Here is a 144,179-nt window from a genome sequence, read left to right as displayed (position 1 = left end):
CTTTCCCTGAGCCACTCCCACCCCCATTCAAGGTGATGCCAAGTAGGCCATCAAAGAAGAAAAGGAAGAAGGAAGTTGGTGTGGATGCTGAGAGGGCTGCAGACCTTGCTGAGAAGGCTGCAAGAATGGGTGGGAAGCCATACAAGTGTTCCAATTGCAAGCAATATGGCCACAACAAAAAGAGATGCCAAAACCAAACCTTGGACACCTGAGATGAACCCAAGAACAAGGGTGGGAAACAATTTTCTGATGACCCTTGGGTGGTTCATAGCAGAGCAATGAGAGAAGCATGAAAGGGAAAGAGGTCCAAAAACATGGTCAGCCAATCTTGTATTTTGGTTTGTTGGTGTATTATGTGGCCTAACTTGCTTCTTTTTTTTTCATACCAATGTTGTGTGCTGTGTGTGCAGGATAAGGTGGGAGAGAGCTCTTTCCAAGCATCAACCATCACAGCAGCAGGGCAGTCCCAAGTTCCTACCAGCCTAGTTGATGAAATGAGAGAGTAGTTATGTTGTTTGGTTCCTGTAACATTTGAACAATTAGGAATTTTAAGTCCTATTTTGTAGAACAATTATGGCTTCCATGCCTACTTTGCAAACTTTTCATGTATTTTGGTTGCTACTGACAACTCTTGCCATTTATGGCCAATGTTTTTTAAATCTAATTGCTGACTTTGTAGCATATGATTATGGCATGCATGGTTACTTTGTTTCTTCAGTTTTAGTAGCTTGATTAATTTGGTTAAATGGAAACAACAACAAAAATTGCAAGTTCAAACCAGCTTATTGATCATTTTAAACCACTTTCAAGTTACATTAGTCGTACGATTCCTTACACAAAACAACCCATTACTACAGCTTACTAGCTTACTACAACCTTACAATTTCACTACCAAGATCCAACCTACTCATACAATGCATTAAACCCCCCTAAACCAAAACAAACCAACAACAACAACAACAATGATGCACAGACCCCACTTGCTTAGTCTCACATCTCCACAGTTGTGCTTCATCTTCAACATCACATACTTAGTCTTAAATTTCCTTGATTCCTGATTCAATGATGCCAAATGCTTCTTCATAATCTCATTCTCTGCTCTCAGTTCCTGCCTCTCTTCCACAAGCCTTAGTATGATGTCCCTTTGCCATTGAGTCATTTCTTCATCATGCCAGTAAAAATAATTACATCCCCTACTGTTTGTTTCTGCATCGAAATCTGGGCAAGCAACAAATCGTCTTCCTGGATTCTCTTTTGTCCAAGAGGTCATCAATGAAGTGTGTAATCCGCACCTACAAAGCCTTGTACTTGGTCGAGCAAGTTGCATACTCATCTTCAACCTAAACCAATTGATATTTAAGGTTAACTTCTGCTCAATTGTTCAATTGTGTAAAAAACCCAAATTTACATACAAAACCCTAAATAATTTGTTCAATTATCACAACATTAGGGGAAACAAATCATTTACCTTTTCAAAAGTCTTGCTTTTGCAAGCAGAAATGCGCGAATCACCAGGAGGATGAACACTTCTGTGATTTACAGAGGAAAGGATGAAAGGATTTGGGTGAAAGAACCGTTGAGAAGTTCAGTTGGCTTCTCTCATCTGATTTAATATCAATTGAGTTGTTGGGGTAAATTTCTAAGTTACTTTGTGTTAATTAAGGTTAATTAGGGGGTAATTAGGGGGTAAAAGGTTATAATTTGGGTGTGTTAGGTTTAGTTAACTTTAGTTGGGTTAATATGTGGTTAGACTTGGGTTATGACATCATATGTTGAGTTAAGTCACCGGAAATAGCACTTGGGTAGTAATCGGTGCAATTATGTTGAATGTGGGGTAGTAATTAGAAACTTTTTTTTTTTGCGGGTAGTAATTAACAAGTGGCCTCTTTGTGAGGTAGTAATTAACAAATTTTCCTGATTTTCAATTACATATTACCTTTAACATGCAATATGGTGATCATAATAACAATACAATGATTACACATTAATATTGGAAGCAATCCAACAATAATACCGTTAGTCAAATCATATCATAATAATAACCCTAATCATGATACTAGCAACAAGAATGAAAATAAGAGTAATTAAGTGATTAATTACTCACTTTCCGCGTTTCCTTAAATTGCTACATAATGAATAAATTGTTAGTAACTTCAATAAAAAGATAAATCAAATTGAATTTAAATTAAATAAAAAGTAGAGTTGATTTGGTCCAAACCCTCAGTTAAATATACCTTTCATGCCTTGGTTTAAGGACGGAACCTCGGGTTAAGTATGGACTCCTTATAGTGCTTAAGGAAGAATTATGGAAGAATATGATAGCTAGAAATTAGATTTAAGCAAGAAAGAGAGAAGGTTTTGGTGTATAACAGTGGAAGAGAGAATGATTTGGTGCCCGACTTGCAGAAATGAGGTTTGTATTTACAGAGGAGACGAACCGAGGGACTCCACGGAACTACAGAAAAGATTAAGCAGCAGAAAAAACCCTAATTAAGCACTGTGACATGGTGTGCGTACCGCGACACGGCACTGAACACCGTGTCACGGTATTGTCAACTTTGACACGGTCAAAAGAACCGTGTCGCGGTAGACAATTTTACCCAAAATGCGGTTAAGTTCATGTAGGGAATATTTCAAGCATTACGATAACCCCAAACTTGAACCACACTGTGATCATACACTAAAGTACGGTGGCGTTCCACAGGGAAAGAAAAGAGAGCAAAAGAGTTGCCAACAAGTTTTAGGAACTTGTAAACCCAAAAGACAATCCAAAAGGACCATCAACTCCATAAGGTCTTGAACCAAACAGGGTCCGGGGATGAGGGTACGAATCCAATCTACAAAAGAAAGGACCCGCCCTATAAAAATAGGCCTCTACTTTGTTCTGCTCGTATTCATGTGCGCTTTTCGAATAACATACAAACATCATATTAAACCTAACCTGTTTATCTATGTTGGTTGAATATTAATGCACAAATAAACTATTATTGGCGATCACTTGAATTAAAATCACATTAGCCTAACCCAAATTAATAATTATCTTATTAAGCGTGATTTCAAGTACAAATTCCCTTTAACAATCATAAAAGGTGTGATCAAGCAATAACAATAAAATATAATAAATATCAAGCAACATAATAATAAACAATAATAATAATATCATGTTAATAATAAAGCTTAAATATAATAGCAAGATCTTAGGCATGATACTAACAAGATTAATAACAAATCCTAGCATGTCACTAAACAATAAAGATCAAAGCTTCAATCCTAACATGGTACTAACATGATATTAGAAAGAGTAAAGGCATCCTAAAAATGATACTAGAAAGCATAAAATAACATCCTAACATGATACTAGGAATTAAATACATCCTACCATGATACTAGGAAATAAATATTAATAAACATGCTTTCTACATTGAAAGAGAGTAATAAGATTACATACTTTGAAGCCTCGTACCTCTTTCTAATAACAAAATACACAAGTTAGTAACTTCAATGAAAATAATAAAGAATAATTAAAGAATTAAATTAAAATCAAATTAAATAAAGTTTTGACTAGTTTTGGACCAAACCCTCAGAAAATATTAAACCTTGCACGTCTAGGGCGAAGGCAACTTCGAACTTGGCTAAGAGACTCCAAGTCTTGTGAATGCGGAATATTGTGTTTGAAAAAGCTAGTTTAGAAAGAGAGGGAGAAAAGAATTAAGCAATATTGCTTAGAGGGAATAGAGAGAATTAAGGAAGATAGTTGATGAGAATTGATAGAGAATTGTCCATAATTGAAAGTTGAAAGAGAATTGTTGATAGTTGAAAACAGGAATTCGGACCCTATTTATAAGAAAAAAGTCCGAAAAAACATAGAATTTGATAAGGAATAAAACTACACGCTGTCGCCAGGAATCGACTCTGTCTCGACGCGTCAATGCGACTCTGTCGCGGGGCGACAGAGTCTGTCCCGTGGCGACAGACTTGTCGTTTGGCGACAACCTGTATTAGCGCGTTTTCTTCACGCGGAATCCGATCTTTAATCAACTTGATCTGCGGAATCCGTACAGAAGATAAAATATGTATTTTTAAGATAATAAAACGATATTTTACTCCAAATAAAAGTCTATTTTAAAATAATTAATTATTAAATCTAATAATATTAGAATTAAAAAGAACTTTCTAGAAACTTCTAGAAAACTATAATTAATCCTAATAATTTTAGGAATAATAATTAACATTGGGCCCTCCTCTAGATCATTCGGCCGTATTTAAATAATTAACCAGGCCCAGTTTAGTATTTTGGCCATAACTTCCTCAATATTCATCGGAATCGGCTTATAATATATCGTTGGAAAGGTCTTTTCGAGCCCCATCCATCTACACTATTTATTGGACCTTAATTATGGACCAAACTAAACTGGTTTGGCTATTTTCAAATAAATAAAGTCATTTTCAAAAACAGAGAGAAGAGAATTTAAATTAAAACTAAACCGCAACACTTAACTTCCAACCACTTTCACCTAATTCGATAATGGTTCGACGTGAAAGGCATTCATCACTGGGTTTGGTTTTTGGGAGACACAAATGGGTGTCTACAGAAGCCCCCACTTTGACTGAGTTTGAAGAAACTTATGTTTCGAAAACGAAAGTCAAAGTATCGATAGGGACGGAGAATGATTTAGAACGTTCTGCGATTCCAAATCATTCTTATAATGCCGATACCTGCAAACTAATCATTAGTTAAACAGATAAAAGATTTAAGAAACGCGTATCTTGCACCGTCGAGCACACGTCTCTAGAGTAACCGTTTTGCTGTTGCTTCATTTGTTGTTTGTGACAACCTCCACAGTGCCTCGTGAACGCCATCATTGAAGATAACCATATGTCGTCGTCTTCAATACTCTTGGTGACAATCCTCCACAGTATCTCGGGAATATCATCGAAAATAACTGTATGTCGTCATCTTCAAGGTGTGGCAGTATATTGCCACGGCAGTGTATCGCCACTATAGACAATCTCTTCTTTACCTTGAGGGACCGTCGAAGTTGACCTTGCTTCGCCATCTCCAAAATTTGTGACACTACCTCGCCACGGCCATGCTTCGCCACTAGACAACTCCTCTCTATGTTGGGACATTGCCAAAGAATCATTTTGCTTATTGACCCTTAATATACTGTTATTTATCATTGCTTTTATATTTGTGCCAATACTTTGGTGCTTTTTGCCTTTGTAAACCATTATTTCGGTGCCTCTATTGAACCATTATTTCGGTGCCTTGCTATGAGCCAATACTTAAGCGCTTTAAGCTAAGTGAGACGATCTTTCACCAGGTCGATCACTTAATGCATTGCAATCAAGCTGACTAAATCATGTCAATTTGCTTAAAAGGGCTAACTGGCGTACCAAGGAACCCAAATTACTAAAATAGGCCCACAGAACCATAAGGAGGGGCTCAGTATTATGTCGTCGTTCCAGCGCTGGCCAGAAACTCCTGTCGCGAGCTTTTGCTTCTGTCGCCACGCGACAGAGTCCGTCGCCTCGCGACAATTCTTTCGTTTGGCGACAGAATCGGGGTTTTAAACCCGTCTTCTTCTTCATTTTTATTTCGCTGCTCTGCTTCTCAAAACTCACGAAAACTTCACTTCACTCGTTCTCGCTCATTTCTTAACCAAATTCGCTCAAACTTGTTGCAAATCGAAGCTTTTCTCATCTATTTTCCCGATCTATGTAAGTTTTGCTCAAACTCTACTCAGGTTTTGACGAATTATGCATTCTTGTTCGCGGATTTTCGAAAAATTCGAAAATGTTTTTGCTTAATTTGCTTTGTTCGTTGAATTTTATGCTTTAAATTTGTTTAATTATGCTGGTATGTTACCTTGGGAGTATTTTGAGACTTGTTTGACTCAATTTGGTGAAGAAACGAACGATTCATCATTATTGGACCTCTTAAGGTCGTGAGGAACAATGTGGGTCGTTCTTTGCATTTTTACTGCTTTTACTTGTACAATTTGTCACAATATTCATCATATGTTTACAAGAAATTGTTTATTTGCTTGAAAAATGCTTCCATGCTTGTTTGAAATTTTTGCTCTGTTTTAGTACTACGTACTCTGTTTTGCGAACATAGTATCATGCGGCCTAGGCGAACCTTAAATACTATAGAGCCTTAAATTTAATTACTTTTACATACTTTAGCATGGCTAGACGACGTGGTTTCGGTTCTCGGTCGAGTGACACGCGTCGAGAGGACGAGCCCACCAGCGAGGGCGAGGACGTGCCTTCTACTTCCAGGCTGGGTCTCATGCCGGACTGGGATGAGCGCACCCTGTTTCACGCGCCGGTTCATCATCTGTCGGAGCGGATCCGACGAGTTCTTGCGAGTGGGAGGACCTGTAGCCACGGCTCGGGTAATTCCACCATCATTTTTCTGTACGATAACTTCATCAGCCGCGATGAGGGGCTTCGTCGTCTTTGGGAGTCGTGCGGGTAGACTCCTCTGCTGCAGGGCACTCGGGCCATGTTTTCATACGATGGGGGTAACCTCGTCGTCCGAGCTTTGGTGGAGTTCTTTTGAGACACCACCAACACCTTTCATTTAACCTGGGCTGAGATGACAGCCACTCCAGCTGACTTCAGCCTCATTACGGGGCTAGAGTTCCAGTCTACTCCTCTGCCTTTCGATGTTGGTGTCACCGTCTATTCGCCGGAGGTTCTGGAGTTGTTGGGGCCGATCGTTGTTCTGGCCCAGGCTGAGGCTCAGTCGGGACAGCTGAGTTCCCGATGTATTCGTCGCTGCACGCTGGCTGCAGCTTTTGAGGATGATGCGACCACCCGAGAGCAGCGGGTGCGCATCTTTGTGCTGATTCTGCTATCAGGTACGTTCGCGACCTTCACTTGGTCGGGACATATGACTAGGCCAGCATGGCCTATGCGGACTTTCTACTGGGCTTGCGGCGTTCCTGTCGTCACAAGGCCCTGTCTGGAGAGGTAGCCCTTTCCAGCTTCTGGAGGGTCGTAGAGGTACATCTCCTTTCCTTTTTTAGGTTTTAATTCTAGATTTAGAAGCAGAATCTTTACTGATTTTCATCTTTTCGTATAGATCTGGTTCTACGAGTATTTTCCCTCTCTCACACCTGCGAGGCCTTCTCCTTGCGTGCTCCCCGTTGCTACCAGTTGGGGAGGCCGCAGAGGTCCGCCGGAGGTGCTGCGCCTTTGAGAGATGATCCTCACGGTAGGTATCTACAATTCATACTTTTTCTTTTATCATCTTTTGGTGTTAGTGTCTTATTTAGTGATTTTTGCAGGAGCCTAGCCCGGTCTATCGACCTTGGGCTGCTTTCCCTATCTCTGCGCTGGCGGCGCAGTACACAGCCGAGCGTCGTTACTTTCTAGGGACGTACGACGCGGTGGTCTACCTTGGGGAGAGGGTAGCCATCCAGCATTCCTCAGATACTTTCGTTGTTCTTGCTCCTCCACCTCGACATATGTTCCACGATGCCTTGTAGCGGGATCGTGCTGTGGGGCCTACCCGGGGTACTCCTTGGAGGTCTTACGTTCTCCTCGAGCAGAGTTATGAGGAGGACCTGCTACCGTTGCTAGCGCCGGCTCCTATCCTTTTCAGAGGAGGCAGCGGTATGCTTTTATTTATTGTTTATCTTTCTTTAGGTAGCCCCCAAGTATTTTTCTAACTTTTTATTCTTAACAGGCTGGCCCTAGGGAGTTCATTCCTCCGCGGATGTCCATACGCTACCAAGGTATGTATGGGCCGATCGAGGAGCTTATTCTGCCAGCTCCAGAGAGAGAGCAGTTTGTGGAGCTGTCTATTCCTCGTCACCAGACTCGAGTAAGTGATTTCTCACATATTATCTTCATATTTGCTTCGTAATTGTTACTGACTTAGTTACTTTGACAGTTTTCTCGCGAGGTGGTGACGGCTATGGCTAGGTGCATAGACGCTTTTCGCAGCCAGCTTGTGAGGTTGCGGAACCGCGCTACTTGTCGTAGCAATGATGCTGAGGAGGTATTGCTTTTACTTTCATCTTTATTTTTTCATTTGCACTTGCTAACTTTGATTTACTTTTGCAGGGGCAGCCTATTCCTTCTCCACGCACTCGGTCGAGACCCGAGCCTAGGAGAGAGACTACTAGGTCCGACTCGAGGCATCGCCGGACTACTTCCGGTGGCCGAGGTGGTCGTTTTGAGGCGGCCGCTGCAGAGGACTCGGCGTCATCACCTGAGGATGTTCCGACCGGGCCGACCGTTCGAGGTAGGATGGGTGGTGGGACATACGAGTTTGGCTCGTCGTCGCAGCAGCCTTTGCAGCCCCAGCCTCTTTCTGTCGGGTTTCAGGGTGAGGTTAGATGGCCTGGCCCTGAGTTGCAGTTTGCGCCGCCTGGTGGTTCAGGGGGCGATGATGGACATACTCCACGGAGTAGGACATTCTTTGATACATTTGGCGTCCCTCGCAACTTGCGACCTCCGGCACCGTAGTTGTACCTATGTTTTATTTATTTTGACTTTTGTAGGACTTTGTCTATTTTATTCACATGATCTATGTACTAGACACTTGTATATATATGCACTTTATTATTTTATTTACCTGACTTATTATTTTATAACAAGTGTATTGTGCATGTGAGTGTGTGAGAAAGTGTAATTTTTGCGCAAAATTTCCGTCATTTTTAATATTAGTGGAGGGTACCGACTCTCTCCCCCAAAAAAAAGAAATGAAAAAATGAAGGAAAAAAAAGTATAATTACCAAAATAAGCCTAAAATTAATTAAGCTTAATATAATATAATAATAATAATAATAGGAATAGAAAAATAATAATAAGTCAAGTCAAAGTCGAAATCAAGCACGTAAAAACACGGTTTTCTACGCGTAATAGGTGTGGCTGCAAAGAAATAAACTGGCGCCACGTAATTCATCCTGTCGCCACGCGACAGCCTTTATCGCCACGCGACAGTTTTGTCGCTTGGCGACAGACTCACTTTCCTATTTCCTACAGAAATTGAAGTCTGTCGTAAAAAAAGGTTATAAATAGCCCCCGAATCATCCGTTTACTGCAGAATTTAACCAGTTAATTAATTAATTAATTAACTAGGAATCATGCCTTTAGCTAAAAGAACTTTCTGTGTGTACATGAATGAGTGGTGTCGTCTTTTAACTGCTAAAGAGAAAAAAGCATTAGATTCTTCTCATATGGGGGGTATGTTTGGAATAAAGGGGGTGAGTCTTGACATGGATTTTATTCATTCTGCCATAGACTATTGGGATATTGATACTCACTGTTTTAGATTTTTCCATGATGAAATATGCCCTTTACCGGAAGAATTTGGAGCCATTATAGGCTATTATTCCACAGATCTTGCGGTAATGCCTAGAATTAGTGAATATTATTATAAAGATTTTGAATGCTTTTTTGATCTAAGGGGTACAGCCTTAAAACATATAGTGCATGGGAATGTAGTTGATTTGACATAATTTGCACATTATTTTTATGACAATCCCAATCCTGACTTTCGTGTCCATAAGAGAAGGGCTTTTCTTTTTTGCATGTTTAACCAATTACTTTTAGTTAGTGGTAAGGATAATGAAGGCCAATCAATGATTATATCTGTTATAGAACAAGTTGAGTCTGGGAGAAATCCAATGCCGCTAATTGTTGGAGAGACTATTCTATGGTTGGATGCGTTAAGAAAGAACCCAAGAGCACCTTTTCGAGGTTCTCCAATTTTATTACAGGTATAATACTATTTTTAATTTACAGAAAACCAAAAATATTTTTACACTGTAATACTAATCAACTACATATTTTACAGATATGGCTCATGGAGAGGTTAAAGCTTATTAATCCTCCTGACGATATACACACATATGTCCCAAATTGCATAGTCCGGCGAAAGAAACGATTTTTGAAGATAGGTCGCCGTGAATGGAGCAAGGTGTTTGCTGCCGGTGATTTTACCATAAGCTGGATCGTTCCTTGGTGGAAGATTGAGGCGATGGTTTGTTGTAGTAACCAAGCATACTGTCGTCTCCCGAGCCTGTCAAGATTAACTTTTTATTTTCCTTGTAGAGTTATGAGACAATATGGTCTCGCACAAACTATTCCTACAGGAGATCTCCGTCGTCCTTATGAATTTCCTGTGTCACAAGAGATTGAGCGTTTTGATAGATATTGGAGTGGTAGGCCCTTATGGGAGGTGATTATCCACAATGATCCACCTTGTCTGTCAAGCAAAGTGAAACAATGGCTTGATGGAAGATTCCAGAAATCTCAAGTCAAGATTGAGAAGACCAATGTGAAGGATCGTCTAGGTGACAAGAAGGTCCCTGCTAAGGAACGCCTAGGGGAAAGGAGTGAATTCAAAACTCCTATTATGCCAAAGAAGAAAAGTTCTAAGAAAGATAAAGGGAAAAGAAAGGTTGATTCTACAAAAAAGGAAGTTTGGGTAGAGAAGAAACATGGGGTTTTAGCGGAGGGGGAACCTATCTATACTAAAATAGAGTGTAGGTCTTCTAATGGTTGTCTCCTAGCAAAGGTTATGGATCAAGAGGAAGAGAATGAAGACAAAAATTGGAAGAGAATCAAGAAAGAGAAAAAAGAATAGAGCATTGCTTTTCTTTTGATTTATTAGACAAAGTAAATTTGTTATAGTTAATTTTTCCAGCTTTTATTTTATCAATAATGTAATTTCTTTATCAAATAATAAAATTTCAGCTTTTATTTCAATTAACTTTTAATTAAAGCAATGAGAAACAATTACAATATTTATTTTTCGGAGAATGAATTCGAGTACAGAAGTCGAATAAATTTCCAGAATATACGAAACTTGCCCTGACACTCGCAGAAACTTGGCGCTGCTATCCAATTAGCTGTCGCTGTCAATTTGGCTCTGTCGCCTGGCGACAAAATTGTCGTCTGGCGACAGAGGCTATCTTCTGGCGCCAGTCTTGAAATTTTGCAGACATGTATTTTTTACTTCGGGGATACATAATTTGAAAAGATTAAAGTGGCCGCACCCTGTCTGGGTTGCCTACGTATCCTTTGTTTAAGGAATCAGGCCAAACGTAGCTCTCTTGAGTATTTTACTCAAGTACTTATGGGTAGTATTTCTTAAGTTGGTCAAGGTTTGTCATGTTTGAAAATTCATTACCATCCATGTCAGTTAATTTAGCCGCGCCTCCTGACAGGATTGTTTTGACAATATATGGTCCGGACCAATTAGGTCTAAATTTGCCTCTTGGGTCCAAAACATTTTTTCTTAATGCTTTTAATACCAAGTCCCCAACCTTGATATTTCTAGTCTTGACCTTGTTGTTGAAATGTCTAGCCATGCGGGTTTGATAACATTGAGTGTGATATAGAGCCTCTAGTCGCTTTTCATTGAGTAGGATTAGCTCTTCTTACCGTGCTCTAGTCCATTTGACTTCATCGAGTTTACTTTCTAACGCGATGCGTAGCGAAGGTATTTCTAACTCTACAGGTTGTACGGCATCCATTCCATATACTAAGTTGAATGGCGTATTTCCTGTTGATGTTCGGATTGACGTGCGATAACCCCACAGTGCGAAGTGAAGTTTGTCAGGCCAATCCTTATAATTTTCAGTCATTTTCTCAATGATTGTTTTTAAGTTTTTATTAGCGGCCTCAACTGCTCCATTTGCTTGAGGTCTATAAGGGGAAGAATGGTGATGTTGAATACCATACTTTTGTAGCAATTCTTCACATTCGGCTTGAAAGTGAGTTCCATTGTCACTAATTATTTCATGTGGGACTCCGTATCGACAAATTATGTTTCTTTCGATAAAGAGTGCTACATGTTTGGCAGTGAGTTTGGCATATGATTGTGCTTCCACCCACTTTGTAAACTAATCTATTGCAACTAAGATGTATTCGTGACCTCCTGTTCCAGGAGGTGTGATCTTTCCAATTATGTCTATTCCCCATGTAGAGAAAGGCCATGGTGAAGTGTAGGTGTAGAGGAGAGATGGTGGGATATGTTGTAAATTTGCGTAAATTTGACATTTTGGGCATCTTTTTACATATTGATGACAATCTTTATTCATGGTAGTCCAGTAATATCCTTCTCGCATTATCTTTTGGACTAGCATTTTGCCATTAACATGTGTTCCACATATTCCTTCGTGGACTACTCTCATAGCTCTTTGAGCATCCTTTTTGCCTACACATAATAGAGCTCGACCCTTAGGCACCCTTTTGTGTAGTTCTTTTCCTATGAGTACAAACTGGGAAGCTAAAAGTCTTAGTGCTCTTTTCACTCTTTTGTCAGCATGAGGAGGATATTCTCTTTTGGTGATGTAATTTAATATATCTATGAACCATGGTTCTTCTTCATGTTCTTCTTCTTGAATCACTTCATCATCTTCTATAGCTTGAATATATGCTGGTTTATGCCTTATTTCTATGGTTAAAGGCATTTGCTCAATTTCCTTAGGAATTCTAACCATTGAGGCTAGTCTTGCCAAGGCATCGGCGAATTGATTTTCCTCTCTAGATAGGTAAGTGTATTCCCCTTTTTCCAGCTGATCGGTGAGAGTTTCCAAATATGTTTGGTAGGGAGCTAAGCTTTCACTCCTAACCTTCCATCTTTTAGAGATTTGATTAATGATTAAGGAAGAATCTCCAAATATCCGGAATTTCTTTACGCCTAAGGCTAAAGCGGTTTCGAGGCCTACCACGCATGCTTCATATTCGGCTGCGTTGTTGGTGACGTCGAAATCTAATTTAATGGATATAGGAACATGTTCTTCTTTAGGTGATACTAGTAAGACTCCTACGCCGCATCCCTTTTGATTTGAGGCTCCATCGAAATATAGAGTCCATGTATCGTCCTCCGTCATCATTAAACTTTCATCTGGGAACTCATTCTCTTCTAAGGGTATCGAATCTTCTATTGGGAAATCTGCTAGAAAATCCGAGACCACTGATCCTTTAATTGCCTTTTGAGGCATAAACCTTATATCAAATTGGGCCAAATTCACTATCCACCTTGAGATACGCCCGTTAAGTGTAGATCTTTCGAACAGGTATTTAAGGGGGTCCATTCGTGAGACTACGTAAACGGTATGCATGAGCATGTAATGTCTTAATTTAGTTGTGGCCCACACCAATGCGAGGCACAGCTTTTCTAATGGTGTATAGCGTGTCTCATATTCGAGCATTTTCTTACTTAGGTAGTAAATAGCATTTTCTTTATTTTCTACCTCTTGTGCAAGCATAGCTCCCATTGTTTCCTTTGTGACGGTTAAGTATAATCTTAGGGGTATTCCAGGGAGTGCTGGAGCTAATACAGGAGGATTCGAGAGATAGGCTTTGATCTTTTCAAAGGCTTTTTGACACTCATCGTCCCATATAATTGGTACATTTTTCTTAAGCTTCTTGAATATTGGTTCGCATATCGTGGTTAACTTGGATATGAACCTACTTATGTATTGCAATCTGCCAATGAATCCTCTAATTTGCTTTTCGGTTTTGGGCGGTGGCATGGACATGATTGCTTTGATTTTTGTTGGGTCTATCTCTATTCCTCTAGAGCTTATGACATATCCCAAGAGTTTTCCTGAGGTAACTCCAAAAGCACATTTGGAGGGGTTTAATCTCATGTTGTATTTTCTTAGCCTTTCAAAGAACTTTTTTAAGGCTATTGGGTGTCCTTGGCGGTCTTTTGATTTTACTATCATGTCATCCACATAGACCTCCACCTCTTTATGCATCATATCATGGAGTAGGGCAGTTGCTGCTCGTTGGTAAGTAGCACCCGCGTTTTTTAACCCGAACGACATTACCGTGTAGCAATAAGTACCCCAAGGTGTTATGAATGTTGTCTTTTCCATGTCTTCTTCGGCCATGAGGATTTGATTGTATCCTGCGTACCCATCCATAAATGAGAGAAGTGCATGATTTGCTGTGTTATCTACCAAAATATCGATGTGTGGTAAAGGGAAGTCGTTCTTTGGACTTGCCTTATTTAGATCTCGATAGTCGACACACATTCGAACTCTACCATCTTTTTTCGGAACCGGGACAATATTGGCGACCCATTCGGGGTACTTGGATACCCTGATAAAACCTGCAGTTATTTGTTTTTGTACTTCTTCTTTTATTTTAAGAGCTACGTCGGGTTTCATTCGACGTAACTTTTGTTTTACAGGTTTTATTCCTGGAATTAATGGTATTGTGTGTTGAGCTATCTCTCTATTAAGTCCTGGCATATCTTCGTATGACCAAGCGAATACATCAATAAATTCTGTAAGTAGATTAATTAAATCGGTTCTTTCTTCTTTACTTAGTGTTAGTCCGATTTTAACTTCTCTTTTAATGGTTGGATCTTTTGAGATATCAACCGTTTCTGTATCCTCAATTATTGGTGTCTTGTTTTCAAGTGTTTCCATTGCTTTAATTATTTCTTTATCATTTTCATCATTAGTTAAGCAATGCTCGTCATCTTTAGATAAAGAAAAACAAGAAGAATACGACGAAGAAGACATATTATTGAATTCAGAAATCATTACATCAAATAAAGAAATGTTCGTTGGGACTTGATTGCTAACTATCCTAGGAGTAGAAATAGGAGGCGAGGGTGCTACAACTAAAGGTTCAGAAGACTCGATAGGGGAAGACTCTAACTCAGACTCTGACTCAGACGATTCTTCGAACATTGGTCCTTGTCCTGTAGTTACTGAAATCTTCTTTCCATTTGTAGTGGTTATCTTTAACGTCTTGCGCCATCCATGCTCTTGATCTTCTATTGGGGTGATAAATTCCGAGGGATCAAAGCCTTCACTTTGGAGAACCGTTTGAATAAGTGAAGAATCTTCTTCCGCGTATTTTGGTTCATTCTTTTCTCTTCCAAAGAGGAGTCCCATGACATTAAAGTCAAAGCAAGGGGGTGTCTTCTCCTTATAAATTGGAGTTGGGATCTCGTCTAGAAAGTAACAATCCATAAAGATCTCGAACCCAGGTTGTCTTATGCCATTTACAACGAAGGGTTCAGGAAATTCATGACAAGGATAATCCTCTCCTTCTCTTATAAATTGTCCATTTAAGGTGAGAGGATATTGATCCATGGGTATCTCCCTTTTTTGTGTGCGGGCATTCTTTCGTGCTCTTGATTTTTCCTGGGCCCACTTAAGGTCTTCATGAGTTGGTTCAAAACCAAGTCCGAAAGTATCCCATTTAGGGAGGCCAGGTAGTCCCATATGTTTAGTTATTCCTTTCTTCGTTCCTAGAGTCATTCCAGGAAAATGGCCTTGCTTTCTTAGGATATCATTCGTCGTCATGTTTGAATGGAGGTCGTAATGAAGAGGGGTCCTTTCGTCTTCCTCTATTAAGGAGACCTCTTCGCTAAAGCCCTACAAATCTTCATCATTTTCATCATGTTCCACATTAATCAGTGGATTTTCTACTGTTTTGATCCTCATGGATGAAGCATCAATGGTAATTGGAATTCCTCCAACTATGGCTTTTTACTTGTTGATGAAGAGATGAAGGGACGACCTTTAAATCATGAAGCCAAGGGCGTCCCAATAGCAAGTTAAAGGATGCCTTGATATCCACTACTTGAAATGTGGTGGCATGCTCAATTGCACCCGCCGTTATATTCATGGTAATTGTCCCTAGTGCTTGACGGCGTGAGTTATCATAAGCTCTTATGCCTTGGGTTGATGGGGATAAATCCTCATCTCTTATTCTTAACATTCTTGCGGTTCTAAGTGGGCACACATTAATTGCTGAACCATTGTCCACAAGAGTCATAGGAACGTTCATCCTTTTGCATATGACTGTGAGGTTTAGAGCTTTATTGTGTTTGTCACCTTCCGGTGGTAGATCTTTATCCGAAAAGGTGACTAAATTGATTGGACTTGGAAGGTCACTCGTGAGGAAGTTAGCAAGTCCCTCAGGAGTAGTGTCCGAATCTATGCCTACTTTAGCCAAAGCATCCATAACTGCAACTCTATGCTCTCGAGATGTGGCTAAGAGTTTCCATACGTTCATTTCCACTTTAGTCTTTTTTAACTGTTTGACGACAACGTTGTCTTCTATAATAGGCATGGGAATTTGCTGAATAGAAGGTATAGGTTGTGTTGAAATGGGAGGTTGTACTCTCCCGGACCTAGTGAGGACATCTATGGGCGAATCCTCCTCGTCCCAAATGTCACTTACTGGGTATATTGTTGATAGAGGAGTCTCTTCAATATCTTTAAGGTAAACATCCTCGTCATCACTGTCCCATACTCCGTTAATCGTGGTGTCTTGTGGAAGTTGAACCAATTTCTTTTCATCAATAAAACGTTGAACCAATTCCTTGAACATGAAGCAGTGCTCTATTGTATGTCCCCCTGATTGATGATATGAACAATAATATTTGTCCATTCTTTTTAGTGATTAAAATGGTCTCGGTTTGAGAGGTTGAATTTTACCATTCTCGGAGAGAATTTTGAACATGTTTGCATACATCGTCCCAATTGGAGTATATTTTCTATTATTCTTTCTAGGAGTGTCAATTACTTGGAGAGAAAAAGGTTTCTTTTGTTTGGGTGGAGGTCTATTTTTAAGTAACTCATTTTTCTCTCTTATAGCCTCAAAGGTTTGTGAGATCAATTTTTCCAATTCAATCAATATTGATGTCAACGCCAATACTTCTTGCTTGGTTGCAGGTTCCTGGCCATGGAATTCGAGAGCATCTTCAAAGATTTCTTCTTCAATGGTCTCGATTGGCTCTATGAGGCTAGATGGGTCCACTTGATTTTCTTCGTCGGAAATAGCCAAGGAATCCGACAGCGGTGCGGTATTGATACTTGGTTTCTTGCTTGCAGGAGGCAATGGGAGCTTATTACTATCGATCAAGTCTTGAATGGCTTCCTTTAGCCTCCAACAATTTTCAGTGGGATGACCCCTTCCTTGGTGATATTTGCAATGTGCATTTGGGTTCTAGCTAGCCGTTCTCCTTTCGACAGGTGGGTCTCCAAATGTTCCAATAGGAGTTATAAGACCTTTTGCGTGTAAGCGGTCAAATGCGGTGTCATAACTCATACCAATAGGAGTATAATTCTTCCTAAATGGTTTCTTTTGTCCTTGATTATTGTTCATTGTCAAAACTTCATTTAGATTAAAGGTGCTAACATTATTTGAGTGGGTAGATTTGGATGAAGAAGGATTGTCATTCTTCTTATTTTTCCAGCCACTACTTGAGTTATTATTAGCAGCTTTTTGTTTAGCGAGGTCATCTTCAATATTAATTCCAATATCGTAGACGGCCTTGAAGGTGTTTAGATTGCTTTGGTACCTAAGGTGCTTAGAATATTTTTCTTGGAGGTTCTTAATGAACATCCTGACAGATTCTTTCTCACTAGGTACTTCAACCATCTTTGCAGTAGTTTCCCTCCATTTATTAAAGAAGGAGGTGAAACCTTCATTTTCTTTTTGTTTTAGCATTTTTAACTCTCTACGATCGGTTTCAACTTGTATATTGCATTTATACCTTTCAATGAAAGCGCTTACAATAGACTCCCAACTAGAGGTCTTTTCTGTATCGAGTGAAAAGTACCACTGTTGACATACAGCTTCTAAAGATAATGAAAATACAGAGTGAAATGCTTTTCTATCTATCCCCTTAATGTTCATTACAGTTTCAAAAGCTCTTAAATGAAAATAAGGGTTATCCATAGCCTTAAATTTAGGGATGTCATTGGGATTAAACTTTTGTGGGAGGAGGTCCTTATCCACCGAGACCCCTTGGGAGCTAATCTCTTGGAATCTAAAGTCGTTGGACAGCTTGCCCAAGCTTTCCTGGATTAGGTCCATTTATTTCTGTTTTTCAGGATTACTTATTTGCAGTGATAGGTTTTGTAACATCTCAGCTAAGTTGGCTACCTGTCCCTTGACTTTATTAAGTTCTTCTTGACTAGCCATTGCCTTCTTAGCTTTCCTTTTCCTACCGATTGGTTTGTCAAAAAGTAAGACTTGAACAAAAGTGTTGTCCTTGATTAAACGCCCTTCCTTTCTTGCCCACGCGCTGTAAGTTAAACCATATTTGTTTTAATACTTGACTCTAATTGACTTGACTTTATGGTTTAAAAAAAATTAGAAAGAATAGGCAAAAATGGGGTATATATTTTAAGGGAAATTTTTTAAGATTGGTTTTAAAATTGGAGGATTAATATCCGACTTACCCCCCTAAAAAAAATGACGGAAAACACGCATTCAAGACTCTCTAGACATGGTCATAATGTGACAAACATGTTCTGTGTGTTCTTTATGTGTGTGTGTGACAAGCTTTGACTCTTAGTCTATGACCATTGGACTTTAAGTGCCTAAACTCAATTAAAGACTTAAACATGGTTTGAACCATTAATAAACTGATTAACCGATTAGTAGACTGTTTATTAGACTCGTCGTGATGACTCGAGCAAGAAAACTGGACTGTCGCTAAAACAACAGGACTGTCGCCACTGTTTAGAGCCTGTCGCCAGACGACAAAATTGTCGCCAGGCGACAGACACTAAACTGTAGCGCCACAGTCCAAATTTCTGTGCCATTGCTGGAATGTTAATCTGGACTGTTTCCAGTAATTTTACTCTAAATGGACATGCCTAAAGTCGTACTAAGTCGAATTGATTAATTTATTAACCTTTAATTAATTCAAAATTAATTAATTAGACAAAGTCCTTTTAGTCATTAGTCAATTTTATTTAGTCTTAATCACAAGTCAAACAAACGGTTAACACATATATAATATATACAAACAAGGGCACAAGTAGTTCACATAGTCACAAGATGAGTTTGCAACCTAACCATGGCTCTAGTTCTCTAAAGTTCGAGGATATGGGTTAAGTCAAAAAGGTCCATGGTTATGAATCCATATGCATTGCACACAAGCCTACCGGGAGGGTTAGAGCGAATGGACAGGATTCCGCGAGTTCGTGATGGAATCGAACTCGACTCCATGGTTTGGTGGATTCACAAACTTTGCACGTACCCAAATCTGAACTTTGCACATGATAGTGGGATATTCCATTGGGCAGGTGAAGAAAGAACCCCCAGAGGGTTATTTCCATATGTAGAACACATATGGGTTCAGAAAGGTGAGAAAAGGACGCAATCAATAAGCAAAATCGAGCCAACAATGCTAGAAATGGTCAAAGCAAGAAGGCAGACCCCAGGCTCGGTATTGGAAGAACTTGGCGCCAGACTACAGGGACTGTCGCCGCAAAAAACTCCTGTCGCCATGCGACAGAACTGTCGCCGGGCGACAAAAACTTTTTACGGGCGACAAGCCCTGTTTTCTAGACGCTAGTTCCTACATGCCTTGGCAAGTTCCTGTGTTCTTCGAATTTACCAGATTTCGCATCATCTTTTCGGTTCTAGTCATGAAAGATATTTCTCAAATTTCCTACGTGTAAAATTCCTATGGATTGACTCATGGGGTGCTCCCATGAGGACCTTTTAATGCATATGCCAATAATGTTAATCAAATCACGCACATGAAATACTTAGAATTTTTCGAGTCTCATCCGCTCATTCTAAATAATTGCCAAAATTAAATAAATTTCAGGAATATAAATAGAAATCCTCCCCAGTGGAGTCGCCAAAAACTGTAGGGAATATTTCAAGCATTACGATAACCCCAAACTTGAACCCCACTGTGATCATACACTAAAGTACGGTGGCGTTCCACAGGGAAAGAAAAGAGAGCAAAAGAGTCGCCAACAAGTTTTAGGAACTTGTAAACCCAAAAGACAATCCAAAAGGACCATCAACTCCATAAGGTCTTGAACCAAACAGGGTCCGGGGATGAGGGTACGAATCCAATCTACAAAAGAAAGGACCCGCCCTATAAAAATAGGCCTCTACTTTGTTCTGCTCGTATTCATGTGCGCTTTTCGAATAACATACAAACATCATATTATACCTAACCTGTTTATCTATGTTGGTTGAATATTAATGCACAAATAAACTATTATTAGCGATCACTTGAATTAAAATCACATTAGCCTAAACCAAATTAATAATTATCTTATTAAGCGTGATTTCAAGTACAAATTCCCTTTAACAATCATAAAAGGTGTGATCAAGAAATAACAATAAAATATAATAAATATCAAGCAACATAATAATAAACAATAATAATTATATCATGTTAATAATAAAGCTTAAATATAATAGCAAGATCTTAGGCATGATACTAACAAGATTAATAACAAATCCTAGCATGTAACTAAACAATAAAGATCAAAGCTTCAAACCTAACATGGTACTAACATGATATTAGAAAGAGTAAAGGCATCCTAAACATGATACTAGAAAGTATAAAATAACATCCTAACATGATACTAGGAATTAAATACATCCTACCATGATACTAGGAAATAAATATTAATAAACATGCTTTCTACATTGAAAGAGAGTAATAAGATTACATACTTTGAAGCCTCGTACCTCTTTCTAATAACAAAATACACAAGTTAGTAACTTCAATGAAAATAATAAAGAATAATTAAAGAATTTAAGAATTAAATTAAAATCAAATTAAATAAAGTTTTGACTAGTTTTGGACCAAACCCTCAGAAAATATTAAACCTTGCACGTCTAGGGCGAAGGCAACTTCGAACTTGGCTAAGAGACTCCAAGTCTTGTGAATGCGGAATATTGTGTTTGAAAAAGCTAGTTTAGAAAGAGAGGGAGAAATGAATTAAGCAATATTGCTTAGAGGGAATAGAGAGAATTAAGGAAGATAGTTGATGAGAATTGATAGAGAATTGTCCATAATAGAAAGTTGAAAGAGAATTGTTGATAGTTGAAAACAGGAATTCGGACCCTATTTATAAGGAAAATGTCCGAAAAAACATAGAATTTGATAAGGAATAAAACTACACGCTGTCGCCAGGAATCGACTCTGTCTCGACGCGTCAATGTCTGTCGCGAGGCGACAGTGTTTGTCGCGGGGCGACAGACTTGTCGTTTGGCGACAACCTGTATTAGCACGTTTTCTTCACGCGGAATCCGATCTTTAATCAACTTGATCTACGGAATCCGTACAGAAGATAAAATATGTATTTTTAAGATAATAAAACGATATTTTACTCCAAATAAAAGTCTATTTTAAAATAAGTAATTATTAAATCTAATAATATTAGAATTAAAAAGAACTTTCTAGAAACTTCTAGAAAACTATAATTAATCCTAATAATTTTAGGAATAATAATTAACATTGGGCCCTCCTCTAGATCATTGGGCCGTATTTAAATAATTAACCAGGCCCAGTTTAGTATTTTGGCCATAACTTTCTCAATATTCATCGGAATCGGGCTTATAATATATCGTTGGAAAGGTCTTTTCGAGCCCCATCCATCTACACTATTTATTAGACCTTAATTATGGACCAAACTAAACTGGTTTAGCTATTTTCAAATAAATAAAGTCATTTTCAAAAACAGAGAGAAGAGAATTTAAATTAAAACTAAACCGCAACACTTAACTTCCAACCACTTTCACCTAATTCGATAATGGTTCGACGTGAAAGGCATTCATCATTGGGTTTGGTTTTGGGGAGACACAAATGGGTGTCTACAGTTCAGAAAATGCGTGAGGTTTTGTACACGGAAAGCACACAAGAATTTCTCGTGTCACAGTATGTGTGCCGTGACACGGCACAGGATATCGCGACGCGGCTCAATCCACTGTAGCACGGTATTGCATACTGTGTCGTGGTGCATAATTTTCCTAGATTGCGTCCAAATTCAAAAGCGCGTGAGAAAGTGCAGAAAAGACACGGAAAAAGCACCGTGCCACGATGAAGAATACCGTATCATTGAAAAAGCACCGTGCTACGTCAGCTTATACCGTGGCGCGGTGTATTAAATTGTTGTGCGGTAGCTCTAGTTTTTTACCCGTTTTTAAAATTATGATAACTTTTGATCCTTAACTCGGAATAAGGAATATAATATATCGTTGGAAATATTATCAAGTCCACTTTCCAAAACAATGAAAATCAGGTCAAAATAATTTTTACATTTTAAGATATGGCTGTTTTAGTAGAAGGGTGTCAGTTTTTGGCCGAGTTCAGTGTTTTGCTCATATTTTTTTCGTGTCAAATCGTAATTCGGCTTTTATATGCTGTTGGAAAGATTATTTGAAGGCCTATCCAACCAAATAATAATTGGATTAAAATAATAGGGCCAAAAAATCAGTTCAGCTCGGTTTTGTGATGTGGATATGAAAAGAAGAAAGTAAATTATGGTCTGGGAAAATGGGCTAAGAATTTAATTAGTTGGTTTATGAAATATATTAATTAAAGATGGATTTAAGCACTCAAAAGATTAAATACTCAACCAGACCAACTAAGGAGGTGAAAGGTTGTTTATCATCGAGTTTGGTTTTGGGGAGACATTTTTAGGTGTCTACAACCGTGCTTTGCTATCTTCATTTCCTGTGATAATCTTCCACACCCTAGGGACACATCGTTGAAGGTGACTGTGCTTCGCCATGTTCAGTTTTGTAGTGGTACCTCGCCACGGTAGTGCTTCGCCGCATCATTGTTATTGTGTGGTCGTGCTTCGCCACTGTAGACAATCTTCTCCATGCTTCGGGACATTATCAATGACTGCAAGAAATTACCATCTCCAAAATCTTGCCTTTGCTTCGATGAGACCTATTAATGCTAACAACCTCCACACCCTAGTGAAAGCCGTCACAGATCTCATTGTTTAGTGATCCTTAAACTTTGCCAATGGTTCAGTTTGCTGAATCTGGGCTCCTCCAATGCTTCGTTAAACTTTATCTAGTATTTCGGTGCTTAACCAATATTCGGGTGTAATATGCTTCACCAATGCCTCGATTTTTAGGTGTAACGAGCCTGTGCTTTGGCGCTTGTGCTTTGTAATGACCCAATATTTAGGCGCTTAAGTCTTTGAAATGATCTTCATCAGGCCGATCATCAACCAAGATTGCAATCGGGCCGATTACTAATCAAATCAATTGCTTAATGGCTAAATTGCACACCAAGGAGCCCAAACATTAAATGTTGTGTGCATAATCCATTTGCGGAACCCACATAGTATATTATCGGAAATAGAATACGCATCACGCAACTTCAGTCTCCATCGCATCACGATGGTTGTATTGCGTAGCGATGTAAGCATCACATAGCGATATTTTTGCATTTTGCGGATTTAAATCCTTCTTCTTCCTCATTATGAGTCATTTTCTCAAATCTTCTTGTCTTCATTCCTAGAAGTGGTAGACTTTTCCAGCTTTGGAAGATCCATATCAGATTTTCCGAGCTTCCAATTGATTTCTGTAGAAATCTTCCAACCTAGGAATTCTTTGTGATTATAATCAATCACAACTCAGATGATATGCTCAATCAACAAACGTGATCATAATCAGGAGGATCATCAATCAAATGTGATTATAATCGGGATGACTACTAATCAAAGGCGTGATTTTAAAGGTGTTTACTCAATGTATCATCAAAATGGGATCGTCATTAGGCCGTTCATCAATTAAGTTGTAGTCGACTTGACTGCTAATCAAATCAAATCATTTATCGCTCATCACAATGCTCGAAGGGTTCAAAAGCATAATCTCCTGCTTTGTTAAGAATGGATTTGCTCATCGTGAGGTTTGAGTAGATAATTATCGTCTACTAAATCGATCTATAAGAATTCAAGTCTGACGTATCATCTCCGGTTTTATCGTGTAAAAATAATGTTGTCGCGCTGTGTTAGTGTGTCTCGTGTCGTGTTGTTTCTATCGTGATGTGCTTGAATAAAGGTCAGATTTTCTCAAACTCTCTCTTCTCTTCTGGCTTCGCTGCTGTTGCTCACGCCTTTTCACTCATCGTCTCAAATCTTTTGTAAAGGTTGTTTATCTGCTAGGGATTTTGTGTACCTGTATCTATATTTTTCACTATAGAACTTTGCTCATGTTTATAATTATTTTGAGCTTGACCACAGGTTTGGTGTTACTTGACTCATTGGCGATATCAGTTTTCTAGGGGTGTGAGTGCTAATATTTCTCTCCTCCGCTCACAAGCGACCCCAAGAAGTGTGAGTGCAACATCGACACAGTTGGAGGCAGCAGCAATATAAACGGTTAGCGCTGTGCTGACAGACCACATGCTCACCGAGGAACCAAACAAGACTTGATGTACTAGATAGGACGGTACAGTACGTCGAAAGCTCCAAAGCCTCTGGAAAGTCAGCCATGCTAGCCCAAGGTCGATACTGAATCTCGATCCGAAACTAGAAAATGATGAAAAAAATATATTTACCGCGAGGCAACATCATAATGAGAAAAAACATTGTAAAGTCTATTCTCACACCAATAGTGGTAGTGCCCCAACGCAACAACCCTCAGAGACTCGGTACTAACTCTAGTCGAGACTCCCTTCGATCGCGCCAGCTGGCACCGATAGGAAAGTCGCGGATAGTTCCTCGACGTCGTTGAGGGGCTAATTGATATGTTGTCGAAGTGCACACAAAATTAAACCTTATTCACCTTAACAAATAGCTAGGGCAAGTAAGAGTTGATCCCACGAGGAAAGTAAATCTAAAGTAACAAGTCACCAGATCCAAGTTCCACAAGAGTAACACGATTTGGGGGGGGGTTTGATATGAGAAATCTAATCTAAAATAACTAAAGTAATAATATATAAAAGGAGTTATAATTAAAGAACAAAAATCAATGGAGAAAACACTCAGTATATAATCAGTTTCCAACCATGGAACATCGCAAAATAATCGACACAGTAATTAACCCTTTAAGAATAACTTGACTTATGGAACAAGTTCCTTTGTTTCCCCTTATTATTGGTTAGATCTGGTACGACTTTCACTAACCCTAACCAACAAATAACCCCTATAATACGAGCAAGGAATTTAACGTGTTGACAATATAATGAACTAGGAAAACATCAAGCCTAGACAACCATGACATTATTACAACAGGGTTTCACCTAGATCAAGAATTAGTTTTCAATTAATAGAGTGGAACGTCCTCCTCTACAATTGTTTGATACTTTATTAACATTCCCAAGCAATTACGAACTCAGTAGTATTACTTAGCAATAGAAATAAGACCCAAACAAATAGTTGTGCACCTACTTATAAAAAATCATCATTCGTGTGAACAAAACAGTAATTCAAGAATATCCCAAAACATTAATTAATTATCATTAAAACCAAACTAACTTGTCTTGAATACTAATTACATGGCCTCGTCTAACTACTACTAAGCATCAAGAACTACTCACTCATGTTACAGAGAAAAGAAGAAAGGTTTTTGGAGAAAACACATGTCGAGTTCCTCTAAATGGTTTCTTCTACGTGAACACAAGGGAAAGATGAATGAAGAATGGGATGGTTAATGGAGGAATAACTCTGGGGTTGTATAGAATTATGAAAGAATTATTCCCCAAGTAAAATCCCTAAAAATACGGAAGATAAAATCAGATAAGGAAAGTAGTTAGATAGAATCTATGGAAATTCTATCTTTTACGAGATCTTTTCCTAAATGACAAGATCTTCTTATTATCAAACAAATCTTCCTTCCAACTGTAAATATTCAATCCTCCAAGTAACCAAATATCACCCTGCAATGAATCTGGATAATTCTCGGACTGCCAGTAAGTTCGTTTGCATATGCGTCAGTCTTCCAGTTCCTTCGAAGGAACTCAGCATATGTTCATTCGCAATTGACATTGGCTCTTATATTCCGTTCATCTTTTTATCATCCAAAATGGCTCAATAACCTATCAAAACACATAATGAGGAAAGAAATCACAAAAAACCAAAAACATAGATATATGCACTAAAATGCTAAAGGAACTAACCTAAAATCTAAGGAGCATGACTATAAAATAGTGTCATGAATGACACTCATCAAATTCCCCCACACTTAGATCTTTGATCGTCCTCGAGCAAAGCACTTATAAAACAGAAGGAGAAGATAGACTATATACCACGAGGTCTCTTGTATAAGACAATCACTCATAAGTAGGGATGGTAGTGGATCTGGAACCGACCCGGATCCGTGGATCCAGATCCTTTTTCACGGATATGGGTCTTCAAGTATTGGACCCGACGAATTCGGGTCCCGCTGGAATAAACGGATATGGGCCCGGGTCTAACTCCTGGACCCGGACCTGGATCCGTGTACCCGTTTTATAGTTTTTTTATTTAAAAAAAAAACACTTAAGTATCAAATAGTAACAAAATTGGCCCAGCCCATACAAAGTTACAGCCTACAAGAAACTAAACTTAGTTTTTTCCTCTTTCATTACAAACCCTATCTTTCTCTCTCTAGTCTCCAACTCTCCTCCTACCCCTAACTCCTTAGCAATTCAGAGGCGAAACGACATTGTAATGAGGAGTCAAGGACCTTCTCCAACCGTGCCACCCTCCGTTCAAATGAGCAATCAATGATTCATTTTTGTTTTTAATTCTTCTGTATTAGTTTTGTTTGATTTAAAGTATTTCTTGAATCTTTATATGTAAATAAAGAATAAAGTAAGGTAGTACTTTGTACAATTATGTTGTAAATTTATAAATTTAGGTAGTAGTTCATTTTACGAGCAAATAAAAAATTTCTAGCATTAAGTATATGAATTTTGTTTTTTAAATGAAATTTAGGTTTACTTGTTTTGGTCATTTGTATTTTGTACAATTGCGTTGTGAAGTTATTTTCATATTTTCATTTTTGCTTTTTCTTATTATGTTCAGGACCCATTTAAGACCTGGACCCGGATCCGGATCCATTGGATCTTTCGGATCTGGATATGGATCTGGGTCTTCATTTTCCAAACGCGATGTATCCGGATCCAGGATTGAAAAACGAATCTGGATCTGGGTCCATTCGGACCCGGTCCAGAAGCTACCTGTTGCCATCCTTACTCATAAGTACTCAACAATAAATTAAAAAACTTTTCTTATTTTATTTCATACTGAGTCACAAACTTATTTGTTAGATTAGCAAGCTATGCATACAACTTCCTCCCATACTCTAGCAATTTCAAAAACATATCTAGGTGACCCATAGAATCAGGTTAGTCAAGTTGGACCATTATAGTTTTTTAGTTGATTCCTTGGTGCTTCTGCATACAAAACGCACTTACCTAAGTACATGGATAATTTCTTTCATATGTCATTGCACTTACCACCCATTGATCTCAAAGGAGTACTCGATACTTTACTTTTTGCCATTGCTTTTAAGGCTTTTTAATTTGATTTTCCTTTGTTCCTTTATCTCGGGAACCGATCACTCTATTTTTTTTCAATGGTTCAATTCTCTCACCTTTGGGATTACTAATCCACTTTTCATTTTTTTTTCTTTTGAACCATTTTTTCCTCATTTCAAGAAAGTCAAGTAATTCTCCAGTAACCAAGGGCTGTGAAAAGTCACCATAGGAAACACCAAGTACTAATTAGATGGATTATATAAGCATAGGTCCTTCCCAACATCACCACATCTTAAGTCAACATAGTAGTGTTCCAAATTGCTTACAAGTCGAATTTCAAAAACACTTTACTTGTCACAATTGCTAGGGACGAAAATCTTTTGTGCATAGCTTCAAAAACATCATTTTTTTCATTTTTATTTATTTATTTATTAAACATTAGTTAGATTAGAATTTACTGTTTTTCCTTAGAGTTAGTCCTTCCAAGAAGTTTAGAGGTGGTATCCTAACAAAAACATGTGTGTTCCTCCCGCCACACTTAAATTTTACATTGTCCCCAATGTAGAAACTTAACATGCAACAGAAAATCATATAGAAACAACCATGATTTTATGAAGCAAATAAGAAAGCAATAAAAGAGAGAGAAAATAAACATCTTATTAGTTTCCTTCATAGTAAGGCTTCAATCGATGTCCATTGACCTTCAAAATCTTATTAGTTTCCAAGCCGTGAATAACTACTGCACCATGAGGATAAACATTAGTAACAACAAAAGGCCGTAACCATCTAGATTGTAACTTACCAGGGAACAATTTCAATTTGGATTGAAAAAGTAAAACTTTATCACCAACATAAAGTGTTTTTCTGGTTAACATCTTCTCATGATACAACTTTGTTTTATCCTTGTAAATCTGAGCATTTTCGTAAGATTCCAATCGAAGTTCCTCAAGTTCTTGTAGGTGCAACATTCTCTCAGTTCCTTCTAGGTCATAGTCCATGTTACGTTCCTTGATAGCCCAAAACGATTTATGTTCACTCTCAACAGGAAGGTGACAAGAATTACCAAATACCAAATGATATGAGGACATACCTATGGGTGTTTTATAAGCAATAATATAGGCCCATAAAGCCTCATCAAGTCTAAGACTCAAATCCTTCCTATTAGGCCTCACTACCTTTTCTAAAATGGACATAATCTCTCTATTAGACACTTCAGCTTGCCCATTAGTTTGGGGGTGATATGTAGTGGAAAGCTTATGGGTCACATAATACTTTGCCAACAAGTTCCCTAGGATACTATTGGCAAAGTGTGTTCCTCTATCACTAATGATTGCTTTTGGAGTTCCATACCTATTGAGAATTCAACTCTTGACAAAATTTACCATAGTTTTAGCATCATCAGTTTTAATAGCTTTGGCTTCTACCCATTTAGAAACATAGTCCACAGCAACAAGAATATAAACATAACCAAAGGAATGGGGAAAGGGACCCATGAAATCAATGCCCCATACATCAAATATTTCACAAACCACAATATTTTGCAATGGCATTTGGTTCCTAACAGTTAAGTTCCCTGTACGTTGGCATTGATCACAATACCTACAAAATATATATGCATCCCTAACAGGGGTAGGCCAGTATGGTCCATTTTCTAAGACTTTGTGGGCTGTTCTCTTAGGTCCAAAATGACCACCACATTCAAAAGTATGACAAAAACGTAAAAAAGATTCAAATTCATTGTCATCCTAATGCATTGATCAACACAAAATTTCCACAAATAAGGGTTATCCCATAAATAATACTTAGCCTCTAATTTTATCTTTTCCTATTGAGATCTTGTGAGTTCCGAAGGCAAGTTCTTTCCAACAAGGTAGTTCACGATATCAGCAAACCAAGGAACTTTTGCAGAAGCAACATATAAATATTCATCAAGAAAAGAGACACATAAAGGCAAAGTATGTTTCCTTTGGACCATACGACTCAAGTGGTCAGCTACTTGGTTTTCTGCGCCCTTTTTGTCTTTGATTTGTAAATCAAATTCCTGTAACAATAAGACCCATCTATTTAGTCTAGGTTTAGCCACTGATTAAGCAAATAAATATTTTAGTGCAGCATGATCAGTATACACAACCACCTTAGTTCCTAGTAGGTAGGTTCGAAACTTTTCTAAAGCAAAAACAATAGCATAAAGTTCCTTTTCAGTAGTGGTAGAATTTGATGAGCGGGATCAAGGGTACGCGAAGCATAAGAAATAATAGTTTGAACCTTACCTTCCCTTTGCCCTAATACCGCTCCAATAGCATTATCACTTGCATCACACATAATTTCAAATGGTAAGTTCCAGTTAGGAGGTTGCAAAATAGGAGCTGACGTGAGTCTTTCCTTTAGTGTATCAAAAGATTTCTTACATGGATCATCAAAATTAACCACAAAATCCTTGGCCAAAAGATTACACAAGGGAGTTGCAATTTTTGAAACTTCTTTAATGAATCTACGATAAAGACCAACATGCCCTAAGAAAGATCTAACATCTTTAACACAAGTAGGGTTTGGTAAGGAACTTATAGTTTCTATCTTAGCTTCATCAACCTCCAATCCTTTAGATGACATTATATGACCAAGTAATACACCTTGTTCCACCATGAATTGACATTTTTCAAAATTAGAGGACAAGATTAATTAGTTTCAATGCATCTTTGTAATACCATGCTTAAGTTAGTTAGGTAGTGTTTGGCCTAGCTTTTAAAAGTGTTTCTCAATCTAAAAAATAGAAGCTGGGCCAAACATGGGATTTTCAAGAAATAGATACACTTTAACAAGAAGCCCAAAATAACTTCTAGGGAGGGTAGAAGGAGAAGCACCAAATTGTAGCTTCTGCTTTGCTGTTTCTCGGGGAGCTATTTTACCCATTTAATGAAACTTTTTTTGGACAAAAGCACCCTCAACATTTTGCAAATTGACCACTAATATCCCATCTAATAGAACCATTCCTATTTCTCTCTCCTCTACCTCCTCCGCCTTTCTTTCTCTCTCCTCCCAAATCCTCCCAACAACTTCATACCCATCAAGCTGATCTTTTGTATGAAACCTAAATGGGTTTTCTAATTCTACTATTACTTTTCATTATCCATGGGCTGAGTTTTTGGGTTTTGTTAATTTGATTGTAATTATAATGCACAATTTGATGTTTATCAGTTCGTGGGGAATGGGGATTATATAATTTGATGAGGTTTGCTAATTCTTGTTTGGCTTTTGCTAGAAATAATAATACTACTACTTTGTGGTTAGTAATTTTTTTGTTTCTTTTTTTGTTATTGTTTTTGTTTGAATTTGTGGTTAATTTCTTGCTCATTTTGTTTGTTTGGTCACTTTTGAGGGAGGATGTAGAGGTGGTTGTAGAGACTAGAATGGTTTGCCGTCTGCTTGTCAATGCTTCGGTGGCGGCGAGTGCCACGGTGTGACAATGGGGTGAAACAAACAATTGATCGGTGGATCCTCCAAAGAACTTAATTATTTATATTAATTAGAACTTGATTTTAAAAATAAAATAAAAATAAAAATAAAAATTAACCTTGATGATAGATTTTTATTTACAATAATATGTAAGAAACAATTATTAATTTATTGGGCCAAACAAGGTAAAATAGTTTCTATTTCTCAGAATCACTTCTTATTTTGTTGAAGCCAAACACTTCTGTTTCCTCAAAGTGTTTTTCTAGAAACAGTTTTCTGGAAAACTAATTCTAAGAAACAAAAGTTGATTTTCAAAAGGTTGGCCAAACAGACCCTTAGGCATATATCGAAAGAATCTCCATGCACGGTAAAATCATTCATGAAAACCTCCATGTCATTTCCTAAAAATTCAGAAAATATGCTCATCATACACCTTTAAAAGGTGGCAGGAACATTGCACAAACAAAATGGCATTCTTCTAAAAGCATAAGTTCCAAAAAGGCAAGTACAGGCGGTCACACGAACATTGCCATATCATCCTTCCCTTAGGGACCCCTTATCATGACATCTTGTTTTAAGACAACATTCATTAAAACATTGTATACTTGCTTAGATTTCTGACCTGAGCAATATTCATTGTTTCACGCATCACATGCTGTGCTTAGCTTCCTAACCTAAGCATAAATTTATCAAAGATCTTTAATCATGCAAAGCATATCGTTCTTAGCTCCTTGACCTAAGCAACATTCATTATATAATTATCATCGACCATTTCATCTATATACGTGCTTAACTTCCAAACCTAAGCGACAGCTTCAATTTTTAACGCGCTTTCAGCATGGAGTCCACTTATCAATAAAATTGAGTTGTAAAGTCCGTACGAAGGCTAAAATCGTAATTTCAAATAAAACATTATTAACTCATCTACATAATCATTAATCCTAATTCCACTAGGATATGAAAAGAACCTCCTAGAAGCTCTAGGAGAGTATAATCAATCCTACTAGCTTTAGGAATAATAATAGGCCCTCCTCTAGATCATTGGGTCGTATGTAAATATCAAACCGGGCCCAGTTTAGTATTTTGGCCATAACTTGCTCATTATTCATCGGAATTGGGCTTATAATATATCGTTGGAAAGGTATTTTCGAGCCCCATCTAACTACACTATTATTGGACCTTTATAATGGACCAAACTAAACTGAATTGGCTATTTTAATAAAATAAAATTGGTTTTCAAATCAGAAAGAAAGATTTTTAATAGCTATTAGAAAAATTTGTCAAAAATAACCTTTTAAATGCCTCATTTCGCAAGAAAAAACCTTATAAAAGGATCTTTGTTAAAAAAAATCACCACGATCACTTTTTTGTTTGATGAAACCTCTCTTCTCTTTTTCGGCATTGACTCGATTTTTCAAGCGTTGACCCTTTATTATACCTACTTGCAGCCTATTCTTGGGTAATGAAACTTAGGGCAAGCCTCCCCAAATCACTCCAATGAAAAATTTGGGCAAATCTCCCCTAAATCAAATCAATTGAAAGGTAAATAAGGGTTCTTAATCTATTTCTTCCACAATTGTAGTGCTTACTAAACCATTGTAGTACTCAATCCTGCGTTCTTCTCTCTTCTCTAATACTTCTCTTGTGCGTTGTTTTCTTTTCTCCAATAGTTTTGTTGTTGTTGCTAATTTTGCAAGTACAATGGTGAAAAATTATTGTGGATGTGACTTTACATAGTGAAGAATTAAGTGAGTTCAAAGCCCCAATTTTTACAGTACTTGCAATAACAATTTGATGAATTATTAACACTTACCTTAGTTTATTGTGGCAACATTAATGGTTTGTACCAAAGGATAGAGAGAGTAACCCAAATTAATGTGATTGCAGAAGAAAGAAATCATGGAGGAAGGAGAGAGAGCAGAGTATTCATGGAGGAAGGAGAGGGAATATGGGGGGCATTAACTTTTGAGGGAAATTAAGAGGGAAATAAAACTAAAGAGTGCAAATATAAAAAAAATTGGGTGTAAGTAGGGAAAAAGAGAGGTCAACGCTAGAAAATTCGAGTCAACACCGGAAAAGAGGAAAGAGGTTTCATTAAACAAAAAAAGTGATCGTGGTGGTTTTTTTTAACAAAGATCCTTTTTTAAGGTTTTTTCTAGCAAAACGAGGCATTTAAAGGTTTTTTTTGACAAATTTTCCAAAAAAATAACCGCAACACTAGACTTTTCACACTTTCACTTTATTCGATTATGGTTCAACGCGAAAGGTATTCATCAGTGGGTTTGGTTTTGGGGAGACACAAATGGGTGTCTACAGAAGCCCCCACTTTGACCGAGTTTGGAGAAATGCATGTTTCGAAAACAAAAGTCAAAGTATCGATAGGGACGGAGAATGGTTCAGAATGTTCAGCGATCCCAAATCATTCTTGTAATGCCGATACCTGCAAACTAGCGTTAGTTAAACAGATAAAGAGAGTTAAGAAATGCGTATCTTGCACCGTCAGGCACACGTCTCTGGAGTAAGTGATTTGTTGCTACATTTTTTTTTTTGACAACCTTCCACAAGCTAGGGAATGTTATCCTACCTGAAGACTGCTATGCTTGTAACTGCCTCCAATTTCCGCTGTGATAATCTTTCGCAAGCCAGGGAACACTATCGAAGATTGCTTCGCTTGAAACGATCTTCTACTGTTTTTTGTGACCATCTTCTGCAAGCTAGAGAACATGATCGAAGTTAACTTCGCTTGTAATCACTTTCAGTTGTTGTGATAATATTCCAAAGAAAATTATCGAAGATCAACGCTTGTCGATCCTTTAAAAGTTCACTTGAACTTTGCTTCCGCTATGCCAGTACATCGGCGCTTTTGCTGCTTGTGAACCATTACACTAGTAGAAAAATGTACATTTGCGTCGCCATATTTGCGTCACTCATTCTAAGGAGCGAAGCAAATGTTTTATTTTACCTTCCTTTTAAATTATTTGCGTCGCATATTATTTAAGAAGCGACGCAAAACTCAAGTGCATTTCAGCTTTCTATCATTTGCGTCGCTCCTATTTATTAAAGCGACGCAATTAATAAACTTATTTGCGTCACTCATTAGTTAGCAAGCGACGCAAATAAGTGATTAAGTAAATTGCGTCACTCTTTTACTAATGAGCGACGCATATGTACATTGTACAACATTATAAACAAGGTTATTTGCGTCGCTTTTTTATAATAAAGTGACGCAAATAACTCTTTTGGCTTTAGGTTTTTCATCAGGTACCTACATTCACTATACAAAAAGAAAAAAAAAACAAGAGTTCTTAAATTCCAGCGAATTTCTACAGCAAAACACCCACAAATTTGTCTCTGAAATCCAACAAATTCGGCCAAAAACTTGCGTTTCCCCAGCAAATTTAACATCTGAAATCGCATTGAAGTCGAAGACCCATAATCGGCTGCAAATTCGAGCAATTTCGAGCAAAAATTTAGACCAAAAACCCTAAGAAATTCGAAGCCTTAAACCCAGAAAAATTGATTGTTTCCGACCAAAAATCCCCCATTTCGAGCAAAAAATCAACTCAAAAGCATACAAATTCGAACCCTAAAAGCCCCAAAAAATTCAAGTTCGATTGGGGGATTTCGTGGGGGGATTTCTAGGGTTTTTGGCAGCGACGCAATATACCCTAAGAAATTCGTCCCATTTCAGTCATAAATAATTTTTGTTCGAATTTCAGTCAAGAAATTACAGCAACAATAGGTTAAGTCAAGAAATTATAGCAACAATAATTGTTTGAATTACGTCTTTTTCTGGGTTCAAGTCAAGAAATTACAGCAACAAAAATTCGAGCAATAACTGAAATTTTCGAGTGGAAAAATCGCTTAATTTCGCCCCAAAAAACCCGAGGAAGTTCAAGCAAATTACAGCAACAACAATTGAAGTTCGATTTCGGCTCGACATTGTTGAATTTTTGAAGTCAATTCCACCTATGGTAAGATTGCTTCTATTTATGTTCAATCTTTTCTTGGTTTAAGGCTTCGAATTCGGGGAAGATTAATGAGTGTGCTGAGTAAGCTTAATTTGCAAACTTTGGCTATTCTTACATGATTCATAATTATTGTGTCTCTGCTTGGTAATTTTGCAAACTTTGATTTAAGTTATTACTGCCTTAATCTATTCTAGTCTAGTACAAATGTACATTACTTGATGATTTAAGTTATTACTGCCTTAATTGCAATTAAAAAGTCCATTATGATCTCGGGTTTAGTCATTGAAGCATGCTGAACGAGCACTTCAGTCGAGTGATACATTGTTATGTCTATCTTAGTTGTAATTAGCCTAACAGATGATTAAGGTTTACGTGCTCGCATTTGTAAGCATCGAAAAGTCGATATCCATCATACATACTGTCATGCAGCTTGATTATTGCTGGCATGCTGTTCAACATACCTTAAGAGCATGGTTCAACCCCTGGCCTAAGATCTGCCTTTTGGTCCAAACTTAACTTTTCCGGCAGTTGGAAATTGAACCTTTTCTGAACTTGGACCACAACAAGCAATTCAAGAATTAACATGAAAATATAAATATAAATATAAATATAAATGGAAGTATAAAATGTCAGTGTAATCATTGAAGTGTAGCAAACTTAAAATTTACTGTAATGAAGCTTTAGGTGTCGGCTCCTGTAATGGTCTTCACATAGGCAATGTCAGTATTTCTTACTCAACTAATGTTATGACTATTTGTCTAATAATGAAAAATAGTGTAAATGTACTTTTTTAACTAGTGGTTTTTAGTGATGATGGTTTTTAACTTGTTTTTAAACCTAGTATCAAGTTTTCTTATCTGTTAAGCTACTTTTGAAGGCCTAAATCTGGAGGAAAAAACCCAGAATTATTATTATTATTATTTTCAATTTTTTTTTTTTGTAAGTCTCAAGCATGAACAACTGTCATCTCCGATTCATTAAAATGGAGAATCCGTATGTTCCCTTGTAAATGGTTGAATAAAAGGAAGTTATTGTGAATCAAATGATCATTGATAAAACAATTAATACATATGAAATTATATAAGGGAATGGTGTTGTATGCATTGCTTTTTATCTTAGTCTAGGGCTACCGGGGTAGATTCTAAAACATTGCTAATTGCAGATCATTTGATCCTTACGCTTAAGTAAAAATTGATATGTACTGTAATACACTTTGGTTATGCATGACATATTCATCCTTTGTTACATTAATTCACTTATGATTCTAGTCTATTAGCCGCTTCATCTATATATACTGCTTGGTTAGTTCTCATCTGGAAATATTTTTTTCTTATTGATTTCTAAATTTTGGTTGGTTTAAATCTTGGCATTACTTGGATGAAAACAAGTCTTTGATTCTGAAGATTGTGGAAAGCCAGAATTCGGGGAAGATTAATGAGTGTGCTGAGTAAGCTTTATTTGCAAACTTTGGCTATTCTTACATGATTCATAATTGTGTCTCTGCTTGGTAATTTTGCAAACTAGTGCGAAATGGTTAGTACTCTAGTTTTTAAGGCAATTGGGTCAGATTAATTATCAATTTTATCATACTGATCCGTTCTTTCATTGTATGGTTAAAGGTGGTATGCAAAACGATTTCTACATCCTGACATTGTGGCACCATATGATTACATATTTATCTGGGACGAAGATTTGGGAGTGGATAATTTTGATTCTGAAAAGTTAGCACTCTTTCTGCATCATATCCTCTAATGTCTTGAGCTATTCAGTACAGAACTTTTGTCATTTTTTTTTATTGAATTTTCAAATACGTTGATTTGGTTAAGAAACATGGTTTGGATAATTTATGCCCAGTTATCTTCCTTTGCAACAGAAGCAGGATTTCGATATTAATTACCAAAATATTGATCTGAGTTGTTTCTTGGGTGCACTTTGCAGGAGCACAGAGGAGAAACCAGGATGTTAAATTTCAGTTAAATTGTTCAATTTTTGCTACAAAAATGGAGAATGAATCTTCCAAGAAAATTGAAGTTTCTGCCCTAAACCCCAATTTACAATCAAGAGGTGCTTTGGTTGTATTAGAAGGGTTAGATCGAAGTGGAAAGAGCTCTCAGTGTATTCAGCTTCTCTCTCACTTGCAAAGTATTGGGTGTTCTGCTGAGTTATGGCGGTTTCCGGATCGAAATACTGCTGTTGGGCAGATGATCTCTGCTTATCTTTCCAATCAATCTAATTTGGATGATCATACTATTCATCTTTTGTTCAGTGCTAATCGTTGGGAGAAAAGGTTGTTTCTTTTTTCTTTTTATGATTAATTTTTTATACATAATTTGTGAGTTGCATACCATGTGTTTGATGTTATGTTTAGCTGAATCTAATTCCTTTCTATGTTGTTATTTATTGGTTAATTTGGGTAATTCGTTCTCGGTTATATTACATTCTGGAGATTGTAGTTGGAATTATGATAGATTACTTTTAAAAAACTGTCTTTATTCCCCTGAGATTTTGAAATATATACAAGTATATTGGGACAGGAGTTCAGAATGTGATTTAAAGTTGTAAACTTTACTTCTTCATGAATCTGTTTTTTTTGGTGATATGCTTCTTGCAATGTTCTTTTTATTTTTGTAAATTATGTTTTTTAACTAGATTCTGTGAGATAGTTGCTATTTCATCAAATTCCATAATAATGCCATCTAGATTTTCATACGATGCTGAATGATAACAGATGGTTGATGCCTGCTTGCCAATGGAAGAAGTCCAGAAGAAGCTCAGAGAATATGTGCTTGAGTGTGTTGCGGCCTGCAAAAATGGAAGGGCTCTGTCTCACTTCTGGTCACAATAGGCAAGCTGCCATATGCCTCTTGCTCGCTTGGGCGAAATCGTATACTATAGTCAGTAATCAGTAGTTACCACGTTTTGAACTCTAGGTTGAGCTGTTGAGGTACTTCTACCTTTAAGTTTAAGTCTAGAAGTTGGAGTTGTATTATACGTTGATTTGGTTAAGAAACATGGTTTGGAAATTTTATGGGTAGGCCAAATTACAAAGGAGACTCTGCCGAAATTTACATTTGCATTATTCAATAATATTGCATTTTAATTTCAATTATATTAGCATTAGCATATTACTTTATACCTAGGAAAACAGGTACTACAAACATATACAAGGCAATTATTATATTATAATTAAAAAAAAAAATTCACCTCATTTGCGTCACTCATTAAACAAACAAGTGACGCAAATACAGCAGTTTTGTATTGTCTACTCAGTCATTTGCGTCACTTTTATATAAACAAGTGACGCAAATAACAAAAAATAAGTTTATTGGAAGAGTCATTTGCGTCGCTTGTTTATAAAGGAGCGACGCAAATAACAAAAAAAGTTTATCTGAAGAGTCATTTGCGTCGCTTGTTTATAAAGGGGCGACGCAAATGACTAAAAATAAGTTTATCAGAAAAGTCATTTGCGTCGCTCTTTTATAAAGGAGTGACGCAAATAACAAAAAATAAGTTTGTCAGAAGAGTCATTTGCGTCGCTTATTTATAAAGGAGCGACGCAAATGACAAAAAATAAGTTTATCAAAAAAGTCATTTGCGTCGCTCCTTTATAAAGGAGCGACGCAAATGACTATTATTTGCGTCGCGCCTAGGAGCGACGCAAATGACTTAAAAGTCATTTGCGTCGCGAGCAGTTGCGTCGCTCATAGAAGCGACGCAAATACACTATAAATGAGCGACGCAAATGAGCCTTTTTCTACTAGTGTTACGTCGGTGCCTTTGCTATTTATGAACCATTATGTCGATGCCTTTGCTATGAGCCAATGTTTAGGCGCTTTAAGCTATGTGAGACGATCACTTATCTGGTCGATCACTTAATGTGATTGTAATCGAGCCGATTACTAAATCATGTCAAATAGCTTAAAGGGGCTAACTAGCGTACCAAGGAACCTAAATTGCTGAACAAGGTCACATGACCGTTTTAAGAAGTCACGTGACTTGTCGCCGCACCCGCGCTAGCCAAAAACGCTTGTCGCCTCGCTTTTTGCTTGTCGCCAGGCGACAGGCATTGTCGCCAAGCGACAACCTTGTCGTTTGGAGACAGGGTCGGGTTTTTTAAATACCCCCCTTTCTTCTTCATTTTTCCGCCGCTGCTTGTTCTGTGCTCGCATTTCACCCAAAAACTTCAATTTGGTCGTTCTTGCTCGTTTCTTTACCAAATTCGCTCAAACTTGTTGCAAATCGAAGCTTACCTCATCTAGTTTCCCGATCTATGTAAGTTTTTCTAAAACTCACTCTAGTTTTTTTTAAATTTGCGCATCTTTGTTCACAAATTTTCGGAAAATTCGAAACTTGATTTGCTTATTTTGCTTTGTTTGTTGAATTTTATGCCACAAATTTGCTTGATTATGTTTTCATATTGCGTTGGGAGTATTTTGAGACTTGTTTGGCTTAATTTGATGGAGAAATGAGCAATTGACCATTTTTGAACTCCATGAGTTCGTGAAGAACAATGGGGTTTTTCTATGCGATTTTGCTAGCTTTTCTGGTACAATTTGTCACAATAATTGTCATAGTATTGCAAGAAATTTGTTTAATTGCTTGAAAATACCGTTTATGCTTGTTTTGAATTTGTGCTCTGTTTTAGTACTACGTACTCTGTTTTTGCGGACATAGTATCATGCTGCGAGGTGAACCTTAGATACTACAAAAACTTAATTTTTGTTATTTTGCATAAACATAGTATGGCTAGACAACGTGGTTTCGGTTCACGGTCCAGGGACACTCGTCGCGAGGACGAGCCCGTCGGTGAGGGTGAGGACCCTTCTACCAGTCTGGGACCTCTCCTAGAGTGGGACGAGCAGACACTCTTCTTTTCCCCTAAGCACCACATTTCAGAGCGGGTGCAACGCGGGTTAGCCGCTGGTAGGACTCGTAGTCATGGCTCAGGCAACGAGACGATCGATTCATTGTACGACACCTACTTCAATGATGAAGAGCCGTTACGCCTGCTTTGGGAGTCTTGTGGGTTGACTCCTCTGCTACGGGCCACTCGGGCCATGTATGCTTTTGGTGCGAGCTAGTATGTGGCTCGGGCCTTGGTGGAGTTCTTTTAGGACACCACCAACACTTTCCACTTTCCTTGGGGTGAGATGATTGTCACTTCTATCGACTTCAGTCTTATCACGAGACTAGAGTCTTCTACTCGACTGCCGTTTGATGCTGGACTCACTGTGTACTCGCCGGTAGTTTTGGAGCTGTTGGGTTTGTGTTGAGGTGCAGCCAGGGCAGCTCAGCTCTCGGTGTATCCGCAGATCTACTTTGGCGATGGCCATTCTGGACGAGGCGACCACTCGCGAGCAACGAGTGTGTATTTTTGTTCTGATTTTGCTGTCGGGGACTTTTCTCCTGACAGAGGTAGTCGAGTACATCTCTACTACCTGACTGTTGTTTGCGACCTTCATTTGGTCGGGACGTACGACTGGGCCAGCTTGGCCTATGCCGACTTTCTTCTTGGTCTGCGACGCTCCTGTCATCACAAGGCCTTGGCAGGGAAGGTTTCTCTTTCCAGCTTTTGGAGAGTCGTAGAGGTACATTTCTTCTCTTTCTCAATTCACTCTAGACTTTGTGTAAGTGTTTGCAGACTTTCTTTCGTCTTTATAGACCTGGTTCTACGAGTACTTTCCAGCGCTTGCGCCAGCGAGGCCTTCTCCTCGGGAGCTCCCTATTGGCGCCTATTGGGGAGGTCGCATGGGTCAGGTAACCACGGCCTATATCCGAGACCTGATCCTTTTGGTATATTCTCGTGAACATGTATTTTATAGTGCTCTCTCTGGTAGGATTTTATCTTACAATTATGTTTTGTAGGAGCCTGATGTGGTATATCGGCCATGGGCCAATCTAGTTGTGCCTGCGCGGGCTGCACAGTACTCTGTCGAGCGTCGTTACTTCCAGAGGACGTACGAGGCTACTGTCTACCTTGGCGAGAGAGTGGCTATCCAGCACTCTTCAGACTCTTTCATTGTTCCCGCTCACCCTCCTCGTCACATGTTCCATGAGGCGATGATGTGGAACTCGGCGGAGAGGCAGCCTGCTGGCTCTCCTTGGCGGTCCCATGCTCGTCCAGGCTGATTTATGAGGGGTATCTACTGCCTTTCCTAGCGCCGGCTCCTATGATATCTGAGGAGGCGACAGTATGCTATTTACCCTTTCGTTCTTTGTTAGATAGCCCCCAAGTATGATTTTTAATCACTTGGATTTGTTTTTGCTAGGGTGGACCTGCGGAGTTTATTCCTCCACGGATGTCCATTAACTATCAGGGCATGTACGACCCGATCGAGGAGATGATTCCTCCAGCCCCCGAGGATCAACGCTTTGTGGAGCGGTCTATTCCTCGTCACCAGACTCGGGTGAGCTTATCTGTTTATATAGTGCTGTAAATTCAAACACAAAATAATAATAGATTATCCAAATATGTTTATATAGTGCTACCTTGTTAGCGTCTTAATTAAGATTAACAACGCGGTGCGCGCTCATCACGCGTGGAGCACTAAACTAGTGTAGATAAAAGTAGAATGGAAATGGAAGTTGAAAAGAGTATTGTCATCCACTATTGGGATAGTTAATCTCCACGGGTGTTGAGAAAATTCTGTTCCACAGCTTTACAAACCAAACGAATGAAAAATGAGAAAATCATTTTCCTAGATATTGTTTATTTGATTTTGTTAGGCCTATTATTTTGAGCTTTTGGGTAGAGCAGAGCAAATTTCAGAAGTAGCTCTAAAGAACAAAACCTTATTTATTTTCTTGTTCAATGTGCTAAATAACTTAAATTCAGTTTTGTTGTAAAAGCCATAGTCTGTCATTCAGTTACTCATGGAAAACAAAGACTATACTGTGATGTGATAGCATATCAAATAGCCATACACAAAAGTATCTGAAAAAGCAATGCACCCTAAGGTTAAGCCTACGACATTTGACTCCGTAGCACAACATTACTTTACAATTACACTGTCAGTGGGAGGAAGATTGAACTTTCAAGGTGTACAACAAAGACAACTTGTAATGTGATTGGGCGTGTGGGAGCCAATCTGGATATAGACTTGCTAAACTTAAGAGACTGCAATGCACGGGTTATCTTACTCGGTTTTTTATTAGGTAGCCAGCCATTGAAGCATCAGGATATAACGAGGTACCCTGCAGTTTATGAAAATCACGAGATACCATTTTAAATTATAGCAAGTTTTTGGGCCCGATGTCCGCGTAATTACATATGGTTGATCATTAATGTACATTATAATTTATAACTTAATTTAATTATAATTAAATTTGTGGTTCATGTTGAACTGTCATTTGTTACACATTAATATCTATACTATATATGACATATCTAATTTAGGATACACGCTACGTGTAGGGATGTCAACGGGACGGGGCGAGGCGGGTTTTGGCATTTCCATCCCTGTCCCCATCCCCATCCCCACCGCGGGTCTGAAACTTATCCCCATCCCCACCCCGCTGAGTCCAATCCTAAAACCATCCCTACCCCACCCTCCATGTTGATATCCATCCTCGCCCCAGCCCCACCTTCCCCACCCCATCAGGCCATCACCCACCTAGTCTCCCACGCTAAACCCACAACAAATTCCAGTACATAATATAATCATATAATGGAATACTAAAAAACTATTTAATATTAATAATATTAAACTTCAAACTAATAAATCTAACTTCAAAATCCAAATAATAAAATTTTTAAAATGTATAAATCTACACCAAATATCAAAATTCATAATAAGGAGTGGGCATAAATTATTCAGTGCATCTATGCATGCATACTCCACTTGTTCTAATTTCAATATCCCATGATTCAAATTCTGCTACTAATTATGCATATTCAACCTTTTTGAATCTTCAGAATCTGCAACTAAAATAAATCTTAATAATTAAGGAAAATATATGAAAGAGAAGGAAGAAATAAGAGATTTCTCGCCTTGATCTAATTAAATGGTGTTTTAAGTAGTTAAAACAACATGCTCAACGGAGAAACTCGAGAGCCGCGTGTAGGCTGGAGGAATCTTAGGGGAGAGAAAGAGGTAGGTTTTTTATCAATATGAGTGAGGTGTTAGAATACTAGAATCTTACTTGTAATATGAGTTGTGGGCTGATGGTCTCAATTCCTTAGCCTTCAATTACCATAAACCAACTTACAAAAATGTACTCCACTACAAATACAACAATACTATATTATTTTTATCAATGTTTTTCATTATTTTTATAAAGGTATAGGTTGGTATGTGGAGGGTACGGTGCGGGTCATGCGGGTACAAGGTAAGTCAGGCTGGGCGGAGAGGGTATAGGTAAAATCCATCCCCACCCCATCACCCATGGCGGGTACGTTTTTTATCCCCATCCCCGCCCGACCACCCGCCAAACCTAAACCCATCCCCACCCCACCACCCGCCAAACCTAAACCCATCCCCGCCCCATGGCAAATTAAATATGTTTATTTGACCCGCCCCACTGACATCCCTAGCTACGTGTGACCTATCTCCATCTTCTACCAATGTTAAATTAAAAAATGTTTATGTCAAGAATTGAACTCGGATCAATTAAAAAATAAATAAGAAGTCATACCATCTTTGCTATCTAATACTTTTGCGAATTTATTCTCCTTAAAATACAGTTAATGTAGGTCTATAGGCCCACTAGTAAAATTTAACGTTTTTGCGACCGCCTCTAACGATCGCAAAAAAGAGCAAAAACGGTTGCTAAACAAAATTGCGACCGTCAACGGTCGTAACGCGGTGGTCGTTATTTACATGGTCGCAAAAAAAATTTATTATGACCGTTTGGAGGTCGCAGACTTTTTGCTACTGTTTTTATTAATTTCAACGATCGGATAGATAACGGTCACAAATTTTACAAATTGCGACCAGTTACAAAAGCAGTCGCAAATCTGGATTTAGCGATAGTCTTAGGCGGTCGCTCAAAAATTAAAAAAAAAAACAAAAAAAAAGAAATACCCACCACCATTGCCCACCCAAAACCTGTTCCTGAACTTCGTAGCCTACCCCGCCATCACTTCCCGCCCAAACCCTCTTTACCTACCACCACTGCCCACCTTTAAACACCACAAGCGACCGCCAAGCCTTAACCACCTTTACCCACCACCACCACCACTACCCATATTTAACCAAAAAATCGTATAAATTTATCAAAAAAATTTAAACCCTCCAAAATTAAACCAAAAAAAAATACCCATAAAATTTCGAACAAAATTACACATATCAAACCAAAAATTAAACAAAATTAAATCAAAATTCGAACAAAATCTAACCCACAAAAACTAATTAAAATATGAAAAAAATCGAACAAAATCAAACCCACAAAAACTAACAAAAATCGAACAAAATCAAACGAACAAAAACTAACAAAAAGCAATAAATAAACCTGAAAATTGAAACCCACAATGAACAAAAATCTCACAAAATTTCGAACAAAATTCGAACCAATATTCGAAAAACAAATAAAAAAATTCGAATAAAACTTCGAACCAAAATTCAAACAGAAATTCGAACAAAAATTGAAATAAAACAACAAAAATCAAAAATAAAACAATAATTTTTTGAAAAAAAAATCAGAAAATCAACATACCTTTCCTAATATTTCTTCCTCATGGGGTATTTATGGTCAAATTCGACCATGAAAATTCCAGATCTGGAGTTTTCATGGTCGAATTTGACCATGAAAACCAAAATTCTTGAAAAGGATGGCGGCGGCGCGGCTCGTTCATTTGTTGCTTGCTTGTGACGGTAAGGCTTGATGTGATGGCTTAATGAAGAAAGGAGATGAAGAGAAAGGAGGGTGTGAGAAGGGATAAGGAAAGAGAAGATAGAGAAAATGGATAAATGAGGAGAGAGAAAATGATAGGTTAGGGTGAGAAGAAACAGCTGCTTCCAACAAATATTAGGGTTAGGGTGGGTTGCGCAGCTGTTTTATACTCCACTTAATTAAAAAAATCATAACTTTATTACGACCGCTCTTAGCGGTCGCAAATGGTTGCAAATTGCGACCGTTTCTATAACGGTCGTAATGGTCGCAATTTGAGACTGTTTTTGGCGGTCGCATATGGTCAAAAATTGCGACCGTTTTTATAACGGTCGGAATAGTCCCAATTTGCGACCGTTTCTGACGGTCGCAATAGAAATGTTTCTATTTAGAATTATTTAGAAGTAAAGAATATTGAACGTTAGACCCGGGGCATCGCTCGGAATGAACACTAGTTTTGTAATCAAAAAAATACATATAAAAATAACTTAGCTCGGTGGTAAAACACTTAGTTTAAGATTTAGAGGTTGCGTGTTCAAATCTTGTGAAGATTTTTTTTTCTTTTTTGTTATAAGTGCATGACGTGGCGTAATGATTAGTTGAGTAGGTGACGTTGCGTAGTGAGGGTAATTTACGTGACACGTGGACGTTCTTAGGAACATCTTGTGCATGACGTGGCGTAATGATTAGTTGAGTTGGTGACAAGGCATAATGAGGAGAGTCTACGTGACAGGTGGACGTTCTTATAAACTCTTTTTAATATATTCTTTATTAATATAGATATTGTATGAAGTACTATTATTGAGCAACGATTAGGGGTGTCAATTGGTTTTACGGTTCGGTCTATCGGTTTTCGGTTTGTAACGGGCCGGTTCATAATGTGTTGGAATCATTATCGGGTCAGTTCAGGTCAGTTTTAAATAATTCCAGGTCGGTTCGGTTTGGTATGTGTTATTACAATTTCTTTTCGGGTCGGATTCTAATCGGGTCAGGTTGTAATTAGTTCGGGTTGAAGTCAATCGATTTAAAAACAAGTTTTGTCAATTTAAGGCGGGTTTTGGGTTAAAAAATTTCCGGTCCTAATCGGGTCAGGTTATAATCAGTTCGGTTTATAATCGGTTCAAGTTAAACTCGGTCGGTTAGAAAACGAATTTTGCCAGTTTAAAACGGGTTTTGGGTTAAAATAGATCAGTACCTACTAGGGTTGGGTTGTAATCGGTTCAGATCATAACCGATTTAAAATGAACTCGATCTATTTAAAAACGAGTTTGGTTCAAAACAAATCGGATAAAATCGGTTCACGTAATAAATATAAAGACTTAAACAAGTTACATTGGTCAAGTAATGAATTAGAACGAGTTGAGTTGTAAACTTGTAATTGATCGGGTTATAAACATGTTATAGACTTATAGTAATAGTTATCACTTTATTAGTTGTATATTGTTTTAACTAGCAAGTTACTTATAATAGTAAGCTAGTAATTTCTTTATTACAAGTAGTTTATAAATTAATATGTGACTATTAATTATTAACTATTTTTAAAATTAACACTGTTTTATATTTTTTGGCTTTCATATGTTATATTTATATCAATTGAATATCGAAAAAATTACTCTAAGAACAATTAACATGTATTGTCCTTGGCATGTATTATTGAAGAATCCATACAGTACTAATTAATTGAAATTCTAATCATAAATTATTCAAGGAAAAAAAAAAAAAAAAGCATCCTGATGATTTGATATTCTCATTTCGTTATTTAAGCTTCTAACTTCTATTACATAATTAAAAACAAAAATCCAGAAAAGTTTTATAATCTTGTTGTAATTAATGTATATAGTATATAATATGTCTTTCTTACAAAAATAATCTATAATAAATTATGGTAAGACTTGAGAATATTATATTTAATTTTTTTTCAAGTTTATTATTGTCAATCTGTTATATTTTGGAAAGATTCATCAAAATCTTCTAGCCACAAGAATATAAACATAACCAAAGGAATGGGGAAAGGGACCCATGAAATCAATGCCCCATACATCAAGTGTTTCACAAACCACAATATTTTGCAAGGGCATTTGGTTCCTACCAGTTAAGTTCCCTGTACGTTGGCATTGATCACAATTCCTACAAAATGTATATGCATCCCTAACAAGGGTAGGCCAGTATAGTCCACTTTCTAAGACTTTGTGGGCTTCTCCTAGGTCCAAAATGTCCACCACATTCAAAAGTATGACAAAAACGTAAAACACATTCAAATTCATTGTCATCCTAATGCATTGATTAGCACAAAATTTCCACAAATAAGGGCTATCCCACAAATAATACTTAGCCTCTGATTTTATCTTTTCCTTTTGAGATCTTGTGAGTTCCGAAGGCAAGTTCCTTTCAACAAGGTAGTTCACGATATCAGCATACCAAGGAACTTTTGCAAAAACAACATATAAATATTCATCAAGAAAAGAGTCGCATAAAGGTAAAGTATGTTCCCTTTGGACCATACGACTCAACTGGTCAGCTACTTGGTTTTCTGCGCCCTTTTTGTCTTTGATTTGTAAATCAAATTCCTGTAACAATAAGACCCATCTAATTAATCTAGGTTTAGGCACTGATTTAGCAAATAAATGTTTTAGTGCAGCATGATCAGTATACACAACCATCTTAGTTCCTAGTAGGTAGGAACGAAACTTTTCTAAAGCAAAAACAATAGCATAAAGTTCCTTTTCAGTAGTGGTAGAATTTGGTTGAGCAGGATCAAGGGTACGCGAAGCATAAGAAATAAAAGTTTGAACCTTACCTTCCTTTTGCCCTAATACAGCTCTAATAGTAGTATCACTTGCATCACACATAATTTCAAATGGTAAGTTCCAGTTAGGAGGTTGCAAAATAGGAGCCGACGTGAGTAATTCCTTTAGTGTATCAAAAGATTTCTTACATGGATTATCGAAACTAAACACAACATCCTTGTCAAAAGATTACATAAGGGAGTTGCGATTTTTGAAAAATCTTTAATGAATCTACGATAAAGACCAGCATGCCCTAAGAAAGATATAACATCTTTAACACAAGTAGGGTATGGTAAGGAACTTATAGTTTCTATCATAGCTTTATCAACCTCTAATCCTTTAGATGACATTATATGACCAAGTACTACACCTTGTTCCACCATGAATTGACATTTTTCAAAATTAAGGACAAGATTAATTAGTTTCAATGCATGCATCTTTGTAATAGCATGCTTAAGTTATTTAGGCATATATCGAAAGAATCTCCATGCACGGTAAAATCATTCATGAAAACCTCCATGTTATTTCCTAAAATTCAGAAAATATGCTCATCATACACCTTTAAAAGGTGGCAGGAACATTGCACAAACAAAATGGCATTCTTCTAAAAGCATAAGTTCCAAAAGGGCAAGTAAAGGTGGTCACACGAACATTGTCATATCATTCTTCCCTTAGGAACCCCTTATCATGACATCTTGTTTTAAGACAACATTCATTAAAACATTGTATAGTTGCTTAGCTTTCTGACCTAAGCAATATTCATTATTTCACGCATCACATGTTGTGCTTAGCTTCCTAACCTAAGCGAAATTTATTAAAGATCTTTAATCATGCAAAGCATATCGTGCTTAGCTCCTTGACTTAAGTAACATTCATTATGTAATTCTCATCGACCATTTCATCTATATACGTTCTTAGCTGCCAAACCTAAGGGACGTTGAAGATCGTTTCTTTAAACCATATATGATGCTTAGCTCCATGACCTAATGTAGGGAATATTTCAAGCATTGACCCAAAGCTTGAACCACGCTGTGATCATACACTTAAGTATGGTGGTGTCCAAAGGGAAAGAAAAGAGAGCAAAAGAGTCGCCAACAAGGTTTAGGAACTTGTAAACCGTTAACGAGGTGAAGGTTACACCCCTTAACGATCCATGAGATCGTCAAATCCAAAGGTCTAGAACCAAATAGGGTTCGGGGATGAGGGTACGAATCCAATCTACAAAAGAAATGACCCGCCCTATAAAATAGGCCACTAATTTATTCTACTCGTATTCAGGTGCGCTTTCTGACTAACATGCAATCAATGAGTTAACCCTAAACCTGTTTAATCTATGTTGGTTGAATATTAATGCACAAATAAATCTATTATTACCGATCACTTGAATTAAAATCATATTAGCGTAAACCAAATTATTAATTACCTTATTATTAAAATCATATTAGCCTAAACCAAATTATTAATCAAGTACAAATTCCCTTTAAACATGCATAAAAGGCGTGATCAAGCAATAATAATAAACATATCAAGCAACCTAATAATTATCATAATAACGACAATCATAATAACAATCATCATATTAAATATAATAATGATAATAATGCTTAATAATAATAGCAAGATCCTAGGCATGATACTAACAAGATTAATAACAAATCCTAGCATGTCACTAAGCAATAAAGATCAAAGCTTTAAACCTAACATGATACTAACATGCTATTAGAAAAGAGTAAAAGGTACCCTAAACATGATACTAGAAAGCATTAATAACATCCTAACATGATACTAGGAATTAATCAATCTAAGCATGCTTTCTACATTGAAATAAAAAGAGAGTAAGCTAATTACTTACTTTGAAGCCTCGTACATCTTTCTAATAACAAAATACACGTGTTAGCAAACTTCAATGAAATAATAAATCAAAGAATTAAATTAAATAATTGAAAGAAAGAGTTAAAAATTTTAGACTGGATTTGGGACCAAATTAAACCCTTAGAAAAGTGTAAACCTTTCACGTCTAGGGCGAAGGCAACTTTGAACTTCGCTAGGTGTTTCTAGATCTTTTGAATGCGGTATTGTGTTTGTAAAAGCTAGTTAGAGAGAGAGAGCTTAGAGATATTTAGAGATATTGTTAATGAGAGTTGATGATTAAAAACGGAGGTGCAGGACCCTACTTATTGAAAAACAGTCCGGAAATTGATTGAAAAATAGTCAGAATTTGAAAAGGAATAAAACTCTACGCTTTCGCCAGAAATTCGACCTGTCGACAGACGAGGAGCCAGTCGCCAGGCGACAAGGTTATCGTTTAGCGACAGCTGTGATTTTTAACGCGCTTTCAGCACGGAGTCCATTTATCAATAAAATTGAGTTGTAAAGTCCGTACGAAGGCTAAAATCGTAATTTCAAATAAAACATTATTAACTCATCTACATGATCATTAATCCTAATTCCACTAGGATATGAAAAAAAAACCTCCTAGAAGCTCTAGGAGACTATAATCAATCCTACTAGCTTAAGGAATAATAATAGGCCCTCCTCTAGATCATTGGGCCGTATGTAAATATCAAACCGGACCCAGTTTAGCATTTTGGCCATAACATCCTCATTATTCATCAGAATTGGGCTTATAATATATCGTTGGAAAGCTCTTTTCGAGCCCCATTCAACTACACTATTATTAGACCCTTATCATGGAGAAAACTAAAGTGGATTGGCTATTTTCATAAAATAAAGTTGGTTTTCAAAAACAGAATGAAAGATTTTTAATAAAAATTAACCGCAACACTAGACTTTTTACACTTTCACTTTATTCGATTATGGTTCGACGCGAAAGGTATTCATCATTGGGTTTGGTTTTGGGGAGACATAAATGGGTGTCTACACCTAAGTTCATTCATGAACCATGTCACATGATGTAATTGTCCTTAGCCTCTTGGCCTAAGAACATGCATCATACATACATTATCTCTAAGGAAAACAATTTAATCCATGCGATTCTTTTTGTCTTGCTCAATGAGGAAGTTCAAAACTTCTTCCCTTTTTCATGTCTTTTCTTTTGAAGAAGTTAAAAAATATCTTTTCTTACGTTAAAGCATGTGTGAAATTTTTTTTTTGAGGGAAGTACAAAAACAAAACTTCATTTTTTCTCGTCTTTCTTTTTCGGGAGAAATTCGGTACCGTCCTCTCATTACAAAAATAACGTAAATATTTTTGCTTTTGTATTTTCTATTGCTTGTGTCTGCACCCACATACACTATATATACATAATCACAAGTCATACACATGTCATGTCATGGCAAGTCAAGTCAAGCATAGTCAAGTCAGTTGGTCAATTAATCACATTATATACGAGTCCCTTGGCAAATTTCATTTTGTAGGTCTCAATTACAGCCCACGTTTGGGGACAAGCGAACCATTTATATCCCACATTTGGGGACAAGGGAACCATCTACAACCCATGTTAGGGACAACTGAACCATCTTCAGTCCACGTTCGGGACAAGCGAACCATCTACAGCCCATGTTCGGGGACAAGCAAACCATCTACAGCCCACATTTTGGGACAAGCAAACCATGTACACCCCGCGTTCGGGGACAAGAGACCCATCCACAACCCACGTTCGGGGACAAGTGAACCATCTACAACCCACGTTCGGGGACAAGCAAACCATATATAGCCCACGTTTGGGGAAAAACAAACCATCTACATCCCACGTACGGGGACAATCAAACCATCATCATTTTAGTGATCATCTCCCATGCAAAGATGATTCACAGCGCAAGGTCATCGATACACAAAGACTTGCAATCTCATCATCAGACAAGCTTTTCCTCAAGCATGGAAAATTGTTGGTTTTGTTGCCCCTACTCAAGGTGACGAAGTCAGCGATTATATCATCTATCAACTTTCCTTAAGTATGGAAAATATGAAGCATGAAAAATATCATAAAAAATTTCATCCGGTAGATTACTTCAACCGTAGAAAAATACCAAACTTATTTGCCACCAATACGCTGGTGTCAGATACGTATTTTATCCTTGTACTCTTTAATCTGTGGAATTAACATTTTTCTGCATGTAACAACATATAAAGAGTGATTTAAGATTGCAGAAAGTCTTTAATCATTCTCCGTCCTATCGACTAATTTGACTATCGTATTTAAATCTGACGTTTCTACAAACTCAGTTAAAGTGGTGGCTTCTGTAGACACCTAAAACGTCTTCCCAAAACAAAACCCGATGATGAACAAACTTTCACCGCCATTATTGGTCGGGTTGAGTATTTAATGTTTGGAGTGCTTAATCCATATTCCATTCAATACATTTTATAAACAACCTCAATTCTTAGTCCATTTCCCTAAACCATAACCTATTTTTCACTTTTCGTATCTACATCACAAAAACGAGAGAACCTGATTATGTGGCTGTAGGGAATATTTCAAGCATCATGGCCCCAAACTTGAACCCCACCGTGATCATACACTAAAGCATGGTGGCGTTCCAAAGGGAAAGAAAAGAGAGCAAAAGAGTCGCCAACAAGTTTTAGGAACTTGTAAACCCAAAAGACGATCCAAAAGGACCATCAACTCCATAAGGTCTTGAACCAAACAGGGTCCGGGGATGAGGATACGAATCCAATCTACAAAAGAAAGGACCCGCCCTATAAAATAGGCCTCTACTTTGTTCTGCTCGTATTCATGTGCGCTTTTCGAATAACATGCAAACATTATATTAAACCTACCCTGTTTATCTATGTTGGTTAAATATTAATGCACAAATAATACTATTATTGGCGATCACTTGAATTAAAATCACATTAGCCTAAACCAAATTAATAATTATCTTATTTAAGCGTGATTTCAAGTACAAATTCCCTTTAACAAGCATAAAAGGTGTGATCAAGCAATAACAATAAAATAAATATCAAGCAACATAATAATAAACAATAAGCAATAATGATGATAATAGCATGATAAGGCATAATAAAGCTTAATAATAATAGCAAGATCCTAGGCATGATACTAACAAGATTAATAACAACTCCTAGCATGTCACTAAACAATAAAAATCAAAGCTTTAAACCTAACATGGTACTAACATGCTAACATGATATTAGAAAAGAGTAAAGACACCCTAAATATGATACTAGAAAGTAATAAATATCATCCTAACATGATACTAGGAATCATAAAACAATAATAAGCATGCTTTCTACATTGTTAATAAAATAGGGAGTAAGCTAATCTACTTACTTTGAAGCCTCGTACCTCTTTCTAATAACAAAATACACAAGTTAGTAAACTTCAATTAAAATAATAAAGAACAATTAAAGAATTAAATTGAAATCAAATTAAATAAAGTTTTGACTAGTTTTGGACCAAACCCTCAGAAATTATCAACCTTGCACGTCTAGGGCGAAGACAACTTCGAACTTGGCTAAGAGACTCTAAGTCTTGTGAATGCGGAATATTGTGTTTGATAAAAAGTTGGTTTAGAAAGAGAGAGAGAAAATAAGAATTAAGTAATTCTTGATGAGAGTTGATGAAAGTTGATCGGGAGAATTGATGAGAGTCGATGATTAGAAAAAAGGGAGATATGACCCCTATTTATAAGAAAAAAGAGGGTCGAAGAATTAAGAAAAGAATCCGAATTCGAATCGAAATAAAACTCGTAGACAACAGTTTTTGCGAATTTTGTTTTTATCATATCTTTTGATCCAGAAGTCCAAATAAGTCATATAATATGTAGTTGGAAAGCTCTTGAAGTCTTATATCCAATGAAATTGGAATCAGATTAAAATATTTTTTAGATAAAAAGATATGGACGAAATAGTAGGACGGTATCAGTTTTGGATAGAGTTTCGTATATCTTTCATATCTTTTTCGTTATATCTCGGAATTAATATTATAATATATCATTGGAAAGATAATTTCAAGATATATTGAACCATATAAAATTTGGATAAAAAATATGAGGCACGAAAATAATATCTGACTGTCTTTGAACATCTTTAAATCCGAATAGAATTAGGAAAGTTTTAAAAAAGGAAAGTTTATATTTAAATCAAATTCCATGATCTTATCTTTTCAAAAATGGATAATTAAGATATTTTAGAAACTTATAGAAGATTGTAATCAATCCTAATAGTTTAGGAATAGGATTAAACCTTTGGACCCTCCTCATGATCATTGGGTCGTAGGTAAAATCCGGTTTGGGCCCAGTTTAGTATTTTGGCCATAACTTCCTCATTATTCATCGGAATTGGGCTTATTATATATCGTTGGAAAGGTCTTTTAAAGCCCCATCCAACTACACCATTATTGGACCCTTATCATGGACCAAACTAAACTGGATTGTACGTTTTTATAAAATAGAGTGGGTTTTCGAAAACAGAAAGAATGATTTTAATAAAAACTATCCGCAACACTTGACTTTTCACACTTTCACCTTATTCGATTATGGTTCGACGTGACAGGTATTCATCACTGCGTTTGGTTTTGGGGGGACACAAATGGGTGTCTACAGAAGCCCCCACTTTGACTGAGTTTGGAGAAACTTATGTTTCGAAAAACCAAAGTCAAAGTATCGATAAGGACGGAGAACAATTTAGAACGTTCTGCGATTCCAAATCATTCTTATAACGCCGATACCTGCAAACTAATCATTAGTTAAAACAGATAAAAGAGTTAATAAACGCGTATCTTGCACCGTCGAGCACACGTCTCTTAGCGTAACCATTTTGCTGTTGCTTCTTTTGTTGTTTGTTACAACCTCCACAGTACCTCGTGAACGCCATCGTTGAAGATCACCATATGTCGTCATCTTCGATACTCTTGGTGACAATCCTCCATAGTATTTCGGGAACATCGTCGAAAATAACTGTATGTCGTCATCTTCTAGGTTGTGGCCGTATGTCGCCACGGCAGTGCATCGCCGCTATAGACAATCTCTTCTTTACTTTGAGGGACCGCCGAAGGTGACCTTGCTTCGCCATCTTCAAAATTTGAGACAACACTCCACATCCTAGGGAACACTGTCTATCATTGCTGCTACATCTCGAGCTTTTCCTTGAATCATGGTGACAACCTTCCCAATCATAGCGAATGTCGTCGAAGACCGCCTCGTCACGAACCGCTCTTCTCAAATATAGGTGACAACTTCCACAATCTTAGCGGGCTTTGTCGAAGACCGCCTCATCACGAACCGCTCTTCTCAAATCTAGGTGACAACTTCCACAATCTTAGCGAAGGTCGTCGAAGATCGCCCATCTCATGCCATCTTCTCAAATCAAGTAATAACTCCCTCAATCTTAGCGAAAGCTATCAAAGACCGCTTCATCTTGAATCGTTCTTCTCAAATCTAATAATAAACTCCCCAATCATAGTGAAAGCTATTGAAGGTCGCTTCATCTCAAACCGTCCTTCTTAAATTTAAGCAATAGACTCTTTAATCTTAAAGCCCCCTGTTGAAGGCTTCGTCATCTCGAATCTTCAAATCTTCTTCCATCCTAGGAAATCATTGTGAACCGTTACTTTGGTGCTTGCGATGTGCCAATACTTAGGCGCTTTAAGCTAAGTGAGACGATCTTTTGTCAAGTCGATCACTCATTGTGATTGTAATCGAGCCGATTACTAAATCATGTCAAATTGCTTAGAGGGGCTAACTGGCGTACCAAGGAACCCGAAATTTCTGTAAAAGGTCAGCATAATCCAATATGGGGCCACACATTCTGTCGCTGCACTAGCGCATGCCAGAACCTTATGTCGCCGCAATATCGTTCTGTCGCCGGGCGACAAACCTTATCGTTTGGCGACAGATTTCTTTTTCATTTCTACCGCTGCTGCTGCTGTTCATTGCTCGGTTTCGCTCCGAACTTTCAATTTGGTCGTTTCCTTACGACCAAATCTGCTCAAATCTTTTGGAAATTAAAGCTCTTCATAATTTTGCTCAAACTTCTCTTATCTTGGAAGAATCTCATATATCTATATTCGCGGTTTTTTTTTTCGAAAAAATCCGGGAATATTCTTGCTCGCTGGAATGTACCTGCATCTATATTTTGGACTATAGGACTTTGCTAATCTTTTATTATCTTAGGGTTGACCTAAGGCTTAGTGTTGCTTGACTCATTGATTTGACATGACTCGACTCAAATCGTTTGACACATGTGTTAGACTCCACTCGATGTGATATGACACAACATGACTCAATGTACATGACTCGTGTGTGATGTGCGACTCGAAAATGCAAAAAAGCAAAAATTTTCCGTCATTTTTGTGGAGAGTACCGACTTTCTCCCGAAAAAGAAAGACGCGAAAAAGAATCGAAGTGTTTGATGGTGCATGTTGAATGAGCTTAATGCAGTATATGCATTTGATGCTATCTCTCAAGGTGCAAGGATTAATTCCTCCTAAGCTATCTCAATTATTGACCCAATGATGAAAGTATTTGGGTAACTTAGGTGCGGAGGCTAAGCACTTCATTCTTTGATACAATGATGATTATAAGTGATGAGTGATGTGTGATATGACAAAGCATGCTTCAACGCTATGTTAAGAATTCATGTCAAAGGGTTCCTAATTGGAAGTCTATTTGGTCATGTATCTGTGATGTGTGTGAAAGTGACACTAAGGTTAAGCTGCAAAGGCTAAGTGTATGGAAAAGTATTATTTGATAAGAGTCAAATAATGATGACTCTTAGGCTAGGTAGGCTAATGATGTAAGGATCAAGCCCCCAAGTCTAGCTCTAAGTGAATAAGGATGAGCATTGGAAATCCCTTGACATGATCATGGTGTGAGTGTGTGAATGTGAAAATGAATGCATTTTTATTATGGCTGCACCTCATTGTGAGGTTGCCTACGTATCCTAGGAATCAGGCCAAACGTAGCTCTAGCTGAACCTCGCAAAAGTGTGTGTATACCTCAAAAAGGTCTTTTTAAGGGTTGTAACGTGGTTAGACTAAAGGTTGAAGAAGAAGGGGATAAAGGCTCAAGACCCTAGATAAGCCCCCAAGGTGTGCAACCTTGCTTTTGAATCTTTGTATTTTTTTATGCTTGAGTTTTCTCATTTTTGAGCTCTTTTTTTTTTGTTTATTTTTTGCTCTTGCATTTTTCATATTCGCATTTTTTTTATAAGTGTGGGCAATCTCGATCATGCGGTCTATCACTCACTTGGCATTCATGTTTCTCAGGCACGGTACCGAGCACTCGATAAGAAACGCAATTTGAGACATGTTCTTATCAAAGATATTTTTATATCAAAGACATTGGAACACTTGCCCTTTTGTACACTTTTATTTATATTTTTTATTTTTATCACTCAAGCTTTTGTAAATTGGAACTTGCAAAAGTTACACACCATCCCATCCCAAGGTTAGTAAATGTAGGTTGAAAAAAGAAAGGTCTATCGTTAGACGAGGCTCAAAGTGGTTTATCAAGAAAAGGATTATATATTTAAAGGGTGAAAGATATGATATGGCTACAAGGGATGCCTCAAATCATTGGTATACCTTGTGCTTAATTCGACCTTGTTTTTTTTTTTTTTTTTAAATGCAATCATCATATGTGAGGGAAGAAACGCTCATTTTATTAAAGGGGAACAAAATAAAAAACCTATGTAATAAATCTAAGGAAGACGAAGGGTGCCTATGCTAGACTTATGGGGGAAGGTTTGAAAAAAGAAGAAGAAAGCATGAAATCTTGGTAAGAAGCTTGCCTTGTATTTTGTCTCATCATTACTCTTTTTCCTTGTTAATCATATAACTCAAACTCGATTTAACATGCATAGATGGGAAAAGATCATGAAAGAATGAAGGGAATGATATGTGTGGAGAAAGTATGTGGAGTGTAGGAAGAAGATGTAGATGAAGAAATATGGAAGAAAGTATGTGGAGAGTGGGAAGATGATGTAGATGGAGAATTATGGAAGACTTAGGAATATAATGGACCCCCAACTCAAATGACGGAAAAACGACTCATGCATGAACCTAAGACATGGTCATGGTGACATGTACAAAGTGTGTGCTAAGACTAATGAGTGTGGGTGACATGTTAAGACTTGTGTCATGACAATGTGGCTAGACTATGTGACTAGACTTAAGCAAAGACTAAATTAAGACTTCACGTATATGCATTAAACTAGACAGGCTATGGTATTTTAGTCATAACATTTAATCTGTGACTCTTATTGGGACAAAACCAACTCCAAATTAAAGATAAAACTCGGGGCTACAGATCCATAGGTTATACGACTCGTGGTTCTTCCTAGAACTCCGGCTATGACCAAAACAAGTTGACGCATGTGCAGTATACGGGAATAAAAATCCGGGTTGACTAAAAGGAGTTATGACTCGATTTAAGGGAATTTTATTAGTTCAAATTAATTAATTAAACAAAATCCTTTAGTCATTGGTTAGTTTATTTAAACTAATTTACAAACACAAGTCAAACAAACGGTTAGTTTAGTCACATATAAGCTATGCACAAATAAGAGATGCACAAGTAGTTCACATAGTCACAATATGATGCAATGAGTTTGCAACCTAACCATGGCTCTAGTTCTCTAAAGTTCAAGGATATGGGTTAAGTCAAAAAGGTCCATGGTTATGAATCCATATGCATTGCACACAAGCCTACCGTGAGAGTTGGAGCGAATGGACAGGATCCCGCGAGTTCGTGATGAAATCGAACTCGACTCCATGGTTTGGTGGATTCACAAACTTTGCACGTACCCAAATTTGAACTTTGCACATGATAGTGGAATATTCCATTGGGCAGGTGAAGCAGGAACCCCCACAGGGTTATATCCATATGTAGAACACATATGGGTTCAGAAAAGTGAGAAAAGGACTCAATCAATACGTAAAATCGAGCCAACAAGGCTAGAAATGGTCAAAGCAAGAAGGCAGACCCCTGGCTCGGTATTGGAAGAACTTGGCGCCAGACTACAGGGACTGTCGCTGCAAAAAAGCCTCTCTCGCCAAGCGAAAGAACTGTCTCCAGGCGACAGAAACTTTTTACGGGCGACAAGCCCTGTTTTCTAGACGCTAGTTCCTACATGCCTTGGCAAGTTTCTGTGTTCTTAGAATTTTCCAGATTTCGCATCATCTTTTCGATTCTAGTCATGAAAGATATTTCTCAAATTTGCTACGTGTAAAATTCCTAGGTATTGACTCATGGGGCTCTCCCATGAGAACCTTTTAATATATATGACAATAATGTTAATCAAATCACGCACATGAAATACTTAGAATTTTTCGAGTCTCATCCGCTCATTCTAAATAATTGCCAAAATAAATTTCAGGAATATAAATAGAAATCCTCCCCAGTGGAGTCGCCAAAAACTGTAGGGAATAATTCAAGCATCATGACCCCAAACTTGAACCCCACCGTGATCATACACTAAAGCATGGTGGCGTTCCAAAGGGAAAGAAAAGAGAGCAAAAGAGTCGCCAACAAGTTTTAGGAACTTGTAAACCCAAAAGACGATCCAAAAGGACCATCAACTCCATAAGTTCTTGAACCAAACAGGGTCCGGGGATGAGGGTACGAATCCAATCTACAAACACTACTAAAATTCGGCTAAATTGCGACCGTTTTTTTACGACCGTCCGAAAAACGGTCGCAAAATTCATATTTTGCGACCGTTTTTTATGCGGTCGCAATATTACGACTGCTTTGACAACGGTCGCAAATTTGCGACCGTTTTTAGCCTTTTAGACGGTCGCTAGGATGTTTGAACAATTAAAAATAATTCCAAATTAAAATAAATCGTTTGCGACCGTCAAAGACGGTCGTAAAATGTCATAATCTGCGACCGTCAAAGAGACGGTCGTAAATGTCAAAATCTGCGACCGTCTCTGACGGTCGTAAACGTCATAATCTGCGACCATCAAAGAGACGGTCGTAAATGTCAAAATCTGCGACCGTCTCTGACGGTCGTAAACGTCATAATATGTGACCGTCAAAGAGACGGTCGTAAATGTCAAAATCTGCGACCGTCTCTGAGACGGTCGTAAATGTCAAAGAGACGGTCGTAAAAGATCCTTTTTTTAATTAAAAAAATACGGTATAAAAGCATACCTTATTCACAAACCCTAATCTACTTCAAACTCCCACACGCCGCTCACCCCTCCTCTTTCTTTTCTCTCTCCTGCTCTTTCTTTCTTACTTCTCTTTCTCACGCTCCTCTATCTCTTTCTTCTCTTTCTCCATTTTTGTTCACTCTCACGCCCCTCCATCTTCATTCTCTTTTTCTTCTTCATTTTTTTCAGAGTTATAGTTTTGGTGTACGTATTTTCTTTGACAAACAAATTATGGTATTCGGATTTCTTCAACAAACGAGTTATGGTTTTTCATGGTCAAATTCGACCTTAAAAATTTCAGATCTGGAGTTTTCTTGGTCGAATTTGACCATATAAACCTAAATAGGAAGATATATTATGAAAGGTTTGTTTATTTTTCTGAAAATTTTGTTTATTTTCGAATTTTTTGGTTGAAATTCGTTTTTCGTTCGAATTTCCATGTTTGTTTGATTTTGTTATCGATTTTTAATTGCATTTCTGTTCGAATTCCTTTGATTTTTGTTTTATTTCGAGTTTTTCATAATTTTGTTCGAATTTGTTCTATATTTGTTCGAATTTCATAGATTTTTTGTTTGATTTTTTTGTCGAATTTTTTGTTCGAATTGTGGGTTTAATTGTTGTGGGTTTAATTTTTTTTTTTTGGGTATAATTTTTGGGCGATTTTTTTACTTAATTTTTGTTCGTTTTTTGGTTTAATTTTTGTGCATTTTTGGGCGATTTTTTTTATTTAATTTTTGTTCGATTTTTTTTTATATAATTTTTGTGCATTTTATTTGTTCGAATTTGTTCTTTGTTTGTTCGAATTTCACAGATTGTTTGATGATGTTTTATTTCATTTTTGTTTTGTTCAAACTTATGTAGGTGATTATTTTTTTCTTTTTCTGTTTTTCTGGGTTAAAGTTGGGTAGGTGGTGGTGGGTATTGGTGGTTGAAGGTGGGCGAAGGTGATGGTGGGTAGAGGGTGGCGGAGGCGGGTAGTGGTTGTTTAAGAAGGGTAGTGGTGGTGCGTGGTTTAGGTGGGTTCTGGTTTGGGTACGGTGGATCTGGGTTAAGGGTGGGTGGGTCTTTTTCTTTTTTTTTTTTGTTTTTTTTTAATACTTTTAGCGACGGCTTATGGCGGTCGCTAAATTCAATATTTGCGACCGTTTCATAAGGCGGTCGCAATTTTTAATATTTGCGACCGTTTTTTTAACGGTCGTTGAAAATAGGTATAACGGCCGTTAAAAATCTGCGACCGTCAAACGGTCGTAATATTATTTTTTTGCGACCATCATAATTACGACCGCCTTGTTGCGACCGTTGACGGTCGCAATTATGTATTGCGACCGTTGACGGTCGCAATTATGTATTGCGACCGTTTTCACTACTTTTCGCGACCGTTTGCGCCGGTCACAATTTGGCCAATTTTTAGTAGTGAAAAGAAAGGACCCGCCCTATAAAATAGGCCTCTACTTTGTTCTGCTCGTTTTCATGTGCGCTTTTCGAATAACATGCAAACATTATGTTAAACCTACCCTGTTTATCTATGTTGGTTGAATATTAATGCACAAATAATACTATTATTGGCGATCACTTGAATTAAAATCACATTAGCCTAAACCAAATTAATAATTATCTTATTAAGCGTGATTTCAAGTACAAATTCCCTTTAACAAGCATAAAAGGTGTGATCAAGCAATAACAATAAAATAAATATCAAGCAACATAATAATAAACAATAAACAATAATGATGATAATAGCATGATAAGGCATAATAAAGCTTAATAATAATAGCAAGATCCTAGGCATGATACTAACAAGATTAATAACAACTCCTAGCATGTCACTAAACAATAAAAATCAAAGCTTTAAACCTAACATGGTACTAACATGCTAACATGATATTAGAAAAGAGTAAAGGCACCCTAAATATGATACTAGAAAGTAATAAATAACATCCTAACATGATACTAGGAATCATAAAACAATAATAAGCATGCTTTCTACATTGTTAATAAAATAGGGAGTAAGCTAATCTACTTACTTTGAAGCCTCGTACCTCTTTCTAATAACAAAATACACAAGTTAGTAAACTTCAATGAAAATAATAAAGAACAATTAAAGAATTAAATTGAAATCAAATTAAATAAAGTTTTGACTAGTTTTGGACCAAACCCTCAGAAATTATCAACCTTGCACGTCTAGGGCGAAGACAACTTCGAACTTGGCTAAGAGACTCTAAGTCTTGTGAATGCGGAATATTGTGTTTGATAAAAAGTTGGTTTAGAAAGAGAGAGAGAAAATAAGAATTAAGTAATTCTTGATGAGAGTTGATGAAAGTTGATCGGGAGACTTGATGAGAGTCGATGATTAGAAAAAAGGGAGATATGACCCCTATTTATAAGAAAAAAGAGGGTCGAAGAATTAAGAAAAGAATCCGAATTCGAATCGAAATAAAACTCGTAGACAGCAGTTTTTGCGAATTTTGTTTTTATCATATCTTTTGATCCAGAAGTCCAAATAAGTCATATAATATGTCGTTGGAAAGATCTTGAAGTTTTCTTTCCAATTCAATTAAAATCAGATTAAAATCTTTTGTAGATAAAAAGATATAGACGAAATAGTAGGACGGTATCAATTTTTGATAGAGTTTCGTATATCTTTCATATCTTTTTCGTTATAGCTCGGAATTAATGTTATAATATATCATTGGAAAGATAATTTCAAGATCTATCGAACCATATAAAATTTGGATAAAAAATATGAGGCACGAAAATAATATCTGACTGTCTTTGAACATCTTTAAATCCGAATAGAATTAGGAAATTTTTAAAGAAAGAATGTTTATATTTAAATCAAATTCCATGATCTTATCTTTTCAAAAAAGGATAATTAAGATATTTTAGAAACTTATAGAAGATTCTAATCAATCCTAATTAGTTTAGGAATAGGATTAAACCTTTGGACCCTCCTCATGATCATTAGGTCGTAGGTAAAATCCGGTTTGGGCCCAGTTTTGTATTTTGGCCATAACTTCCTCATTATTCATCGGAATTGGGCTTATAATATATCGTTGGAAATGTCTTTTAAAGCCCCATCCAACTACACCATTATTGGACCCTTATCATGGACCAAACTAAACTGGATTGTACGTTTTTATAAAATAGAGTGGGTTTTCGAAAACAGAAAGAATGATTTTAATAAAAACTAACCGCAACACTTGACTTTTCACACTTTCACCTTATTCGATTATGGTTCGACGTGACAGGTATTCATCACTGCGTTTGGTTTTGGGGAGACACAAATGGGTGTCTACAGTGGCCCTATTATTTTGATCTATTTATTATTTGGTTGGATAGGCCTTGTAATAAGTTGTAGAGTAATTAGATTGAATTTTTCAATGTATGTTATGTACTCTCACTCTCTCTCTCTCTCTCTTTCTCTTTCTCTCTCTCTTTTTTCTTTCTTTTATGCAAGAGTTGGAATTTTACACTATTCATAAGTCATAATTGACTTAATTTTTATACTAATATAGAATAAATAAATATCAACATATATTATGTTGTTAGATTTTTCATAATGTCTGCTTTTATAAAAAAAAAATCATAATTAAAGATGTTGATGGTCAAAGTAGTGTCTCCACAAATGTGCAAATTTAACTCTAGTTTATAAAAAAAAAAAAAAAAAAAAAAAAAAAAAAAAAAAAAAAAAAAAAAAACAGAGGGAGTATAATATAATAAAATAATTTTCTTCAGTTTTTCTTATAAACGTTATGTATAATTTTAAGATTCATACAACGTATGCTACCAAAATAATTTTTCTATTTTTAATTAAAATTAAATTTATTGTCTATTGACAAAAAATGGAGGAAAAAAATAAAATTGGTAATATTATAATAATCTTGGATATTTGCATAATGATAAATTTCAATACCTTATTTATTTATTTATTGTTATTTGTGTTAGTATATTTGTACTAAAAGACACCTAAGATGCTTTCCAAAAAAAAAAAAAAAAAAAAAAGACACTTAAGATATAGAATATATGTAAAAAAATTTAATTGAGTATCATTGGATCAAATATGTTGTCAAAATGGAAATAAGTATTATTGTAGGTTATAAAATGGAAGTCATTAAAAAAAAGGAAAAAAAAAAGGTAGGAAAATTATTTATGACATCATGACAATTGTCATTTTAGGTTTACTTTTAGTATAGCAGGTTAATAGGTTAATTGATAGTTAATGACATAATAAGTTTTGTAAATGCTAAACATTCACCAACTAGTTGTCTAAGTTGAGTAACAAAAAATCTTGGGTGGACCTGGTCCACAATAATTTTATTATGGACCATTTAATCTCACGTGCTCTTGTCTGTACAAAGTAGCCCAGGCGCACTTCCAGCCCAATTCTACAAAACCCTATTTTAAAGCCCAATATTCTTTCATAAATTTTTTTCCTAAAAAAAATAAAGCCCCAACTACATTCTCTCTCCTCTACGATGAACTCATCGACGAAATCACGAAACAAAATTCATCAATTAAAGAATGAAATTTTGCTGCAATTGGTCGCAACAAGTCAGTTTATGAATTAGAATCAAACACAAATAACAATGAAGGTATCAATCTTTATTTTGTTTTAATTCTGCCAAAATTTCGAATTTTTGTTTTCATGAACAATGGTTGATTATGTGGAGAATAGATCTAAAGCATGCAATTAAGTTTTAAAATTAGAGGAAATTAATATTTAATCATAGAGTCTATTTAGTTCTGATACAAGTGCACATAACAATTTCGAATCAATTAAATTGTTAATTTTTGATGCTTATTTGCTTTGATTCGTAAGTAAATAGTCTAATTGGGGTAAAGTACATATTACATAGATGGTGAATTGATTTTGGTTACATTGATTTTTATCTTTGTTACAGATAACATAATATACTTATTAGAGATGACTATCAGTTAATAAAGGTCACTATGGCTATTTTGACATTAGTTGTGTAATAGGATTTGAGTAATAGATAACGTAGAATCAATTTATAGAGGTAGAGAGTTACCTATCTACTAATTTCTTTGATTATACTGCCAATGCCAAATTTTAAGTTCTTTAAGGTGGAAACTATAAGTTTCTTACAATATAATTTGATTTAATTAAGTCTAAGAATACACATATGTGAACTGTGAATTTGAATTGAAATTGGTATTGAAATATGCTAATCATTGTCAGACCCTGTATTTTTAATGGGATCTACTTTTTTTTTCTTTTTGCAGCCAATTGAAGGATCAATAATTGATCTTATAGGATATTGCCACATTTAGGATCTTTGTTGTGGTTTATTATATTATGAAGCAAAAAACAAGGGTGTATGAAAACTAGTTTTTGAGAGGCATATGTGGTTCCTTCCCTTCTTTCTTCTAGGAAACCAGGATAAAACTTTCATTTGCAGTAAGAGGGTTTAAGGGATGCATAACCCCTTATCTTGTGGCGAGGCATGGGTATACTTTAGCTTACTTGAATACCAAAACAAAAGTAGACATTAAAGCTAGAGTGAAGAATCTAATGATGATTATGCTCTGATGACGATTAGCACATTAACTTTATACTATAATAGCTGGTTCAAGTGTAACCATGTAGAAATGAAAAGGAGACATATTACATGTACTCGAATTAAAAATGGTACGATATCTATGTCTTTGTATGTTTGATGACAAATGAGCATGCATTGTTTTCAAAGTCATTTATGATTGGAGAATTATATAATTGAAAACTCTTTAAACCTACATATTCAAGCCTATTAGCTCAATTGGTCGAGCATTGTGTATTTTTATTCGCACAGAAGATGTAGGTTCGAGTCCTACATAGGCTAACAGATAAACAAATAGTGACCCTTTTAATCAAATATTAGCTTTTTCATAGTTATGTTTTTCAGACATATTGTGACCCCTATATACATATAGTAGTTACCCTTCTTTTTACATATAGTGACCCCTTTTTAGATATAGTTATCTTTTTTTTTAATTACGGTATTATTACATATTGACTCCTACTTAAATATAATCACCCATTTTTACACATATAGTGACCCCTATTTAAATATAGTCATCTTTTGTTTACCATATTTTTACACATCACATTTGTGACCCCTATGCACATATAATTACCTTTTTTACATATAGTAACCCCTTATTAGATGTACTGGTAGGTATCTTTTTTGTAATTACCGTATAATTACACATAGTGACTACTACTAAAATATAATCACCCATTTTCAAACATATAGTGACCCCTTATTTGAATATAGTTACCTTTTATTTACCATATTTTTACTCATGCTAACAAGTTACTACAATGAACAAAACACAACTCATCAATGATGGCAACACACAAGCATTATTGTAGGCTATGTGGGACTTGAACCCACACCATGTACATTATTGTACATTGCTCTACCCTTTGAGCTAATAGCCTATATATAATTATATATGTGGACAATCCTTCTATTTGTCCCTCATTTTGCTTAAACTAAATATTGAAATAAAAGAACATCTTGTTGACAAAAACATAAATAAGAAGAATACAACCAGGAGTATGTGATCCCCTTAAAACAAACAAACAAACAAAGTAACTTAGTCATAGACAACATTAATTAATGCCAAATTGTCTAGAGTGATAGACCACATTATTTAAATTGAAACTATTGGCTAGATAGCTCTAATTGACATGTTCAAACCTAAACCCAATAGAAGTTTAAGTTCTTAAAACAAAGGGATTATATCAAAATTGATCCTGTTATTTTCACAGGGTCATCTTATATGCATCTTGACCCTTAAATAAAGTAAACAACCTTATTCATATGCATAGTAACTCTTTTTGGAATCATAGTTGCTCTATAGTGATCCTTTTTTACTCTATGAGAGAAAAAGGAGTGAGTTTAGGTTCTGAGTTCAAGTAAAGCATGTATACAGAACTTATAATCCTTCATAATTTTACTTTGCACTTCATTGATGTTAGGCAACACAACAACAACAAACAAGCAAGCTTGCCCAATCTTATCATAAACCACCACTCCCTTAATTAAATAACACCACACTCACTGACTCACCTGCCTCCATTCAACCAATCCACCACACAACAGCAACAACAAAATTACTAACCTTATCGCCAGCCCCCAACTACTACCACCAACAATTCCACCAACGACAACTACCACAATACCCGCAAAATAGCACACGGCTAGCTGAGCAGCAGCCCACTCGTTCCACTCCACAACATCGCCACACCAATCAGGCCTCACAAACCATCACAACTTCGCCTCACTCGCCCAACTCAGCCACCACAACACCACCTACTGATAAACGAGGTCAAAACCCTAATAACCTAAATCAAATAGCTAATTTATAACATAAAACAACGAAATTCTATTTTTAATTATAATTAAACATGGATTGAACAAATTAAAACCCTAATTTGTTGATATGAGACAAAATTCAAGCAATTGAAATCCAAAATAAGCATAAAAAATGCGAACAAATAGTAATTCAAAAAAAATAACAACGAAATAATTTAATCAACTTAAGAAGTTCAAAAACAAAATAAAAAATCAGAAATTTACCAGAATTACCACGACTTTCTTCAACCTCATGATTTGCATTCGACGGGCGAAGTTCTCATCTCCTTTTACATTCCACCGCCAAGAAATTAACTAAACAATCTTGAGATTGTAGAGGGAAAGCTAATTTTGCTAAGCTTTGATGTTTGAGAAGTTCATTGCAGAGCTTTCACTCTTTGAGGAGAGAGAAATTGGTTGAGGAAGGAACGACAGGAAAATAAAATCACAAAGAGATAGACCCAACCTCTTCACACGTGCTATCATCTGGTCCACAATAAGTTTATTGTGGACCAGGTGTATTTAAGAATTTTTAGTTTAGCAACCAGTCATTATCGTTATGTTTCTGGTAGTGTCCTAAGTACCTAGTCTATTAACTGTTCTGATCCCTACAAAACCTGTTACTCCTTAATTAAGAAACCTTTTTGCCACTTAACTAAACTAATCATACACACTTGTAAACAAGAACACCGACTAAAATACAAATCGTGTTTTAGAGATCTTCTATACTTCAATTCTTAAAGTTTCCTTGGATCAACCCATTTGATCTCATCATATCCTTGACCATTATTCAAGAAGGCTATCGATCTTCAAGAACTTAGACTAGTTGTTACTGCACATAGGAAACAGTTGATAATACTAAAACAAGCAGCAACCAATTAAGTTGTTTGTCATCACTTCAAAACCTAGTAACCTAACAATGTCTTTCTCACTTAACCTCACAAGCACTCGCACTTGAACTCACAAATGTACGTTACCCTGTCACTAACCTTTTACTGATTTAATTACAACACTCAAAGATACCTTAATAATACTTTCTCTTAAAGTAAAGATAAGATATAATTTTAAACATAAATAATGTGTGTGCACAAAAGTGAACCAAAAAAAACTTCTGTGCGGCTCCCTACTTTATCCCTTGTCAAATCTAACTTCTTAAGATCGCCAATCATATTCACCTATGCTAAAGTAAGCGAACTTCGTACGACAACTACAAGTGTACATACATTTATACCCCTTAAGATATTTGTTTGAATATTTTTCCTTATTAATTTAATGTTGTATGCAACAACTAAATTTAAATCGAAAGAGCTTCTTGTACATGGCTAGATATAGCGCACACATTAGCTACCCTAGTAACATTAAAATTCAAAATAGTTGTTTCAGTAAAAAAATGTTAATTGAGTTGGTTTAATTCAAATCTAATGAAATGGATAAAATAAAAAAAAAAAAAAAAAAAAAAAAAAAAAAAAAAAACAAAAAGATGGTAACAAAAAAAATTAATATTTAGCTTCGTACATTAAAAGCAAAAATTACTACATAGCTTATGAAATTTTACTAGCTAGAAACTTTTTTTCAAATTATTTTTCATTAACGATTAGTGTACAAATAAGATTGAACTTTAGTATAATAGATCGTAAGAATTCAAATAATCATATAAATTGTACATATATAACCTTTATGTATTAAAATTATAACATGCATTGCATGCATAAACACAAGTATATATAAAAGATAGAGTGATCGAGATACAAAACTTAGAAAAATATAGAAGGTAATGGGATACAAATTACATTCTAATGGCTAACCATACAATAGAAATATGATATATATTAAAGTCTAATTTATCTATATAGAACAATTTAACCAATTATGAAATCTTCAATCCTTTCCCACTGATTTTGGCCGCCAATCCATTCCTTGTGGTCAATAAGTTGCAAAGTTGATTTGTTGGAAAAAAGAATGTGGATGCAATTAGGTCGATACTTAATGAAGTATACGACTATTTTTCTTACCAAAAACCCCACGACTAAAAGTGGCCTTGTAATACTGAATGAGAAGGGGCAAAAGCAGCACACCCAAGTTTACTACAACAACCGTAGCACCCACTAAAACTAGAATAGCCACTTTCATAGAACCGAACAAAAGATAGACTGCAGAACTGAAAGCTAGTGTCATACTAAACATAGACAAAAATAGTGTCATCAAACCATAGATCAACCTCCTAGGCAAAGATACTAGAAATTCTTGAACAGAGAAACGACATGTCACAATTGACAAGAATGATAAGATGGCAATTATAGATGAAAAAAGGGAGATTGCAATTGCTACAACAAATGCACCAAATACCCATTGGTGGATAAATATGGGATAACCATCAGATGAATGGTATCCTGGGACATTAACTGCTGCTCCAAATCCTGCAGTTGTAATTAGGGTTGAGGCAAGTGTGCATGCACTTGCTGTCTTTTTCATCCATTTTCCCCCAGCTGTTATTAACTCTTGGTGTGTTGTAGTAAAAACCGTCCAAGGGGTATTTCCATCCTTATTTTTTGCCTCCATTAGGACAGGCGGTACAAATCTTTCCACCTCCTGGCGAATTTCACGCACAAAACATAACCAAAATTTCCTTAAAAAGGTATTCAGATCACTATGGTAGAATAAAAAACACTCCATCCATTTAATAATAATTGACACGCTGACCTTATGCAAGTAAATAATAAGTGATGACCGTAAAGTGAATTTTTAATGTAAATTAAAGTTAGTACATTTAAATGTGAATAATAAAAAAAAATACGTGTGAGAGTAGGAATGATTAGTGAGGCTTGATGAGTATGTTCAATGTAGTTTAATAATTGTGGTCTCTTACAATTTATGGTAGTGTGTCAATTATCTTAAATAACTAAAAGAGGAAATTATAAAACAAAGGTAGTAAAGAATTTAATATGATATCACAACCTTAGATTATTATTCTTCTTAAAATCCCAATTCAAGTACCTACCTCTCCTCTTCATTCATTTCTTAAACCACCATGCATGTTAAAGGACACCAAAGTGTAATATGCTTTGTATAACACCATAAGTCCGTGACACACACCACCTTCTCCCAATTACCATTTATTACTTACCATCCATCCTTCGCAAAAGAGAAAAATAAAAACTAATCTCGTTAAAAGGTCTTAATTATATTATAGACTTAAAAGAAGATGAAAATGTTCAAAATCCATGCTTGTGATCGATTGCAACTTATGTTACATCGGATGTGAGAAATAACAAACATTGAATTTAAAATTAACAAGAAAAAACAGACGCAGAATTATGTGGTTCACCACCGATGTGTTGGTTTAGTCCATGGGCAGGTGAGAGTAATAGTTTTATTGATATTGACGAAAATAGAATAAGATTCATAATTGCTTTTAGACCAATCACAGAAAATAGATTGATTGTCTCTCAGATTTCTAATGTTATCTCTCTCAAATCTCACAAATGAGAAATAAACACAAGACTGTTAGATTTCTGAATAATAATCACTTAATTAAACTCGGCTAGGACTAACCCTAAGGGGTAAATACCCTCCAAAACAAGCTGATTTGGGCCAAAGCCCAATTAATAACTACATGACTAAAACCACACGACCGTGTGACGTGTCTTGTAGTAGCGGAATTACATGACCATGTACCAAGAACCACATGGCCATATATATAGGAGCGTACATAATAACACTGACTACACGATCGTGTGCAATGGACTACATGATCGTGTACCTACTTGGTCATCGATTCAAGTTATATTTCTCAACAATTTATTAAACTTGTTAACTTTGGACTGTACTATTGACGATGACAAAATAAGCTACCTATGTTTTGAAGTCCATCTCCACAAAACTATATAATATAAAACGAACTTAAATATTCTTTTTTTTATATTATTTGTAGAAAGAAATAAGAAACACCTAACACAAACTAAGTAGTTCTATGGGTATCACGAGAAAAATTAACAAAGAGAAGTTCCATGAAAGGATCAAGTTTAACACATAAGCATATTCATTTATATTATCATATCCTTAGCAGTAAAGAGAGAATTGCAGGATCAAGTTTAACACATAAGCATATTCATTTATATTGTCACGAAATGATCATGAAGGGATAACAACTGTCCTCACAGACCAATACATACAAAATCTTCTGACACATTTTTTTCTCACTCCTGCGCATGCTAGGAAAACTTCCCAAGAATTCACCCATCCTAAGACTACTCCTAGCCAAGCACGCTTAATTGAGAAGTATCTTTGCCTATAAGATCCCTAATTGAAAGATACATCTTGTTGTTATGAGTAGGATGTTAAGTTTCTTTAAAGCAATCTTAAGGGATATTACAACAAACAAGGCAATAATATAATTTTGCTGACCCTACTTTGCAAGGTAATCCATCCAATAAAGATTTTTTTCAGTTGCTATTGGGGACTAATTTCTACGTCCTTTTCTCTATGTTTTTTGTTTTTTTGTTTTTTTTTTCAAAGAAAACAAATAAATAAGACCAAAAAAAGAAAAAAGACAACTGAAAAGACCAAGAAATAAAGATACGACGGCGAGCTTGAGCTGCTAGCCAATAATTTGGCGAGACCCAGGAACGAGGGACCTTTTTAATTCTACAAGCCGAATGATCTCGAACCTCATCTCGAAAAGCCTCTAATAACAAAACACAGAAGATATCATCCGCGGATACTCGAGGAAGAAGAGAAAATACCTGAGCGCAATCTGTAAATATATATAAATGAACAATCCTTTGACGCTTAGCTTACCGAATCGCCAACAAACATGCATGAAGCTCTGCTTGAAGTGCTGAGGTTGTTCTAATAGCCCGGAGGCCACCCCGTAACACCAAGTTCGAATGAAGTTCTCGAAAAACCCAACCTATGCTAGCCGTATATCTTGAGAATTTTAGGCTCCATCTAGTAAAACACAACAATCCAGAGTATCAGTGTCAGACCCCGAAATGTAACCTAACATCGAAGGAATAATAGGATACATACGAGATTGATTGGTTGGGCGCATTTGCGGAGAACAAGCCAAAGCCTCCATGCTCCTAGAGACCCAGTCCGCAGCCAAGTGGATTATCATGGTCGGGGATATAAGTGCATGGCGAAAGACTTTGTGATTACGAGACAACCAGATAGCCCACATGAAGGAAATGAAAAATGACAAATCACCCCAATCCTTAGCATCCTTGTAAGCTGCAACCGTGTCCATAAACCAAACATTAAAGGGTTTATCCTGCAAAGTAGCACGAGTAAAAGCCAAAAGACTCCTAACCAACAGTTCTGAAACAAACACATAATCTCGAAACAGGTGAGACGTCGTTTCACAACTCTAATGAAAAAAGACACAGAAAGGAGTTAGAGGCAACCCGCGGTGACAAAGATGATCTGTTAAGGGTAAAGCGCCATGCAACAAATTTCGAACAAAAACTTTCAGTTTTGGAAGAAGAGAGAGACCCCAAAACTGTTTCCACTATATATCTGAAGCTGGTACAAGCCAGTGAACGTCGAACTAGATGAGCATATACCGTCTTAGTAGAAAAATATACATCTCTTGTAAACTTCCAGTAGACAAAGTCATTCATGACACTGTGAGGCCTTTCTTACAACAGTATTCGATGTGCTAATGAGGGGTCAAACAGTCGATGTATCATGGATGTATCCCACGCGTTTGTATGCGGATCAATAACAGAAGATACATGAGTCGGCAAAGACGACTCAACAAATGAAGCTTTAAACTTAACTTAACCTTCTAGGGCCTAGTCATCCTCCCACATTTTTGGACCAGATCCCACCTTCCAAATGAGACCAATAGATAGTACCGAAATACCATCCATAAGTCCACAACACCCCTACGAAGATTTAGAAATGCCTCCTGTCCTAAACAGTGTAAGAGTAGGATATTTAGAAAGCAAGACCTTTGACATAAGGAGGTGGGGGTGGTGGTGGATACGCCAACATTGTTTTGCTAAAAGAGCTGAGTTTAACATAGACACAATTCTAAGACCCAAGAGCCTCCCATTCCTTTCGGAAGGTGCAGAAAAGAAGCGGAGCCCGCGAAAAGCCAACCCCTTAGAGGAGGAAAATGACCGCCACTGGAAACGGGATAAGAGACCATCACTCCAGTCACAAATGGAGGCCGGAACCTTAAAAATTGACAGAACATGATTAAAGGAAGCAATCGAAACCGAATTGATTATCATCAACTTAGCTGTCGCCGATAGCCGTAACGAAGCAAAGTTCGAAAGACGCTTTGCAATAGAGTCCAAAACAAGGCCAAAAGCTGCGAACTTACTTCGCCCCAATTCCACGGGTATCCCTTGATAAGAACCTAAAGAATCCTGACGGTGAAGACGCATGCTACATGGTACGGAGTCCCTGTAGTCGGACGAAGTATTCGGATTGAACTTCGCAAACGACTTCTGAAGATTAATCATCTAACTTGACATCTCATATAAATCCTTAAGTAATGACATAATCTGGTCATAGGAATCTGGAGAAACGTGGAAAAAAAGAAGGGAATCATCCACGAAAAAAAGGGGAGATATCGATGGAGCCCATCTGGAAATTCGATTCCCTTGAATAAGCGAAAGCTTCTCAACTCAGCGAAGCATAGCTGACAGAATCTCCATACATAAAACAAACAGATGCGAGGAGAGAGGATCACCTTGTCTAAGATCGCACATGGGATGAAACATAGGCGAGGGATCACCATTGATCAGCACTTGATAAGAGACAGTAGAAGCACACTAACGAATTAGTTGGATCTAATAGGGAGGGAACCCGAACACCTATAAAACTCTTTCCAAAAAATCACACCTAACTCGATCATAAGCCTTGTTCATGTCCAATTTCAGTGTCGCATAAAAGTTTTTTAACGGGCTATTTAGCGGTTCATGTAAGAAAGAACCTCGTGAGCAATTAAACCATTGTCAAACATGAGCCTTCCTAAAACGAAAGCATTCTGAGAGGAAGAATCAAATGTGGAAAAACGAGACGAAGACGACCCGTAAGACATTTAGCAATACACTTATACATGACGTTACATAATCCAATAGGCCGAAATTGTGAAACTGATTCTGGCCGCTCAACCTTGGGAAGAAAAACCATAAAAGTACGATTCCATTCCTTTAGAATATAGCCGTGAGAAAAAAATATTGGACCGCGCCTATTATGAAAGGACCTACTTTATCTTAATGCTGCTTGAAAAAGGCCAAAGAATAACCATCTGGCTATGGGATTTATTATCCTCTTTATGAAACATTGCTTTCTAAATTTCCAAAGCAGAAAATGGGCGAAGCAACTGGTCCTTGTGGGATTGAGAAAGAGAAGGAAGATCCAACTAGTCCCACCAAGAAGACTCTGGCAATGGAATCGTTAAAGTCGAAGTATAAAGATATGTGTAGTAGGCATTAATAAGCTCCTGAACCCCACCTGAATCAGAGATCCAATTGCCCGAGGCATCTTTCCAGCAGTGAAAACTATTACGCCTACTACGAACTTGGACCATTGAGAAAAGAAACTGGGAATGACGATCACACAATGCATCCCACCTCAGTTTGGCTCTTTGGCACCATTATGAGCAGGCTCGACACACAATCTCCCACCTTAGTAGCTAAATATTTTCAATTTCTACCGCAACTCTTTTTATGAGAAACACACCAGATCAACAAATATGCTTTAATTATTTCCAACTTATGAGACAAGGAAAACATCAGAGACCCAACATAGAATTGAAGAAGAGTTGAGGTAATAAAAGACCGGACTTCCAAAGTAGAAAGACAACAGTTTTCAATTTGATAAGGACGGGACCCTTTATGTGTAGTCGTAACATCTGAAAGTATTATAGCTGAATGGCCTGAAAATAAAATAGGCTAGTGTGAAACTGTAGTCGTAATGTAATTTTGTATCCAAGTGGGAGAAGTGTTAGCTCTGTCTAAACGTTCTAAAGTTGGATCTAAATCTACTCTATTATTATTCCAAGTGAACGTAGGACCTAATAATGGAACGTCAATGAGTTCATTATCCAACCGCCACTGAATAAAATCTAATCTCCCTGGAATACTACGACTACCCCCCACTTTATCGGAAAGATACACAACTTGATTAAAGTCCCCTAAGAAGACAACATTTGTAAAAGAGGCAAGGATATTAGAAATGGTGTTCAACACTTCTAATCTATTTATGGTTTTAGGAGCTCCATACACAAACATGAGATGTTTTATTTCATTACCCATCACCCATATTTAGAAAAAATAACATCACTACTAGAAAACAGGGAAATAGCGACGGACTACTTCCGACGGACCAAATATTTCGTCGGAAAAATCGAATTTTCCGACGGATTTAAATTCCGTCGGATATTTCCGACGAAATCTACAAATCCGTCGAAAATCCGTAGGAAATTTCCGACGGAATAAAAATCCGTCGAAAAATATGTGCTTTCCGACGGATATTTCCGTAGGAAATTACTTTTTCCGATGGATTTATAGTCCGTCGAAAATTTCCGACGGAATTTTCCGTCGGAATAATTTTTTTTTTTTAAAAGAAAACATAAAACCCTAGAAAGCCTAACCCATGTTCTATTTCCTCCTCTTCTCTCCCTTTGTCTCCTTATCTTTCCTCTTCTCTCTCCTCTCTCCTCTTCTTCTCTTTCGTTCTCACTCCTCTCTCTGAATATCACTCCCCTCTCTGAATCTCCTACTCATTCTCCTTCTTTCGATCTCGTTCTCCTGCTCATTCTCTCTCGTTCTTCTTCTCTATCTCTCCTCTACTCTACTTTCCCCTTAAATCTCCCACCATAGCCAACACTAACCACCAACATCAACAACGAACAACACTAGCAACACTGACATCAACACCACCATCACCAGCATCAACATCAACAACAATATTCATCTTTTTCGCCCTTATCCTCTCTATTCGTGCCTAAAACAAAGGTTTTCGGGTCAAATTCGACCATGAAAACTCTAGATCTAGAGTTTTTATGGTCGAATTTCGCCTTTAAAACCCAATTTCAAGGTTATGTGTGGTCAAATTAAGGTATGTATCTTTTTTTTCAATTTTGATTTTTTTTTGTTGTTTTATCAGATTTTTTTTTACAATTTCTAGTGGTGGAAGGTGGTTGTTGTTGGAGTTTAGGTTTTGTGGGTAATGGCTAAGGATATTTAATTTTTTCTTTAATTTTTTTTTGTTAATTTTTGGTGGTGACGGTTGTTTTCGGTTGCCACAGTGGTGGTTTTTAGGTGGGTGGTGGGGTGGTTTGCTTAGGTTGGGGGGTTTGGCCGAATTTGTAAGGGTTAGGGTTGTAGATCTAGGTTTGGTTTGGGTGGGCTTGGGTTAGGCGAGGATTCGGATCTTTTAGGGTTCTGATGGAGGTTTCGGTCGGCTGGTGTGGGGCTGGTGCTGTGAGGTGGTACGGGCTAGGTGGGTTGGGGTGGGGCTGGTGCTGTGCGGTGGCCGGTGGTGAGGGGTGGTGGGGGTAGGCTTTTTTTTTTGGTTGTTTTAGAGAATTTTCCGACGGAAATTCCGTCGGAATTTTCCGACGGAAATTCCGTCGGAATTTTCCGGCGGAATACAGTCCGTCGGAAACTTACGACGGACTTTCCTAGGCCCGAAAACCTCTTTTGACGGATTGGTTTCCGTCAGAAATTCCGTCGGAAAAGTGGTTCCGACGGAATTTTCGTCGGAAAAGTGTATTTTTACGACGAAGTATATTGCGACAACCAGTTCCGACGGAAATTCCGTCGAAAACAGGTTTTCGGACGGAAAATGAGGTGTTTGCGACAGGAAATTTCCGTCGTTATTTGGCTGTTTTCTAGTAGTGCATTATGAGAAACAAACTCTAAAATCAACCGAAAAGTAAAAAACCAAAAAACAAACAAACCACCACTAAGACCTACGGCGTCTGTCCTACAACGGCCCAAAAAGGAAACAAACACTAGTTTTTGTACAACAGTATCTACAAAAAGCATAGTTTCCATCAGAAAAACTACATCTAAACCGAAAGAGCGGATTAAAGACAAAATATACGGAATTTTAGGGGAGTCCGCTTGATCCAAACCCCTACAATTCCAAGCCGTTATCTTCATCCCGGCGTAGATGGTCTAGACCGGGAGACCACCGCGCCCTCAGAAGAAGAAGTGTATGAAGCACAAGCCGAGCTACCCTTAGGTTTCTTGTAAGGGATCAAACATAGAATAAACATAGAAAACACCCTTTAACACGAGCGTGTTTACCCTGTAAAATAGTAATTGGAGAAGCTGAAGGAGAAATTGTTTCACCCGACCTCTTCGCAGGACATCGATTAGCCACCTATTTCCACACCCGTGTACCCTTGTTTCTGATTTTACGAACTGAAGGAGAAAACTATGAGAATTTGCAGAGTGGGAAGATGATTCTTGATTGCTTACTAGAATAACAGGGGCCGAAATATGCTCTGCCTTAGGGGATAGTGGCGGCGAGCAGTCCATAGGTAATGCTTCATCTTCTTCGTCTTGAATCGGGGATTCAACTGAGGAAATGTTGTCAAGAGGGGTGTCGAAAATAATAGGGGTTACAAACTCGAACGCCTCCGTCAACGAATCAGCCGCGGGGGACTCCTCGGAGACTTCATTTGGAAAAGAAGCTGACAAAGATGGAACTGGAGATGCGTCTCCCCCTTGGGTAGCCTAGTTGATCGAGCCCTCTCTGAACGACTCTGCAAAAGTTGGCCCATTAGGACCCATGGGCGGGGAAGAGAAGCCTGTTACTAAATTTGTCTAGAGGGGACCTTACGGTCCATAAACGAAGGAGCAAACAAATCACTTGGACTGAAACCGAAAGTCTTGAGTGTCACAATTGGGCTTGCCCAACCTAGAATGAAATGAGAGCCGTATTAATTAAAAGGCACGTGAGTTGGAGAATGAACTTGAGAGAAAACAATACTGGCTTCCAAAGCCCAAGTATTTAATTGATGACTTAGAACATGCTGATACGTTCATCGAGAAGAAGCTTGAGGTCACCCAATGGGTTTCTAACATATCCTTTTACAAAAGACGACAAGTCTTTCCGCCAAACCTGTCTAACATTCCCTTACTAATCACGTGTGGGCTGCCCACCACGTGTATGCTCCAAATTCTAGCTGCCAACATAATGTCACGCGTTGCCTTCCCTGCTAGCATGAGTGATACGTGGTGCTTGTCTTGCTTCATGATTTGGGACCTCTAATTGCTCCCTAGTAGCTTTGTTAATTCCCAAATCCCGCCGGAGCACTTCATCTGTGCTAAATCTAAAAACACCTTCCGTCAGAGGAGGAAAAAGACCTGGAAGAGCAAGAGGGCGATGACAACCTGGTGGAAATGAAGAATCGAAACGGGTTCCGAAGAAGTATAGGGGAGGCCAGTAAAAAAAGTGTCATTATTTTGACGGATGGGAATCTGCCTAGAACTCCGACGAATTTTCTTTGTCGTGAAAACCGAACTATAATTCCCGTCCGAACCGTAGGAGTAGGGATAATACCATAAAGAGAATTTGAATATAAACTCGTATATGTTGGACTAAATAACACTCAACCAGTGATGTTATGGATACTACGAAAACGATTCTCCAAATGATAATTTATAGTAGCATCAGATTTCACACACGTGCGATCACCATGTCCGACAAAACTACACATTTTATAGAATCTAAACACACCTTCGTATTTAAAACAAACCCACGGGACTTGAATGCTAGTCGTGGGAAAGTAACAACCCGCAATCAAAGGTAATGACAAATCAACTAGAATTCTAACTCTAGGACGAGGAATAGGAAACTGACCCATGTCATCGTCGACCATAGTAATAACAGCCGCCGTGATATTTGGAGTAGGTGAAGGTTCATATTCAGAGGTACCGAAGCTTCGTGAAGGCGTTGGAGAACCACCAAGCTTCCTTTAAAATGAACCTAGCCTCGGTCATCCAACTGTTGCTTATCCTGCTCAGTACCAAGGTAGAAAATAAAATCCCTACCATAGGGGAAAACACGAAGAGGACCTCTAAGATGCCAAAAACAAGACCCCAAGCATTGAATAACCAATAAAGAGAACACTCGAGCATCCCATACCAATTACAGTGCAATTCCAATATATTTGAAATCCCTCTTCCAAAGGAGGAGGGATAGGGAAACCTTCACCAACAAGTGAGGGTTAACAAAGCTTTGGGAATCTAAGTAACGAGACATAACTAGAAGTAAAGCTTTGAGATGTGAGGAAGAAGAAAGGATTAAGGTTGGAGATTAGTGAAAGAAACAAAACCAAACGCAAATTGGTTGAGAAGTACAGAGGTTTTTCACTCACTTCGAACTTTCTCCTTTTAGAGAGTTTTTTTCTTAGAAATAAAAAATTATGTGCTTTCTCTATGTGTTTGTATTCTATATATGTGACCAATAAGTTTCACTAGTTTTTGGACTTCGTTAACGTTATAGAATTTTTCAATTATTCCTTTGGAGAAAATAAAAAACAAGTATTTAACGTGCTTTACAAAAAGTAGTCCAATGTTTCTTTCCCCAAAATAGAGCTTCCATATCTAGAAATCTAGAGGCTTCTAGTCATCTTCATCCTTTGTCCACCGTTTACCAGTGGCAATCACCATTTTCTTTTTCTTTTTTCAGAGAAATCAAAGGTTTATTTAAAGCTTAATTAATTGTTACTCAATCAGCCTGATTGTCTCCTTCCTTACACACAAAATCCCAAATCTAGTTAGAAAACCCCAGTTCCGATCAACAAGCCCTAATTCCCCAAATACATTACCCTTCTTTTGGAGTTACAATCAAATCCCAATTCCAATCAACAACCCAGTTTAATTTTTATATTTTTACCACCAAACTTCAAATTTTTTCACTGACTTTAAAAAAAAATGACCTAAATCCGAAAACCGCGACAAACAGCTTCGTCTCCTGCATCTCACCCCCATATAGTTTTTGGGAGATTTTTAGATCGTAGATACTTTCACAGACTCGTATTTAACACTGGGTAATAAACCAATGGATTAGGTTTGGGGATATCGTTTTCAAGGAGTCTTCCTCTTTCTTTGTGATGATGGCCGTGATAGAGATGCTATGCTTCAGTTGGGGTCAGCGGCTTACCATGTTGCCCTCCTAATTTTCAAGCCTTGGAATCAAGGAGATTCAATAAGGGATGTTACTTTTGATTATGACGCTATATGGGTTCACCTCGACGAGGTACCTCTAGATTATTGTGAGATAAGTGTCGTTAAACTAATTCTTGACCTTGTTGGTAAATTGCTTTGTACTGATGATTTCCTTCCTGGATCACTAAGATGTTCAGTTAGAGCAAAACTACAAATTCCTGTTTTTAAGCTATTGTACCCAGGCTTTCATCTAGACTGTGGAAACTCAAAGCCTAAATGGATTAATATTTGTAATGATAATATGGTTATTTTCTTCTCAAAGTGCAATAAAATTAGACATAAGAAAAATGTTGGTAGATTGAATCCTTGTGTATCCGGTCTTTTTGATGGTGATGAGCTTTCTTTATCTTCTAAGCCTCTTGGACATTGCCTCTCAAATAAGAAGATATGCCTAATGTGAGTTGCACGATGTATAACTAGTCAAGTAAATCTCTACTCTGTTTCTAGGAATTTGGCCTTACCACCGCATCATGTTACTTGTCAGATTTCAACAAATGGCATCACTTCCAAAAAAAGAACCATTGAGCTTGATTCTCGTGCCCTCATTGCCTCTAAGAAGAGGAAAACAACCCCTGAATCAATATCAACTTCTAACAACATCAAACCAAAACCATTAATACTTCCAATCCATAAAAAACCAACACCTAATCAAAACAATACCAATCCTGCCGTGACTTTTTCTTATAGTGGATTAAAAGTAAAAGGCTTGTTGACAGGAACCTTTGCTCACACTATCAAAAACCCTTACCTTTCCCAAATAGGTTTCAAGCAATTAATTCTCACTTGGCTAACGGATCAAATCCCCTCGTAGAGCATAATAGTTAACGACGGTACCAAGCCAAGGTGTATCATCTCAAACAGCCAAAACCTCCTTTTAAAAGGTTCTTTTCTCCAGTTTCCCTACAGTGGCATGAAAAATATGAGAATTGGGTCACCCTTTGTTTCCTTCTTTCAGATTTAATTGTTGAACAAGGACTTCATGATCTAGTTTCTACTACTTCGACATGCCTTGTCTCTTATAAAAAGCGTGAGGGTGTCTCATATTTGAACTCCTCCAATGTGTCTTCAGCGCACTCGGTGGCCTCCCCTAAAGAGCCACCCGAGTCGCGATGGAAGTAGCAACTTGGAATCATAGGAGCCTAAGACAAGCGGACTCCCCTAAAATTCCTTATATTATTTCACTAGTCCGCACTTTTGGTTTGGATGTTGGTTTTCTTATAGAAACTATTCTCCCTGTAAATTCGGTAGAACAAAAGCTAGCGTCTTTATCTTTTTTTGGTTCTTGCGGTGTAGATGCTATAAACCTTAGTGGTGGGTTGTTTATTTTTGGTTTGCACCCATGGTGCTAGTTCTTGTATATACCTCTCCAATTGAAGTTCTCTGTAAATATGTAGTGGGTAATGCAATTAAGTATCTCTTGTTTGTGTATGGTGCTCCCATGTAACTCAAAGGTTGGATGTTTGGTGGACTATTTCTGATATTTAAGCCTCTACCCCGAACGTGGTTTGATAGAGGATTTTAATCAGGTCGAATACCTTTCGGTTAAGGTTGGTGGTACAGTTCAATTCTGAGTAGACTGGATGTCATTGATTGGCGCTTGAACTTAGATTTGGTGGATGTTCCTTTCTTGGGACCACATTTTACTTGTACCAATAATAGGGCCAGTACAAACCCGACCTTTGAAAGATTGGATAGGGCATATGCCTCTCCCGCTTGGTTTAATGATTATTATGAAACAATGGTACAACATCAACCAATATTATTTTAAGAACATGCTGCCGTTGTTTTACCTGACTCGATGAGTCGAGATCTTAACTCTTATCCGTATAGAATAGAGAATTGGTGCTTAACGGCTAATGAGGTTTGCTCTATTGTTTGTTCCATTATATCCCATACTTTTATTAGTTCTCCAATGTATTCTTTGTCTCAAAAATTGTCTATTATTCGAAAGAAGTTGTTAGACATGTGTGTTTCTAATCGGAGAGCTTGGGGTATAAATTGGAAAACCTTGGTTTTTGAGGTTTCTCGGGCAGCGAATAATCTAGGTAATAGGGTTGATCAATATCTCTTTCTCAATACTAGGGAGGAGAAGATTACGGAGGCACATGCAACTTTCCTTTATTGGCATCAACGGGCTAAGATCAGATGGGATGCACAAGGAGAGAATCACTCTTATCTGCTCTTTTGTTTAGTTCAAGCTCTTCGTGACGTAATGTAATTCATTGTTTAAAAGACACGGATGGAAGCTGGATTACTGATTAAACAGTAATTAGGTCCATGGCAACTTCCTTTTATAAGGATTTGTGTTCGGTTTCAGATCCCTCTTTTGGCTCGGATTCCCCTCGCTGGGATCAGTTGCAGTTACCTTCATTGTCTTCAGAGCAACAAGATCAGTTACTGGTTCCATTCTCCTCAAGAGATTCAATAATCTATGTTCATCATAGATGATAACAAATCTCCTAGCCTCGATGGTTTCTCTTTAGCATTCTTTAAGTCTCATTGGCAAGTGGTGGGTTCTTCAATGGTTATTACGGTTTAGATTTCTTTGCTCATGGTTATATGCTGAAAGAGTGGAATCGTACTTTCCTTCCAAAAGTTAAATGTCTCGAGGTAGTGTCTCAATTTCGCCCCATCGGCCTTTGCAATGTATGATATAAGTGCATAGGTAAGTGTCTTACCAGTCGTCTTCGTTTGGTACTTCCCTCGTTGGTTTCAGATTTCTAGAATGCTTTTGTTCTAGGGTGGCTTTTATCCGACAGTGGCTTAATAGCTCATGAGCTTCTTGCTTTTATGAATGCTTCGAAAGCTAGAAAACGCTTTTATTATGTAGCTTTGAAGTTGGACATGAACAAGGCTTATGACCGTGTCCATTGGAATTTCTTATTCCGGGTTTTATGATTGTCTTGTTTTCCTTCATATTGGATTCACGTTATTTAACAATGTGTTTTCACAATGACATATCAGGTTTTGGTCGATGGGAATCCTTCCCCTAGCTTCAAGCCTAAATGTGGTCTTTGACAAGGTGATCCTTTTTTTTTCAAATCTGTTTGTTCTTCGTGTTGAAGTTCTTTCTGCTATGTTACTACAACGCAGGAATCCAAGGATTTCACAAAGTTCAATATGGAGCAGCTGGCAGGATCATTGATCACTCATGAACTTCACTTGAGTTCTAATACTGAAAGTTCCAAGAACTAGAGTCTTGCTCTAAAAGTACAAGACTGTAAAGAATCTGAATTTGATGAGGAAGAGATAGCAATGCTGGTAACAAGATTTAAAAAGATGATGAACAACGGGAAGTTTGATAAGAACAAGAAATGTACATGTTCCAAAGACCCTACCTATAATGTGGCTTAAAAGATCACTTCATCAGATACTGTCCACTTAAGCAGAATGATAAATGGAAGCTCAAAAGAAAGGAATAAGCCAAGGTGTCCAAAGCTTATAAGCCTTACTTCTTAAAGGATAATTTGAAGAAGGCTATAATGGCTTCCTAGGAAGATTTGGAATCTGAAGAAGAAGAAGATCATTCATCAGGAGAAACAACACATCTGTGTCTGATGGCCAAAACTGATGAAAAGGCAAAACTGAAGGCATACAAGGCTGAGGTAGTATGGTGTTCTTTTAATGAATAAAAACATTTCTCTAAAGAAAACTTGATACATGATGTGTTAGATATTCAGTAAAAATTAAAGGAATTGCATGTAACAAAGCAACAAAGTGACAAGGCACTCATAACTTACAAGGAACAAAGTGAATGGATAGACAATATGAAATTTGATGTTCAATATAGATTCTTTAGTCTTTTTGATGATAATGTCAAGCTGAAATTAACCATAGAGAGACTAAAGCATGATAACATACTTTTAAATGTGGAAATGTCCTTGTTGAAACTTAGTGGAGCTACTCCTAACTCCGAAGTTCCTCTTCTTGATCAATATCCGAATTTTGAAAAATTAAAACAGATTTAGAAGAATTAAAAGCAGATAAAGCAAGACTTGAGAGGTAACTTATTGAAAGAGCTAGGAAAGGCAAGCAACCTATAAAATATAAAGTTCCTGAATGGATTGCCAATGCTCAAACTAAGAGAACTGAAGGATTAGGTTACAAGAATTTCTAGAATGAAAAGAAGTATGTTGATCTACCTAGTAGTATTGTTTGCTATTTATGTGGTAATACTGGACATAAGCAAGTCAAGTGTCCTAAGAAAGAAAAGAGCACACTAAAGAATGAAAATCATGTTAAACATATTTGGGTTAAGAAAGTTGATCCTACATCTGTTACACAGGAAACAAAGGAAACTTGGGATCCTTACACTAACGTTTGATTCTTCATGCAGCTTCTAGTGAGGGGGAACAACACTTGGTACCTCGATAGTGGTTGTTCTAAGCACATGACTAGAGATAAATCTAGATTTCTCTCAATGGATGCCTACTATGGTGGGGCTGTGACCTTTGGTGATAATATGAAAGGAGATATAATTGGTATTAAAAAGTAGGAAGGTTAAGTTTTCATGCTATTGATAATGTATTTTTGGTTAAGGGTCTTAAACACAACTTGTTAAGTATTTCACAATTTTAAGACAAAAGGTTACTCAAGCTTTACTTCTAATAAGTGCAAAATCATCCACAATGGTACTGAAAACATTATTCTTGAAGGAACTCGTAAAGGGAAAACATATATTGTGGCTCTTAACACGGTTCCAAGCAATAGCTTGACATGTCTTAGTGTTATTGAGGATGACCCTCTCCTGTGGCATAAAAGATTTGGTCATGCATGTTTTACATTGCTTGATAAGCTTAGATCCAAGGAACTAGTGGAAGGACTTCCTTGTATTAAGTTCTTATATGATAAAGTATGTCATGCATGTGCTAGAGGTAAACAACTCATGTTTCTTTTAAACCTAAGAAGATGGTATGCACAAAAAGATCTTTGAAACTTATTCATATGGATCTCTAGGGTCTAATGAGAATCCAAAGCAAAAGTGGTAAGAAATATGTAATGCTTATAGTTGATGATTACTCGAGGTTTTCATGGGTATTCTTTCTTGTTAGCAATGATGAAAAGTTTAATGAGTTGTTGCATTTATGAAGAAAGAACAGAGAAGAACAGGTAACCAATTGGTGCATCTAAGGTTAGACCATGGAATAGAATTTGAAAACTCTAAGTTCGATAAATTCTGCACAGAACATGGAATGGATCAACTTCTTTGCCTCAAGAACACCACAACCAAATGGTGTGGTAGAACGCAAGAATAAAAGCCTTGAGGACATGGCCAGAACATTGCTGATCTCAAGTGGTCTACCTAGGAACTTTTGGGCAAAAGCATTGAATACAACATGTTATATTTTAAGTAGAGTATCTGTTAGGGCCATCACCAATAAGACTCCCTATGAACTCATCAATGGGAGTAAGCCTAATATTTCTTACTTTAAATCTTTTGGTTGTAGATGTTTAGTTCATAACAACGGTAAAAAAAACTTGGGAAATTTTAATGAACATAGTGATGAGGCAGTATTCTTAGGATATGCCTCAAACAATAAAGCTTATAGAGTTTATAATAAAAGAACAATTGTACTTCAAGGCAGCTCTCACTGTGCATCCACCGCGTGAGCTTATCCTACGACACGTGCCCATGGGGGCCGGAACTTCTACTGTAGGACGGCAATTAGGCGGTGGGCGCATGGGTCGCTTCTGCCTGGATTCTAACTTAGAGGCGTTCAGTCATAATTTGCAGCACACTATAGCTTTGCGCCACTGTCTTTTCAACCAAACGTGATTACCAATTGTGTGAATCAACAGTTCCTCTCGTACTAGGTTGAATTACCATTGCGACACTGTCACCAGTAGGGTAAAATTAACCTGTTTCACGACGGTCTAAACCCAGCTCACGTTCCCTACTAGTGGGTGAACAATCCAACACTTGGTGAATTCTGCTTCACAATGATGATAGGAAGAGCCGACATCGAAGGACCAAAAAGCAACGTCGCTATGAACGCTTGGCTGCCACAACCAATTTTCCCTGTGGTAACTTTTCTGACACCTCTAGTTTTAAATTCAAAAGGTCTACAGGATCTTTAGGCCACGCTTTCATGGTTCGTATTCGTACTGAAAATCAGAATTAAACGAGCTTTTACCCTTGTGTTCCACACGAGATTTCTGTTCTCGTTGAGCTCATCTTAGGACACTTGCGTTATATTTAAACAGATGTGCCACCCCAGCCAAACTCCCAACCTGACAATGTCCTCTACCCGGATCGGCCTGCAAAGCGAACCTTGGGTCTAAAAGGAGGGGCATTGCCCTACTTCCGACTCACGGAGTAAATAAAATTAACATTAAACGGTAGTGGTATTTCACTTGCGCCAAAGCTCCCACTTATCCTACACCTCTCAAGTCATTATACAAAGTCGGAGTAGAGGCAAGCTCAATAGGGTCTTCTTTCCCTTTTGATTCTACCAAGCATGTGCCCTTGGCTATGGTTTCGCTGGATAGTAGATAAGGACAGTGGGAATCTCGTTAATCCATTTATGCGTGTCACTAATTAGATGACGAGGGATTTGGCTACCTTTAGAGAGTCATAGTTACTCCCGCTGTTTACCCACGCTTGGTTGAATATCTTCACTTTGACATTCAGAGTACTTGGCAGAAATCACATTGCGTTAACATCCTCAAGGACCATCGCAATTCTTTGTTTTAATTAAACATTCGAATTCTCCTTGTCTGTACCAGTTCTAAGTTGACTGTTCAACGCCCGGGGAAGGCCCCCAAAGGAAGCGTTCCCATATCGTCCCCCAGCCCCTACGCGGCGACCCGCTCTCGCCACGGAAGTAGCTTGAGCAATCTGCCAATGGGTTCGGGACTGGGACCCCCGTGCCCTGATGTAGGCGTCGTTTGAAGCGCGCCTACGTTAAGCATGTGGTGAATATGCTTGGCACTTATAAGAAGTGGGAATTGACATTACGATTAGGGACAACGATTAGGGACAAGGAAATTAGGGAGCCTCCAACAAGTTATTAAGGAACTTGTAAACCGTTCACGGATCATAAAAGGCAACCACGAATAAGGGACAACGAAGGCAACAACGATTGACCCATGATAGTTACACCCCATTCCTAATCCATGAGATTACTAAATCCATATGGTTCGGAACCACAAAAAGAGGATCGGGGATGATGGTACGAAGTGAGTCATGGAGTCACATTATTCACCCTTATTGGCCTTTACTCGATTCTTATAATGAAAACCATTCTTGCGATCTCAAAAGCATACAAATAATATTCAATTCACTCCAAAATATTATTATGCTAAATAAGTTGAATATAAATGCAACATATAATTCTAATTATTAGTGATCACTTCAATTAAATAACAAGATTAAAAAGGAACCTAAACCGGTCGTCCACATTATCTTATTAGTCGTGATTTTCAATTGTATATTCCCTTTAACATGCAATAAGGTGATCATAAATAATAATAGAATATACATTAATATTGGAATCAATTTAACAATAATATCATTAGTCAAATCAAATAATAACCCTAATCATGATACTGGCAATAAGAATAATAATAAGTAATTAAGTTAATTAATTACTCACATTTTCCGCGTTCCTTTAAAATGCTACATCATGAGTAAATTGTTGGTTAATTTTAATAAAAATATGTCAAATCAAAATTAAATTAAATAAAAATTAGAGCTGATTTGGTCCAAACCCTTAGTTAATTATAACTTTCACGCCTTGGTTTAAGGACGGAACCTCGGGTCAAATATGGACTCCTTGAAGTGATTTGGGGAATTATAATGGAAGAATAATGAGGCTAGTGTTTAGGTTAAAGAGGGAGAAGAGAATGGTTTTTGATGTAGGGAGAGAGAGAGAATATTTTTTGGTGCCACGAACTGCAGAAAGGAGGAGGGGTATTTATAGAGGAAAAGAGTAGAGGGAACGCACGGAACCCTAAAAAGATCAAAAACCCTAATTTAAGGCTCCGCGACACGCAAGCTGACTGGCGCGACATGCCAAAAGCTGGCATGACACGTGACAAAATAGTGTGACGCAGGGAATTAGCAGCCCTAAAATGATAAAACTAGGTTTTACGCGGAGAAAACCCAAGAAATTTCCGTGTCACTACATGTGTCCTGTGACACGGCAAAATATGGAGTGACGCGGCAAAATATGGAGTTAACGCATCAAAATATGGAGGTACGCGGGACATTTTTTGCGTCAAAGTTTATAAGCGCATGAGAAAAGGAACGCAGAAAAAACACGGGAAAGCACCGTGACAAGTGAACAATAACGTGTGACGGTACCAGGCGCAGTGTCACGCCAATTTAGCTTTATGCGCGATAATTCCAGTTTTTAACACGTTTGTAAAACTATGATAACTTATGATCCGTAACTCGGAATAAGGCATATAGTATATCATTGGAAATCTTATCAAGTCTACTTTCCAACATAATTTGAATCAGGTCAAAATTATTTGTAGATTTTAAGATATGACTGTTTTAAGTAGAAGGGTGTCGGTTTTGGGCCGCCTTTAGTGTTTGACTCATATCTTCTTCGTTAAAAATCGGAATTGAGCTTGATATATAGTTGGAAAGCTTATTTCAAGGCTTATCCAACCAAATAATAATTGGATCAAAATTATAGGGTCACAAAATCAGTTTCCCTCGGTTTTGTGATTTAGATACGAAGAGTGGAAAGTTATGGTGTGGAGAAATGGGCTAAGAATTGAGTTGGTTTTTGAAATGTATTGAATGGAAATATGGATTAAGCACTCCAAAGGTTAAATACTCAACCCGACCAATAATGGCGGTGAAGGGTTGTTCATCATCGGGTTTCGTTTTGGGGAGACATTTTTAGGTTTCTATACCAGCCCTCAGAGCCAATCCATTTCTCGAAGTTACGGATCCATTTTGGTAACTTCCCTTGCCTACATTATTCCCTCGACCAGAGGTTGTTCACCTTGGAGAGCTGATGCGATTATGATTACGACCGAGCATGGTCGGCACTCGGTCCTCCGGATTTAAAGGGCCGCTGGGGGTGCACCAGACACCACAAACCGTGCAGTGCTCTTCTAGCCGCTGGACCCTACCTCCGATTGAGTTAATTCCAAGGTGGGCAAGCTGTTAAACAGAAAAGATAACTCTTCCCAAGCCCCCCGTAGAATTCTCTGGACTTCCTAACGTTGTCGTGAACCGCCACGTCCAGGTTCGGGAATTTTAACCTGATTCCCACGCGCTATCGGACAGGATTCCCCCATCTCTTAGGATCGACTAACCAATGTGCAAGTGTCGTTCACATGGAACCTTTCCCCTCTTCAGCTTTCAAAGTTCTCATTTGGATATTTGCTACTACCACCAAGATGTGCACCAACGGCGCTCCGCCCTAGCTCAAGCCACAAGTTTTGCAGCAACGGCTGCGCCCTCCATCTCATCGGAGCCTGGCACTTGCCCCGACGGCTAGGTATAGGTCTCGCGCTTCAGCGCCATCCATTTTCGGGGCTAGTTGATTCAGCAGGTGGATTGTTACACACTCCTTAGCGGATTTTGACTTCCATGACCATCTACTTGTTGTCTTAATCGACCAACACCCTTTGTAGAATCTAGGTTAGCGTGTAGTTGGGCACTGTAACCCAGCTTCCGGTTCATCTTGTGTCGCCAGTTTTGCTTACCAAAAATGACCCACTTGGAGCTCTCGATTTGGCAATACATAATTTACCCCTTTTAACCCATAATATTTATTGAACCATTTCACTTAACCTTATTTTTTTCTTCTTATATTCACTGATCCATATTACACTATATAATTAATTTAATTCAAGTTTTACAACCACCCATATTTTTAGATATGCTTTCCCTTTGTCTTAATTTATAAAAATAATAAATGTTGAGAGCATTATGTATAGTAACATGTGGTATACTAAAAAAATTATACATTATTGTTTAACTTGGAAATAACTTTTTTTTTTTTTTGGTGCAACCTTGGAAATAACTAATTACGTGGGAGTTTGAGAGATTCATTTTAGTGAACATTTCTAAATCACTGTGCGTGATTTATGAGTCTAGAGGTGTCAATTCGGATAACCGAATAGAGTTTGGGTCGGGTCTGTTCGGGTCGGATTTGTTCGGGTCGGAATTATCCTTTTAACTCGGATCGGGTTGGATCGGGTCAAATTCAAGTCGGGTCAAATTTGGGTCATGGTCTATTGAGTCCGGGTCGTATATGGGTCGGGTCAACTCCAGATCGGTTTACTTTCGGTTCGGATAAATTTGGATCGGGTTTAAAACGGGTTTAACCGGAGAACTTCGGGTCGGATGAATTAGGTCGGGTTGATTACGGTTCGGATGATTTCGGTTCGGTCAAGTTCGATTTGATTAAGATAAAGTTGATCCGTTGATTCATTAAATGGTTAGTTTCAATTCAATTCCTTTTTGTGTTTGGCTAAATTTTGGTCGAGGTGACCAAATTATCCAAATAAGGTTATTTATAATCTAGAGATATTATTGAGTTTTTACCTTATTATTGGTTCAAAATGATTATTAATTATGAAGCACGAAGTTTTAATTTTCTCATTTGATAAAGTTATGTATAATTTTTATCTTAAAGGAAAATTGAAATTGAATAATCGATAACTTATCATATCTATATAAGTAAGACCGGGCTAGTGATATATTGATGAGTAATAGTTACATATGGTGATATATATAAAAAAGAATATCAATTTTTTAAGGTTATTACAAGGTTACAACTCTTCATCAATTGTACAATCTTACAAGGTTATGAGTTCTGTACTATTAGTTTAGTTTATTACTAATTCAATTTGTATAAGATATTTGTTAGAGTTGTTAGATTTACTTTATTACTAATTCAATTTTTATATTAAAAACTTGACATTATACATATTGATAGTTAATTGTTACAATGTACATTCTTTCTATTTGAGTATAAATTATTGCATGTGTATGTAGTGTGTATATAACCGTACGATATATAATGCCTATAATTCTAGATTAATGCACAGTTGTAGAGGAAGTAATAATGAAGAAATATTATGTATTTCTTTATAGTAAAAAAGTTAACTTATTAATAATTAGTAAATATATAGTATAAGAACTTGAATAAAAAAGTCAATAATCAATTATAGTAGGGTTAAATTCTGATCGGGTAACAATCAAATCGAGTTAAAATCAGGTCGGGTTAATATCAGTTCGGGTCAAAACAGATCGGATTTAATAGGTTATTTATCAGGTCAATTTCGGATCGGGTTGAGCTCAGGTCGGGTCAAATCGGTTCGGGTTAAGTTCAGGTCGGGTCAAATCGGATTCGGGTTGAGTTCAAGTCGAGTCAAATCAGTGCTGGGTTAAGTTCAGATCGGGTCAAGTTCGGATTCGGGTTGAGTTTAGTTCGGTTACAGTTCGGGTTTGGGTCTTGAATTTCTCGGATCAAATCGGATCGGTTATAGTTCGAAACGGATAATTTTTTTCGGGTCGGTTCGGGTTTGACACCTCTATTTATGACTGTAATCCACTTTGTAGTAATAATTACAGCTTTAATGATCGAATATATACATTTTTAAGTCTCAAAAGTCAAAAACATCATCTTAAAAAATCAAAGGAAGTATAATCTAGTAATTATGCTTGTTATGGAGTAACGGGGAACTAACCTTAAACCATTGCAGCTCTAGTTGAACTTGTAAAGCAGCTCGAGAGTTCAATGTAAGCCGATCTTGATGGGGCAACTGGCCAGCTAAATGTAATATGTTGTTATCCTGCTTGTCGATATACTTTGTAACTAAATGCTTGTAATCACTCATCTGATAAATTAGATTAAAAACATTTTCTCGGCGATGTAAAACAGCCAATTGAAATATGTTATGGTTCTCCTTATTGACAACCCAAATTGCATAAGGAAATGCTTCTACAATTAGTTGTATGATCTCAGGGGTGCCTAAATGGGCCGCTGTTAGTAGTGGTTGCTCAAACATACTAAAAGCTTCAGCATCATCCAACTGCAGAATCTCCAAGCACAATTTTTTAACAAGTTCAATTGCCCAATAATATTTTTGAGCTGCACCCAAAATGTAAATTCAAATGGTTAATCAAGAATCTTTATTTTCTTGTAACAAGAAAAAAGTCATCGTTTAGAGAAGAATTAAAAATTTAGTAGGAAAAATAGTAGATTGGATTTGGTCATGAAGATTGGTGTTTTTTTTCAAGTAAACTTCTTGAGTAATCCAATCGTTCCTCTTTCCATATTTTACCAAAGTGATTTATATGTGTTGAACTGATAGTCTGATATTATTGTTGTGCAATAAAACTTATTTTTACATTTTTTTTTTCTACTTTCTCCGTTTGGTGAAAGTTGCAAAGTGTAGAGAATGGCACTATTCATGTTGTCACATTTGGGCACAGGCCACCTAAATTAATATAAGGTAAAATATAATCATGTAAGATCTTCTTAGATTCATACAAATTTACCAATTTATGATATCAACTGTTTATATTTTCTTCCATACTGTAAGAGTTGACGAGCGTTAAAGTCAAAATGTTGCAACTGAATAAAAACCGAGGAGCTATTATATTTGTTCTTTAGTGTTACTGATTGATTTTTACCAATTTAAACATTTTTTTCGTTAAACTAAACTTTATTTTGCTTAACTTAATTAACTTTTACAAAAATTAAACTATTTTAATTGTACTTATTTTTTTTTTTTTGTACAAAATATTGTTTGACTAATGTTAATGATAGATATCATAGTTATGATAATATTTTTCGGTGATTAGGATAATATTTGTACTCCCTCTGTGTTTTTTTAAGTGTTACAGTTTAATTGGCACATAGTTTTAAGCAATATAATTGACTTAAATAAAAAAAGAAATAAGTGGGGTAGTTGAAGTTTTAAAAAATTGTAAAAGAAAGATAGTGGGTTAATAGTTTATTGAAAAGTAATGAATGTGAGAGTAAAGATATAATTTAAAAAAATAGCAGTGGGTTTGGGTGGGGACCATGAGATGAGGGAGATATAATCATAGTTTATTTCAATGTAGCTTTTTGCCAAAAAAAAGAAAGTGTAACACTTATTAAAACACGGCTAAATTTGATAAGTGTAACACTTATTCAAACACGGAGGGAGTACATATTTTGTATTCTGATTGTATTAGGATTATATTATGAGTCTTGTAAACTCTATATATATTGATTTTTGTAAGGCATATATATATATCAATTAGTGGTACACACTCTACATTGAGGAGTTTTCCCGAAATCCAACATGGTATGACAACTTTAGGTTTTTGAACAAGCTTCCGCAATTATATATTTTTGTGGTCCAGCTATATTTAATTTTTATACTACCTATAGATTTCACATGGCATAGTTTCCTCACCGTTTTCTAGTACTGCAATTGGTGCTTTAATTCCTAGTGCTGTCAAATTTCAAACCAAAACCGTCAAATTGCCCGAAACAAACCGACTGTCACGGGAAAATTTGAGGACTAGTTTTTTTTTTTCTAAGTTAGGGACCAAGGAGGTTCCCGTGATGGCGTCTAGACCAAGCCTAGACCAGCCTAACAATCACACACAGAAGACAAACGCACACAAGGAAGAGACAAGCACCTACAACGAGGAACACTTTATTAATTTCGTGGCTTTACAAATTACAAGGAGTTCTCTCTCTAGATTCTCTCTCTAGAGCTCCCAAATTCGATGCCCAGCAAATGAATGCCTTGGCCTATTTATAGGCACTGACTACAGCCCAGTCAGGTAGGAAAAACTACCCACTATGCCCACTACACCCATGATCTAGTAACTACCCACTACCTTGGATGCTTACTTGGATGCATCTGGACTTGGCCACATACTCGAGGAGTTATCCACGGTCAGCATACAATTGTAACCGCTTGGTAACCGTCAAGCCCCACTATGCCATGCCTCCGTATTTCAAGGAGGTTGCATCAGTGTGCTTGAGTGGCGCTCAACCGTCTGTAAGTAACTGCCCACTCTCTTAGTGCTTCTATTTTCTAGGGGCCACTAAGTGGGTGGTATAACTTCCATCTGATGTGGCATTATCCCCTCAGAATAACTACCCACGTCCATGGTTACACCCCACTACTCTGGAGTCCCTATTTTATAGGAACCGACTCCGGAGTGGTTAACCGCGTCACCGTTTGACCACGTCAAAGATCCGGTCAACTTAACTGTTGGTCAGCCCACCAACATCGTGGTCCTATATTTTGGGAACCATACTTAGCCACGTGCACCCTCAGCATAACCGTTCCGACAATTTAGGGAGAGTGGTGCATCGTGGGTGGTTACCTCAACCGCCCACAACTTCCACCACTTAGCCAATCTCTAGATTCAAGGCAACCGTATGCAACCGTGATGGCTAAGCATAACCGTCAAGGAGTCCCTACTACTTATAGTCCACTAAGGAAAGCTTTGGGTAGACAATCTACAAGCCATGGTCGTTCCTTAGCATCTAGCGATTGGCCACGTAAGTCCATGGTTTCGTCGAAGGCACCAAAGACATCGTTAACCCGGGCCGCCCTTGTTCCTCCATGCCGGAGCCACTACGGTTATAACCATAGAGGCCCCTTAGCACGATCCCAAGAGCATCCCTTAGTCAAACCACGCGCCATCTAGCAAGCATGCACCGTACTAAGACCTCGGCCTTCGTTAGTCAACCCGCACCCATCCTAGTCGGGACCACTGAGTCGGTTTGTCCTATCGAGTGTCCACCATAGCCATCCATATGTGCTATGGTCCCCATAGGCCATCCTATGTCCAAGACCATGCCCAAGGCCCCTAGCCTTAAGGCCACCCTTGGTCAGCCACTGACCCCTTGAGTGAGCACTCGCCCCCTATAGAGCTTTATATGGTACTAGCCTAAAAACCCTAATGAACACCCAACTGACAGTAACACAGTAATGGGCTCTCGAGCCCAACCTTGACCCTAAGGCCATGTATGATCTATTAGGGTCCCAATAAGTCCCCTCAATAAGTATCAAAGGTTTTTATGGAGTTTTTCTCAACTAAACAATCCGGGAATCTTTTTAGTGCGCGCGCGCATGCTAGTCTAAGGCCCATGGCCTAGCCAACTATGGCTTGGCTAGCACCATGGCCTAAGCACTGGGAGGCCATCTATATTAACCTCACATGCCCTAGGCATGGTAGTGAGCTATTCTAGCCTCACTTGGCTCGTCCGTTCCGAACCGAGCATACACTTGCTCATGTGGGCAAGTGAGAATCCGAAGGCCTTGCGCGCCTATTCGGGGTGGTCGACGACTTTGCCAAGGTCGACCGAAACGATTGTGAGAAACCTCCCCCACCAAAAGAGCTTGATGTCCTCGTCAAAAGGTCGAGAAGGTAGATTGTATCACTATCTATGCTTTCCCCAACGAAAGCCCTTCCCACCCATAGCCTCTTTGGTTAGAGGTTACTAGCCACACCGTTAACCTCGACGATACCTTTTTGTATCATCTTTGGACCATGATTCCCTTACTTGGGCTTAGCCATGCCTCGCATGACTTGCCTACTTGACACCCGGTTGGACGACCTTGTAATCCCAACGTGTACTGGGCTGCATCATAAGTCCATCTGAATTTACCCTTGTCCAATATTCCTTAAAAAGCCGGCACGGAACGCCTTGGACTTCCTTTCATTTAAAGTGATCTCATAGGGTTGCTCCATATCCATGGAGCCTTGTGAGACATTTCACATCTCTCCCAAAGGCCACCCCTCACTCGGGTTAACACCACTTTGGGCCAAAGTGAAGGCACACTCTTGCCATACACTTGCTTGGAAGTGCTCATGTGCCCGGGGATCCACATGCAAGCTCTTTCACCAAGACTTCCGTTAGCCCTCAGCTAACCTCGATTTAGTCGGCGGCAATCGTCATTGCTTCCTATCCGACTCATAATCATTCGCAATGATTGATGGTCCGTAGACCAGCTTATCATTTGAGCTTCACCATGGTATAATTTCCGTTGAGTCCACTCAACGTTTCTCATCTTCTCATGAGAAACGGTGGCAGCAAGGTCCCAACTTAATCCACCCATTACACGAACATGTTCTGAATTAACTCTTCAAGCATGAACTTTCTAGTCATAGCAATGCTTATGGACATAAGAACACCTTTCATTGTTTAAACTTCCACAGACTATAATTCGAACGCTCCATCAGATGGTAGAAATATCCCCTTGATTAGCCCCAAGTACTAAGTGACCGTAGTCAAGACTATTCTCTTGACATCCCAACTCACTTATACGTATGGCATGTCTTAGGCAATATACATCGCATCCAAGATGGTGTTGCTTCCAGCAATGTTTGTGGCCACTCCACAACTGTTCGACTCTAATAGTCAACCAAGTTTAAGCGATCAAAGGTACATCCTTACCCGATCAAGTATCATTCGCATAGCATTACTTTTGAAGGTTTTCGAACTTTGTTCGCCTCAAGGATTTCACTCTTACCTTGAGTACCCAAGCCACTCTACTTGGGCCCTTGGTTGCCCATAGGCCTAACCAAGGCATCATCGACCCTTCATGGTCGTCAAAGGCTCTCCCACCTTTGATTTGGGTTATTTGAGCGAGGATAACACGCATCTGGCTACAAGAATGTCGTCCTCGGCAGACCCTCACCTCATATGCCCAACCCTTAGCAAGGAAATGGCGTCACGTGGCCATGCTCCATGGTCTATCCATGGTTTTGCTATATCAATAACCCTTCGCAAGGGTAATCTGCAATGCCTGGCCTTAAAGTCATTCTCTCTATGCCTTAGACTTCAAGTCTATCATGGGTGCAATGCCCTAGTTGCAAGGATTCTCGCTGTCATCCACTCTTATACTAAGAGGTTCCCATGGTTCATCTCAGAACTTTGACATTCAGATTGACATGGTACTCAACGACAAAATGCCCAACTACATGGGACTTTGCGTTGCTTTCCTTAGCTTGCTCACCGTTCCAAGCTAAGTTTGCAAAGTTTAACAACTCTGCCAACGGTTTTCATCGGAAGGATCTTGCCTCATCAATAGCATCTATCCCTTCGACATCCCCACTTATACTTTAAGAATCGGGCGTAACCCCCAGCTTAACTTCCAACCTTTGTAGGATGTCCCCATTCCGGTTGGAATTCTCAAAGGTTTAAGTGTGATACGCAAGGAACTTTATTGCTATAAAGGACTTATCGCTCAACTTCCCCATTCTTTGCACTTGCCTTGTTTTAAGTCAGTTTCATGGGTGGAGTGGCACCTCGTGCACACTTCCGGCTTAAAATCAACACATCGATTAAGCTAGTGTGTTATCGCATAACACACCGTGACTATGAAAACAGGCAATGTATAAAACCGAAAGCAACATTTTCTTTTCATTAAAACTTCAATTTACAATTTTCATATGTACATAAAGTAAACGAAATTCAAACGTAAATGAAAAGACAACATAACTAACAACAATGAGCATAAATAGATTAAATCCTCACATAGGATATACCCTTAGCTTTCATGGACCGAAGGGACCAAAATCAGTCTTGAACTTGGCATACTCGGGGGTGGTCGGGTTATACTCCGGTGAAGGAATCACCATGTTTCCCTCATCATCACTGAAGTGATACCCCTTCCAACTAGGAAAGCTCTTAGCCCTAGCCGGGGCATCATCTACACTCTCATCCTCCGAGTCTTCAAGGTTGATCACCTCCACAGCCTTGGTCGCCACCTTGATGAGGTTGGACGCTTGTGCCAATTTCTTAGACCTTTCCTTAGGGACAGCATCCACTTTGCTTTCTTGTGTTGGAGGATCTTCAATCCACCCACCTGCATTAGCAACAATGGCATTACAAGGAACAAAGTTAGTCACCGAAGCTACTTCCATCCTTGGAGAGGGGACTTGTGAGATGAAGTTGCTGCTAACATCCCACACGCGGCTGCACCACTTCTCCATGACTTCCGCCTGGCGGTCATCCATGGAGAACATCTCTCCAGCCTTTACCTGATCCCACCACGAAGACCATGGGTCTTCAAGGCTAAACCCCAATTTCTCTCGGTTTTCTTTCACAAGGGCCTTTAGCTGGCTAAGGGACAGCCATGGGTCACTCGAGTGAAGTACCTCTCCAGCTAGATCACCCAGGTAGGTCATCACCTTGGCTTACAAGGAGTCCTCATCTAGGAGATCTTCGAGTTCCTTCGTGGGTTGAGGGGTGTGAGCCCTCGGAGGAGGCACGCAACCACTTGATTCCCCAGCAACAGCACGAAGGGGCTTGGCTGCAATCGGGCTCACTGACACTCCCATAGGAATGTCCCTTGTGAAGGTTAGCTTTCTAGCCGTGGGGTTCGACACTAACCAAGCTTGCTTCACTGATCGAGAGGGAGGAGGTCCCATTTTGTTGCGTCGCTTAAATGGAACTTGCCTTTCCGGCAGGTCGGACCAAATTGTCACGGGAAAATTTGAGGACTAGTTTTTTTTTTCTAAGTTAGGGACCAAGGAGGTTCCCGTGATGGCGTCTAGACCAAGCCTAGACCAGCCTAACAATCACACAAAGAACACAAACGCACACAAGGAAGAGACAAGCACCTACAACGAGGAACACTTTATTAATTTCGTGGCTTTACAAATTACAAGGAGTTTCTCTCTCTAGATTATCTCTCTAGAGCTCCCAAATTCGATGCCCAGAAAATGAATGCCTTGGCCTATTTATAGGCACTGACTACAGCCTAGTCAGGTAGGAAAAACTACCCACTATGCCCACTACACCCATGATCTAGTAACTACCCACTACCTTGGATGTTTACTTGGATGCATCTGGACTTGGCCACGTACTTAAGGAGTTATCCACATTAAGCATACTCTTGTAACCGCTTGGTAACCGTCAAGCCCCACTATGCCATACCCCCGTATTTCAAGGAGGCTGCATTAGTGTGCTTGAGTGGCGCTCAACCGTCTGTAAGTAACTGCCCACTCTCTTAGTGCTCCTATTTTCTAGGGGCCACTAAGTGGGTGGAATAACTTCCATCTGACGTGGCATTATCCCCTCAGAATAACAACCCACGTCCATGGTTACACCCCACTACTCTGGAGTCCCTATTTTATAGGAACCGACTCCGGAGTGGTTAACCGCGTCACCGTTTGACCATGTCAAAGATCCGGTCAACTTAACCGTTGGTCAGCCCACCAACATCGTGGTCCTATATTTTGGGAACCATACTTAGCCACGTGCACCCTCAGCATAACCGTTCCGACAATTTAGGGAGAGTGGTGCATCGTGGGTGGTTACCTCAACCGCCCACAACTTCCACCACTTAGCCAATCCCTAGATTCAAGGCAACCGTATGCAATCGTGATGGCTAAGCATAACCGTCAAGGAGTCCCTACTACTTATAGTCCACTAAGGAAAGCTTTGGGTAGACAATCTACAAGCCATGGTCGTTCCTTAGCATCTAGCGATTGGCCACGTAAGTCCATGGTTTCGTCGAAGGCACCAAAGACATCGTTGACCTGGGCCGCCCTTGTTCCTCCATGCCGGAGCCACTACGGTTATAACCATAGAGGCCCCTTAGCACGATCCCAAGAGCATCCCTTAGTCAAACCACGCGCCATCTAGCAAGCATGCACCGTACTAAGACCTCGGCCTTTGTTAGTCAACCCGCACCCATCCTAATCGGGACCACCGAGTCGGTTTGTCCTATCGAGTGTCCACCATAGCCATCCATATGTGCTATGGTCCCCATAGGCCATCCTATGTCCAAGACCATGCCCAAGGCCCCTAGCCTTAAGGCCACCCTTCGGTCAGCCACTGACCCTTTGAGTGAGCACTCGCCCCCTATAGAGCTTTATATGGTACTAGCCTGAAAACCCTAGTGAACACCCAAATGACAGTAACACAATAATGGGCTCTCGAGCCCAATCCTCGAACCCAAGCTTGACCCTAAGGCCATATATGATCTATTAGGGTCCAATAAGTCCCCTCAATAAGTATCAAAGGTTGTTATGGAGTTTTGCTCAAACAAACACTCCAGGAATCTTTTTAGTGCGCGCGCGCGCATGCTAGTCTAAGGCCCATGGCCTAGCCAACTATGGCTTGGCTAGCACCATGGCCTAAGCACTGGAAGGCCATCTATATTAACCTCACATGCCCTAGGCATGGTAGTGAGCTATTCTAGCCTCACTTGGCTCGTCCGTTCCGAACCGAGCATACACTTGCTCATGTGGGCAAGTAAGAATCCGAAGGCTTTGCGCGCCTATTCGGGGTGGTCGACGGCTTTGCCTAGGTCGACCGAAACGACTGTGACACCGACCCAATGAGAACTGAACCGATTAAAATCCATTTTTTTGAAATAAAAAACCGACCCGAACCGTATGTGAATGAACCTGAAACCGAACATATCTGAATAACGTTATAGAGTATAAGAACCGAACCCGTTAATGAACCGAACTAGTTCTAAACTGAACTGAAATCAAACCGAACCAAAAAAGAACCAAATTATTTCTATCCCAAAACCGTTTGAAGCGGGATAAAACCATTTACACCTACTCCTTAACAACCGCGACCCGTTTTCACCGAACTGTATATAAACCAAACCGCTTGCAAACCGAATCGTTTTATCAACCGGATCGCTTATAAATGAATCGGCTACAAACCAATAAGATAAGTATGGCTAAACGTGAAACAGAACATGCTATGTATTTATAAAATCATTGAGAATTTGTATATAATATGATGCCTATTTATGAAATGATGAAGTCTCGACTTGATATAAAACTTGTTAACCAACAAAAGGTTAGCAAGTACTATCAAATTTCAAACCAAAACCATTTAATTGCCCAAATCCAAACAATTTGATAAACAATCAATTTTTTGAAACCGAAAACCGACTCGAACCGTAATTTTGTAAACTCGAAATGGAACCGATCTGAATAAAGTTAAACCGTAGAAGAAGTGAACCAGTTATAAACTAAACCGAAAATGAATTGATCCATTTAAAAACTAAACTGAAAAAAAATATCAAACTAGTTATAAACTGAACCGAAAAAGAACCGAACTGTTTCTAACTCGAAACCGTTTCCAACTCGAAACTGTTTGAACCTGGAATAAAACTGTACCGAACCGTTAACAAACCGCGACCCGTCTGCACCGAACCATTTACTACCCGGACTGTTTCCAACCCAAACCGAATTAAAACCGCCTAAGAATAACCAAAATCGAATCGAACCGATAATTATTTAAACCGAACTGAAACCGACCCGCAAGACTCTAAAACCGATTTTAAATCGACCCGATTTAATACCGAACCGATTTCAAACCGAACCGAACCCGAACTGTCAAACCGTTTTGACAGTACTATTAATTCCTTTATGCCTTTTAATAAATTGCTTGCTTCCAGTTCACTATCAAGCCTTCATAGCCGCACCACCTACTACGTACTACCCATGCCAAGGACAATGCAACTCCGCCACCACCTCCTCCATCCTCGACGGAATTCCACCCCGCTCTCTCCGTCAACAATATCAAGAATGCAATCCCTTTGATTCTTGATCGGGAAAAGGTGCAAAACTCTAATTCGGTAAAAATGTAGAATTGTTCGAAGTTCATTGCCATGCCTTTAATGTCCTTGATCACATTGACTCCAAGATTACATTGACAAAACTATAGCTTTTCTTGACTCCATTGTTAAACAATTGATATATGGGACTATTTCCACAAGAGTAGTGTGTCTTGAAAATCAGTTTAACACCCTTCACTTGTCTAATTTTTCTGAAGTGTGCTCTTATTGTCAGCAATTAAAGAACCTCAAGGATCAACTTGCGACCATCGATCAACCGATTACGAAACAAAAATTGGTGAAAAGACTTGTTTCTAGGCTTGTCAATACTGATTATGATACAGTGGCAACGATTATTCACCAAACATATCCACTTCTTTTTTTCGAAACTGCACGTTCCCGCCTCCTTCTTGAGCAATCCCAACAGTCAAATGACCAAGGAACGTAGCAATCTTTTGTGGCACAAAACTCGTCATCTGCTGCTACAACCACCGCACCACCATCACAATCTCAACCACCCTAATCTGCTTATCTGGTACAATACCCGCAACAGGGATACCAAGCCCAGCTTCCAGCACCTACGGCTCCCACTTACGAGCCCGTTATGACACCTACCGAGCTAGGCAACTCCTTTACCGCTATGACCTTGCCACAAGACAACTCTTGATGCGTGGGGGTACAACATCTCATATGACGAACAATTCAAGTACTCTCATGCCCCTATTTTATTTGAGCACAAATAATCATATTCTAGTTGGTAATGGTAATCGCATTCCAGTCACGGGTTATGGTCACACCACATTTCCATATCCAAAACCGCCCCTTGAACTTCATGATGTTCTATTGCCACCTCAAATAGTCAAGAATCTATTTTTTAACTGAAAATTCACTTCTGATAATTCTTTGTCAAGCGAATTTGATCCTTTTGGTTTTTCTGTGAAGGATCTTCGTACGGGAAAAGTAATAATGAGATGCAATAGTTTGGGGGACTTGTAACCAGTTACCACACACACCACACCATCTACTTGCCTTGCTACTTCTCTCACTGTTGCCTCATCTCACCTTTAGCATGATCGTCTTGGGCACCTTGGAAATTCAACTTTAACTTTATTTCTTAGGCCTTGGAATTTTACTTTTTGTAATAAGGAGCATGATCTATTTTGTGTTTCTTGTCAATTGGGAAAACATGTGCGTTTGCCATTTCAAAATTCAAATATTACTGCATCTACTGCTTTTGAGATTATATATTCATGTTGATTTATAAACCTCTTCAATTCGTAGCATTGATGGTCACAAATACTATTGTGTTTTATGGGATGATTTCACTAACTTTGTGTGGACAATATCTTTGAAATATATATCCCAAGTCTTTCAATCCTTTCTCAATCTTAGACAATATGTTGCCACCCAATTTGAACGATCCATAAAATAGTTTTAAAGTAATATGACAATGACCATCTTAAATTATTTTGTGTCACAAATGGATTAGTCTTTTTGTTTAATTGTCCTTACACTTCTTCTCAAAATGGGAAGGTCAAATACATGATTCGAACTCTAAATAACATCTCTCAAACCCTCTTAATTAATGCTTCGATTTCCCCTTCTAGAAATGGCAACCTATCATCTAAACATCCTTCTCACCAAAGCATTAGCATATGACATTCCCGCTTATAGTGTGTTCCGCAAAATACCTTCATATGATCACATCAGGGTGTTTGGATATCTTTGTTTCCCCTACCTTTAAGCTACAACTCCTTTTAAGTTGGATCTTAGGTCCACCACTTTTGTTTTCTTGGGGTACCCAACCAACCAAAGAGGTTACAAATGTCTTGACATTTCCACAAATAAGATTTTATTTCTTGACATGTCACATTTAATGAGTCTCAATTCCTCTTTCAAAACTTGAGTCAATTTCAAAATTCTAACTACTTCTTTCTTGATGATGACCCAAGTCCACTTTTGTCTTCCATATGGCCCACGCCAGCTAACGCAGCTTTCCTATTTCCTCTCCGCTTCCTAATGGACATCAGTCCACACCGCATCTAAGCTCCGGTCCAGTACAAACCCCTGCGACCCACTTGCGGCCTAGTCTACAAAAGGGGTATTGAAGGATTTATGTCTTCGTCAAGTGCAATTACTAGATATATAATGGATCAAATTATGGAGATATTAAGTTCGTGCTTTTGGGTCGTCATTGATTGTTGCTAGATGTGATCAATGATCTTATCAATAATCCAATGCGCAATAAAATGGATCCTATAAGATTACACAAAAGGGTGCGGGATTCAACAAAAAGAAAGAAGCCCATTATTGGGCTTCATGGAGTGGCCGGCCATGTGAGATTAAAGGGAGAGTATTGTAGGCTTGGTTTGGACTCTAATTATACATATGATGTATAATAATAGGCCTTGCCTAGGGTTTGATATACAACACATTGGCAGTTAATTGAGAATAGACTTGCTAGCAACCAAACCCTAAAGCCTCCCGCACATACTCTCTTCTCCTCCTTCACGTCCACATACGCAGGTGGCATGTATGGTGCACGGTGGTGCACGGTTGTGGTCGTGGTTGTTCGTGGATCAGTTTTCTCCTCCCCTCTCCGTAGAAGGTGGTTCGAAGTGTTCGTATGATCAACTAACTAGCAGTAGTGGAGGTTCAATCCTATCCCGTGGACTAAGTAGAGGAACAACGGTTGGGGCTCTATTATCTCCCTAATTGACAGTTAATCGCTTGTGGAAATCAAGCTTCAAAGGTATGTATTATGTGATACTTTTATGTGTTATGCTTGTAGATCCTATTTAGGGGCAAACAAATATGATTTGTGAAATTCCGCATTATTGTACCTAAAACCCTATAGTGGCATCAGTTAGCCTATTGCATTTACGCATTTTGATCCTAATTCTTTGATGTCCACAAATTTTAATTCAATTAAGAGGGAAAATAATCTAATAATGGATTAATCTTTATTTTAAATGGAGATTTAAAGTTTTGGAATTTGGTTAAATGTGATTTAAATTGCTCAATTATCCTAGCAAAATCCAAATAATTATACCCTAAAAGCCCTAATCACTTTTGAAAATTTTGATGTATTATAAATGCTAATGATTTTCAAATTTTAATGATTTAATACATATAATTTGATCTTATTTAATTATTCATGCATAAAATTGTTGTGTGTGATTAATTAATTCATGTTAAAGGGTTTTATGTGAATTATAGATTAAATTGTATGAAAAGCCCCAAATTAATTGAAATAGAGATTTTGGATTAATTTTAATTTTAATTAGGCATTAAAGTGTTTATGTTTAATTAATTAGATCACTAAATTAATTTGGCAAATGTTTTGAAATTGATTTATGTCTCAAAAAAAAAAAATCAAGCATTGAGTGGGAACAGCCACGACTGGGTGGCAGAACCACCAACTGGTGGGCCATGGTGGCTTCTGTGGTGGTCGGATGAACGGAGGGCGATAAAGGAGGTGCAACTAAGGGAGGGCAGTGGTAGGAGCGTATAATTGTTGTATTGCTGCCTACTGGTGCCCAAGCAAGCTAGCGTGGCTGGACACTCCGCCTGGCTGCGCGGCTGGATGTGGCTGCAGCTGGGCTACGGCCTGGCTGCGACAGTAGCTGCGTGTGGCTAGCAGGGTGCTCAATCACGGGAGAGCATCTCGAACGATGTTGGTTGTTGCTCTGTTGAATGTCGTAGTCGGGCTTCGGCCCAACTGCGGTGGTTAACAATTGCGTCAACTCATCACTATGGTGGTTGGGCTTAATGCTAGCTACTGCGGTAGGCTGCTGAAGTGGTCGGACTTCGGCAGCTGTTGCGGCGGCCGGGAAGTGACTGGCAGCAAGCTAATCACGATATTTCCAGATTTTTTTTCAAAAAAAAAAAAAAAAAAAAATTCTTTATTAAAATTATTAGTTTATTTTATCTAAGATAATTTCGAATTTCTATATTTGTTTTAAAATCTTTGAATATTTTAAGGATTATTGAGCAAGATTCTGAAAAGATAAAGATTGACTCGATTATGTGATTATCCATAAATATTTAGGTAATTGATTCAAAAATTTGTGATTAACTAGTAATTAGGATAGGATCTCCTAAATTTTTTAGGATAATCTTTGAGGATATATATGATTTATCTTTTACGATTAAAAAATTATTTGATTCTATCTCCAACCTAAATTAAAATATATGATATTTTATAATTGGTCATGAATAATATAAGATATTATCTAATTACAGTAATAATAATTAAAATATGAGATATTTAAGTGTCATGTTTCCTTAATTATGAACATCCGATGTTGTAGTTTAGGAAAGATGATTAGTGATTTATTATGTGGTAATTTTATAATATATGATATTATGTTGCTATATAATGACTAGTATGGCCTAGTAGGTTCTAAATATTATGTTGCTATACCCACTGTTGGCCCTATTCAATCTCCCTGAACCTACGCTACCTCTACTTCTCCCATTTTTTTCAAGGATTTAAAAGTGGGTGTTAATTAAGTTGATTCAAAGTTGATAGGGTAATTTGAGTGGTTAGGGTTTGCTTTCAAGTACATATGGTGATATTTTGGTGGCTAGAGTGGAGATTCGAGGTGGGTATGGTGGATTTCAACAAGGTTTCTTCATTATTAGGTTAATAGGATGTTGTTGGGTTTTAGGCTAGGTGGTTGGGATGGGATTTTGGGGTAGGTATGTTTGGGTTGGTCTTAATCAATGACCAGAGGGGTGGTCTTTAATGGCCGACCATTAAGTGAGGTGGTCAATAGTGGTAGGTTGGGCGGTAGACGGCGGTCTGGGGCACTAGTATGTAGTGGAGGAGGGTACTTTTTTAAAAAAATAATTACTATTAAAATTTATAAAAGAACCAATGTATTATAATTATAAGTGTCACAATTACCTTTAAAATCGAGTAGTCCTAAAATTAACATGTTAGAATTAAGACTGTTTACAGTGTGGTTTAAACTGCACCAAACCGCAATTTTGCAGTTTGATGCGGTTTGGGATCCAAATCACAACAAACCACACTGTTAACCCACCTAATTAGAATAACCCCAAACACAATCTTTCCTAGAAAAATAGCGGTCATTATCATTACATGGAAATAAAAAACAATACACTTGGTAAAAAATTAGAACTCACCACGGTTACAGGACTGATGAAAAAAAGGTACGTATGATGAGACATCATATCCGCTTGGGAATATATGGGACTTTCTTGCTAACACATGTAAGGGGGATTCCATTCCTTCTCCACCAACTGTAGCAATGTCGGGGTACCGTTCAACCAAATCAAGAGCAATATCTGTTTAAAGTTCGAATAATGTTAGTCATACTCTATACTATAACAAAACTGTCTATATTTTATTGTTTTAAAACAAATATTTTATTTATTTAAATTATCTTTGGTAAATTTGGTGATTTTGTTAATCTTCTTATTACTTAATGTTAAATATATTAAGATAATATTCTTAATATTAAAGATAGTATTTTATATTTTAGGATAAATTATAACTATCAAATTTTTTATACATACGTGAGTAAGGTGACACTTGTTTTAAATCTTATTCATTTATTTTGTTTATGTGGTGATTGAATATTTTAATTCTTAAAAATATTGTAATACTGCCTCCGCTTTTATTTAGTTCACACCTTTCTTTTATCGCCTTTGTCAATATACTATTTTAACGATTAATATCTCTAATTCTCTACCTTGTAAAATTATAAGAAGTGTATATTAAAAATATATATATTAAATGATTCAAACAAAATTCCAGGTGACTATATTTTATCGTATCTAATCACAAAAGCTAATCAAAGTGTAATTTGTGAATAATGTAAAAGTCATAATGTCACTAAAAAAACAAAGGAAGAACTTTTTTTCCTATGTGGCGCTTTGAAATATCTTGAAAAAACACCCTTTAAAGTATAAAATAGATGTAATCTCGTGCGATGCACGATTTTAGTTATTATGATGAGTGGATCGCTATGAACTTTAAAAATCACAATAGTTACTTATGTTCAAAATCATTTTTATTGTGAATCTTGAAAAATAATTTTTTTTAAAAAAAATAAAATATCTGATAAAACCATCTCATTCATTTATTGTATAATTATTCAAAGTTGTAAATTTTATTTTCTTTATGAATAGACAATTGTTTTTTATGATTTAAGTATATAATATTACATTCGTTATTTTGCTATATTTTAATTTTTAATTAAATTGTAATCTTTTTATTTAATTTAAGATTTTGTATATTTATGAATCACATTCATTGGATGTTTGGATAAAATTCTTAATACCATAAGATAACTTTTTTTTTTAACACTAAAGTTATCTTTCGCTATTTTATTTTTTTTTACCTGGCACTTGAATTTAAAATCTCAAACCATATTTGTTACTTTTACTTGTGTGGCGATTAGAATTTTTAATTCAAAAATAAATTACAAATCTATTTTTTACTGTTGAAATAATTCCTTTGCTTATGCGTTTTTAACATACTCCTTTTGTTTCAAAATATTATCCCATTAAAAATATTTTGACAATTATAAATTAGAAGGAAACTTCTAAATTTTTCTCTATATATAAGGACAAGATAATTTTTTGTTCTTAAAAAAACGATAGTTATATGTTTTGTAAATAATTTAAATCTTAAATAATCACTATTTGTTGTTTTTAACAAAGTGGAAAACTCTTAAATCTCATTTGTTACATTTACTTAGGTGGGAAGTGAATTTTTTAATTCAAAAATAAAATACAAATCTAATTTTTAATTGGTCGAAATAATTCCTTTACTTATGTGGCGCGTCGAATTAATGCTCTCAAAAAATACCTAATTTTTATATATATATATATACACACACACACACACATATATATATATATATACACACACATATATATACACACATATATATATATACACACACACACACACACACACACACACACACACACACACACACACACACACACACACACACACACACATATATATATATAGGGGAGGGATCCGGTGAGAATAGCTTCATATGTGAGAATTCATACTTATATGAGAACTGTTTTAAAATTTAGAACATGCGAGTTAAAATTTAGAGCATGTAACTCAATTTAAAATTTTGAACATATGAGTAATAATTTAGAACATTTGTGTGAGTAATAAGTTTTAGAACATCTGATTTAAGAATTAGAACAAGTGATTAAAAATTTATAAAATTTGCTTTATGAAATTTCAAACATACTAGTAAAATTTAGAACATTTGATTTAAGATTATGAACATGTGAATAAAAATTTAGAACATCTGATTTAAGATTATAAACACGTGAATACAAATTTAGAATATGAACAAACTAATATAGAATATAGAAAGTGTGAGTAAAGTATTTAGAACATACGAATAAAAAAATAGAACATATGCTTTGAAATCTGGAACATATGATTAAAATTCTTAGAACACACGTTTTAAAATTTAGAACATATAAGTTAAAATTTTGGAACAAGTTATTTAAAATTTATGACATCAAACTTAACTAATTTATGGTTTAGAACATGTGAGTACTAAATTAGAAAATTTGATTTAATTTAGAACACCTAAGAAAAAGTTTAGAACATCAGATTTAAAATTTAGAACATATGAGGAAAAATTTAGAACATAAAGAGTGTTCTCACATATGAAAAATTCTCACATAAGAAAAATTCTCACGAGAGCCTTCCCCTATATATATATATATATATACACGTATATATATATATACACGTATATATATATATACACGTATATATATATACACGTATACATATATACACATATACACACACATATATATATATATATATATATATATATATATATATATATATATATATATATATATATATATATATATATATATATATATATATATATATATATATATATATATTTTGTGCCCTGAAAGATTTTGCGGGTTTTTAATAAATTTTAAGGACATATAATTAGGCCTGAATGCAAAATCAACACACAAATACCATTTATCAAAACCATATTGTACAAGATACATATTATTTTTTTTTATGTAGGATATCTTTGATTTATGTAGTTTTAGAGATAAATATATTATTAAAATAAACTCCATACATGAGAAAATTAAAAAATGCATACTTGATGTATTTTCACTAAAAAAGATGATAATACGTAATTTGAATCTGCTACTCTTATATTAATTATAAATTAATAATCTTATATGTAAGAAAAATATATATATTAGTTTTTTTTAGGATAATATAAAATAAAATATAACAATGGATATTATCAAGATATTTAATATTTCAACTTTACAAAGTGATTTCCAGTTTCATTTCTAAAAATTAAATGAAAAATTAGTAAAAGTAAATGAAATTGCCTTAAAGACTTGAAGTTAAAAAGCTGAAAAAAAAATTTACAAATTTGCCAAATTACGAAAATGTTATTAATGAATACGGGTGAGATGTGAGCTGTGGGATCGATGTAACGTGATTAAAGGTTTCAATTGGTTTCTAGTTCCTATTATTCACCATGGCTCTCACATGATCTCAATTATATATATATTGAGTCTCAATGGAATGTGAATTCAGTATGGGTCTCCTCTAACCCATAGCAAAATATTCCATTTGAAAGGAGGGTGGATGATTTTTGAATATTTTAGCTCTAATACCATGTTAGAGGACCATCTTAGGTAAAAACTTATGCTGATGATTTAAGCCCATATTTGATTTATATAGAATATTATTATCAATTGTTTCCTTTGTCCAATAACAGTTACTATATGTACTTGAAAAGTGATAGACATCTTGAATAAATCTTAAGAAACGAGAGAATGAAAATGAGTTGACAAAGGAAGCTTCAAGACCCATAAACATGTATATATCTACTATAACAAGATTTTATTTTATTTAGTTTTCTTGTTGTAAGTATACATGAGTAATTGGTTAGATTGGCAAATTGCTTAATTTATTATTAAGGGGATGAGCGTTGTGAGTATCATCAAGAACAATTGAAATGGTACTCAAGACACTCCCAATGTTTATTATTAAACTTGTTCCATTAGTTGGCGAATGTTTAATATTTCCAAAAGTTGATTATTCTGTCCGTAGCATATTTTTAGCACCAACTAAGAGAAACTAGCCTTCTGGCACGTGCAATGCACTAGTTTCATAGACAATTACATTAAGAGATTATAAGTGAAGAAATGCCAATAAATCAGTATGGGTGTAATGTGGAACCAAAAACATGATTAAAGAAATTAAATTTTTAGGACTTTGATTTAAAATGTAGCTTAAAAAAAAGTGGTGGGAGAAAAGGAAAAGAGTTGAATTAAAGATACAAGATGAAGATGAATTATGTGTGGGAGATGAAGTGCAGTTGATTTAAATTATTGTGGGTATCCAATAAAAATAAAATATAAGTTTAATGAAAGAATTAGAAATAATTAAAAATGTAAGAAGACATCAAACATGTGGCACATTAGGTTGGAAAAAAGATATAGAAGTAGTGTAATAGAATGGAGTGAGACATTGTGTATTTCTTGATTTGAGTTTTTAAATACTAAGTATAATAATTGATTGTGACATATAGAGTGATAAATGAATTCACATATAAGGTATAACTTAGGATATTGTTCTGGTTCCATTTATGGAAAGAGAATTATATAAAAGATATTTTCCATTATTCAAGTAATGCATTGTAGAAGTATATTAATCTAAGATTAGAAGTAGAATTCACATATACTATACCTTATGATATTATTCAGTTTATATCAGTTGTTTATGCACACATTTTGTTATGGCATCCATAGTCATAGTTTCTTACTAGTAGTGCTTTCTTATAAAGGCATTAACAAGGGAATCTAAGTAAATTGGCAACAAGATAAGGTTTATAAGGGTAATATAATTACTTTTAATCTCTAAGATTTGATTTTAAGTCATTTAGAAAAGAAAAAATTGTTAAAAATAATACAATCTTTAAGCATTTCGCCAAAAACAAGTCAACTTTCGATTAATTTTTAATAATACAACATTTTGGAGATTTTTTACCTACAACCTATATGACAAGTAAACATGTTTTTCTTTTTTATAAATTCGTTTAACAAAAAATTTAACTCCTAATTTAAACTTTAAACGTAGTTAATTAACTCGTTTTAAAAAAATTATAAATTAAAATAATTAAAACAAAACCCACCCCCTCCCCATCACTAGCTACCCCTTCAACTCCTCTCGCCACTCCACACCTTACCGGTGCCAACCCATTCGTCCTGTTGACCGACCACCCTTTCCCACCATGCTGCAAACCCTCTCCGCGCGACCCTTAACCACGTCACAAAACCTTCCTTGCCCATGTAAGTATGTAACCCAACTCCCCTGTCACGGAAAAACCCATGAAACCCCCCTACCCTAAACCTGAAACCCCCATTCGCCGTTCCCCGCCCCCGAAACATTAGTGGTTAGGGTTTTCAAGGGTGGTGGAAGCGGAGGTTGGGGGTTTATGCGGTGGGGGAAAGGGTTTTGTGGGTTTTTTGTGGTTAGTGAGAGTCGAGGAGGGGTGGGGACGTCAAAAGTTGGCAGCCAGTCGTGGGATGGGGGCTAGGGGGCCGACAGAGGGTTGTAGGTTGGGAGATATAAGACAAGGGTCGGGCCGCTGTGGAAGGGGTTGGTTGGAGGGGGAGGAGGTTTCACATATTAAATTATATCTTAAAAACATTCGATAAATAATATAAATTAAAATTAATACAAATAAATTTTGACACGTGTTCCGTATTACCTGTTAACCAAGTTACTAGCGGTTATATCTCATTTAAAGAAAAAGCCCCATAAAGGTTGTATTATTTAGAAATAATCAAAAGGTTAACTTGTTTTTGGCGAATGAACCATTCAAAGGTTGTAAATTTTTTTTTTTACAACATTTTCCTAATTAAAAAGTACTACTATACCAATAAACTGAATAAAGTGTATGTCCGATAACTTTTATTTGTATAGTATTGAGTAACGTTTATACATATTGAGGTAACTTTTGAACGTATTGGGGTAACTACCTTTGATCATTGCAAGGCAACTGTACAAAAGATGTACAATTATTATAGTCTTGTATACCCGGATTTAAGCTAAATTTATTGTCTAAGTTTTTAAATCTTGACCCAAATACTTGCAATGGAGCAAATAATTAGGGACGGAAGGATTAATTTCCATTATCTTGTTTGGTTAGCACTAAAGAAAATTGTTTTTCATGAATTAATTTCCATTTTTTGTGTAACTACTTTATAACAACTTTAACTACTTAACACAAGAAGTTTTAGTGACCAAGATAAAGGTGGGTAACTCAATTCTCTTGTTTTTGTAGGAATTCCAATTTCTAAGAAACACGTTACTGAGAAGGAGGAAGAAAAAAAAAAGTTACTTTTTATGCCAACCATTTAGATATCCATTAACGAATTTTCCATGAATTTGTATTCTCCCGTTTATTTAAGTTAATCTTACAAGGTACTAGATATAGTAAGACCCTATTCTCGTCACCTTAAAAAAATAATATTAAGTAAAAATAATTTCAATTCAATAAAAATAAGTCCAGTTCAATAAATTAATTTCGGTTCCGTAAAAATAACTTCAATTCAGTAAAATACAGTTTTCTTACAGAATAATTATAATATAAAACCAGTAAAAATAATTTTAGTTTAGTAAAATTAATTTAAGTTCAGTAAAAATAATTTAAATTCAGTAAATATAATTTTTTTTTAGTAAAAATAATTTCAGTTCAGCAAAAATAAGGTGAAAAGAACGGGACCGAAACATACTTGTATTATTCATCTTAATATGTAGTTTTTGAATAATAATTTTTTTGTTTGAAAGTAACATAAGATTTTAGAAAATTAATATTAAAATTAGTAATAATAAAAACTCACCGAATAACTCTGCAGTAATGATGTAATACAGAAGTCGACCTCCATAATAGCCTGTTAAAGGACTATGGTCAATTCCACAGTAAGTAACGTCTAATAGATAGCGAATCATTTTCTCTTGGCCAAACTGCGCAGCCCTATGGACAGGAAAGCCGAAAGTGCCACCAATATTAGGCAAGTCGGGATTCTTGTTTACCAGTAATTTGGCAACTGCAACATTGCCAACTATTGCAGCCACTGAAAGAGCAGTCTCCCCATTTTGATCAGTTAAGCTCAAGTCATTAGGAGATAACCTTTTTATCAGTGAGTCCACAAACTCAAAAGATTGTCCGGCCCCTACAGCAATGTGAAGTGCTGTTTCTGAGGCGATGGTGATCTTAGCCGTCAATGCCCCCGGGTTTCTATACAGAAATCTCGACGCTTCATTCCAATCGCCTTTAAGCGCTGCTTTATACAATGGTAAGTATCCTCCAATACCATTTACATTGTTCTCAACCCGCCCTCTTGCACGTGGATGAACTAGAAGCAGGGCCAGATAGCACAAAATAAATAATTAAATAAATATGGAAATAGAATTTTTAATTACATGATATAGATGCAATTTGCGGAAACATACGAATTAAGCTTGTAGGAAATAAATAAAGTATAGATCATTAGTAATGTCTAGATCTCTCTAATGGCAAGCTATATATTATCTGGTACCGTGTTTTATATCACATCAATTTTTAAAACTGGTACACTTTTCAGTTATAAAGTGCTCTAATTGTAAGCTACAATTAATAGAAGTGTTGGTCTTTTTAATGCTTTAATTTAATATGAAGAACATGATAAAATGAAATGAGTTTAACAATATAGCTGAACATTATAAACCCTAGTCTATGTTTGCATGTAAACATGTACAAAGTAAGACAATTTGATTTATTAGAATTTCATCATTTTTCAATCAATCAATAACTTTCTCTCTCTAAATTTGAGAGCACCTCTCACTAGAAGTGAGTTTTTTCCTAGTTCAACTAGGGTTCCTTATCCAAGTAGTAAAGCAATCTGACTTTCAATCTCCCCTTCTCTTTTACTCATTAAATCTGCTGAGGGTTATTTGATTTACCTTTTCTAGAATAGATAAGGATCTTAACCTTTATCTTCCGTTGTCTTTTTTGGATTCCCAATCCTGCTCTCCTTCTTCCAACAAAGTTTGTCTCGATTTTGTGGTTTTTTCTCGGCTTCCAGGAAAATTTTCCTCTTTAATTAGCTGCTGCCTACTCTTCGTTATCTGAGCGCAGCCTATTTTACATGCAACCAATACTTGGCCAGCAGTTTTTGTTCTTGGCTGTCAATGGTGCAGATATTAGCTAGCTAGAGGCGGCTAAAGAGTAGATATTAAATTGCTTCAGTTTTGTTCCCCATGCTTGCTCTGCTACAACTCTCAAGAACTTGAATTTGGCTATAAATGTGAAGGAATTTTCAGATTATTCCCACATCAACTTAACTTATCCTCTTCCTCTGTCTTCTTCTTTGTCTTTTCTTCTACTCATTAAATTTCTTCTGTACTTCTTCTGTTCTGTCTTTTTCATGAACGACAACAGAAATTTCCCAAATGCTCATAATGAGCGTGACAATTTAGATCTAAGAGGAGGTCCCCTTATACCTCCTCCACCAGATTTTGATCTGGATGATTGTGCTATTAATTTTAACTCGTGTGTTATAGGGGTCTTTGTAGGCCCGCACCCTCCTCCGGAAGAATTTGTGCAGCATATTGTCAACTTGAGATGGATTCGGAATGGGGAAATCCAAGTCCATAGGTCAGGAAACTATTACTTGTTTGAATGCAGGAGTGGGCAAGATCTCACTAGCTTGAATCAAACTAACACAGCAATTATCGATGGAAGGATAATAAATTTCAGAAGATATCAAAGGGATTACGTCCCTCACCAAATGAATTTCTCTCTCACTAGGTTGTGGGTGAGAGTACATAGGCTACCTCTTGCTTATCTCACTATGGGATGGGCAAGACAAATCTTGAGACATGTAGGCTATGTCGAAGTTATCGACCAAACAGAAGCTCATCTGCCAATTAACGCTGAGCTTAGGGCGTGTGTTCTTGTGAATCTTTCGATCCCACTTATTCCAGGGTGTTTCATCCCTATTGAAGGAGATAGAGTGATCTGGGCTTATCTAAGATACGAGGGTATCTTTAGATTCTGTTACCTTCACCCACGAACAGCGAGAAGAAGGGTGAGACGACGACTTGACGAGGTGGAAGTTGATGGGGTTAGGGTGTTGTATGGCCCGGCTGAATACCCCTTCTACTTTAATTGTATTCAAGGGCTGCCAGACAGATATAGATTTCGCCACTCGGGTGTTGATCTGCGAATTCATGAGGTGCAAGAGAATGATGTTTTTCATCGAAGGGTACCTAGAGAGGAATGGGATTTTAATGAGGGCCATCCCTACGAGCAACCATTATCTCCTACGAGTAGTGATGATAGTGAACACTATCATACCGGAGAAGAAGAGCTGCCAAATGAAGATTCAGAAATAACAGAACGAGATGGTGCTGCTCGACAACCGGATCTTCACCTATCTCCGGGACGGAGGTTGGGCTTGGGTGAGGATCCATATGCTGAATTTACTCAACCTTGTCAAGCAAACCCTAATTTGAGCAACTCGGATTGGAATGTCAATGGAAATATGGAGCAAGATGGGCCTCGAAATTCACCGCAAAGGAACTCGGGGATAGGCTTTGTTGGGCTGGGTTTAGTTAGGGCGGAAAATCAGCTAGCTCCGGTTTCTCCTACTCCGCCAGCAAGGCCAATATTCAGGGGTTCAACGTTCGATATTCCACACCTTAGGGATATCGGACTGGGCTCTTTCTCTGGCAGTTTTTGAAGGCAGCCACGCTGCTATTGGTGGGGACGAAACAAGGCAGCCAAGAAGGGATAATGCTCAGGCTATTTTCTCTGACCCAACTGATATTTTCAGCCCAACTACGCTCCCACAATTAAGAACAGGAGAGGAAAATCTCTCGGATGAGGAGTTTGCACAAATAATGCAAGCAAGCACTATCTTAACTCTTGGAATCCGACATGCTAGGCGAGAAGAAATCCGGGTTATTCATCAAACTGGCAGGGCTACTTCCGCTCCTTTCTTGCGGCTGACTCAAGAAGATTTAGGGGGGTTGCCGAATCTTCCTTTGACGGAACACGATCCACCTAACTCTCCGGTATCGGATTCGCATTTTAGTTCGTTTAATTTCACTAACTTGTTTAATTATGATGATAGTGCCAACACAAAAAAGAGGATAAGGGAAGCAATTGGTCACTACCCTCACTCTTGTGATGGTGATTCGATCCGGTTTAGTGAGTCGGATTATGAATGGGTTGAGCGGAAAAGGCTCAAAAGATTGCACCGTTGGTCGGAAAAAGGGGGATTTGTTATTTGGTTAAAAGATGAGAATGGGGGTAAGCGGTTTGCTTCTAAGGCTATCTCGGACCCGGACATGGCTCGTGAGTTCGGGGTTGAGATATATGATAATATTGGAAAGAGGGGGAGAAACAAAAGGAACCAAAGCATATCTTCTTCGTCATCGGCATCTTCTTACAAGAGGCAAAAGAGTTAAGAAGTGACTTCGGCTTATCGTGAAGTTAGAGATGATATGGATGTTGATTTGCAAGTGATGTTACTTGATTCGGTGAGAATCTCTTCCGTGGGTGGAGTGGCTTTTCCAAGCCAACCCCCTAAAGAGATATGAAGATTATGGCGTGGAATTGTAGGGGTTTCAATGATCCACACTCCCTTACAATTCCCGACATAGTGTGGCTCTTTAGGTCTAAACTACCTATGTTTATGTTTTTATCGGAAACTAAAATGGACTATGTTAGTGCGGCTAGTAAGTTAGATCTTTTGCACCCTACTTCAAATTTTGGTTGGAACTCGGATGGAAGTAGTGGAGGGCTTCTAGTTTTATGTTGGTCTAGTAATGTAGTTGAATGTTTATACTCTTCCAAAAATTTCATCCTTTGTAAGATCAATGAATCTAATTGAAATTCCAAGTATGTACTATTTCTTTATGGTGAGCCTCAAGTAGAAAATAGAAGAATAATATGGGAACAACTTCAATGGTTTTTGGAGGAGTTCAAAGATGTGTTGATAATAGGGGACTTCGACCAAGTGGAAAGTGGGAATGATAATTGGGAGGGTCCTCTAAGATTAGGGGAATTGATGCTTTCCTTGATTGGAGATTTAGTAGCAATGCAACGGAGGATCCGTTCTCCGGACCAAGGTTTACTTGGAGCAACAAAAGGGAAGGGAATGAGCTTATCCTTGAAAAGCTTGATAGAGCATACATAACGGAAGATTGGTTCCATCATTCCCCGGATGGGAGAATTATTCATGAACCAATTATTTGCTCCGATCATGCGACCATCACCTATCACTCTCATTTGGATGCTACTACATCAAATAGGCCTTACCAAACTGAAAGTTGGTGTCTCAATTTTCCGTAAATAAAAGAAATGGTTGAAACTACTTGGAAGACCGGGTTTCATGGTTCGTATATGTTCCAACTTTCTAGGAAGTTAAGTATGGTAAGAACAAAACTCTAATATTGGTGCTTGGAAAACAAAAAAAGTTGGGGTATAAATTGAAGGAAAACGACAAAAGAACTACGAAGCACGGGTTTGAATGTTAGCTCGGTTCAAGAAGGGGATGGTTATATTCACCTAATAAACCATCGCATTTCGGAGGACCAACTAAGTTTTTATTTATGGAAGCAAAGAATGAAATCAAATTGGGTTAGATATGGGGATTGTCCGACAACCCTAATGTATAGAAGAGTGAAACAGTGCCAGTTGAGTAATGAGATTTTAACTTTGAAGGATGATAATAATAATTGGGTGGAAGGGCAACAGGAAGTGGAGGGCGTGGTTCTATCGTCCAACAAAGATATCTACAATCCAGTTATCCCAGATAGGCATGGGGAAGAGATTGATCTATAACTAAGACAGATGGATATTCCCTCTATTTCATTGGAAGATAAGCAATGGCTTGACAAGCCTTTCACTAACCAAGAAATTAAAAAGGCTATGTTCAATATGCATAAGTCGAAATCTCCAGGGCCGGATGGGTTCACAGCTGACTTCTTTCATATATACTGGAAGGAGGTAGGTCAATTGGTGAAAGATAGTGTGCACCGATTTTTGAAATTAGGTAACATGTTGAAAGAATGGAATCAATCTCTCCTGGTGCTAATTCCAAAGGTCAAAGTTCCAAAAGTGGCTAATCAATTCAGGCCGATCAATTTATGCAACACAATATACAAGTTTATCTCGAAGTGCCTTGTCAACAGGATCAAGGTAATCCTTCCAAAACTGATTTCTAAAAATCAACATGCATTTATCCCAAGGAGGTACATGGAGGACAATGTCCTACTAAGTCACGAGCTCATGCACCTAATAAATTCAAGAAAGGGTTCGAACTACACTGCAGTTAAGATTGATATGTCAAAGGCATACGACAGGGTAGACTGGACTTTCCTCCTCAAGGTTTTACAGGCCTATGGTTTCTCTAGCCACTGGATCAGAATGGTTTCTCAATGTATCTCGACAGTAAGTTTCAAGGCAGTCATCAACAGGAAAACTTCAGGTCATTTCTCTCCTAATTGTGGGCTGAGGCAGGGGGATCCATTATCACCATACCTGTTCATCTTCTGTATGGATATCCTTTCGAGAATGCTATCTTTAGCAGAGGATATAAATCAAGTTAAGGGTTTAAAGATTTCAAGAAGGTCCCCTTCGATTTCGCATCTTTTCTTTGCGGATGATGCCATGCTTTTCTTTAAAGCAATAGAGGATTCGTGTAACTGCATCAAAGACATCCTTCACAAGTTTGGTAGTGCTTCGGGCCAACAGTTGAATCTACAAAAATCCTTTGTCAAATTCTCACCAGGTTTCGATTCAAGCCTCCGAGTGTCTCTAAAAAGGAGTCTTTCTATGAATGAAACTGATAATATGGGGATTCACCTGGGATCCCCAATTGACATTCAAGGGAAGAAAAGCTCTGTGTTTCAATTTTTGGTGGACAAAGTGTCGGAGAAAGTGGTCTCTTGGGCAACCTTGAGCATATCTCAAGCGGCCAAGCTAATTTTAATTAATACGGTCTTGGTAAGTATTTCCGCTCATGTCATGAAATGCCTAAAACTGCCGCAAGGAATTGCAAATAAGATTGATTCCCTTATCACAAGATTTTGGTGGTCTAATAAAGGGAATAAGGGGATGCATTAGGTGAATAGAGCGACGATTCAGCTTCCTAAGAGTATGGGAAGCCTGGGCATTAGAGGTACGTCAGCCCTAAATGATGCACTCTTATTCAAGCAAGCTACTCGGATGCACCTGAACCCACAACTTCTACTTTTAAGAGTTCATATAGGGTTTCAACCTTGTGGGGTTTGTAATTTAGCAAAGCCTTATAAAAGGGTAGGATGCCCCTTGATGGGAAGGTCAAGTCTGCAAAAAGTGACTAACATCTTCAAGAAAGGGTTTGCTTGGAATGTGGGAAATGGAGAAAGCATCAGAGCCATTGGGATGCCTTGGGTCAATGGAGAAGTACCTATTGCTAATTCAAGTCAAACTTTGGAAGGATCTTTAAGGTGGAAGGTTAAAGATTTTATAGACAAGGATTTGGCTGCTTGGAAGGTGGGAAAAGTTAGGGAGGGTTTTGACTGGAATAGTGCAAGGTCAATTCTAGCAATGGACTCCCCTTCTCTATGTATGATGACTTCCTATAATGGAAATACCATCCGTCAGCTAAACTCACTGTCAAAATAGGCTAGTATTTCCTTGTAAAAGAACAAGGAATCGAACACCTTACTATTTCTCTAGATGAACAGAAATTTATAAAGCTTATTTGGAAGATGAATATCCAACCCAAATGGAAGGTGTTCATATGGAACCTTTTTCATGATGGTATTGTAGTAAAAGGTAATCTAGCTAGAAGAGGCATACAAGTAGAAGAGACTTGTGAGTTTTGTGGGGTGGAGGAAGAAGATAGCCAACATCTTTTTAGACTATGTCCTCTAGAAAAGGAGGTCTGGGAGAATGGCTCCCTAGAAATTTGCTCTGATTCTATTGGGTTTGAATCCTTGAGGAGGTGGATCCAACACTATATCCTGCTATTTTATAGCGAGGATGGTAAGTATGGCACCCGTAGCATTAAATTTATTACTACTTTGTGGGGTCTATGGAAGACTTGGAATGCTCGAAACTTCAACGGAGCAAATGGGGGAGGAAGCCTTGCCTCGGAATTTATCAACTTGGCAATGCAGGACCATGACAACTTTTGCCAAAGTGAAGAGATCAGTAACAATAATAGACACATCACTGGGGAAGATCCCTTCATCCCCCCGGGGTTCAATGTTGTGCAACTAGGAAAGGAAAGGAATGGTTATGATGATTTCATTGTGGGGATAGATGGCTCGTGGGACAAAAGAACTACAAGGGCAAGGGTCGGTTGGGTAGTCATGGGGAGTACTCAGGGCACTGTAGCTACTGAAGGGGGCAAATATGGAGTAGCAACCTCGACTTTACATTGTGAGGCTTGGGCTTGCCTTGAAGTAATGAAATGGGCTAGATCGAAAGGTAAGGATGGAATCCTCATTTTCTCGGACTCAATTGTGCTCATTAACAACCTTAAGATGAATCAGGTAAAGATGTTTCGATAACTTGGATGATAAGAGAAATCAGGGAAGTGGGGGCCATGTTTCAAAGGTGCACAATCCTAAAAGTCCAAAGGGACCAAGTGCAAAGGGCAGATGACATCGCTAGGAAATGTCGTCTTACCCTTTAGAACTATGTTTAATTTTATATCTTTGTAATTTGCTATTGTCAAAGAAAAAATAAAAAAAAACTATATATTAAAAGACACACCAGCAATGACACATGTAATCTCCTGGTGTGTCCTTTTATGTGTTGAATAAAAATTATGTTAATGAATCAAATCTTATACAAAAATCAATCTCTAATCTTACATATTAGAAAAAATTGTCAAGAACAAAAACGACGTTTGGCCAATCTCCTAAAAATAAAACGAACTTTTAATTATCTGAGAATATGACTTTTGGGGTGCATCTGTTCAAAATAGAACGTGACGGATAAATAACTTGTTTATTAGGTAAACCGGACACGTGTAGCATGTTTTTTTAAAAGAAAATATTAACAATTTTTTTTTAAGAATATTGTGTTTCAATAATTTAAAACAAGGATACTCTTCCCGTTAGCCCCAAACTCTATAAGCCCCAACCCTTTACTCGGCCACCATAGGTCTGTGACACCCCAGTTACCACCCACCCACCATCCACACATAGCACCCTAACTACTAACCGCAGCACCCAAGCCATCAATCTACCATTTTCATCACCTTCAGGCTCCAATAATGACGAAATCCCCCAAACAACAAACCCAAAATCAAAGACAAGAGGGTTGGTCGGTAGGATAGTTGGTCGATGAGGGTTGCAGGGAAGAGAGGAAGAAGATATGGGTTTTAAATATGGGGGATAGCTGGCGCTGCCTGGCGGTGGGAGAGGGAAAAAAATCAAGTGGTCGAGGTGGGGGAGAAATATGCTTACTGATGGATGACGAAGGGTGTTGGGTCTGCGGTGGCCGACAAGGAAGGAGGCTAGAAATGATTGTATATTATTTGATTCTATATTTGTGATGATATATTTTAGCAAATATTATCTTATATATTTTACTCAACTTCGTAAGATTCTAGTCTATCTTTGATTCTAGGGTTAAGGAAGATTGTAATGCTCATATATTTTGCAGTGTGATTAATAAGAAGGCAAGTCGTTATAATTCTATTTCTTCATGGTATTAAGAGCAGGTTGATTTTTTTGGTCACATAAACAACAACGGCCGGGGATGAAACACCACCGTTGCCAAATCGAACCAAACTCTCCCTATTATCTTGGTCGTCCTCAAGATCATCCAGGGAACTACATTACACCTACTCGTATCAAAGGCGACAATTACAATGAATGAGCAGCTGATATAAAGACTTCTTTAGAAGCAAGAAGAGAATTTGAATTTTTAGATGGAACGATTATCGAACCAAAACCCCCATGCACCAAGTCTGATTTGACTGCCACTACAAAAATAAAAGCTTTTTAGAAATTTAATTTGGCAACAGATTTTTAAAACGTTGCTAAAGACCAACGAATATAATTTTTTTCATTGCCTAATCAAATGCGACATTTTATACTTTAGTTTTTTAATAATTTATGGCTAAATGTTATTGACTTGTTCCTGTTTAAAACAAATTGTCTTACTAGTTGTTACTAGATGGCATCATATTTTTCTCTTGTTGTTATTTAGTAATACCAAACTATGGCAACAAATATTTTATTTGTATTGATTTAGAAACAAACAAAGGCAATGAATCTTTGAATTGTTGCCCTTAGAAACAAGTCGGCTAAACTATTGTTGCTAGATGATAACATAATTTTTTTATTTGTTGCCATTGGAAACAAGTTGTGTTAGATTTTGTTGTTAATTTATATGTAGGCCTTTTGCTATTATTTATAAAATTATTTGAAGACACTCTTCTTATTATTTGTTGTTATAATGACATCAAATAGAAACATATTTCAATTTCGTCTCTAATTTAGAAACAGATTTTTAATTTTTTCCCTAATTTAGAGACAAAATTTTCAATTTCGTCTCTAATATTTTGTTCACTTATTATAAATTATATGCATAGAAGTAAACAAATGATACTTGGTATAGTTGGTAAGAGATTCACCATGTGATTTTGAGGTCACAAGTTCGACGCCTACTAACTGTGATTCTTGAGACTTGGGATACAAAGAGTCTTACATGCGAAGTCGAGCTAAGTTGACTCGAGTGAGGTTTCGGATTGGTAAAGGACGGGATCGAATTGAACTGAATTGCTAATAGGGATTGAGTTTTGTCTTGTAGTGTTGACAGCAACCCATATTTATGATTTGTTGCTATTTTTATGAACTAACTTTAATAATTTGTTGCCATTTTTAGGAACCAACATTACTAATTTGTTGCTATTTTAGGAACTAACATTAAAAGTTTGTTGCTGTATTTAGCAACAACCAATGGTAATCTGTTGCCAAAGTTGGCAACGTATGCACCAAAAACAGCAACCATCATGGAAACTATATTTAAATGGATGCAATATTGCAACAAAATTGCTTTGCAGCTGGTAGCCAAAATCCCATGGCAACAAGCCTATTAGCAACGACAAATTTTTGTTTCCAACTCGTTGCTAAATAGAATTGGCAATGAATTTTTGGTGAATAGCAACAAATTTTAGTTGATGCTATATCGACTTAATTTTGTAATCAATGCCATGTTAATTTCGTGGCTTTCGAATACCATTGGCCTTGAGGTTAAATCTTCTTTGTCGAAGTTCAAGGAGGTCGAGCCATTTTAGGACCATATCAGGAAGATTTATGCTCAAACGAATGGTCCTCGTATCCAGCAACTCCGGTCTTCGCTTGCCAAGTGAGAGCAGACCAAGTCAATGACTGTTTTTGTATACTACGGCAAATTACATGCTATTTGGCATGAGCTAGACTGTTGAAGCTTAAAGGTTTTGATGATGATAGACTTAAACTAAAGCAAACTCAACTAATAAAGCTTTAAGAGTGTTTGATTAGAACAGGTGAAGTAGACCATGGTGGTGGAAGAGTAACCCAAGCTAAGAAGACATGAAGAGACCTTTAAAGAAAAGTTAATCAAAATAGAAGAAGAGTACCCTAACAAGAACTAAGTTCCCTATTAGGAACATTCTCTAACAGGAACTTGAAGACATCAAGTTGAGGTATTAACTTGGTCTGCGTTGAAGACAGTAAGTTCTGGAAAGAACTTAGCCTGCGAAATTCCAGTTGAGACCTGGAGTACAAGTGACAGCAGGAACTCAGTCATAGTCTGCATGAAGCCCAAGTAATCCACAATTACAAAATTAATTTAGTTAAGAATTTGTCTTCTATATTTGTTGTTAAATATGTTAAGTAGGATATGCATGAAACCTATTAGAAGCGTGACAAAGATGGTTGGCAATTATATTAAAACGGAAAAGATAAAAGGATAGATTTTAAGAAAAGATTTTAAATTTTTTATTTCTTAAAATCTGATTATCGAAAAGTATCGATAAATCTTTCTTTATCTCATTTTCCGAAAAGATTTTCTTTGAAAAGGATTTACTTAAAACCGAGATTTAGTTAAATTAACTTTATTATATTTTGAAAACCCTACTTGCTATACAAGCTAGTCTTGTATAAATAGTAGAGATCTCATTTCACAAAGTTTTTTGTTAGTTTTTGCGTGAAGAAATCTATGTGCTTAATTTGTGTAAGTTTTCCAAGCTTATAACTTTGTCATATTAGTTTCGGGTTTCGTGCATAGCTTGCCTATCATATACTAGGTGTCATATATTTTGTATTGGTTGGGTTATTGGATGAGTGTGTGAATTTAACATTACATACAGTTGTGAGAGCTTCCAGTGTGAAGTTGTGATTAGTATAATTTGGGAGTACGAGTGAATCTATGTGTGGGACTTAGATTGGGTAGGATAGGGTCCTACTGCGTAGCAAGTTCATTTTGGAACTTGTTGGTGTTTAGCCCTATTATAATGAAGTGGTTTGGTTTTGGAAATCCCTTAGAAGGGTCGAGGTTTTACCTCCAGTTGGGCCCTAGATGGTTTCCTCGTAAAATCCTGTGTGCTTTGCAAGTTCCTTTATATTCTGTTTTATATTCCGCAAAAGTAGTCACTAGGAACTCACATACAATTCACCCCCCCCCCCTCTTGTAGTGTTCGTCTCAACTAACAATTGGTATTAGAGCACGGTTCTCACGTGCAAGTAGATAACTTTGCTGAGTAAGTTCACAAGGAGAGATGAATTACAAGGAGAAACTTGAAGAAGGTTACTCTACCCAACGACCACCTATGATTAATGGTAAGTTTTACACCTACTGGAAGAACAGGATGGAGGTCTTCATCAAGGGTGAAATTTACCAGGTTTGGCGTGTAATTGAATATGGTGATTTTTAGGTAACTTTAACCAATGAGAAAAATGAGGTAGTTCCTAAACTTATTTCTGATTATGATAAAGAAGACTATTAGAAACCTAAGTTGAATGCTTTAGTTATAAAGTATTTACACTGTGGACCTCATGAACATAATCATGTCATGGGATGCAAGTCTGCTAAACAGATTTGGGATCTACTAAAGGTAACTCATGAAGGTACAAATAAGGTAAAACGTTCTAAAATTGATTTATTGATGTCTAGATATGAAAGGTTTGAAATGCAGTTAAAGGAAACCATAGAAGAAATGTTTACTAGATTTAATGATATAATTAATAAACTGAGTTCCCTTGGTAGGCATATTCCTATTGATGAACAGGCTAGGAAGATTTTGATGAGCCCACCACAATATGAACGCTGGAGATCCAAGGTTACTACAATGTAGGAAGCTAAGGATTTTACCTAGTTCAATATGGAACAGCTAGAAGGATCATTGATGACTCATGAACTTAACTTGAGTTCCAACGCTGAAAGTTCCAAGAACCAAAGTCTTGCTCTAAAGGCTCAAGACTCAATAGACTCAGAAGTTGATGAGGAGGAGATGGAAATGCTAGTGAGAAGATTCAAAAAGATGATGAACAACAGAAAGTTTGATAGGAATAAGAAGGTTACAAGTTCCAAAGACACTACCTGTTTCAAGTGTAGGTCAAAAGGTCATTTCATTAAGGACTGTCCATTCAAGGAAGGTGTAAAAAGGAAGACTAAAGGAAAAAGGCAATCCAAGGAGTCCAGAGTCTTTAAGCCATACTTCACTAAGGACAATGTGAAGAAGGCAATGCTAGTTGTATGGGGAAACACGGATAAAAGGAATGGTGTCCTTCGAACAAGTGTATTATTCCAATAGTGGGTTTACAATTACTAGAAAGCTAATATATTCAGTAAGGTAAAGTGATCGGAATGCTTGGGTGGAGGCCGTTTCTGATCAGTAATATTAATGTATAATTAATATTACAGCTTAATCTTGACTGAACCTTTTTGGTCACACCCAAGCAACTAACGAGCCGAAGCGAAGAATTAATTCGAAAGCAATTAATGAGTCGACCGAGTAATTTATATTTAGACGTTAGAAATTCGAGCTTCGAGCGTCAAAACCGAGCAGCGGAGAATCTCAAATGTCGAGCCAAAATTTAGGATTTGGCGAGATGGGAAAATGCTTCAAGTAACAAGTAAAATCCTAGCCATGCGAAAGGCTAGGAAAGCGCGCAAAATAAGAGCATGCCACGTGGCAGCGTGCCATGTGGCAGCCACCAAATGGCAGCAACCACGTTGGCAGCCACCAAGTGGCAGCGCGCCAAGTTGGAAGCGCGCCATGTGGCAGCATGCCACGTTGGCAGCGCATGTGGCAAAAGAGGCCGTGGACCCAGGTTACGGGTCATGGATACGAGCCAAAAGAAAGTGGCCCAACCAAACCCTACTTGGGATTCAAGGTTGGGTGACAGTACACATGGTTAGCTCACAACGCATGTGAGTTCCCTTGCGGACCAAGTGAGAAAGTGGTCCTCACCTAACCATGTGACACTTGTTACTTGTTCCTTGGTTTATTTAACTAAGGGTTGAATTCATCAATCTTTCCATGTGGGAACTTTTTTTTAAAAGTCCCACATTGAAAGATGAGTGGAATTCACAAGGGAGCTTTCCTTATAAATAGCCAACGCATGGCTTGGGGATTCTTTTCTTGAGTAAGAGTTGAAAAGGGCATTACCATACTCAGGCTTGGTCGGGCCGTGCTAACCCCAAGGCATGAGACCCTCGTCAGTGGTCAGGTTGCGGGTAGACTATCGTTGGAGGCCGTCGTATTTTCGAGACTTGCTTTTGAAGTAAGAGCCATAGAGGTCGGGCTAAGCATGCGACAAAGGTATAATTACTATTCTACCCTTTTCTTTATATTAATTATGCTTAATTGGTTTTAATTATTACGAGTGAGATCTTGGCTCGGGTTTCTTCCATGGCGAGTCGGACTCACCAAACCCCAACAACAGATTCAGAAGAGGAAGAGGACTAACCTTTAGAAGAAACTGCACATCTATGTCTAGTGGCCAAAACTGATGAAGAGGCCAAACTGAAGGCACTCGAATATGAGTCATGGTTCTCTCAGAATGAACTAAGAAATTTTTCTAAAGAGAAACTTATACATGCTGTTTTGGAAATTCAAGAAGATTTAAAGGATTTAAATAGAGCCAAATAGCAAATTGACAAAGCTTTAATAACTTACAAAGAGAACAGTGAGTGGGTTAATAACATAAAGTTTGACATTCAATACATAGTCTTTAGTCTTTTTGATGATAATAATATTCTGAAAGAGACTATAGAAAAACTGAAACATGATAACATACTGTTGAATGTAGAATTGTCTTTACTAAAACTTAGTGCTGATACTCCTAACTCTAAAGTTCCTCCACTTGCTCAATATCCGAATTTTGAAAAACTAAAATCTAATTTGGAAGATCTAATAACGGATAAGGCACGACTTGAAGGGGAACTTGAGACAGTTAGGAAAGGTAAGCAACCCATAGAGTATAGAGTTCCTGACTAGATCACTAATGCTCAAACTAAGAGAATAGATGGTTTAGGTCTTAAAAAGAAGTTCTAGAAGGAAAATAAGTATGTTAATTTGCCTAGTAGTATTGTCTGTTATTCCTGTGTAGATTAAATGTCCTAAGAAAGAGAAAAGTACACAGAAGAATGAAAAACATGTAGAACAGATTTGGGTTAAGAAATATGAACCTACTCCTGTTACACAGGAACCCAAGGAAACCTAGGTTCCTAACACTGACGTTTGATTTATCATGCAGATTCTAGTGAGGGGGAACCACACTTGATACCTCGACAGTGGTTGTTCTAAGCACATGACTGGAGACAAATCTAGATTTCTCTCACAAGATGCCTACTATGGTGGAACCGTGACCTTCGGCGATAATATGAAAGGTGATATAATTGCTATTGGTATGGTAGAAAGGTCAAATTCCCATGCTTTTTGATAATGTATTTTTAGTCGAGGGTCCCAAACACAACTTGTTAAGTATTACACAATTTTGTGACAAAGGTAACTCTGTTAGCTTTACTTCTAATAAGTGCAGAATCATCCACAATGACACTGGAACATAATCTTAGAAGGAACTCGTAAAGGGAACACATACATTATGGATCTTAATGAAATTCCTATTAGCATTTTAACATGTCTTAGTGTTATTGAGGATGATTCTCTATTATGGCACAAGAGATTTGGTCATGCAAGTTTTACTTTACTTGATAAACTTAAATCTAAGGAATAAGTGGAAGGACTTCCTTGCATTAAGTTCCTGTATGACAAAGTGTGTGATGCTTGTGTTAGAGGAAAACAGACTCGAATTTCTTTCAAATCCAAGAAGATGGTAAGCACAAAAAGACCTTTGGAACTTATTCATATGGATCTTTATAGTCCAATGAGAATCCAAAGTAGAAGTGGTAAGAGATATGTAATGGTTATTGTTGATGATTTTTCAAGGTATACTTGGGTATTCTTTCTTGTAAGTAAAGACAAAAATTTTGATGAGTTTGTTGCCTTTTTGAAGAAAGAACAGAGAAGAACAGGTAATCAATCGATACATCTTAGATTAGACAATGGAACATAATTTGAAAAATCCATGTTTAATGAATCTTACATTGAGCATGGAATAGATCACAACTTCTCTGCCCCTAGAACTCCACAACAGAATGGAGTTATAGAACATAATAATAGAAGCCTTGAAGACATGGCCAAAACAATGTTAATTTTAAGTTCAATGCATAGGAACTTCTAGGAAGAAGCAGTGAACACAGCATGCTATATACTTGATAGAGTATCTGTTAGAGCCATCACCAACAAAACGCCCTATGAACTCATCAAAGGGAGAAAGCCTAATATTTCTTACTTTAGATCTTTTAGTTGTAAATGCTTTGTTCATAACAATGGAAAAAGGAACTTGGGAAAGTTTGATGAACGTACTGATGAAGCAGTATTCTTAGGATATGCTTCAAACAGTAAGGTTATAGAGTTTATAATAAGATAACAATGTGTGGTGAGGAATCTGTACATATAATATTTGATGAAACTGAACAGTTGATTGATGTACAAGATTGTGATGATGATTTTGAAATTGGACTTGTACGAAGACAAGACCCCGATGAGGAATCAACATCATTGCAGAAGAAGCAAGTGAAAAATATAGGAGAAGCGAACCCTGAAGCAACTGAAGAACCTAGAATGGAGAAAGCACCAGGAACTCCACCTCAAGAACAGAATCCTAATCAAATTGAAGATCCGAATGAGGAAACACCTGAAGAAGTACAAACTGAGATCCAAGACAGAGTTTCTACAGAATTACCAATCAACAATAATCAAGAAAGATTGTATCCGATCAAGGACTTTACACCAAAGCCCTAGAAACATCAAAGATCACACCCAGTAGATGCAATCATGACTGATATCACAAAAGGAACTCAGACCACATCTCAGCTTAGGAAATTCTGTGCATTCTATGCATTCCTTTCCTCCATAGAACCTAAGAACTATGTTGAAGCTTTAACTGACGCTGACTGGATTGATGTTATGCTAGTTGAACTAAATGAGTTTAAAAGAAATGAAGTCTGGCATCTGGAAACTAGACTTGAGAAGAAGAAAACTATTGGGTTAAAATGGGTGTTCAGGAACAAGCTAGATGAGCATGGTATTATTTTCAGGAACAAGGCTAGACTAGTTGTACAAGGTTTCAATCAACAGGAAGGGATTGATTATGAAGAAACATTTGCACCAGTAGCCAGGTTAGAGGCAATTCGTTTACTTATTGCGTTTGCTGCTTACGTACATGGGATTTAGACTGTACCAGATGGACATTAAATGTGCGTTCTAAATGGAAATCTTAAAGAAGAAGCCTGTGTGGATCAGCCTCCTGGATTTGAAAATCCAGAGTTCCCAAACCATGTCTATAAGCTTGACAAAGCCCTTTATGGGTTGAAGCAAGCTCCTAGAGCATGGTTTGAAAGGTTATCTAAGTTCCTTTTGAAAAATGGATTTAAACATGGCCAAATTGATAAGACTTTGTTTTTGAAATCAAATGGAACTGATATCTTAGTTGTACAAATTTATGTTAATGATATTTATTTGGTGCAACTAATGAATCTTTGTGCAAGTATTTTGCTGACCTAATGAGTGGAGAATTTAAAATGAGCATGATGGGAGAATTAAATTTTTTCCTCGGGTTGCAAATCAAGCAAACTGAAGAAGGAATCATGATCCATCAACAAAAATACATCAAAGAACTGATCAAGAAATACAAGTTAGACAATGCAATATCTAACAATACTCCAATGAGTATTGCAACTAGATTGGATGAAGATCCATGTGGAAGTGTGTAGATCAAACTATGTATCAAGGTATGATTGGTTCTCTGCTTTATTTAATAGCTAGTAGACCTAACATATCGTTTAGTGTAGGTTTGTGTGCCAGGTTCCAAGAAAATCCAAAGGAGTCCCACTTGATAGCAATAAAGAGAATCCTTCGATATTTCAAAGGAACTGATGACTTGAGTCTCTGATCCTAGAAGTGATTCTTTTGATTTAAATGGCTTTACTAATTCTGACTATGCCACTGATTAGTTAATAGAAAAAGTAATTTAGGTATGGTACAATTTTTAGGACCTTGTTTAGTTTCTTCGGGTTCCAAGAAACAAAACACAGTTGCATTATCTACAGATGAAGCTCAATATGTGGCAGCTGCAGCATGTTATTCACAAGTTCTATGGAAAAAGCAACAAGTTAGAGATTTTGGAATTATATTTGAATGTGTTCTTATATACTGTGATAATACCAGTGCTATATGTATTTCTAAGGATCCAGTTTAGCACTCAAAAGTAAAACACATCCACATAAGGCATCACTTCCTAAAAGATAATGTGGAGCAAGGGAATATTAAGTTAGAATTTTGTCAAAATGAATATCAAATTGCAGATATTCTGACCAAGCCATTGAACAGAGAAAGATTTGAGAAGTTGAGACTGGAACTTGGGATGATCAAGCTAAATTTATTGCGTCTGAAGTTCCAAGATATGGCAAAGTTGAAAAAAAATGTAAATAGAGCAAAAAGGGCATCTAGCACAATCTTGGTGTGATAAACATAACTGAAGTGTCACCGTTGTTGATCATTGAAGGTTAGTTTACTAAACACTTAATTGCATAAGTAATTAGTAATGTACATTGCATGTGTGTAGAAAGTGTGTTCCAAATACGTGTATTTTCAGAAAGTAATTCTTTTTGGAAATTAATTGAATTTAGAACGAAAAAGATTTTTGGTAAATTAATCCTGATTAATTGTTTTTAAAAAAAACAAATTGAACTTGCTCAATTAATGTCTGAATAGTGAAAACAATTCAATTCCCTCACACCGCCTCAATAAATATAAAAGGCATCTTCACCCACCTTACGTCATCACTATTAAATCAAATTCACTCACTGTGAAAAAAAAATACAACCTTTCTAAAACCCTCAATTGTTAACCATGGCCATCATTACTTCCATTAGCTCTTTCGAAAACTCTCAAAACACCGAAAATTACGAACATGAAGAAGTATCCTCACTTCTTATCCTAACCTTCAAAGAAACTCGAGCTGAAAACACACCCACCTCATATTCTACCAAGCAAAACCCTAAGCCCGCTAAAACAGAGAACTTAACCTCTGAGCAGATTCTTCAAAAATTAAAAGTGTTGAAGCAGATGAAAGAATAGAGAAAGACAGTTGAAGAATACATTCAGGAGGTTGAGGATTTTTCATAGAAAATGGTGGATTCCGAGAAAGAAGATTCTGAGAAGGAGGAAGACGAGGAAATCGTTGATCAAGCTGAACTTGAATCACAAGCAGGGAGGTATGTTGTTCGTCACTGAATTAATTTAAGTTGGTGTAGAAAAGCTAGGTTCCTAGAATTTCTTGATTTTATTAAGTTCCAAGGATGGGAGTACTTGTTGTCTAAAGCGTCTAATAATTGCATGTATCCGATTGCTATGAATGAGTTTTGTCAAAATATTCAAGCAAAATTGGGAGTATTTCTAATGAAGTTGATGGTGTTAAAATTTAATTTAATGTGGAAACCCTAGGCCAGATTAATATGAAACTTATATTAATGGAAAGGCAAGTGTTAAGGTAGGAAATTACCTGAGTGGTGATATAGTTGAAGCTCTAAGAGAAAAAAGGGGGAAAAATATATTGAGTCACAATGATTTGAGCGCCTTAAACAAGCTGTTGTTTAATGTTGTTAAGAAAACTATACTGCCTAGAAATGGAAAGAAGGGGGAAGCATGTTTGATGGACATGGATGTAACCTTTTGTTTGTCTAGAAAAATGAAAGATACTCTGATGTATCAACACTTGGCACACTGTGTCCCTGGAAGGACTAAGGTAGGATATGGAGCTATCTATCAACAGTCTTTGAGAGTCTTGGAGTAGTTCTGAAAGGGAAGTATGGGGGTTTGGATGAGAAGCCTGAGAATGTAATCAATAAAGAAACACTGCTAGGTCTCAATTTAGAGGTGGTAAATGGGAAGATTCAGAAAATAGAAAAAATAGAAGAAAAGATAGAGAAAGGAACAGGAAAGAGAAAAGAGAAAGAACAACCTGAGCAGTCTGTGAGGAAGAGCAGGAGGTTGTCAGCAAGTGCTTCCCTCAAACCAGCCTGGAGTAACCCTTAGAGTTGGACACTGATGATAAGGTGCTTGAGGGATAGGTTGCAGAGTTCACTGAGAGGTTGGAGCTGGCTGAGAGGCAACTCAAGGAATCTATTTGGAAGAGTCAAAAGCTTGAAAAGACTGTGCAAGGGCTAGAGAAGAATCTGAAGGAATAGAAGGTGGATTTCTAGCAAAAAATCCAGAGTCTGGAGTACCAACTGGAAGCATTTGCTGCACAGCAAAAGGACGATAACAAACAGATTCTGAAGCTTCTTCAAAATTAAACTAGCAAACCCTCTTTACCAGCTTTCCACATTAGCCTAGCATCTTTCTTTTTCAGTCATGAACATTTTCAGTTTCTGTTTTGGTTTTTGAACAATTTGCTTTGGTTTGTAATTATTTTTAACTAGCCAGATGATAATCTTTTAGTTTTAATAAATGTTATGGAACTTATCCTATACATGTGTGTATTTGTATGTTATGAAAGTTTGTGCAGGAAAGTGGAACTAACTTAAGGGAAGTTAGCAACGCTGCCTTCAGTTTCCCACACTCGATGAATTACTTGTGGGGCTGTGGCTAGATGCTTTATAACTTGAAAAAACAGGACTTTTTTATAATGCCAAAAAAGGAAAAGAAGAAGCAAATTTGGAGGCTGAAGTTGTTCTGGGTTTCAATTGAGAAAGTATTAGAAATTTCTTCTGATATGATGCCAGTAGCTTAGTTTTATTTTATGTTCTGTTATTTTGCTTTTCTTGTTTTTGTCTTTTAATTTCAGTTGTGTGTTTACTTTATGTCAATAAACAAAAAATACAAAAATACGTCCTCTTATTTGTTTTAACTTTTCTAAACAGTTTGCTTAAGTTTGTCATCATCAAAAAGAGGGAAATTGTTAAAGCTTAAAGGTTTTGATAATGATAGACTTAAACTAATGCAAACTAAACTAATAAAGGTTTATGATTGTTTGATCATAACAGGTGAAGTAGACCATGGTGGTGGAAAAGTAACCTAAGGTAAGAAGACATGAAGAGACCTTTGAAGAAAAGTTAATCAAAATAGAAGAAGAGTTGTCTAACAAGAACTAAGTTCCCTAACAGGAACTTGAAGGTAGCAAGTTAAGGTGTTAACTTGGTCTGCATTGAAGATAGTAAGTTTTGGAAAGAACTAAGCCTGCGAAGTTCCAGTTGAGACCTAGAGTACAAATGACAACAGGAACTTAGTCATGGTCTGCGTGAAGCCCAAGTAATCCACAATAACAAAATCGCGGCGCAGCAACATTAATTTAGCTAAGATTAATCTTCTATATTTGTTGTTAAATATGTTAAGTAGGATATGCACGAAACCTATTAGAAGCGTGACAAAGATGCTTGGCAAATATATTAAAACGGAAAAGATAAAAGGATATATTTTAAGAAAAGATTTTCTAAATGTTTTATTTCTTAAAATCTGATTATCGAAAAGATATTATTCTTTTTGATAAATCTTTCGTTATCTTATTTTTGAAAAGATTTTCTTTGAAAAAGATTTACTTAAAACCGTGTTTTGAGATCTAGTTAAATTAACTTAATTATATCTACTTGATATACAAGCTAGTCTTGTATAGATAGTAGAGATCTTATTTCACAAAGTTTTTAGTGAGTTTATGCGTGAAGAAATCTTTATGCTTAATTTATGTGAGTTTGCCGAGCTTATAACTTTGTCATATTAGTTTCGGGTTTCGTGCATAGCTTGCCTATCATATACTAGGTGTCATATATTTTGTATTGGTTAGGTTATTAGTGAGTGTGTGAATTTAACATTGAATACAGTTGTGAGAGTTTCCAGTGTGAAGCAGTGAGTAGTAGTACTTTGGGAGTACGAGTTAATCTAAGTGTGGGACTTAGATTGGGTAGGATAGGGTCCTACTGTGTAGAAAGCTCATTCTGGAACTTGTGAGTCAAGGTCTGTTTATAATAGGTTGTAACTTGGTGATTAGCCCTATTATAGTGAAGTGGTTTGGTTTTGGAAATCCCTTAGTACAGTCAAGGTTTTACTTCCAGTTGGGCCTTGGAAGGTTTCCTCGTAAAATCCTGTGTGCTTTACAAGTTCCTTTATATTCTGTTTTATATTCCGCAAACGTTGTCACTAAGAACTCAAATACAATTCACCCCCCTCTTGTAATGTTCATCTCAACTAACATAGACCATTATGAACCTTTAATTTCTTGTGCGTGTTACTCTTCGTGTACAACAGATTGTCTTTATGAACAACAGAGAGAACAATCAGGCCTTCATAATTTTTTATGGGGTTGTGCTCGGACTATTATTCATCTCATAGAACAAATATTTTATTACAAGATCCTTTATCGAGCCTTGATAGAGCATAGTAGCTTGTGGTGCAAAATGAACGTGTTCGAACGGCTTGGCAGGAATTCGAGTCCAAACCCTCTGAGGCTCTCGGCTTTGTTGTGTGTGCTAGCTCAAGTCATGGCTCTTCTGTGTGTTCTCACTGCAATAAGTCGGCACATGAAGTCTCGAATGTTGGTTTCGTTCACCGTGTCCTCATTCCAAGAAGAAGGGCCATGATCTTAAGCAATTCTATGAAGTAGTGGGGTACCCAAACTGATGGACAAGAGGCCAGCAACATGATGATTCGGCTAGTCAAGGTCGAAGGGGGGGGGGGGGTGTGCGCAAATGCAGCCACAACAGAGGATAATCAGATCGCATCTTAAAGTGCGACTTTTCCCTTGGGTCAGGCTTTAACTACCGAACAATGGAAAGCGCTTTCGAGTTTTTTGGGTAATGCACATATTCCTCAAAATTGCCTAAGTGGTAAGTTTGATGATTCTTGTTGGATTGTTGATACCAGAGCAACACATCATGTTATGGGTAACAAATCTTGGTTATTTGACACTCACAATATTTAATGTCCCGTGTGTTTAACAAATGGTGATATAGTGTTTGCAACTTAGGAAGGTTTCCGTTCGATCGTGTGAAAAGTTATTGTGCCGCATCTTACATGCAATTTAATTTCTGCTTCACAACTTAGTGATCAATGAAAAGTTATTGTTCAATTTAATTCATATATGTGTGTTATACAGGACCAAGTGAAAGGAGTTGATTGGAACGGGACTCAGGCGGGGTGGACTTTATTATTTTAGCAAACCGGATGTGGTGCAACAAGTGTATGTGGTTGAAGCGACATCAGATTTGGAGATCTAGCACAGAAGAATGGGGCATCATTCGGAGAGAGTAGTTAAGTTTCTTCCTCATATTAGCAATAATAAAAGTAGTTTAGCAAAAAGATGTGAAGTATTTTTTCATGCTCAACATCCTAGACACAAGTTTCCTTTAAGTGACACCAAATCTAGTAGAATTTTTGTGAAAATACATTGTGATTTATGAGGTCCATAAAGACATGTTTCGTCATGTGGAGCTCGTTATTTTTGTTACCTAGTTGATGATTATTCCAAAGATGTTTGGATTTATTTGTTGATTTATAAGACTAAAGTTATTCTGATGTTCATGGATTTTGTGGATATGGTTAATAGACAATTTAATCAAACTATTAAAATTGTGCAACTAACAATGGAACTGAATTTAATTGTTTACATAATTATTTTGTTGCGAATGTCATTCTCTTTCAAACCTCGTGTGTGGGAACTCCTCGACAATATGGGAGAATAGAAAGAATACAGAAGCATATTCTTAATGTTGGGAGAGCTTTGAGGTTTCAAGTCAAATTGCCTATTTATTTTTGGGGTGAATGTATTTTATACGCAGCTCATTTGATAAACGGACTCCAACTCCACTTCTACAAAATAAAACCCCTTTCAAAATTCTATTTCATAAACCTCATTTTTTTTGATGTTGTTCGTACTTTTGGGTGCTTGTGTTTTGCTCATAATCAAAAGACTAGGGGGGATAAGTTTGCTAGTAGAAGTCGTAAATGTGTTTCCTAGGGTATCCTTTTGGGAAGAAGGGTTATAGGTTGTATAATCTTGAGACTAAAGAACTTTTTGTAGGTTGTATAATCTTGAGACTAAAGAATTTTTTGTTTCTCGTGATGGGAAATTTTTGGAAGATGTTTTTCTGGTTGGGTGTCAGAATGATGTGAATATTGACTTGAATGTGTTTGATATGACGGATGATATATTCATGTTGACTTTGTGAAATATGGTTTGGGGGAAGGAGAGTGAAAATTTTAATGCTCACGAGGGGGAACACACGGGGGGGGGGGGTTTAATGGTGCCTCCGAGTTAGCTTCCGCAAGCTTCTACCATCTAATCAGTCCGCTAGGAATACTGCGGGCGCTAGGTCAGCAAGCCACCTGGCATCACTAGCTATGGACCAGGTCGTTAGGAATGTTGCGAGCGCTAGCACACAACAGCAGCAGCAAGGCATCTCAACAGCAGCAGGCGTGTAACTCCGCATCACTACGGCACAACAGCAACCCTATTCTTGGGGCGCGGATTTTGAGAAAATTTTCCTTCGATCTTGCTTCGAGGTTATATATGTTACTTACTCGATTTTTTCTTAATGTTTATCTTAACTTTCCTATCAGTCTTAAGATACTCTTTATCCTTTAGCACATTATATATATTGTGACAATTTTTCTATCAATTATCAGAAATTTATTTCAGCGGTTCTTCAAACAAAAGATCCGACAACTTTCAAAGAGGCTATGCAACATGATGGGTGGCGCAAGTTTATAAAGGAAGAGATTCGAGCTTTGGAAGATAATGGTACTTGGATATTGGAGCATCTCCCTCCGGGAAAAAGAGCTCTCGGTAGTGTCTAATGGGGACGTTGAGCGTCTCAAATCTCGATTGGTTGTTTAATGTTTATGGCAATTATCAGAAAGCTGGTGTTGATTATGATGAAATATTTTTCCCGGTCGCTAAGTCAAGAGTTAATTAGCCAAAAATATTATAAAAAATTTTGAAAAATTCCAAAAAAAACCCCTTTTCCCTTCCTTGGCCACCCCAGTCACACTGTCCATCGGGACCCTAACCCCACCGCCCACCGAAAAATTCACACCCTTCCTCTTACCGTCTAGTCGCCCCATCCACACAAACTACAAACACAAATAACAAAAACAAACACCAGCAGCTCAGCCCAAACTACCGAACATCCCGCAAACACCAAACAACCACCATCACCACCAACCTAAACCATAAGCCACAACACCCATCTCCACCTCAACACCAATTCGCCACCTGCAATCTACAATTCGACACCTAATGTCATCAATTTTAGCCTCCAATATAATCAACAAATTCGAATTATGCTCGTGGAGACAACGCTTGAATCCATTTTTCACCTTAAACCTTAGATTTACATTAGCAAGGTAAATCGGAGACAACACTTGAATCCGTTGTTACGGAAGGTGTTGCAGTGTTTGACGAGTTGGAATTGGGATACGAGAGCTGCTACAACAAAGGAAATTGGGCTTTGCAGAGAACTCGAAATGGGTTTCGATCGAGCGGCGAAGGTTTCATGTTGGATTGACAGAGTCAAGAAAAGTTTATGTTGCAGCAATGGTTTCGAACGCAGGGGGAGGTTTCAAGAGGGGTCTAGTGTTTTTGGGAAGTAGGCGTTAGTTTTCTGGTGGCGGAGGGTAGGGCGATGGATGAGGTTGGGGGTTTCGGTGCGAGGCTAGGTGATTTCTAGTTTTTTTTTCTTTTTAAATTTTTTTTCTACACCAATGACAAGATGACACGTGTAATGTAACCTGTTATTAGAGGTAGTTGACTTATGTTGACCGGTTTGGTATTGAAGAAAGAAAACAGCCCCTAAAGTTGGGGCTATTCTAGAATAATCCTAAGTTGGGATTATTAAAAGAAAATAGAGCAAAGTTGGGATTATTATTTACAATTTTTCCAAAAATAAATAGACAACTTGTAATAGTAGATAACCACACTAAGGCCCTATTCTTTTGAGCTTTTAGGCAGAGCAGAGCATAGGGCGAGCCGAGCCGAGGCGAGCAGGGTAGCGAAAATTCCATTGTTATTATTATTATTATTATTATTATTAAATATTATTATTATTAATATTATTATTAAAAAATGTTAACCAATTGTTTATTATTATTATTATTTCTATGAAATAAAAAAAATTTATTATTATTAAACATTAATTAATTATTATTATCATTATTATTAATTATTATTATTAGTTATTAACTTAATTTATTATAAAAAATCAATTATTATTATTAAATATTAATTATTTTTTATAATTATTAAATATTAATTATTTACTATTATTATTAATTATTATTATTATTAATTATTAATAATCATTAAAATAATTTAAGAATAATTATTATTTTTAAACATAGCAAAACAGAGCATGTTTTAGCAGAGTAGAGCAGGCATAGCAGAGCAGAGGATAGTAGCTCTAAAGAATGGGGCCTAAGGGCTTGTTCTTATAGCTGAGCTGAACTTAGCTGAATTGAACTGAACTGAACTTAGTTTAATTGAACTGAACTGAACTGAAGTGAACTGAACTGAAATGAATATTTTATAAGAGAAGAAAATTAGGAGCTGAACTGAATTGAGCCGAACTGAATTGAGCCGAACTAAACCGAACTGAACTCAGTTGTATTGAACTGAACTGAATTGAATTTCAACGTAAGAAAACAGGCCCTATGTCACTAACATTGGATTCCTTTCACCTTTTGTTATTAAACTAGACATTGGATTATAATATACTTTTATTCTTTTACTTCTGTTCTTTTCTCCTGCTTAAAAAATTACCATGTCAGCACTAAGGGCGCGTTTTCAAACAAAGTGTGTTACTTCGTATTTTAAAGTAAAACTCCTCGTCAAAAAAAAAATTAAATAAATAAATAAAACTCTACTAAAACACTTAATAGTTCAAAGTAGTAATTCTCTTAAAACTGATTTCCTTAAAATATTAATCGGTAGTTGAGATTCAATTATTTGTGTTATTATTTTCCTTCAAATTTGGGTGATTTCTACGATATAAAGTTTCATATGTGATTGACCATGTGGTTAGTGGTTACTCAATCAAAATTACTCTGTCAGCCTGGGATTACTCAGTCAGCGTTTTGGTAATTGTCAGCCGGCCGGAAAGTAAATGTGTTGTTTTTGAAATAGTTCTCTTATTTGAAGTTGTCTCGTTCTATGTAATAGAGTATAAAATATATATATTTATGGGCCTCAACCATCATTTTAAGCTTTTTGTTGAGATGGTCCTTTATGATATTAGAGCCAATGTGACACAAATGGCACGGTTTCAAATCTCGTCCACCCTCCACATTCAAGTGGAGTCCAATGGGCTCTTATGTGAGGGGGCGTGATAGAGTATAAAATATATATTCTTGGGCCTCAACCATCAGTTTAAGCTTTTAGTTGAGATAGTCCTTTAACAATATACTCATTTAGTATGTAATCGATGCTAACCGCTCTTACCTTTTAAAAAATTTGTATATTTTTTTCCTTATATTTAAGAAAAATTGTCCCATTGTATCTTTAAGGGTTAAAGGCGTTCCTAAAACTTTTAAACGCCATGTGGACCCTCTTATTTTACCACGTCACTTACTTAACTTCTTATTATGTCACAAACAATATTCCGTATTGTCTCAACTATATTGGAAACAATATATGGATGAGAAGGTTCGAACACTTGACCTCTTAGAAGAAAGGTTATTGTTTAATCATCTAGGCTAATTGTCAATTATGATTTGATTTTGCACTATAATATTATATTACAAAGTATTGAAGACACATCCTACATACAAACTATTAGATGCTCTTAAAAATTAACAATTGCACAATTATAATACTAGTAACCCGGAGCAACGCCCGGGCCACTCACTAATTAGATCATAAATTCTCGCTAATATATAAACAATACTATAGTCATGTTAGATTTATTTTCTATTCAAAAAAAAAAGTTAGATTTATTTTAACTGTAAATAAATTATAAAGTATCAGATATTAATAAATTTTATGCTAATAATTGCGGTTAGAACAAAATTACCGCAATCAAACTCAGCCAGAGCTCTCTCTTTAACCCTCAGAGGCTCAGATCATATTCATATGCTCCGCATTTAAGATCACTAAATTAATTTTTAATTTCATTTATTTTGTTTCAATAATTTTATTTCACTCCCAAATTTATTCTTAACTTGATTCTTAATATTTCAAGACTCGATTAAAGATTATCAGTATGACCAAAACTATCTACTACTTCCTTGTTTTGATAAATGTTTTACTTATTTAATGTGGTCGTGTTTTGATAGGTGTTACACTTCCCTTTTTAGCAAAGAGACTACATTTTAATATTATATCTTTATCCTTTCTTGGTCTCCATCCAAACCCAATGCTATTTTTTTTTTTTTATTATTATCTCTTATCTCTCACATTTATTAATTTTCAATCAATTATTAATTCCACTGTCTTGTTTTTACTATTTTTTATAGTCCAACTGCCTCACTTATCTCTCTCTTCTTTTTTTTTTATTTTTTTTTTTATTTTTTTTTAATTTTTATTTTTATATCTCTTATTTTTTTTAAAAAAAAAACAATTAAATTAAAATTATGTACTAATCAAAGTGTAACATTTATTAAAACGTTAAGGGAATATTTCAATACTATAAATAATTTTGTAAGGTCTTAAATCCTAGTTTGACATACCCCATGTGGGCCATGTTATTACATCTTAGCAATATCCAAGTCTTTAGATGTATCGCTAATCTTAAACGTGTTATGTATCTTAAGATTGTGATAAGTGAAATAAACAAATAGAGATGGAGAAAGTATCTTGCAACTTCTTGAGTTGGTTATGCTTGGTCTGTACAATCCTACAGTCCTACTAGATGAAGTAAATCTCGCTTCTTCCACTTCGACTTTTTGAAATCGTTCATGAAATCACGGACGATGGAATGTTTTGGGGTTTGATTCAATAAATTCAATAGATGGAGAAGGGGTTTAGAAAGTAAATTGAAGAATTACATAACGATAAGGGTATTGGATGTTCTGTATAGCATTTTAGGAATTAGAATTATTATATTTCACTATTTCAGGAATGTGCAATCTCCAAATTCCTTTTTGACATAACAAGTTTTAGCATTACCAATAAACTTTGGTTTGAAATGCAGCAGCGAAATACAGACATAACACATAACTCAGGGTAATTAGTTAATGACTACTGGAGGGCTAAATATTTTTCATGATTATATTTTTCTATGTACAAATATGGAAATTCCCTGTTTCTCATGGTGAGAAACAAAATTTGTTTCTCATGAGGGCATTTTCGTGAATAAATCAACAACTTTTTCAATATTGTGGGCTCCACAGTTGAATAAAGTTGAAAAAGTTGTTGATTTATTCACAAAAATGCCCCCGAGAAACGAATTCGTTTCTCACGGTGAGAAACTGGGGCTTCCTCGTACAAATAATACCTATTTCCTCACAAAGATGATTTTTTTTTTTTAATTCTTGAATAAAGATTATTATTATTATTTTTTTTTTTTTGGAAAGGAAGATAATAATAATTATTATTAATCCAATATAATTACTCGGATAGAAATTGAATGTGACGAACACGAATATGTTTCTCAAATGAAAAATTAAAATTCGTAGTTATTTGAAATAAATGATAACTTACCATAGTTCTCTTGACCACGTTCAACATCATCGGCAGCCCTCATTGTTCCGGCAAGATCGTTCCAGTTGCTAGGGCTCTCTGTCTGTCTGCAGGGCTACTCGGACTATTTGCTGCTGCTTCAGTCTTCTTTTACAAGAACTAGAAAGTAAACGTTAGAACTATTTTACGAATTATTTTTTTTTTGAAAGTTACGTAGTATTTAAACACAAGTACAAGATATTATAGTAAACGGTTGCCTAACCTATTTTAACCGGCATTTTATAACCTGCACAGTTGCACGTCCGATCATGTTCATCTCGGGGTTGATTAAAAATTGGCTTGATAATTTTTTAATACAAGCCCGATCCAACTTATTTATTTTTAAATTGGCCACTTATTTGTTCAACTTTTTTTAATAAATTGTAAATGTTAGTCCTGATATTCGATCTACTACTAATATAAAATAGCATTAGTAATGTGATTTATGATTAAAATTTCAATTAAACTAACTATTTTTCACAAAGGTTAAACTTTATCAAACCTGTCGTCTCCCTCTTTCTTTGTTCTACATTATCTCTCTTCTGACTTCAAATATAACCCTACAAGATATTTTGTTTAAGAAGCTACATTTTTTTAAAGGTAATAACCCTACTGAACCAGCACCTCTCACATGTTATGCCAGCCAATTTCCCAAGTTAGCGCTTGAGAGTAGAAGGGAGAGGTAAGGGAATCCCCTACTCCCAAGCAAATGTAGCTAGTAGAGCTCGAACTTGTGACTTGGTAAGCTCCGCACCAATTCCACCATGCAATCTTGTTTATGTCACTACATTAATAATTGGCATTATTATTGAGGGAACTATATAAACATATAGTTTTAGGGAGTAAATGTTACAGCTGTCAAAAATTGATCTGACCCGAGAACCCAACCGGAACCGGTAATGATCTGAACCCAACATAGACTCGAACAAAGGGGTGAAACTAGTGACCTGTAACCCTACCTGAACCTGACTCGATGTTAACTAACAACCGATTTGATCCGATACTTTATGATCGAAACGCGAACCTACACCCGACCTGATAGTAACCGTCAACTGATTTAATCCGACCCGACAATAATCCAAACCCGAACTAGTACCAGACCCACTTAAAACCTATACCCAAGTCATGGAAGGTTAAATAAAATTTAATATACCTTTTGCTCAACTTGTATACTGGTACAATTCTATAAACCCTCAATCTGGTCCAACTTATATACATTTTGTTCTCTATTACTCGTATATAGGTTTAATAAAAATCTTAATAATGCTTGATCAAATTATGGAAGGTGTAATTATATAGGTTCAACTTGACCACATTGATATTTATTAGAATTGATCTTTAATCAAAACTCGACTCAACACTAACCAGAACCCGAATGTACCATCTATTACCCACCCAAACTCGATTCAACACAACCCGAGCCTGAAATTGAACCTAATT

At 37.1% G+C, this 144,179-nt stretch overlaps 4 protein-coding genes and 1 pseudogene across 7 annotated transcripts; 1 reads left to right on the top strand and 4 right to left on the bottom strand.

Annotated features, from left to right (window-relative positions):
• Positions 1-27,858: 27,858 nt before the first annotated feature.
• Positions 27,859-29,842, bottom strand: LOC145594154 (uncharacterized). Its single transcript, XM_081650491.1, has 3 exons — positions 29,470-29,842; positions 28,582-28,772; positions 27,859-28,470 (listed from the first exon to the last, which is right to left on the bottom strand). The coding sequence occupies exons 1-3, from the start codon at positions 29,840-29,842 to the stop codon at positions 27,859-27,861; spliced, it is 1,176 nt and encodes a 391-aa protein (XP_081506617.1).
• Positions 29,843-33,938: 4,096 nt separating this feature from the next.
• On the top strand, positions 33,939-37,687 carry LOC145594894 (thymidylate kinase-like). 4 transcript variants are annotated; one of them, XM_081651238.1, is made up of 5 exons: positions 33,939-34,626; positions 36,012-36,070; positions 36,243-36,344; positions 36,562-36,910; positions 37,352-37,687. In XM_081651238.1, exons 2-5 carry the CDS (start codon positions 36,058-36,060, stop codon positions 37,530-37,532), a joined length of 645 nt encoding a protein of 214 aa, XP_081507364.1. In that variant the 5' UTR covers positions 33,939-34,626; positions 36,012-36,057; the 3' UTR covers positions 37,533-37,687. The 4 variants fall into 4 exon arrangements, with proteins under 4 accessions (XP_081507364.1, XP_081507365.1, XP_081507366.1 ...); XM_081651239.1 differs by having other exon boundaries at positions 36,012-36,156; XM_081651240.1 differs by lacking the exon at positions 36,012-36,070.
• An 8,725-nt stretch (positions 37,688-46,412) lies between these two features.
• On the bottom strand, positions 46,413-47,300 carry LOC145594153 (uncharacterized). Its single transcript, XM_081650490.1, has one exon. It carries the CDS (start codon positions 47,298-47,300, stop codon positions 46,413-46,415), a length of 888 nt encoding a protein of 295 aa, XP_081506616.1.
• Positions 47,301-68,660: 21,360 nt separating this feature from the next.
• LOC145594152 (uncharacterized) lies at positions 68,661-114,403 on the bottom strand. Its single transcript, XM_081650489.1, has 6 exons — positions 114,376-114,403; positions 113,330-113,845; positions 106,562-106,723; positions 97,382-97,984; positions 91,541-91,944; positions 68,661-69,266 (listed from the first exon to the last, which is right to left on the bottom strand). Exons 1-6 carry the CDS (start codon positions 114,401-114,403, stop codon positions 68,661-68,663), a joined length of 2,319 nt encoding a protein of 772 aa, XP_081506615.1.
• LOC145596380 (25S ribosomal RNA) lies at positions 85,469-88,822 on the bottom strand (annotated as a pseudogene).
• Positions 114,404-144,179: the final 29,776 nt, after the last annotated feature.

The sequence above is a fragment of the Chenopodium album genome, chromosome 19 (genome assembly GCF_948465745.1).
Source record: "Chenopodium album chromosome 19, dcCheAlbu1.1, whole genome shotgun sequence".
Lineage (NCBI taxonomy): Eukaryota > Viridiplantae > Streptophyta > Magnoliopsida > Caryophyllales > Amaranthaceae > Chenopodium > Chenopodium album.
Note: the sequence above shows the minus strand (reverse complement) of the source record. Positions and strands in the feature narration are given on the sequence as shown.

Bases quoted from the DNA above. Each gene is read 5' to 3' on its own strand.
- LOC145594152 (XM_081650489.1), bottom strand. From the start codon at position 114,403: ATGAGTAAAAGAGAAGGGGAGATTGAAA. The intron at 113,846-114,375 runs GTCAGATTGCTT...CCCTGCTTCTAG, and splicing joins AAGAGAAGGGGAGATTGAAA to TTCATCCACGTGCAAGAGGG. The intron at 69,267-91,540 runs GTTAGTTCCCCG...GAAATTCGCCAG, and splicing joins TAGAGCTGCAATGGTTTAAG to GAGGTGGAAAGATTTGTACC.
- LOC145594153 (XM_081650490.1), bottom strand. From the start codon at position 47,300: ATGTGTGATGCAAGTGATACTACTATTAGAGCTGTATTAGGGCAAAAG.
- LOC145594894 (XM_081651238.1), top strand. The intron at 36,345-36,561 runs GTTAGCACTCTT...TGCACTTTGCAG, and splicing joins GATAATTTTGATTCTGAAAA to GAGCACAGAGGAGAAACCAG. The intron at 36,911-37,351 runs GTTGTTTCTTTT...GAATGATAACAG, and splicing joins GCTAATCGTTGGGAGAAAAG to ATGGTTGATGCCTGCTTGCC.
- LOC145594154 (XM_081650491.1), bottom strand. From the start codon at position 29,842: ATGGTGGAACAAGGTGTATTACTTGGTCATATAATGTCATCTAAAGGA. The intron at 28,773-29,469 runs GTAAGGTTCAAA...GCCAACGTACAG, and splicing joins GGTATTAGGGCAAAGGGAAG to GGAACTTAACTGTTAGGAAC. The intron at 28,471-28,581 runs GTAAATTTTGTC...TTGTTGGCAAAG, and splicing joins CTGATGATGCTAAAACTATG to TATTATGTGACCCATAAGCT.